General features: G+C 42.7%; 2 protein-coding genes across 13 annotated transcripts; both read right to left on the bottom strand.

Moving 5' to 3' along the window:
- Positions 1 to 34,276: 34,276 nt before the first annotated feature.
- Positions 34,277 to 89,080, bottom strand: MAB21L3 (mab-21 like 3). Of its 8 annotated transcripts, none has more exons than XR_013774264.1 (9): positions 88,340 to 88,833; positions 72,236 to 72,344; positions 67,901 to 68,041; positions 65,754 to 65,825; positions 63,076 to 63,367; positions 60,578 to 60,759; positions 59,634 to 59,828; positions 56,062 to 56,896; positions 46,407 to 46,545 (listed from the first exon to the last, which is right to left on the bottom strand). XR_013774264.1 is itself a non-coding variant. In XM_079305816.1 (8 exons), exons 2-8 carry the CDS (start codon positions 72,281 to 72,283, stop codon positions 56,663 to 56,665), a joined length of 1,164 nt encoding a protein of 387 aa, XP_079161942.1. In that variant the 5' UTR covers positions 72,284 to 72,344; positions 88,971 to 89,080; the 3' UTR covers positions 48,941 to 56,662. The 8 variants fall into 8 exon arrangements, 4 of the variants coding, with proteins under 4 accessions (XP_079161942.1, XP_079161941.1, XP_079161943.1 ...); XR_013774265.1 differs by having other exon boundaries at positions 46,411 to 46,545; positions 56,543 to 56,896; XM_079305816.1 differs by lacking the exons at positions 46,407 to 46,545; positions 88,340 to 88,833 and adding an exon at positions 88,971 to 89,080 and having other exon boundaries at positions 48,941 to 56,896.
- On the bottom strand, positions 86,298 to 128,176 carry SLC22A15 (solute carrier family 22 member 15). Of its 5 annotated transcripts, XM_079305558.1 has the most exons (13): positions 127,914 to 128,176; positions 106,069 to 106,281; positions 103,797 to 103,929; positions 102,625 to 102,789; positions 101,478 to 101,607; positions 99,592 to 99,807; positions 98,116 to 98,256; positions 97,456 to 97,541; positions 95,855 to 95,975; positions 94,926 to 94,998; positions 92,189 to 92,377; positions 89,210 to 89,292; positions 86,298 to 88,413 (listed from the first exon to the last, which is right to left on the bottom strand). In XM_079305558.1, the coding sequence occupies exons 1-13, from the start codon at positions 127,998 to 128,000 to the stop codon at positions 88,407 to 88,409; spliced, it is 1,644 nt and encodes a 547-aa protein (XP_079161684.1). In that variant the 5' UTR covers positions 128,001 to 128,176; the 3' UTR covers positions 86,298 to 88,406. The 5 variants fall into 5 exon arrangements, with proteins under 5 accessions (XP_079161684.1, XP_079161686.1, XP_079161688.1 ...); XM_079305560.1 differs by lacking the exon at positions 92,189 to 92,377; XM_079305559.1 differs by lacking the exon at positions 86,298 to 88,413 and having other exon boundaries at positions 88,970 to 89,292.
- Between the last annotated feature and the right edge of the window lie 4,295 nt (positions 128,177 to 132,471).

The raw sequence follows: 132,471 nt of genomic DNA, 5'->3' as shown, positions 1-132,471 counted from the left end.
TGGTCCCTGCCATGCTGCCTATCTGCTGGAGCCTCAGCGCGTTCAATTCCGGGGCAGATGTGCGTGCTCTTGCCGGAAACTACTTCTGGAGACTCGGGAAGAATTAGGGGGCAGCTTTCTGTGCCCTCTGCTGCTGAGGGAGCCTGGTTAGGGGATCAAGTTTGGCTACGGTCATCCTTCCCTTATGCTTCAAATTTTGGGAAAGACAGATGCAGAAATTATTACTGTGTTTGTTCACTTTGTTTGGTTTTAAGTTTTTTTGCAGAAGTTTGTTGACTTTGCTCTTCTTTCTAGATTTTCTGGCAAAGGAAATGAGCTGATGGTCTTTTTTTTTTTTATTCTCAAAAGCTTAGTAGAAGCCCTAGAACCCTGAATAAACTTGGAAATGAGAAAGTGATTCAGGAGGGTTCACCTGCTGAAGGTTCCAAAATCAACTGTGAACTTCCTTGGGAAGGAGGAATATAGTTACTGCATTTCCCTGCTTAGCATGGCTTGAAGCCATTCCATAGGAGAACTGAATTCAAGCCTTAAATATCCTGCACAAAAAGCTTGCTCATCAAACTGCCCATGGAGCCATGATCTTTTAAGGGAAGATTTGCCACTGCAAACATCATGTTTATTTAAACAATCCTGTAGAGGCACCAGACTGGTGGTGGGGCTTGGCCCTGTCACTGCTCCCTAGGCCTGCTTTTAGAACTTCTCATGGATCTGCTGTTTGCAGATGTGGGACATGCTCCGTCATAGTGTCTCTATATGGACTTACAAACTTCTTGATCACTCAATTCTGATGTGCTTTTGCAATAGAACATACTGAACATGAAAGCAAAAAACAACAATGAGATCAGATGCAATTTTAGACAGCAGGCCAGCATTTCTGAGACACTTTTAGTTGTCTTCATAAGCTCCATTGTGGAGCTTCTCATGGTCATTATTAGATCTTGCACTGTGTTGACAGACTGGGAGGCTGAAGCTTTTGGTTTACCTAGAAAATACCTAGACAGCTGTCTCCCTACCAAGCTGCACCAACCTGGCCCTAAGGCAATACTCAAATAGCTCTCATTAGTTGCCATTGAGATTTTCTTCTGAAATTTCGTAAGAAAGGCTTGGCTCTTGCCTGTGGGTGGGGGAGAAGGTGATAGGAACTGGGAGAAGGTATTAGGAACTGGGTCAAAATTCTAGTGCCTGAAATCACCCCTTCATTTCATTTTCACTCCTTTAACAGCATTTTACTCCTGAACAGCAATACACAGTACCAAACTTGGCTTTCTTTCTTTCTTTGTCGAAGTGAAGAAGCATCATCAATAGGACACTAAAAAAAGACCTTCCGACCACTTCTGCACTATATTGCCCCTTGAAGTACTACCTAACCGGTGTAGTTGATGTGGCACACTACCAGTTTGACCCATCTTTTCCTTGGGGTAGTTGATGCATTGTCATTTCTGCATAATATGAAATTATAGCATGCAGCTGTAGTGCTGTAAACCTGGATTAGTGTCTCAGTGTCATTGTCAGTGATTTAAACAGAGAACAAATCCATACAAATCAAGAGAAATTTTATTACATCAAACCAGGAAGGGATTGTAATGTTCTGTATTGGAAATGCTTGTGTTCTCTTTCTATAATAGGTATCAGTGAGATTAGTTTAAGAAAAATCAGGAGAGCTCTGTTTTCAGTATCCACAAGCAATTACAAACTCTTCTAGACCTTGGCAGAGTGACTGAGACAAGCAGAGATAACATACAGGGAACTTCACTCCTGCTAGGAAGTGAAAACCTAGTCAGGCTTTGATACTAGAAAATTTCTCGTTTTTGGTTTTTCAGTCCCACTCCAGGTCATCCCAGGAGTAATCTTGACCCATTACTTTGCAGATCTGCAACCATACATCGTTTTCTCCTGACAGCAGCTGTTGTGTGGTTGTGGGCTGCTGCACAGCAGTCTAATTCCAAGGGTAGGTAGCGTGGGATGCATTGAAAAGAAAAAGATGAGCCTTAGCTAAGCAGTGCAGGGCATTATGTGAATGCTTTCTGCTGTGGACATCATAAGGTCCTTCTGCCACATTTTCGACTTTGAGAGGCAGGGATTGTTCTACAGCAGGGAGTTTTATTGTGGCCATTTTCATAATGGGAGAACGGACACAGTGAGGGAAGGCTGGCATGTAGAAAAGCCTTAGCAGGTTCCAGTTAAGAGTCCAAGGGTCTGAAAGCCCTTTGCTTCTGCCGCTAGATATGCCAGCTTGCTCTCAAACATATTCCTGCTTCCAGTAATAGACTACACGTAGCTTGATATAGAGAAGCAAATCTTCTTTATGCTTTCACAACTGCTGCAGTCTAGGGCTGCATTTGCTGGGAAAACTAGGATCCCAGCAGTGGATAGCCCCCATAATAGGAAAGAATGCCATTTCTCATCTGTTTTTAATTTCTGTGACATCTCCACCACGAGTTCTCTACCAGTATGATTCAGAGAAGTAGTCTAAAGGGATTCACGCTTTTTTGAAGACCACCCCTCTTCAAAGGGGAAACAGAGAAGACAAGGTCTACAAAACGGTATTTCTATCAACCGTCCATGTGTAATTACAGGCCTCATAGTCTCTGCTGTCTTGTCCCATGCCTTTAATGAGATCACTTTAAGAGATAAGGCAGTGACTCCATTAAAAGGGAGGTGGGGGAAACCAATATTTAACTGTAGGGTAAGGCAAAGATCAAAATCCACTATAACCCGTGAGGCTTGGCTAAGCTTCCTGCACACTTTCCCCCTCCCCTGGTTGAGAGATACAAACATTTTGCATTTTTTGCAATATTTACTATTTTTCTGAAGCCTTCCAAGTCATTCAGTAAGTGTTACAAAAAATGACAAAGGCTCCTCAAATACTCGGTTAAAATGAGGGCTCCAGCCTCTACCACTGCATATAAATAGATTCACCTTCCTTTAGAGCAATGGTGTCACGGGCTGCAGAGGCAAAGGGCACAAATACACAGCATTTCCGTAATTTCAATTGCCTATGCACTTGGCACTTCAGTAAGTGGGAACTCTGGCCACTCAGCCTTTCTTTGTACTAAGCTCAAAGTGCCTCAGCCCTAGAACTTAAAAACTGTGGATCTTTTGTGTTTTCCCAGAGAGGAGGTGGATGGAGGCTTACAAGAGTAATGCAGTGAATCAGATCAATGTGTGGGATTTAGAGGAGTGTGGTACCTGTCTGACTCGTAGGAGATGAGGTTTTACTTCTGGTTCACAGATCCCCAAAGACTACTTGGAGGGGGCAATGCTGTGAGAGCACAGGAAAAAAGGCCATTGCCAGTAGATTGAAATACACAATTCAAAGATTTGTGCTTCTCCTGGAAAAATGCTTAGGAATCCACAAATAAAAAAAAAAATAATAAAAAAAAAAAGGATTAATATCTTACTCTAAACAAATCTATAACATGCATTTAAGTGACACTTTTTTTTTATAGCCTATATTCATATCCTGTCATTCCAGTTTTAGTTACCAACACTGTTTTTAATTCACCCTTCTTTGCCAGTGAGTTATCTGGGAGATAAAGCACTTTTGAAATCCCTAGACTCCCTGGAACCACAGTGTATATCTGTGTATGCACTTTGCCATTCCAGAGCAGATAAACTGAGTGCCATGTAAATTATGCCTACTTTGGAAATCATTTGAGCACTAGTAGCTGTATGGGAATAGATCTAAGAGAGCACAAGGTTTAGCCAAAAATATCTGCTCTTTTTAATTAATTTTTTTCTTGTTTTCTTCTCATTTGCATCTGCCTATATTCCATGGCGGGGATGTGGTTGCTTCTAAGTATAGATATGCTGGTGAAAAATGCTGGTGGTTTTTTTTTAAATCTGTACTTTGACTGTTTTCTGCCTAACTGAGAGGACAAGTGGGTGTATTGATAAGTAAAAGGGTGTTGAAGATTGTTGCTGTAGGGTGGACAAGAAGGAAAAAGTAAAGCATGTGTTGCCATACTAGAAACAGCTCTCTTCGGCATTTTACTATCTATGGAAATATTTTCAAATATACAAAAGGCATAGATAATGTTCTACTGCAAATTGTTATTAAAAAAAGATTATGTTTCTAAGGAGAAAACACCCCGTAGTCAGGATGTGCCAAAGTCCAAGCTCTGCTCTCTCCACCTGTCTATGGTGCAGCCTTCAGCCACAGCATGCTGCTTCATCCAGCATTTCAGTTGAAACACTGCTCAGTGAAAATGTTCATAGACAGGTTTGTGTTCACCTGCCCATAATGCTTCATTTTCCAAGGCTGGTGCTCTCTGAGTTGGAGAGACCCTTTCAGCAGGACAGCCCAAGTTGTTAGAGTGAGAGCAGCCTTATAGGCCTTGCTGGCTGCAGCCTCAGTGGCTGATGTCAGCACAGAGCTCATTGCCTTGTCTGGGGATTGATGGCCAAGTAAGGGTGATGGCACAGTATGAAGACCCTTCTAATACCTGATCTGGCCTACTGGAGGCTGTGCCTCACTTTCCCACACCTTTTGCAGACAAATAAGGGTACTAAAGCTCATGTTCCTGGTAGGAAAAGGGAGGATACTGACTGGAACTTGTTGATCTGAAATAGCCTGAATGTGACAAGCTTCTAAGCAAGCTACACAAGCCATCAAATTGACAGGGTGCTGGGGGAGAACTGAGAATATTCTTCCCAGCATAACAGGGATGGATTTTCTGGAGGTGGCTGCTTCTTTTCCTGTACAGATGATTACTTTAAGATAATAAAAAAATGAACAATATGAGTTTGGGCACCTAAGGCCTTAAATAGGTCTTTAATTTTTATTTCAGTCTGCATCCATGAATAAAATATTTTATATTGTTCACTAAACAGCTGAGTTCTGCACAAGATGTTCAGTTTGGCCCCAGTTCATCAAAACACTTAAGTGCTTTGCTGAATCAGGGACTTGCCTCTCATTAGAGTAGGCACTTCTTATTCAAGGAAGGAGAGAGAGTATGGTGCAACCTTTCCTCACTGTGTGGGCTCTCTGGACAAGTGTTGAAGACCATAATTCCTTATCGATTAGGATCCTGTTTTTAAGGCCCAGACTCCCACTCTGGATCTTTCACCAGGCACATTTTTCAGCTGGTTATCAAACTGTCATGGCAGTACTTGAGCTTTGGGAAGACACTGGTTGTTGAACACTGATTTGTTGCAGGTTTTCTTTCCTCAAACTAGGGAAGTTCTTGTGTACAGCCTCAGGATAAGAGAGAAAAGCTTGATAGTATTGGGCTCTGAAATGGAGTCACTCGTTATATAGGTTCACTTTTATAAAAATCCAGCTGCCATTAAAATTTTTGTGAAGTATTGTGATAAGACAAATACTAAAGAGTAGGCATTTTAGTAGTGCCTGAAGTGCAATGGTCTAAAAAGCACCATGTGGTAAGAAGAAACAAAAGTGATAAAAGGTGTATCCCTCAGGTACATGCCTCAATAAGAAAGAGGGAGGGTAATCTCACTGCTCAGGAGTCTGAGATTGCCTGGATGTCCCCAAAACATCCATCAGCATTTGCAGGGCAAAATCTTTGTCCCACCACCACAAACCCCTGGCCCTTCCTTTTGCTGCCCTGGCACTTCCCATCTCTACCAGCAGCTCTGTGGGCTTAGGTGCTATGGATAAACACTGAAACAGATTGGAGAACCGGTCCCACTTGAAACAAACATGCAGAGAGCATCCCCCATTTTTTTCCCCATGGAGTCTTTTATTTGGAGATCTGCTCTTATACCAGATCCACATAAACAGCACTGCCAGCACAAGGCAGCATTGTCATAGACTAGTATTACCACCACACTGTGGGAGACAGGAAGCCCCAGGTTTGCTGGCAATCAGCTATAGTTCCTATAACTTATAATGGCCAAATCTTTCACTGTTAGGAAAAGCATCCTGCCCATCTGGAATTGCTAAGGAAATTGCTTTTGTCTGAACAGAGGCAGAGCCTCAAGTAGGATCCCCCTGCAGTCCTGCAGAAGTGACAGTGTGAGGTTACGACTCTCCGGTGCTCTAGACACCAACTTCGTCGGGTTATCTTCTAAAATGAGTGAAGCAGCTAATAGTTGCTAAAAGGTTATTTATTGCAGAAGCACATCAGACTCAAAAGGCACAGTCACAAACATCAAAGTCCATGCTAAGTTTTACTGTAGAGTCCCAAACAGAAGCAGAAGCTGTTCCCGGAGGTCCTGGTGGGGCCGATGTTGCTGCGGCAGCTCCTATCTTCTTCTCGGGTGCTGATGGCGAACAAAAGCAAAAAAAGCAATGGCAGAAAAGCAGAAAAGGCACTAACTCTTCCCAATACCAACTATTGTATAGAATCTTTCCAACAAGCTAAGACGCAAACTCGGACCACCACTTCTTAACCTATGAGAATTCTATTTTCTTAACATGCTAGCTTACCTATAGACTATGCATACAACCTATCTTGTTCTATCTAAAAAATGTAATCAATATTCTTACTGTAGCTCTTATGTCCAAGTACTGTCTATAGCCATGGTCCTGGAGCCCCTACTGAAAATATTAATATGCTTTTCAACCTTCATTAGAACTCGCACTTCTACTTTGGTATCTAAACCTTTTACTTACTGAAAGCATTAAAGCTCATACTAAAACTTACCGACTTACTTACTTACCCTAAAACTTAAACTTACACTAAAACTTACACTTAACTTAAACTTATAGTTTATGTGTGAGTAGCTTAATATACTTCAATCCATCCAAAGGCTTTAATTCAATCCCTGCATTCTGATTCCTCCCTGAAGGATTCAGAGAATCCCCCGACTCACATACTGCAACTTGACAGAGTCGGGGAAGGGGCTGTGAAACACACAAATCTCACATCAGTCTGGGTTTTCGACATTCTGAGTATGGTCCTAATCCCTGACACTCAGAAGTATTCCTGGAATTTATGTGCAGATAAATTGGTAGTCAGCTGAGATGCGCAAGAATGTAGGAAAGAGCATGACTGTCACCTACATTTGCCAGAGCCAGCCAAGTTGGTTAGAATGTGCCTGTTCACAGTAGTTCTCCTACACTGTGTTTGCTCAGTTTTGTACCCTGGAAAACACGAAGCACATTTGCATGATTGATGTTTAAATGTACTCGGGGAAAGGATGATTTGAAAAAGGTTTTGAAATGGACAAGATAGCTCCATAAAATCTTCCACTACCTGAGATGGAAAGCCTGCAAAAATAAGCTTCACCAGGAAATACATTTCATTCCAGCTCTTGCAGTGGGAAAATAAACAAGAGAACTGCCAGAACAGTAGGTTTCAGTCCATGGCATGAGTGCATTGGTATCATTATAATCTTGACATGAGCAGTTACCCTTATTAAGAAGTGCATATTCAGCAGCAAAATTCTTCTGTGAAGATGGGCTGTAGCCCAAGGATGTATATTCCCAGTACTTACTGCCCAGAGAAACTCAAATAGGCATGAGCAAGCAAAACACTGACCGGCTATAGATTTTTGCTTCAAGTCTTTCTTACATACAACAGAATTTTAATTCTGTAACAATTTATTCCTGTAACAAGTTCTGTTTGCAGAAAATCTTTCTCCTCAAGGTTTTTTAAAACCTCCCTGTTTGCACTAATCACTGTTCTGGGGCAAAAGAAAAGAGCTGCTTATCAACACAATTTAATATTACCTCATGGAAAAAGTAAGAAAATTAATTAGAAGAAGAATTAAAATTCAGATGACAGGCATAGTTGACAAGGCTTTTACAAAAGTGTCATTTTAAAAATTTGGTGCCTACATGTTCAGAATCTAAACAAGATACCTTAAAAAGTAGCCTCCTGCAGTTTCACTTGCACTGTGGATGAAGCTCACTAGATCTGTAAAAATTAGAGCAAAGTCCTAGCAAGTGTTGTCTCTATTGTTGTCTCTGTGTAAAGACCAGAGGACACAGAGACTCTCACACTTTAATCAGTTTCAGTGTGTGTTGCAAAGAGAGGGTTTAGATCATGGGCACCAGTGTGTGACACCCTCCCAGGACCATGGCTGGAAACTGCCAGCCCATCACTCCTTTGTGGCCGTGTGCTGAGCACAGCCATGACCCAGCTGCAGAGCTGAGCAGTAGAGAGCTCATTGTTGTCCCAAAAGTTCCTGCAGAGCAGCGATGGCTCAGGCTAAAACCAGATAAGGACCTGTGTTAGGTCACATAGTCTGTGTTGGCAGAACAGAGTCGGTTGCCAAGGGCAACCTCTGGGGGGGATGCTGCTCCATTGTTTCCTCCACCCTCTCTGGCCTTGGGGGTCTTTGCAGGCCAAGTGGATTTACAGCTCTGTGCTGAGATGGCTACAAGGCCACTTGTAGGACATACCCTGATATGCTGGTGAGTCATAATTTTTCAGGCTAGTCCAGGCACTTCCCTGCCTCATCAAGGCACCTCAGCAGTCCCTCTATGCATATGAGGGGAACAGGGTGGCAAGTCCTTTCTTCCTGGGGCCACCTATTGTACCAGGCAGACTATAATGCAGATGTCACACTCTTCTGGCGGCCCTAGATAAGAGTTGCACATAGACCAGAGGCAATGATAGCCCTGTATGAGGGATTACACCCAGATTAGGAAAAATTGGTCCTGTGCTTGATCAAATTAGTAAAAGTACAATAAAAAGTACAGTTGATAGAGGCATGTACCACACACATGAGAACAAATTATTGGCAGGGAAGATCATGTGGATTATAATGCGTCCATTCCTGTGGCTGCCCAAGGCTGAGGACAGGATACTGCCCATTTGCCATTAGTAAGAAGAAGTGCATGTGGTGTACCCTTCTGAGAGCTCACTTGTGCTCTCCTAGCTGCTCTGATGCACTGTATTTGTCACTCGTGGATTTACTCAGCTGGCAAGCTGACTGTCCAGTTGTAATGCCATACTAAAAGCCTCATCATGTCATTGTCTACATAGTACAGGAGGGAGAGAGAAACACAGCACAAAGGGGCCAGGGTTGAATGTGTGCAATTTTTGAACTCACTCCAGAGCACCTCTCCAAAGAGCAAATCATTCTCTTGATATCCACCACTGATCCTAAAGTGAGGTGTCACTCTGGAAGACCCATGTTTCCCCACTAACTTTCGCCCTGTTCAAAGACCTAAACTTTTCAATAAGCTAAAGTTAGGGGCAGTGAATTGCATGAAAACCTGTCTTGGCTCAGCTGTTTGGAAACTTCATGGGCAAGATCTGCCCATACTCTGATTAGGATTACTTAGTTCCAGGCAAACCTGAAAACCCAGCCTCTGTTTAGTGGGATATCATCGGCTCTTCACCAGAATGCTGATGCTTCTTTTCTATATCCTTCTGGCAATGGCTGCTTTTGGGCAAGTGCAGATTTGCTTCCATGATACACGTATGTGTACCAGGACCTTAACGTTGCGTTAACAGCACCTGAAATTGCGATAAATCTGCTGATTTGGAGCTTGGGTTTTCCCCTGGTGAAGTGCGAGATGTCTACCCTCTTTGTTCCAGGCGCTCTCTTGATGTCCGCTTTGTTCTTTCCACAGGCTGCTGAAAAAGCAGCATTCCTAGGGCCATAGCGTTAAGATCTACACTCCAAGAGGCAATTACAGTGGAGATGGGAGAGCAGCTCTGAGGAATAGCATGTCCCAGGAAGACGTGCTGTGCTCCCCCTCATGACACTGCTCTGCACAATGCACAGGTATCTGCCAAGAACATGCAGTACAGCAGCCCAGTTCCTCATCCTCCGGTGTGGTTTTTTTAATGATTATGTGGTATTCAGATACATTTAGACTTTGGCTTGTCTGCACATAGCTATTGTCTGCAAGGGCATGTCGCCAAGAAATTATGCAAAAAGCCCATTATGATTAGTGATAGAACTGGGCTGGATAATTGAGATCCACCCTTAAGTCTCAAGATCTTCTGATCTAGTGCTCAAATCCAGCAGGTTCCTTCTTGCAGATAAGAGAAAAAAATCCAATCAAACAACCCAAAACCCCAACCAAACCAGCATTTTCAAAGCTGAATTTTCTCACTTCTAAAAACCTGAGGAATTTATATTGGTTGAGGGCTGTGTCAGTGTTCAGATTTTTTTTCTCAGATATATATATATATAAATGATCAGATGGACTGCTGGGTGCATTATCTTGTTCAAGCCTGGTTTCCACTTAAATTGGAAATCTTAGTGGGAGAGGATATCATGAGTTCAGTGAATATCTGGGGAAATTAATTTAAGGCATGTCTGTGACAGGCTTCTTAGTGCCAGAATAACAATATTGTTAAGGAACAGCTTTTTTGTTTGGCAGGTAAGTTGAAATTTCCATAATGACAAGAACCTTAGTGCAATGCAGTTGAATCCACTTAAAAGTCTTTTTGCCAATACGTAAGCATTTTGTTTCACTTATTGAATTCAGCTAAACCAAGAGAACTCTTATGACAGCAAAAGCAGTACTCTCACAAGGAAGGTTTCCTTGGATTACTCTACATATATATATATAGGAAAGAGGTGGTGAAGAAAACAAGCTGAGTAATATCCAGTCTATCCCAATGGACAGATGAGAAAGCCTCCAGTTTCTACATAAACAGAGGGAGCTTCCTGTCTCTTATTTATGCCCCAATGAGTAGGAAGACAACAGTAACAAACTCTACCAGCCTTGCTTCATTCTTTGTAGCTTATACCCTTACAATGTGCACACAAACCTCTCCAAGGGTATTGCCTAACTCACCAGACAGCCTCCCCAAGGTATGTTCTGAAAAGCTAATTCGTGTCACACCTGTGCAATCCTCTTTTCCCACATCTCCAGGCAAGGGCCTTGCACAGCCCATAAAAGTATGCAAATCATTTGCCAAGTGTTGTACCAAGTCAAAAAGAAAATATTTCCTTGGCATGCAGAAGTCAACAGCAACAAAGAGATGGAAAGGTAAAGCTAAAACCTCCACACTGGTCAGCAGGACTGCAGAATGGGGCAGAGGGTTCCTCTTGTGGCTCAGTCCACCCTGAGCTGAGCAGCTGTGGTGGTCGTTTGAGGAGCTCAGGCTGCTGCTGACTGCAGGACTGGGATGGCTTGGGCACTGCAGGTACCCAGCATCTGGCACCCAGCTTGAGCTTGTCTGGCTTCTTTGCCATCAGTGAGGGAGCTTAGAGAAATCTGTGGGAAATCTTAGAGTCTTCTGGGGGCTGATGTAGTGCCCAGAAACCATTATTTCTGCTTACTGACCAAATAAGCTATGATGGCATGGAAGGGAATGCTTGCAAGTTTTTGGGCACATCTTTACATTGTAACCTAGGACAATTTACAAACTCAAAACAGGCTTCCTGATGTAGTCTGAACATATAGAGGAATAAGCTGGCATTAAAAAAATTGGAGCAGTACCACTTCCCAGAGAACCACATTAGAGAAGTTTTGCAAACCTAATCACATAGTCCTAAAGGAAGTCATGCAACCAGCTCCTCTCCAGTCAAAGCACTGAATGCTTAAGCAATAATTGAGATGTTGACTGAAATAGGAAAAGCCTTTTAAATCTATATTGACCAATGCAGTTCATGAGGGAGGTTTATTGCTGCATGTGTATATACCATAAATAAAGGGTTATTTGGTGTTCTGAGAGTTGCATAACAGATTGTTTTATGTGATCTTTCAAGAAATGGTTTAGCATGAGTGAGGTGGGTGGTTCTCTGAGGTATAGGATTTCACCAGTGTGCTAAGGCTTTTGGGAGAGCTTCCACCCTTAGAAAGATGGATTTGTCATGCTGGGGTTTTTACGTCTCCCAGGAGACAGAACAGACATAGTGATAAAAGAACATAACCCCTTGAAAAGTAGAAGGGGAAAAAGAAAGAAAAGAAAAAATTGTGTGGGTAAAAGAGGAGTGAGATCTTTTTTATTGCTCTTCCAATCAGGAAGTTGGCTCTTCACTTCAGTTTTGGAAATAACTTTTTGTTAATATTGCCAACACAGACAGCAGTGGGGGGTCAGCTAGATTCTAGCAGTACTTCCAGAGTCCTTGACAGCAAAACACAGGTGCCTTCATGCTCTGTGGACATCTAGCAATCCTGAAATCAGCCTATAATATGGCAAAGGAAAAAAAGAAAAAAAAAAAAACAAACAAAAAATGATCGCAGGACAAGGAAGGGCATGGGGTCAGATATGGGCAGGCTGCCATGAGGCAAGTGTGGCAAGCTAGAATACAGTTAAAAGGTATCAGCTCCCTTTCTTCATCTGAAGGTCTTCAGGACTGCAGAGGGACCTGGCCATGACTGGTATTCAATCTTGTTATTTAAATTTCCTCTCTTCTGTTGTGCCATGTGGAGCCTCATTCTCTGCTCAGGAACAGGGCAGTAGATAGCAAAAGTAGATAGTCTCTTGCAGATGCAATGCCATTAGCGAATGTAATGGTCAGGGAAGGATGGAATGAAAATCAGCCATGCAAGTAGATGCAGGTTACACCTCTGGTTCCTGTTGGCATGCAGTGCTTCTGTCTCTGTTGATGCAGGATTTTGTTTGTCTGATGTGGTTGGGACAGGGAAGCCAAGCTCCTTGCTGTCAGTCCATCTGAGTTAATGAGTATGAACTGGGTTTGCCTCTATAAAAGGGAATGCCTTGAAGAAACATTGTAGTGTAATAAAAAAAGGTAATCCAAGTATGCACCTAATTTTTTGCTTAGCACTGTGTAGCTGCAATGTTACTCACACTTACTACACCTTTATACAGTGGATAGCAAGACAAGATTTCTACCCAAAGTCTGAAGGAGAAAGAAAAGTTTGATCCAAAGGGTAGGATTTAGGCCTGAACTGTGAAGGAGGTCAAGCTGTAAACTTTCCTTCACAGGCACTGGCCTGCTTCTAGCCATACCTAAGTCTCAAGCACCATGTACTAATTGAGGAGGATTCATCACGGAGCCTAGGAAACTCGAGCTATATCCTAAGAGGAAAACTGTAGTTCCTCACTGCACCATGCACTCCTATACAAGGTGCCCTTCACATTTTCTCCTTTCTCTTTCTTTCTTTAGCTGTGAGATCTCTGGCTCTTGTTACCCAGCTCCACCCAGCTGAATGAAGGGGATGCTGATTGAATGCATTCCTAAAAGCCTTCTTTCAAAAAGGCCAGGGGCCATGCCCAGTTGCCTCACTGATTAGCTCATGGTGATCTAAGCCTCCTGTTGCTCTGAGACAGGATGCAGGATACTTCACCCTCCTCCACCTGTTAAGACAGGTTTTTAAAGATCAATGGGTGATAGCCCAAGCAGCACTGTCTGTGGGTACTTAGTGGAAGACTAGCAATCCTTAAAAACTTGAAAATATTGCCCCTATGCCTACCATAAATCGCCTTTACTGTAAATCAAGTCAGGCCAGTCTTGCATCCATGGACATGGAGAATAATGCATCACAACTTTTACAGTTGTGCCTAGAGGAAAACATGACCGAGTCCACCACATCTTCCCCAGAGGTCATATTTTCTGAGCCCTATGCCCAGCTGGTGTTCTCTTAAAATTTTTGGCTCACCTCTCCCAAGCTTTTATCCTGATATAGTGCAAACATAAGTCTGAATCCTGGCCCCTATATATAACTCACTGTGACCCTAAGTGAACAATTTTCCTGGTGAGGGAATAGAAACAAAATCAAAGAGGATACTTGTCACTGAGTCATTACTTCATAGTCTTTTTTGTAAAAAAGACTGAGCCAAAATCCTGCCTTTAGCCATCTCTGAACTTTGGAAAGCTTATACTTGAAATGCACATCTGGGCCCATAAACAGAGCCTGGCCCACATTAATTCCTGAGCAAGACATTAATAATGTACAAGAATTAGAAACTTGGGACACTCAGCTTGATTTACCAAAAGGTCAAGTCTACAGATTGAGTGCCAGGTCTCAGCACCAAGACCTGCATGACTTTTCTATGACAGCAGAGGTGGAGGAGCCTTTCCAGGTGGCATTCCTTCTCCCTGTCCCACCAGCAAGGACAACGGAAGGTATGGTGTGCATTACTGCTCTAGGTTTCAGAACATCTACCTGTAGTAACCAGAGAAGCTGTGGCAGAGCCATGAAGAAGGCAAGCTGAAATTGATCCAATTAACATGCAGTCCACCAGCCTATCCTGTTGCAAATCCCACTGAGAGGATGTCACCACTGCTGTATCAGAGATAATGGAAGAACAGGCATTTCATGTTTTATAATTATAAATACAAAAATAAATGCAAATTAAATAAGTTTCCATATTATGTGTCCCTGTCATAGTAACTGAGTACCTGAGAGGCGTGTGTAAGAAAGTGACAGCAAGAGCTGAATCTCACAGGTAGCAGCTTGACCTCTGAAGTTGAGCATCCACAAGGAAGACTCACACATCTGGATACACAGGTAATACACAGAGGAGACCACTCCTGTTAAGCAGCCAATGTGGATCTCAACTGCCAGAAGTTGGCTGGAATGCATCTGTACATTTATCTCTTGGGACAGGGAGGAGGGTGTTAACAGTCTTGTAGCTTCCTACTCCAGCCTGAAGGCACAGGACATGCCCAGGCAGAGAGGAGGGGTGGATTGATGGGCCCTCAGGCTGCATACAGAAAGGGAGGGTTGCAGGGTGTCTGGGGTGACCTGTAGAAGTAAACAGCTCTCAGACTGCACACAGCAGCACTGGTGCAGCTGTGTTTTGTACTAATGCAGTAAAAGCCACACCAAGTGTGCAGGCAAAGCAGACTGGGCTGGTGATGTTTGGAAACCTGCTAGGCATCCTGCTTGTCTGAGGTCTGTATGCTTCCACCCCTGGCTGAGCTGGCAAAGGACATGGAGCCACCAGGAACATGTGATACCTTGCAATTGTGCACCTGCTCCAGGAGCTGGGGCACTTAGTACTTCACTCAGTGTGCAGGTGTCTGCCTTAGCACGTTCCTCAGAGAACTTCTGGCCAGCCTGCCACATCCCCAGCTGCTCAGGGCTCAACTCCATCGTCCAGAGCTTGATGCGCCTCAAGCCTTGAACAGGACTTGTGAAATCCACATCTCTGCACTCATCTGTCTCTCCAGCTGTGATGTAGGGCTGTCAGAAGTGCTCCCAGTGCTGGAGCTTATCTCTAATTTCCAGTGCCTCTTAGCTGTGTGTCCTTAATCAGAAGAAGCCACAGGTGCTCAGAAGGAGTCTGCTGCCAGGGCTGACCTGGGGCCTATCCCATTGTGAACTTGCTGGAGGAGAGGGAAAGGTGGACCCTGAACAGTGACCTGACAGAGAGTGATGGAGTGAAGAGCTAGCTGCCTCTCATGCTTGCTAGCACTGGGACTTCACTGAGGGGCTAGCTCAATCCATCACTGGCAGAGCTGCTCTGGGAGCTGTGGTTCTCCAGTTGCCTGTCACATGGGCTGCATCCCCTCATCCTGCCTCCTGTCCCCTTCGCAACACACCAAAGCAATGAGATGAGAAACAGTTAAGGCAGAGACTCCTAAAGTCCCTCATCTGCGGTACCTGAAAAGCAGTACCTAGATGACAACTCCTGCTGCTGAGATGGGAGTTTTCTGTCTGACTTCTATATTTGCTCACGTTCTTTGCTGCTTTACCTGTTCTTTACCTCTTCAAATGACAAGGGTCAGTCTTCTTATTCTCCCTAAGCTGGGCAAATGCCCAGTGAGCTTGGGGACGGAGAAAGGAAAAGAGACTGTCAGCAGCCTTAGAATAGTGTATAAGTCATGGGCTATCTTCCTAAAATCGTTGCTGGGAGAAAGTTTGGCTTTGCTCGTTATGCCCTTTGAGGTGGTTAAAGAGCAGGCTAGCTGGTCTACCACCTGGCTGGAAGGCACTCTGTGACTTGAAACACAACAGCTCTTTGCAGGGGGGAGGATCATAAATTCCACAGGGCACTAAATAAACTGGAGGAAGTGAAAACACAAAGGGGCAGCTGAAGTTTCAAATCCATTTCCCCCCATTCCATCCCTTGCTTCCTTCCTCCTACCTTTGCCATGCCAACACAACAATAAGGCTGACAGCCCTCTCCATCACCGCTGGGGGCTAAAGGAGCTCTGCTGCACTAGGTCCTGCTGCCCATGGGCTGTGTTGTGTCTCCCCTTAATCCCTGTTCCTCCACCTTGGTCTGCAGTTGGACAGCTTGAGCAGCCTCTCACCTGGGAAAAACAGAAGAGGAACGGTGATAGAAGGAAGGACAAGGTGGGAAGGAGGCAGGGGAAATGGTCGATTGAAGTAGGGGGTGGGATGGAAAATCTGGAGCTGAACAGAAGGAAAAAATGGAGGTCCCAAGGTAAAAGCTGGAAGGGGAGAAAGGAGTTCACAGACATGCTTGCAAAAGAAAGGCAGCAGATGGAAGCATGGAGGAGGGCCTGTCAATAGGAGCTGGTGTTGCACACATTTCCTGGCAAGTGGGAAAAGATGAGAGGTCACACAGAGGCTCTTTCCCAGCACACAGCTCCAGGCAGGTGCCTGGTAGCAGTGATGCACTCAGTTAGCAATCAGTCACCTGGCACCACTGAAATAGTTTTGGGACCAGGCCAGAGACCCACAAAAGTAACACCACCTTCATTTGGTGCAAACAGTGCCCACTTTGCCCAGCTCCAGCCCTGACTGTTTGTTTCCCCATGCAGGGTGGTGATCAGTCACTCAGTGGCCACCCAACTTGTTCTGCTGCTTTGGTTGGACAACACAGAACAGTTACAGGAGAGTTCCCATGAGGATGAAGACAAGGAAGACAAGGCTGTATTTTAAAGTGTTACCAGTGTGATCACTTTGGAAGAGGGTTGGGAAGGGAAGACAGCACTTAGTCAGAGCAGCAACAGCCCAAGTATAGGTACAGTTATACTACAAAGCAGCACTTTTCATAGGAAAGTTTATTTCACTTTTTCAAGGAAAGCCTCTTTTACTTGGAAATTCCTGTAAACAATACCAACAAGTGTTTTGTGTGGAGAAGTATGTATAAAAGAGCCTAGAAATGCACTCAGGTCACTGTAGTATGGCAAACTCCTGCTCATCAGCTGTATGTTACCTGGGGTGGAACATCTGAGTCCACAACACATGCGGGGTCATTGCAGATAGACAAACAAGCTAAAAGCATTATTTATTGGTAGTTTGTTACCACACCTAGGCAGTGTCTCTAAGCACTAAAATGAGTGCTGTGCAGGGAAGATGAGAGAGGAGGCTAAATGCAGCTTTGGCAATAGCATGCAACTGACAAACCTCTTTGGGGAAGACAGAATCTTCACTGGTTGTTTTTCATTGCTTAGAGGAATAACTGCAGTCGCTATGCAGCAAAAGACATGTCCATATGTCTTCCCACTGCTGGGAGACTTCTCTGCTAGAGATTCCCAGGGCAGGTACAGCCACAGAAAGGGGACGAAGACAGAGATGCTACAACAGCATGATTGACTGACTTCAGCTGAGCTCTTTATTGGACTCACCTCCAAATTCTCCTTCATCCAGAAACATTAACCCCAAGCCCTCGCTGACTGCATCTATTTTTCAGCAGCAATGCATGCTCAGGCTTGGAAAAACACTGGTCATTAATGGATCCTGCAAAGAAAATGATCGCGCACTACTTGGAGCCCTTAGGCTGAAAAACACATTCCCCCAAATGAAGGGTAAAATAATTTGCCTCTTTGTTTTAGGGATTGTTCTCCTCAACCCTAAGCACAAGCTGAGAACCTCCTATATGAATTGGTTATCTTCTAAAAGCAAATACAAAGTTCCTACTCTGCATGAGGTGCCCAGGCACCGGACAAAGCCAAGTGTCTGTTCTAGCCGTGGGTTTACCAGGGACTTCGTGTGCTGCTTTAAACCAGTTACTCTTGCCTATTAAAACAGGATCAAAAACGAACAATGAGGAAAAGATCTTTCCAGAGCTGTTTGAGGCAGCTGCAGCTAGTTCAGACTTCTACATCTCTTGACCTAACATGACTCCCAGGCTGCCAGATTGTCTGGATTGGAAACCAGAAAGCAGGGTAATGTGATTTTTATTGTAGGAGCTCACCAGTGCAGTCAGCCTAATTTATGTTAAGAGTTCATCTTGCTAAATAGCTTGCCAGCACAGAGGTTCAGCCTCATATCAGAGCTGTATTTGTGGTGTGTATGAGCACAGAACTGTGTAATGGCCCATTTGCAGGTGTTTATGATAATGTGCACAGGGGAAATGGGCATTTGTGGGTGGGAGCACTCCTGAGGCTGTTGAGGATATCTGAGGATGGTTCATTTGTTGTATAGATGATGGAGTTGACATGATGGCATTTAAGAACTGGGTATCACCTGGGAGACAGACTCAGGTCCAAGTAAGATGGCAGAGTGGGAAAAATAAAAAAAAAAGAAAAAAAAAGGTGAGCACTTGCAAATGTGTACATTAAATATACAAGACATGTCTACTGTCTGTGCTGGGTCTGTCAGGAATGGAGTTAGGAAGTTAACTTTTTTCACAGCAGCCTGTGTAGTACATCTGCCTTCCAAAGGAAAGTGGTAAATTATTTCCTTGTTTTGCTTTGCTTCCATGTGCAACTTTTGCTTTTCTTGTTAAACTGCAATTTATTTTGACCACAAGGGGATTTTTTTTCTCCCCCTAACCTATTGAGATGGGAGAATGAGAGTGGCTGAGTGGGCATCTGGCAGCTGGTCATGGTCAGCCTATCACTGTCCTGTCATTCAAGTGGCCTGCCTCCTTCCCAAGATCCTGTGTGCAGACAGTAGATATTTTCAGGGACATTATAGGGATTTTTTAGATTCTTGGGAGGTTGGTAAGCAATTCAGAGGGCCTGTGTGGGGAACTGCCTGGGGTTGAGCAATAGGATGGAGTACCAGGGTCAGACTGACCTTGTGTCTGAATGCCTGGGAAGACAGCTGTCATTGCCCCTGAAAATATCTCCCAGTACTGGTGCAGCAAGTGCCTCTGGGCTGGCCTTGCCAGACTAGCATTTCTGAATTGCCAGAGACTCCTGCCTCTCTGTGCAGCAAGGTGAAAGGGCTGCTGAGAGGGTGGCTTGGAGATGCTGATCACAGCATGTGCTGAAGAGCAAACCTGGGGCATGTGCAGACCTCCATGGCAGCCTCCCCTGCCCACATCAGTGCAGCTCGGAGCACCAGCCACATTTGTCCCTTTGCCTATACTCTGTGCTGTCCCAGGACACTGGGATACCCAGAACTGTCTCTGCTACTGATTTTGTTCCAGCTCGGAGCAGCCAGGTCTCCTGGAACCAGCAAGGGGCAGAGGGGAGATGCCCTTGATCAGTCCCCATTGTATATCTTCCACATCTTCGTGCAAGTGACAGAAAGACCTAAGTTCTCCAGAGAACAATCCTGGCAGCTGGCACCAAAATTGAAGCTTTTCTGAACTACAAGTGATAAGTCTCTACTCACTTCCTTTTTCAATCCTCTAAGTGGAGTAAACCCTTACCCTCACAAGATGTTGAAGGACACCAATGGGACTGATAGTTCCATGGGCCAGCTCCACACCCTGCAGAAGCAGCAGACACAGGCATGGTCACAACATAGTTTATGGAGTTCCTAGACACAAATCTCTTCTATAGCATGAGAGAGAACCTGGCACACATGCACCTGGCATGCCTCAGTGCCTCTCCCATCTTTCCCAAGGGCTGTGTATTTTTCTCACTGCCTTCATACCAGCAGCTTCTCCACCTCCAGGCCCACTATGCCACAAGACCTTGGCAGCCACCTCTTTGCCTTGATCAGACTGACCACTTGCAGCCTCAGGAGAAGGAGGATGAAGAGAGGGGACTACAGTGGTTGTTTCTCTCCATGCACTTTGTATGCTTGTAGGGAGAGGTGGCCAAAAATGATGGGATTCTGCTTTGTGTCCCCTGCTCTGGCTCCCTGACACGATCCGCTCAACCCAAGTGTGAATTGCTCCAATTTCTGTTGTTTTCCTTTATGCCCTCTCCCCTCTCCAAGAGCCTTATGTTTTAGTTAGGATCAGCTGACACCCAAACTGAGAGGTAGGGTTTTCCCCAGCAGTCCTTGGCTGATGGCCACATAATTAAAAGCAGCAGGGGAGCGAAGGCAGGAACCCAATCTAGCATTAATGAGAGGTTGTTGTGTGACCGGCTGAGCTGCAGGAGCCCAGCCAAACAGCAGCACAACAAATGGCACCGTATGTGCAGGGCTCTGTGTTAGCATAACATGCACCTCCATTAGACCTGGTCTGCTCAGCCTCCCGGCTTTGCCCAGTCCTAATCAGCCCTCTTGCATTTACAAATAATAAAGACTGGATTCTACTTGTTTGCTGCGGGGAAAAAAAGAGATGTCTGACATTTCTACTTCAGTAGAATTTTAGTGCTTCTGTCTTGCCCATCTCCAGAGCTATTGGGATCCTGATGGGGCTGGTCAGCCTAAGTATGTGGGACTGGGCAGGGTGGAAGAGGACTACCTTGATTCTCTTTGCTGGGACTCTGCTTCCCCCAGCAGGTAGTGAAGCTAGCAAGGTGTCCATAGGCAGGGAGGACCAGGCAGGTTACAAAGAGTTGTTAGGCTTTGCTGTCATCGCTGCATGGATCTGAGCACTGCTTGGATTTGTGGGATGCAATCGCTTTGGGCCTTACTGTGCTTAAGATCCCCAAACCCTTTCTTTATGCAGATGGATTACAGGCTGCCAGCTTAAAAATTCTCTTGGCTGGCCACTCTCTCACAAAATGTGTATTAAGAAACTCCTCAATGTAGTTGTCGGGGGTTCAGTGTTTTTCTATTACTGTGTCAATTGAAAGAATTTTTCCCATTATCATGCCAATGGAGCTGGCCGGGTTACACCCAGGATCATTGACGACTCTAGACAAAAGGGGTAGGTGGGAGCGGCTTCCAGAGGGGCCTCTCGTACTTCTGGAGGGGACTCGTGTTTCTGGCGAGCTCGGAGGAGGACGCCCCATCTGCAGCCCACACAGCTGAACACAGGAGAGCCAGACAGTCTGTGATCACCTGCCCTGCATCTGCCCCGTTCCAGCCTCCTGCCTCTGCAGACACAGCTGATCACCCAGACACAAACGGTGAGCGTGGAACTGCCCGCTCCAGCCCGTTCCCACCCGAGACTGGCGTGGCCGCTGCCGCCCCCTCCCACCTCCGCTCCCGCCTGCTCTCTGCAGCTCCGGGCTTTGTTCCAGCTGCAGCACTGGGACCGAATGCAGAGAGTGTGCCTGCAGCTTGAGAAAGGACTGGAACCGAGTTATCTATTCTGTTTTGTTAGTAGTTTTAAAAACTGCTGTTGTTTTCTGCTTGTATGGTTAGATATATTAGTAAAAGAACTGTTATTCTTACCCCTTTATCTCTGCCTCAGAGTCCTTGATTCAAACAATTATAATACTTGGGGGAGTGGAATTAAAATCTCTATTTCAAAGGAAAACTTCTGCCTTTACTGGCGGACACCTGTCCTTCAAACCAGGACAGTCACTCACTGCTACATTGTACAACAAAACATGAGGGAATTTACAGCAACTACAGTCGTAGTTTATTTCTGCTCCTCCATGTACAACACAGCAGAGGCTTGCTGACACAGCTCAGTAAGCCAAAGATCCTGCTTTTGCACAGCCCTAACTGCTAGCAGATGTAGCGAAGGCCCTGAGGTCCCTGATGTGAATGCGATCAGATGTAATTATATAGTTTAGCTATTACTATACCCCTGCACACAGCAGTGGTCTCAAACTGGAAGTTTGGAGGCAGTCCATAACCTTTGTGCAATCTTGGGAATTAAATGCAGTCTGAGGAAGCTACAGTTGATGCAGGTCAGAGACATCAAAACAGGCTATTGCAACGAGCAATCTTTGCATGGTATTAGCTAAGGAATAACATGTCATAGGTGGTCATATCTATCATCTGTTTAGCTACACCAGCATAATTCACAGTCAAAGAAGTTATGGCCCTAAAATTTCCCAAGTGGACAATCCTCATCATGGTTTTCTGACATCCACATAATTCAACATTTTCACACTGCTCAAAGCAAATAAGCAAGCACTAAACTTTAAATGTAAGAAATTCTTTGAACAAAAGCAGCATCTTAAAGGCTAGGTCACTATCCAAGAGTTTCTCAGCCTTTTCTGGAATAAGAGAATGCATGAGCAGTTTCTACTTTGAGAATATGAATTCAGAATAAATTCTTCCAGAAGCTTCAAAATTCATCATTTGGTATTGGGAACTGTGGCTATCTTTTTTTTTCTTCTGCCTTCAGTCGGAGTCAAGATTGAAGCACGAGATACAGGATTTTTGTGTTCGGACTCAGTTGTTTATTAATTCTTATCTATATGCAGTGAGTTCCACAGCACCTCTGGCTAATAAGCCAAAAGTGAAAAAATGGAGCTGTATCTCACTCGTTCCAAGGTCTTTTATGGCCTAACTATCCAATTAAAAACTAACACCTGTATTATTTATACTTTTGACCCAATGACTAAATACCTGTGACCTGCAATATGATACTTTCTATGCAACCAAAAACTACTACCTAAAACCAAGAAGAAGAAAGAACAAGAATAAAGAAGAGCCAACCCTCCGGAAACTCCATCTTGTCCCATACCTACTACTATATTCTAAAATCCCAAATTCCAAACTCTTCTATTCAAACTACACACCAGTGATTGTAACTCCATCACTCAAATTTGGGAGCCTTCTCCAAGGCCTCAAGTCAAAAGCAGTGTTCTTTTGGGGATCAGTGCCAGAAAGCACAGAAAGTTCAAAACTCCAAGGCTTCAGGGTTCCAACAGGAACATAACAAGACAGGCAGTGTTTCGTCTCTGTACATCAGGAGAGTTTGTAGCAGCATCTGCATTTCTGCAATAGAGAGTGACTCATAAGATGAGGCTTTTTCCACCCCATGTAGAAAGCAAACCCATCACAGGAGTTTCTACAGATTCTATCTCTTCGCACAGATCTCCACTGGAAAACTCCTGTCTCAGGTCAGAAATTCTGAGCTGTGCCCTCAACAAAAGGGATATATGAGCATTTATGATTTGAGGATGTTTCCTTTTCATGCAGCCTGAGTGGGGACCTGTGAGCTTGACCTGACCACATTGTCAAGGTTAGTGACAGAGTGCTCTGGGGATGGAAGTGAAACTGTTCAGTGCTGAGCACAGTAATGCCAAACTGGCAGAGGCACTGCTGTGCTGTTTGGTGAGGACATGGCGTGGCCCCCACATCAGTGAACAACCAAAAACTGCCACTGGGAGATGACACCAATATGAAGTGCACCCTGGTCTGCAGCACACACTTTCTGTGGCTGTGAAAAGTGCTCACCCGCTCTCAAAAGCCTTTAGGAGCACATTTACCAGAGCAAATCACAAAGTTCTCTTGTGCAATGACAGCTGTATCCTAGCAAAAGTCCCAGTGCAGGGGATTTGTACTGGCTTTGTAGAGCCTTCCACAGGTGGAACTTTCCCACCACCTAAAAATGCCCCGGGCTTCAGCTCTAAGGACAGCTGTTGAAATGTTACCTCAAACATGATTTTGTCTTGCTGAATACAGCAACACAATATTGCACTCCACTGCAATATTGTTGGGGTGACTGACCTGGGGTTTAAGTGTAAGAGGGTTAGACAATAGCACTAAAGATAGGAAATGTACCCATGCAGTAGGTTAGATATGGAACAATATCCTGTCATAAACAGAGTTTGGCCACATCTACACAGAAGAGATCAGCCTAAGTTTACCATATCATAGCCTTGCAGAAATCATGGACCAAATCCTGACATTTCACTAGCTTCAAGAGTGGTACTAATTCAGAAAGTAGTTAAATGCAATTCTAGTTCTCTCTGGATGAAAATGATTAATTTTCCAGTACCACAAGGGGAATACTGTACGTGGCTGCTTCAGGGCTGTGGTATTTGAAACAGGGATGGGACTCCGGGAGGTCAAGGAGTAGGAGGCAAGAACAAGCCATGAACTTTACCTGTAAGACCACAACAACAGATGGGGCTGGAGGAAAACCATCCAAATGAAAATGGTCCATGGGCAAAGTAAAGACTGGCTTGCGAAAACCTGTCTCTGAACTTGCCCACATAGAATGGGTGTTTGAGTCTCAGTCCAAGCTTTTCCTGAAAGCTCAGGTTAAGAGGTTAAGAATAAGAGCAGAAGAGATCCCAGGGTTCATATCAGCAGAGGGTTCAGACCAGGTAACAGAGTCCAAATCCAGCAGTTCCTTTGTCCAGTGACTCATAAGGATGAGGGCAGTTTTGCATAATCACAGTTTCAGGCCTTTGGGTAGTTTGAAGAAGGCACCTCAGTGCTGATGCATGTGAACTGCTCTCAGCTGAGCTCTGAGTAGGGAGCATGAATGGCATTTGACCAATTCTGATTTTATCCACTCCCTCCCTCCCTCCCTCCCACCATCACAGACAGTGAAAGACTTGCACAAAGGATTGCTCAGCTGCCTCCTCCACTCTTGACTGTGAGAAAGCATGGGCTGTGTTTTCATCCAACCTGAAGGAGACTCTGAGGAACCACTGCAACAGGCTTCAATCAGGTGACAGGTCTGCACTGCAAAAGGCAGGGGGAAAAAAGAGAACCTGTTCTCTTTTCCCACTGGGGAAAAAACCAAACTCTTAGTGTGCCTTAAACACACTAAGAAGACCCACATCAACATCATTAACATTCTCTAAATAATAAGGTAAGTAGGCTGGAGGCTTGTAGGGCTGTGAAATACATGTCAAAAAGCATCTGTCAGGCATGGGCTAAGTTTAGTTAATTCTGCCTTGGAGAGGGGAATGAGTTAGCTGATCCTGAGGTCTTCTTCTATGTTCAGTGATTTCCCCATTCCTCATGGTATCAAGGAACCAAATACAGCAATTAAAAGCTTTGTACAGTCCCTATTGGTTTGTGTTTCTTCCACTAAAAAACCCAACAACAAAAACAAAACAAAAACTCAAAAATCCAGACTCACCCATGGTTTATTAAGGAAGGAAATAGATTTTCAAGGAAGGAAAACATCCTCTATTTATTCCATAGTCAATGCTTAAGGGAGAACTGTGAGAGAAACCAGGTCCTGCAGTGCTTTCTAAATGCAGGCAGAACTTGTCATGTAGGAACAGAAAGATAGACCACAGCCAGCACAGCAATCTCTCCTGTAAGTGGCTCCAGTTCCTTGGACCGGTGACTTTCATGTTCTCTGATTATAGACTGTCACATGATTTTCTCCCTTTGAAGATGCAGGCCCCATACAATGAATTTAAAGTGGCCAGCAAAAGGCTTGCTCTCCTTAACTACCTTTCAGAATAGAGGGTCTGCAGGCCACAGGTCAAAGGCAACTTTGCTGAAGAGAATGCAGAGTTAGGATCTTCACAACCAAGTGCAAGGGATCAGGCATCTGAACATGGTATTGCCTGGAGCTCTGCCTTGGATTATGCTCCCAGGGAGCATTTTATATTTTGGAGCTCTTCTTTCAGACAGACCTAAAAACAAGCAGTTCAGAGTCAAAGGGGCTGTGCATAGGCGGAGGGAAAAAAGAAGTCTTTTTTATTAACAGTGACAGATTGGTCTGTAACCCCCCTGGGGCTTGTCAGCAACCTCATCACAGGCTGCCCTGCCATTTCTCATGCACTCAGGGCAGTCGCTGGGCCTTTGCTCAGACACGGGACATGATATCTTCCTAGGTCATTTGTACCCCTCACGAAGTCCCTGACACACACATCTCAGGACACTGACACTTCACAACTTTTGTAGCAGGGTAGGAGCCTTGTGGAGGTTATATGAGTTCCTCACTGCTGCACTTCCTGGGGATTGCCAGGCATTTCTCTTTCAGTTCATGCCCCGGAGGGCTGGAACATGCCATATTGCAGCACGGAGCATTGTCAGCAGAGACTGAAATGGGTGGTGCTTGGCAAGCACAGTGGAAAGGAAAAAGAGGGTGACCTGGGAGGACTGCTGTTCTCACTTCATTTTTCCATTGCATCTGCTGTTTTTTCTTTTTTTTTCCTCATCAACCCCAAAGAGAGAAATAGAACAGAAACAAAATATAAATGGGTTCTCTCACTGTATGTTCTACAGCAAGGGAGCATTGTTGAAGAGATGAAAACAAAAAGGTCTGGGTTATAGCCTCCATCCTTACACTCACATCCTGCTCTGTCTTTTCCCTCCCTGTCTCAATTTCTCTTCCTCCCACCACCACTCCCTCTCAGGGTGCTGAGCTGATGCTTTTGCTTGTGTTTTGATAGGGTACCAAGGAATTATATCACTCACAGACTGGCTCTGAAAAGACATTTTTGTAAGCACCTCAGCTCTCCTCACAGCATATTCTCAACAGATACAATGGCTAAAATATGACAACAATTGAAGGTGACAAGAATATCATTGTCATCCAAGCTGCTGGGAGCTTGCCTCTAGCTTCTCAGAGGGGCTGAATGTCCTGGTGAAGTATTGACCTCAAAGCTCAAACTGTATAGAGGGTGCTGGCCTCCTGCAGCACCACCTATAAACCACTTTTGGCAGATCAATCTGATCTGCACCTCCCTCCCCTAGAGAAACCCCACCCTTGCCACCTGGTCCAACATACCCCCTCTTCCAGCTGGCTTGGCTGAAATGTCTAAGGTGTGAGTAGTCCAGGGAGGTCCTGTCCTGCAAAGGAACTAGCATGGGGAAGAGTTGTTCTGCCACCCTCTGGGCTGTGTGGTCTCCAAGTCAAAACATACAGTGTTGAGCTCAGGGATACCATGTGTCCCTCAGGAAATCTGCTTCACCCTTCACTACTGGCATGTCTCCTGCACCACCTGCCTCTATCCATCCCACCAGGATAGCCAGAGGACAAAGGTTATCCGTGCTCCACACCAATAGTCTGGCAACTTCAATTGCCCATTTCCATGACAGCGTCACGGGCTGCAGAGAAAGGTTTGCAGAGGGCAAAATGCCAGGAAAGTCCCTGGAGAAGATCTATGTAGAGAAGATTCCCTTTTAAACCACAATCTCAATCACAGGACCTATGACAATTGTTCTGTCCTAGAACTGAATACAGGGAACAGGTACTTATTTTTATGCATTTGACTGACAATGGGCACAAGGTTGGTCCCTGAACTTCGCTCCCCCTTCACTAGCAGAGCTGCAGTGGCTAAGGGAATCGCAGCTCCCAAAGCCACAGAGCAATCATGTGCTTGCTTGCAAGAAAAGTTTTGAAGCTGGAGGACCCTTTACTCAGACATGGAAACAGAAAAGTCAACATTTCTTCACTCCACAGCATATCTCTGAGAAGCATAGGTACCATGAGCTGACTTGAAACCAGATAACAGCCAAAAGCAGGCTCCTGAAGTTAGGACACTCTTCCTAATGCCAGGGAGGAGGCTGTGTGCATGCCCTGACTCTGAGTGTAGCCACAGGCAAGGCACTACCTTGGTTTCCTGCACATCAAACCTGCTAAAAGTAACCTTTTCTGCTGTTGCTTTTACTCTCCAAGAACATGGATCCCTCTGCAAACCAAACACACACCAGTCTCCACATTTAGCTGGCCAAGTAGACCCTCTGGAGCTGTGGCCTGGGCCCTTTAATTGCTGCTCCTGTATTTCATATGGCTCTTGCAAACCTCCTGTAAGCTGAGCAACAAAATTGGTGCTGGTGTTGTAAAACAGTTATGCAATATGCAGGAGGTAAAACCCTCCTGGCAGGGGCACGTGAAAGGAGATACAAGTGAGAGGTTCCAGTTGCTGAGGTGAACACCATGTCCTACGAGAAGACTGGGAGAGAAGGGATATACATGTCATAGAATCATAGAATGGTTTGGATTGGAAAGGGCCTTAAAGGTCATCTAGTTCCAATCCCCACTGCAGTGACTGTCTCTCTCCTTGCTGTTATTCTCACAGACCATCTCTGTCATGAAGGGTGGACTCTCAACTATGAGGGGAAGAAACTGCTGGAAAAAACAGCAGTCTGAATCTGAAAAGCCAATAGACAGGAGGCTTGTGCAGATGCTGTTCACACTTGTGATCATGTTTCAAGTATCACCTTTTTGTCTTCAAAGCTGTTAAGTCAGCCACATATTCACTGAATTGTATCTTGTCTTCCCTCTTCCAATGCTACCCTGAAGCATGCAGAAACACAGGAGGCTGCTGAGGCAGAGCTGGGAAGGTGCTGGGCATCCCCACAGGGTGCAGCCCACCACCTGTTGCCCTGGTAAGTGTGCCATGCCATGCCAGGCTCCGCTGCCAGCCGGGCCTCACTGCTCCCAAGGGTAGGGTTTGGCTGAGGCAGACTAAGTCTGGCACATGTGAGCAGCAGGGCATGGATCCTGTTTCCTTGCACTGGCATGTGCTGCACTGTCTGGTGGGACTGTACAAGTTCGAGCTGTCCTGTCTCCTGAGGTGAAGTCTGAGGCTGATCCCACCCCTGCTGCCAGGGCAGCTGCTCCAACTTGTAAAGGCAGGATTTTGCCCACAACATGTTTTTCTTCAGCCATGAAAATTAATTTGGATATAACCAAGAAGTGGGATCTAACCAGTGCTCTGCACCACCTACCTGTGTTTGCGTTGTTGGTCCTGTCCTCCTTTTCTCTCTGCTGAAAGCCCACAAGTTGCCAGGTCTATAGATCTGCCCTCCCACCCTCAGCCAGAGAAACTTGACTTCCAATGCTGCCAGTTCAGCTGTGAATAAATGTCCACCATTTACTTTCTGCATTCTCCTGCATGAGCCATGAAAAATATTTGGATTTTGGCTGCAGAAGGTCTTGCACGTTGCTCCTTTCCAACCCTTGCAAGAAGCTGCCTGACTTTCCCCTATCTGATTAAGCACATTCCTTCCTCTCTCCCTTCTTCGCTCTACCCTGCAGCAATTTCCAAAGCATTTTTGTGCATCTAAGACCTGGAGACAAATTCATGAGCTGTGGAGATGTGGTTTCTGTCATGTGCTCTCCGCTCTGAGTCCTGGCTAGGGCAGGGGTGGTGGGTACACAAGCATGAGGGCACCCACTCTGCACCTTTCCTGAGGGTCAAGGGTACTTTCTCTTTCTAAGTGAAATCAAATTCTCACTGTGAGCTGATTGGAAAAATACTGTCTGGGCATTCTCTCCCAGATTCCTGACTCTCAAAATAACAATAATTATGTGGCCTGGAAAAAATAATTGTTAACCATAAGCCTGGGAACTGCTTCTATTATTCAGCTTTATGGGAATCCATACAGCTCCCATGGAAGGGGATTGTTTACCTAGGCCCTGAGAAAAAGTAGAGGAGCCTGCATGCTCCTTCAGACTATTGTATTGCCAAATCTCACAGCAAGGCATCTGGAGAGCGGTTTCCTCTAGCTGTCATTAATCCTTGTGGGCTTGGCGACCTCAGCACATGGCATCCTTTGGGTCACTGGCTGCTGGGAAGCCAGACTATTGTTTTAGGGCTTTTGCCCAGACAGAGAAGCTGAGGAACCAGGCTCTTCAGGTGTCCCCATCACAAAGTGACTGGCTTGCAGCCTGGCACTTGCTCAGGCCTTTCCCAGCTCTGCTGCTGGGAAGACAGCTGGATTCAGACCCATTTTGATGAGGCCAAAGGTAGGATGTCCCAGTCTGAGCTGTGCTCACCCTACATGAGGGAGCTTCCCTGCATCCCTGCAGCTGCAATGGGATGGCGCCACCACAGCTCCCATGGATAGGATGAAACACCCAGGACTCTAAACTTCTGCCTGGTCCCTAACTCCCAGTCTGATCTTCTAATCCCTGCAGAGCAGAAGCATGAAGGCCTGGTTTCAATTCAGTGCATGAACTGGAGCAAAGGAAACAGTTCTCTTTCTCTAAGAGCTAAAAGTCTTGTAGGGAGGCTTGCAGGGATGTTGCCCATGGCATGTATGTACACTAATGTGCATGGAAGAATTGTGGCATGGAAGGAAACCCAAAGAGGCCCTTCATTCTTGCCATGGGCTTGCAGATCCCTTTGTGGTTCTTTTTATGGTGACAACCTTAGAGAAAGAAGCAGAAATGTGTGTTTTCCAAGCCAGAGTTCAAAGGGGGTTTATAGCTCTGATGGGAAAGTCTCTGTTCAAGGTTGCATCTGTCTCAGCACAAACTACACTTTAGAGACAGCTCAGGAACAAGCAAGCTGTGATTTCTTCCCCACTGATTTTGGCAGGCAGTTCATTGGTAAGCTTGGAAAGAGCTTCCTTTTCTTTCTCTAGGAGAGGCATATGTCAGTGCCTTCATGTGGGCATTGCTCCCTACTCCTGTCAGTGCCTTCATGTGGGCATTGCTCCCCACTCCTGTTCCTCACAGGGCTTCAGGGAGGCCCCAGAGCAAAGCACTCAGCCCCTACTGCCACCACATTGTGACTAGAAGCTTTCCTCTCTGGCTTGCAGCTGGAGTTCCCTCTTCCTGCCCTCTTCAGGGCTATTGTATTCCACCATAGCTTTGCCAGTGGCAGCAATATTATTTTGCTGCTGCAATCACTCCTTTTTTGGTAACTCAATGCTTTGAGAGGTGCTGCTGATGGATTAGGACAGTAATGAGAAAGTAATTTTTAATAGCAGCCCAGCAGTAATGCCAGAAGCTCTATCTGATGGCCTCCATAAGCAGAGCTGTGCTACTGTTACCCCCAGTGCCACCTGGGCAAGGGACACAGGGAGAGTCTGGGGGTCTTCCCAACCCACACGGCGTTGGGTGTGGGTGGTGTTGGGTGTCTCTGAGGGGCTGCATCAGAGACATCTGAGCTGGTACGTCTCTTGGCTCTATGTGCAGGGCTGGTCCAGGACTGGGGACATGCCGGTATGGCGCCATGCCTGGGCTCCCAGACCACACCTCCAGTGTGGAGGTGCAGGGATGCAGCTGTGCAGCTGGTCCAGACTGCCTCCATTCTTTGCAGGGATCACAAAGCACCAGTGTAGCCCAAAGGACCTGCCCAAGGTTCCCCTGGGAGTTTGCAGCAGAGCAAAGCTCCAAGCTCTGTGTAACCCAGCCAGTGCCTGAAAGAAGAGCCACCCTAGTCCCTTCATCAGCCTGCACAGTGCATGGGATAGTGGGGTGACGCTGCTCTCAGACATCAATCCCTCCATCTTTTCCCTGATTTTGCCCAGTGAGAGGCATGCAGGGGTGTGGAGGGAGACACCATTCCCCTCCTCTGTGCTCAGGGGATGCGGACCACAGTGACAGCCAGACAGAGCTGCTTTCTCCAGCACAGTGCTGCCATTGTCTAGCTGGGCTCTGGGCCCTCTCATCCCCACCAGGCAGGCACGGCCAGGACTTCTGCAGCCCAGCAACACAGACAACAAGGATGGAAGCCTCTGCAGCAAGGCAGCCTACCTTTATATCTCCACGGTGCAGTCCCACTGCTTTTTGGACTTCTGTGCAGAAGATTATATAAGGGAGCACAGTAAGGTGGTGGCTAAAAAAAGGAAAATCTGATTGAACAGGAGGGGGAAGGGAGAGCAAATGACTCTGAGATGTGAGGGGTAAGACAGAACCAGTGCAGCAGAGCTGGGCTGTGAGCCGGAGAGGAAAAGCCGTGAGCCCCGTGGGAGCTGGGCTGTGGGAAGAGACAATGCAATGGAGGGGAAGGAGCCAGCTCCCACTCTGGGACAAGTACAAGGCTGCAATTAGAGAGAGGAGACAGTGTGTCTGCCCAGGCTGGGAAGAGTCTCCTGCCATGGACACAAGATCGTGCAGGGGCTGGGGCAGAAACTCCCTTCCTGTTCTGTGCCCCTGCACACAGCTCCCTTTCGACTGGCACCCCAAGCGGGACAGAAGCCCCAAGGACAGACACTGGCAGTACCTGTGGCTCCAAGGTGCAGGGGTTTTGCTCCTCAGCACTGGCACAAGTTGTCTGGGTTGCTTCGTGCTTGCACTGCAGTGGCATGGTCATACCAGGACCCCTTCCCTGGGTAAGCCCTCCTCCCCTGGCTGCCCTGGGCAGCCTCTGCCTACCTCCTAAACCAGCTGATCAAATACCAATGTCACCCAGGTAAGCAGGACTGCTCACCTCTCACAAGGGTGCAAGCACCCTTCAGTAGGCTTCTGGAATTTTCCTGGATGAAGGGTGCTATGGAAATAGACAACTCCAGGGCACAAGCTCTGGTTTTAGTGTCCTCCTCTGCACTGCGATTATCTAGCTCCCAATGGAAAATTCAAGTTTGTTTGGAAACAGTCTCTGGTTTTGGCTTGAAAAGGCTCAAAAAATACCATGCAAGGGTCACAAACTTTTAGCAAAAGCCATGTTTGGCTGGGGCTGTAAAAGAGGAGAGAGGTAGAGGAGGAATATGAGCACACGCCATTTTTGCTACTGCAAACTTGGCTGAGAAACTCTTTGCACTTCACTCCCTGTGGACACGAAGGTCCAAGAAAAATTTGGTACTTTTACAAGAAAACAAACGAGTCATGCAGCCAGAGGAACTGATCTCCAAATTTGCTTTTTATGGCTCATTTTCATCACTCAGCCAAGAGACAGATGAAGCAGAGCTCCTGCAAACTTTTGTTAAAGTGACAGCAAAGGGAGATACTTGAAAAAAGTCATCAACTCCTGGCAGGGACAGAAGAAAGAGGAGAGCCCTGGTGAACCAACAGTGGTTTGTTGGTTTTTTTTTTAATATAATAATACAAAATAATATACTCCAGACTTGCGGTGATTTTTGCTTTCTGATCAACAGTTTTAAGCCAATCCAATTGTTTTCCTCTATTTCTGGTGATTTTAGGATCTTTTCAGCGAGGTGAAACTAAATACCAGGCATGGGAGTAGACCTGATGGTTTTCCTGCCATTCTCACCTGCATGGGAATGGCAGGAGCTGGAAGTTAAGGCAGCACGGTGTATTCACTGACCAGGAAGACACAGAGAAGTGTGTACGATCACCACAGTGTATTTAAAGCTGTGCAGCAATAACACCTAATTTGTTTTTGCCTAAAGAGCAGTCAGGGTTGGTTTTGTTTCATTTTAAATAAAGACTTGGACTCCAAAGGTCATTTCCGTGGAATAACAATGCTCCTTTCAGAAAGGGGCACCGGCAGGGTCTCAGTTACTCCCAGTGCTCCCAGTCAGTTTGAAAGCCCAGCTCAGCTGGGCGAGCATTCCCCTGGGCTGCCCTCTACATTTGCAGCAGCTGCTCTCCCAGTGTCCCCACCATGGGAAGTGCAGGAGCTCAGGAAGAAGTGTCGGTTTCTCTGCTGGGGTGTTCACAAGCACCCACTGCCTATTTTATCAGTAAAATGAGGATGGTATCCAGTCCCTTTCACCCCTCACCCCAACCTCAGTGGCATCCATGTACCTTCTGAGGATGGTGCATGCCCAGCAGGACACGTATGACTGTAGGTCCTCCTCATCTTCATCATGTATGGCATGAGGAGCAGATATGACAAAAAAATTCTGATTTTAAAATAGGTAATTTGCACTGTGGGAAGGTTTTTCATGAGCTGTCGCCTTTAAATGGCAAGTGAACAGTGAACAGTGAACAGTGAACATCCTTCACTGGTTTCAGTGAAATTGGTACCATGATCTGTATCCATGCAAGTATATTGAAACTAGGCAATGCAGAAAGCATTCAGCAGAGCTGAGTGAAAAAGCAGGCAACTTGGTTCCCAGATCCAGTTATATCACATACTTACTTTCCTACATGCTTCTTAAATAGCAACTCTCTCAGGCTTTAAGCAGGCAGAAAGCATTGGAGCTGTGAAAAAGGAAACTCGAGGCTCAGGCTATTCTCTATCTTGTAGGCATGTATTTGCCAAAAACTTCCTCTCTGCTTCAGTGCAGCACCCACCATCACTTCCTATCAGTTAGTCTTAAAGTTACTGGGCACTTTGCTTGAAAAGTACCTTATCTTTTATTTTATGTGGGGAAAGGATCTTAAGAAAGAAAAATCCCTTGAGTTAGAAAGAGGTCCTCTCCTTAGCAAGCACTACTGTTTGTCACCCTCTTAGAAATTTGTAAACAGTTTTCTCTTTATTTATCTAACTCTGCTATTTTGGGATTTGCTGTAACTGTCTGTGCCAGTGAGGTGTATGTGGAAGAGAGAGCATCTGTGCTGCTTGGCTGATATTTTTGGCCAGTGCAGAGCTCATTTCTGGGAACCTGGGTACCGCAGGAAGATGCAGTTCTGATCTCCTCATCTCTCTGCCTCCTCTTCCTCTTCTGAGAGCAGTGATGCTCAGAGTGGCTCAGCAGTCCCCAGCATAGATGCCTCTGGGAGTGCTGAGGGATGGAGGAGAGGGGAGAAGGAGACTGGGATGGATGGATGGATGGATGGATGGATGGATGGATGGATGGATGGATGGATGGATGGATGGATGGATGGATGGATGGCATAACTGGCTAGTGTTGGACCTCTTCTCCCATGGCAGCACTCTTGTAGCTACAGGAAAATTCATCATGACAGCTGAGAAGGTCTGCACAATTTTGCCTCCCAGGGGCTTGGTGGGACTGTGATGTTCCATAAGACAAGGTAATTTACTTGCTCTGCTCTTCCCAAAACTACCCTGGCAACTCCCAGATAGTTCATGTGTAGGAAACAGCAGCATGGGCCAAATATGGCCAGACAGGAACAGAAAGGAAAGGACTTCACCAGCTCACAGTCCTCCCCAGAGAGGTATGAGTGCATTCATATTGTATGCATACATGTGTGTATGTACCTTAATAGCCTTCAGCTTATAAGACTTCAGCTTATAATTTTAATTTTCTTGTCTGTCAAGGGCCTTTCCAAACCAGCTCCAGACACAGATAACCCTGTGTGCCCTATGCTGCTCTCTTGTGCTGTCAACACAGAGATCTGTCCTAGCCTAACCAAAGTTGTGTTCAGAGCCATTATACATCTACTGATCACAAACAAAGGTCTTCCAGATTTCTTGGAAGCCTGCAGGAAACTTTTTTTTGAGTTCCAGAGTTTTGATTAGGGCTTGTCTTCCAGTAGCCAGGAGGTCACAGTGTCTGCACAGATCACAACCTGAACATCTGCATCCTATTACACAGCATGGTTATTATTTTTCAACATCCCCCACGTCTTCTAGCAGTGACAGCAGTGATTAAAGCCTGGAGTGGATTCCTGAGTAGCATTTCAACATCCTTCACTTTTGCATCCTGACTGTAAACAGGAGAAGAGGGCTTTCCTTGGGCACTTGGTCAGGAAGCCCATGTGCCTTAGGGTGATGCTGACGCACTGATGAAAGCCTGGAGATGTCAACTGGTACAAAGCAGCTGAACAAACCTGCCAAGGGGTGCCAACAATAGCAGGATGTCACTGCAGCTTGCAGGGAGATTTCCATTCATTGATTTGGTTCCTGTGCCAAAAGCCATCCAGTGGTCCAAGGAATAAAGCTATTGTCTTCAGGAAGTGACCTGCAGCAGACTCTGGTGGCTCAGAGTGAGTGACAGGGATTTGGTTTCCCATCTGCAGTGGGAAGCAAGAGGAGCAGTAAGAGCAAGTGAGCAGCAAGAGGAGGAAGGAGGAGGTGAGGCAGGCTCTGGGCAGGACACCTCTAGGCAGCCCCCCTTTCACCTCTCACATGGTCTGGAACTCCTGCTGCAAAGAGACTGCAAGTCTTGTTGGAGACTGGGACTTTATTGTTCTCCTTGGTGGAGGGAGGGGATACAGGTCAGGGAGATCAAGGAGCCAAGAAGAAAAGGATTATTCATGTCAAGTATATAGCAAGAGGCTGGAGCTGCCAAGCAAGTATTCCAGCCAGGAAACAGTCTCAAAATTTCTTGACTAAGAAAGGATTTTACTTTCTCTACTCATTATGCATGGTAGTATTAATGAGCCCACATTTCTGGGCTGTTGGGTTTGGCCTTGCGCAGGTCAGCATTCAACATTCAAGAAACTTCCTTCACTGTAATTTTCCCTACAAATCTGCAAGGCAGGAAATGGTCTATAAATGAGGGCAGCTGCTCCAGGTGGGGTCCCAGCACTGAAAGCAACTGCTGACTATGGTCTGGATCCAGCCAGAGAGGAGAGAGAAAGCCAAACTCATCCAGCTGCTCACCCCTTCTCCTGGGAAGAGGGGCTGTGGCACACACCAGGGCACGTGCCCTGCATAGCAGCTCCTGCTGTTTCCCTTTACCACAGGCCTCTGCAACTCCTCCTGTCCTGGTCCTTCATTACCTGCCTTGTAGTTCTGTGCTCGTCTGCTCATCCGTCTCCTCCTGGGCGTGTGCCAATGCACATGCAGCCCTGTCTGTGTATCTTGCTCTCAGTAAAGTCTCAGGTTGCCTGGGGCTGCCTGCACATCCACATCCATCTGTGTTTTTCTGCTCAGTTACACTTGTGTGCCCCTCCCTGTGTCTGCCTTCCAGCGCCTGCCTGCTTCTCTGCTTGCATCTCCCTCCACTGGCCCTTTTTATCTTGATAAACAGGACAGGCACGTGCATCCAAGTCCCGTGCACCCAAGTTGGCTGGAATTACATTGGCTGAGAGCCAAGACAATGGACAGGGAAGAGGAGGAGGGATGGGGGAAGTGGAGGAGAGTGAAAAGGCTATTGGAAAAGGCCTAGGGGACAACCCAGCTTCTTGTTGCCTTTGCATTGCTTTCATGGAAAAGATCCTCAGATAAGCCTGCTCACTATGATAATGACCTAGTGCCTGCAAGCCACTAAGCTGAAAGTGGAAGAGAAGCTCTCCTTCATCCTCCAAGACAAGAAAGGATGAGTATGAGCCAAGGAAGCTGCCTCTTGGGCTATTGGGGGTCAAGGGTAGGGGGCACAGATGCATGTCAGAGCTCAGGCAAAAGGGGAGGGCTGCAAGGCAGTTGGAAAAGGCAGACTCAAGGCAAAAATCCTCCAATTTCAGAAAAATGCAGGTTGTGAAACTAAGGCTGTTCAAAATAGGAGAAACATTACATCCTTCCCTCAGAGAAAGGGCAGCTGGCCCTGCATGACATAGCTTGGAAATACCTGCTCAGAACCTTGCTTAAAATTAGACCCCTACATTTTGACCACCATACACCAGAAGAACTGCCATCTGAATGAGGAGCTTCTGTGCTGTGCCCACAGGTGTAGTGGTGCAGGGGGGGAGGATGCTGCAGCAAGGGCATGTTGAGATTTTCCAAAAGAGTTTGCAAAGGGCAGGGGAACTTGGGCTGTGGGTTTTGAAGAGTGCAGAGGACCCTGATGGACCAAATTACAAGAAGCAGAGAGGTCAGGTGAGAAACCTAGAAGAGGAGGGACTGGCAAGGTTTCTGGAGATATAGCTGCGAGGAGGGATGGAACAGGTTGGCTCTTGCTTCTTGCATGGCACATGCCACACAAGTGGTCAGAGCCACCCTGGAGCACCAGTAGTGCTGGCAGTGTACACATGTGCAGGGAGATGCAGGGGTAGGGAGACAGGAAGAGCACAGAGGCAAGCACAGGATGAGTCAGCTGTACCAGCTGATGACTAAGAGGGTCCTGGAAGCTGTCAACATTTCTGTCTCACTTTCTGGAAAATACCCAGCCTCAATGGAAAACTACTGAAGCAGAAGTTACCAACGCAAGTCCTGCTTTTAATACAGGGCCAAAATCAACACAGCAGTGCTTGCTTTCCCAAATTTTAATATGACTCTTTTAGTCCTATATGGAACCAAAGAAACTCTAATGAAGCAATCGACACAATGGAAGCAAGGGATGTCATCCAGACAACCTAGGCAAACTTAAGAATTGGGCAACTCCAAGGTAAAGTTGTTGCGCCTTGTGTGGTTGTGGTCACTAACACTTAATCCAATTTCAATTTCAGCAATATCTTCTGGGAGATCAGGACAGAAGACTCTAAATGATTGAGGAGATGCCTGACGCTTCCTTCTTCGCCTGGCCAGCCAGCAGACAACAGCAAGCAGGACGAAGGCAACTGCAGCAGTCCAAAACAGCCATGCAGAAAAGAGCCAGGTTTCCTCTGCATTCTTGCTCCTCTCAATCTCCTGAAGCAAATTAATCAACTCCTGGTGCAAACACACCTCACGCTCTAGCAGCTGTTTGGCCATGGCTCTGCTGATGTGGTGATGCTTCTTCTGGCCAGGCTGGATGATCTCTCTGGCCACTGCAGCTAGGAGGAGAGCATTTGCTGCAGCCATGGCCTGGAGGAGATGGGAGGAAAACGGGCTCATCAGGTCCGTGAGAGAGAGTAGGGAGCTGGGGGTACCCATCACATTCTCAAAGTCTCTCTTGGCACCTGCCATCTCTGGGAGCCCCAAGCATCTCTGCCCCCAGATCCAAGGGCAGTAGGGCTGAGGGATACAGCTTCAGAACCTCCTGGCATCTGCCCTGTCCTCCATCCAGCCCAGCCTTCTCCCTGCACGAGTACTCACCAACACCTAAGTCCTACATGAGTGCAGCTGTGGTGGAGCTGGGACTGCCTACTGATGCCCCTGGTGACTTCTCCCATTGTGACACATCCTCCATGATGTCACAGCCACCAGAGCCACATCACCCAGCCAGCAACCTCAGGCTTCATCCCTACCACCCAGCTCAGTGAGGCCTGGCCACCACACCAAGAATAAGCCCCACCTGCAGAAGTGAGCTCCCAGGAACGCTCTTAACAAAGAGACTCCCCTCCAAAACTGTAATTGAAATGAAAATGGGGACTGCAGGTGAATGTTCCTGACATAGGGGGGTGATGTTTTCTGGGCCAGGTGGTCTGACTGCAAGTTACCTTGCAAAGAAGTGCGATCAGCCCTTGGGCAGAGACAACTCTACTCCTTTTCACCCTCTTGGCTTCCTTCTCGGCATGGCATATGGATAGCAATTAATTTAAGAGAAATTTTATAAAAACCAGTGCAGCCATAACTAAATGTCTAGAGAGGAATGCCTGCATCTGCCAGTGCTCTTAGGTGCAGCAGCAGGAGAGGACATCTTCACTCTCCATGGAAGAAGGATAAAAAAAAATCTCATTACTTTTCTTTCCCTCGACTACTCATTTAACTCCTCATGCCTTCCACTTGTTCCTTGCTATCTAATTAAATATTCTCAGATGACCCTGCTTCAGGGCAGAAGGCTGGTGTGGGGGGTGTGCAGGTCTCCCAATCCTTGGCCAGCTGCCAGGAAGGAATGGGGGTGTGTGCACCCTGTGTCCAGACTCTGTCCCTGGTTGCTTTGTAATGGAGACATAACAAAGGGACATAACAATCGTTACTGCAGGTTAGGAGATAAGCAGCCCTCCCTTAATGAGGACCTGTATACCTGGCAAGACTGTACCCCTTGTGGGGAACAACAGGCTCTTTCACTCCAGGCCCTGGCATAGCCAGGAGCAGTTGTGAGACAGAGGGAACAACAGCTGACAAATCAGCTCAGCACCACCAGCCATAGCAAGCCCAGGCTAGTGGGACAGCCCCACATCAGCTGTTGTTGGGAAGCCCTGGGGTGTCCAGCAATCACAGCAAGACAGTAATTTTGGAGGGCTACAGCTTTGCTAAAATTAGATTTTCCAGGAAGGCAGATGGGCATGGCAGCTCTCCAGTGCCAAGGAAAAGCTGCATTTCTGCTGCCAGTATCTGCTAAGGGAAGCCAATCCCGGAGAGAAAAGGGCAGCATTACCATACTTAGAGACCTTGGCTTGCTGCTTGGGAGGTAAAATCCTCACAGAAAAGAGCCAAAGTGTTACTGTGTGTATCTAAAGGCACTGAATTATTAAAGAGGTCTCTTAAGGCTGCAGGTGAAGCAGAGAGCTTTATGGATAGATTACATTAAATGTAATGGACCTCTAATGGAAAATCACCTGATTGCCACAGAATTGTTTCTCAGCTGTGGAGCAAACTCAGGCAGCTGCAGTGAGTGTGGTAAAGACCATTACTGCCCCAGGGAATGACTGGTTTTGGTAGTCCTTTGCAGCATTTTGGAGTATTAAAATGAGCCTATGATGGACAGATACTCCCTCCCACCCTGTTCTCTGAGAATATGCACAATCCAGCCTTTGTTTTTTCTGGATGAGCCCAAGTCAGCCTTTCCCTCTCATCAGTGCACATTTACATGTGATTAAGGTCATATAAGAGCTGGTTGTTGTTTCCAAGTGTCCTGAATTTGACAAAATTAGGTTGGATTTGTGGAAACTGGGTTCTTGAGACCTTGGGCACTTCCTACTTTGAATACCAGGCCAAACACAATACAGTAATGCTTGCTGTCCCAAATTTTAAAAAGACTCTTTTAAAAAGTCTCATATGGAGCCACAAATTACAAAATTAGTTTATCAGAGTGTCAGAGAAGAACCATGAAACACCGACATTTTAGGAAGCAGCAGGGAAATACCTGTCAATCATCCCAAAGGTGTTAGAGAGGGTTCTTCTCAAAAGGTAAGGAGGGTGATAATCAAGCTGAAGTCACTATATCAATGTATACAGAATGGGAAACAAGCAAGAGGAGCTGGAAATAAGGAGCTGGTTGCTATCCCAGAAACATGGTGAGATGAGTAGCAAACTGGAACACTACAACTGAGGGCTACAAGCTTTCCAGAAGAGACAGGCTGGGAGGGAGAGAGGATTTGTTATGCTGTAGTTTAAGGAATGGATTGTGCAGGATTGCCTCTGAAAAACAGCCATAGACAGGTTGAGAACTTGTGGATGAAAATCGAGGATGGGACCACCAAAGGACAGCTTGTGGGTGGGGTCTGCTCCAGGTGCCTGACCAGGTAATAAGGCTTCTTGCTTCTGCCACAAGGAAGCCTTTGCTCCAAGACCTCAAAATCAAATATAAGACAAACAAGAAAGGTGAAACAACCAGGGTGGAGAGGAAGTTAAGGGCTAGAGCAAAGTGTGATGTATACCAGAGCTGCAGGGACTGAGGCTTTCTATTCCTAATTAACAGATTCACATGTCTTATTTTCTGCTCTGACCACCATATGAGCCTTTTAAATAGAGAAGGCTCCTCCCTTGCTATGTACACAGCCAGCCCGGCACCACCATCCATCTCAGTCACATGGCCACAGGTCACATTTTCAGAACTACATGATGGGTGGATTAATTGCTGCCTTTTTATTGCCAGGTCCTCAGCTTTCAGGGTGGGGTGGAGATGGGAAGGAGAAAATTAGCTAGTAAAAATCCTCCATACGTGAAGTTTTGAAGTGCCATGAAGGTGGATTTTTAAAAAGTTGAGATTTTATTTCAAAAATAATCTGTAGGGGGTTTATTTGCTTCTTAGTATGAAAAATGTGACGCTTGTAGGTTCATTTTTCACACTTTCCCCCACATAGAGCCCAGGCCTAGAAAGTTACTTTATTATTTTAAAAAGAAAATATGGAACTTTACTGTAATAACTAGTAACTCTGGGTGTTCTTCAGTTGTGCCCAGTGCAGCCACCTGCACAGAAAACTCAAGGTTTCTATTACATTTAGGATGAAGAACAGGGTCTCTCATCCTCTTTTTCAGGCTTTGAGAGGTAATACTTATTAAAAAACCCTAGAAGTGATTTAGAAATAACTGTGATGGTTGATACAGGTTTGATGTACTAAACAGCTGAAATTGAAGAGTTTAGGGTTGTTTTGTCTTTTTAAACTACTACTATCAAGAAGGAAGCTACCAGATTTAAATGCTGCCCTATCTGTAATGTAAATAAAACCCTTCTGCAGGATGCAGAAGAAGGTCTGGGTGCAGAGTAAGGGGAAGCCAGCAACTGGCATACACAGAGCCTGGCTAGGAAATAAATCACCATGATTCACTCTCTCCATTACCTATGCAAAGCAGCACTTGGGTCAGAAATCTGTCCAAGCCAATGTTTCTCACAGTGGAAATCCAACCCCCCCTAAGGACAGAGAGGGATTGTTTTAACCTCTTGGGCAGAGCCAAGTCTCCAGCCGCGCTGCAACAAGGCAGCACACTGCTCCGATGCTGTTCCTGCTGCAGCACAGCTCCAGCCCCCCCTCCTGCTTCCACCCAGCCCACAGCCCTATGGATTTGACTGCAGCAGCACTCCTGCTGTGAACAGACCCGTGGTGGCCTGCTACACTTCGCATACAGCTGCTCTGTCCACAATGATTCAGCCTCACCCTGACTGCCCAATGCTGCCTGTTATTCCTCAGAAAACCAGGGTGACATAAGTCATCTGGTCACACCAGGACAAGGCCACTTTGGCCTCTCCACAGCTGGCTCAGCTGCACGGACCACCCTCTGCCCTCTGGCCTGTGATGGGGCCATGCTTATCCTCTGTGGTCCTCAGGACTCCATTCAAAAGCAGCTGCCCATGACATGGGGACACATAGAATCATTGAAATGTTGGAAAACACCGTAAAGGTCATCCTGTTCCAAGCCCCTGCTATGGCCAGGGACACCTTCCACTATACCAGTTTACTCAAAACCTTGTCCAGCCTGGACTTTTAACATTTCCAGAGATGGGGCATCCACAATTTCTCTGGGCAAGCTGTTCCAGTGCCCCACCACCATTTGAGTAAAGAATTTCTTCCTAATATCTAATCTCAACCTGTCCTGTTTCAGTTTGAAGGCATTTCCCCTTGTCCTATCACTACGTGCCCTTGCAAATAGTTCTCTTCCTCTTTCCTGCAGGCACTCTTTAGGTACTGGAAATCTGCCTTTGGGACAGAAGATGTGTGTACCAGGGCACACCATCATGCTGACAAGAGCTCCTCTCTAAAGCAGGGGAGCATGATTTTTAGTGGGAGTCTTTTGTCTGGGAGGTACTTGTAGGGCCAGGCCTCCTGGACATCCTATTTCCCACATCCCATCCCCTTACACACTAGGCAGGGCTGGCTGCTGTGCCTCGAGAGTGCACAGGAGGAGAGGTATCCCTACTGGGGCCACCCCTTTCCAGCTGCACCCAGGGGCTGCTGCAGGTTTGGGGATATTGGCAGGGAAGGGGAGTGCTGACAGGGCACAAGTGCTTGGCTGAGCCAAGCAGTGCTGAGTGGCAGCAGGGAGTCACACCAACAACCCAATGCTCTTTGTGCCCTGGCTGCCTGTCCCAGGAAGCTGTCTTCAAAAATCGCATAAACCAGGGCAGGGCTGACTTGCTGACACAAAGCATGCCCTTGCCCAGCAATTAATTTGCTGGAGTGCAAGTAATATTTGCATGATAACTACCCTGCCTAAGTAACACCATGTGTGGTATGAAGTGTGAATGCTTTTCCTCTACTCTGAAATAACTCGATTTAGGGACAAGGTTTTTGAGATGCATGAAGCTTAAAGCAGATCCAAGGTATTGCCCACAGTTTCTACACAGCATCATCCTGACTTTCTTGGACTGCTGTATGTGAGCCAGGGGAGCCATGAGATGCCCTAAATCAGAGCGGGAGGGTAGAAGCACCATGATAAGCAAATAAAAGGACATTCCCAATGCCCTACACCAGCAACCCACATGCCTGGACTTTCCTCTGGGCTGGCACACTACCCACTGCCTTTCTGGGCTGGTATCTGGGTGGGTGGGAAGGAATTTGGACTCAGTGGATTTGATTGCCTCCTGTTAAGGAGGAACATGCAGTCATTACAGGCTGAAAGTCTGGCTTTAGGACTAGTGACTGCATCCAAAGTGCCTGGTTACATCTGAATCCCATGCTGCCTGAGGGCACCTCAATCCCAGCAAGGGGGTATGTTGTGCTCAGCAGCCTGGAGTCTGCACCATGGTCTGGTGAAGCAGTGAGTGATCTCAGTTCATCTGTGGGTTTGAAAGCCCTTCCAGAGAGAAGGAACATGAGGGAGCTGTGTAAAGGCCTGATGAGAAATATTTAAATATTTCAATTTCCAGTGTAACTTGAGTCATTTGGAACAGAAAGTTTCCATTACTCAATAAATCTAGTACATTCATTTAAAAGGGGAAAAAATAAAAAGAAAAAATAAAAGAAAATGGACAACTTTTGGTGTTGGTTTGAGGAACATAACACTTCAGCAGTCACAGACAAGCATGTGGTATTAGATGAGGGGGTTCTTTCTGAACCTCAGGTGCTCTTAGGCACCTACTCTCAAGTGCTCTCTAGGCACCTAACTAAGCTCTTATTTGTTGGGTAATCTTAAAATAAGCAAAGCAGCTAATAGTTAAAAGGTTATTTATTACAAAGCACATCTTATTGCAAAGCACATCAGTCTCAATAGTACATAGACAAGCAATAGCAAAAAGCAATGGCAAAGCAGCTAGCAATGAGCAATAAGCAAATGGCTAAAGTAAATGGCTAAAGCAAATGGCTAAAAGCCAAATGACTAAAAGCTGAATGGCTAGAAACTTGTGGCTAAAAGCAACAACTCTTCTGAATGCATACTGTTACATAGCATTTTTCCAACAAGCTAAGATGCAAGCTCGGACCACTCTTCAACTTATTAGAATTCTAGTTTCTTAGCACACTAGGTTACGTATAGAACGCATACACTCTATTGTGTTCTATCTAAGAAACGTAAGCAATATTCTTACTATAGCTCTGTTGTGTCTAAGTCCTATCTACAACTGTGGGCTTGGAGCCTCTACTGAAGATATCACTATGTTTGCAACCTTCAGTAGAACACAAGCTACTACTGTGGAATCTAGACGTTTTACTCACTAAAAACATCAGAACTCACTCTAAGACTTATTCAATCCCTACACTCTGATTTCTCTCTAAATAATTCAGAGAGACCTCTAACTCACTGACTCCAACATCCCACCAGCAGGTACGTAATGTTCTCTGGGCTAGGGCCAAGGAGGAACACGAGGCAGGCAATGGAGCAGTGGGCACATTTGCTGCCCAGAAGAGGGCTTACTCAGTCATGCTGGCATGGATAACACTGAGAAAAATTTAGGCTTGGATCAGAGCAGGTGAGAACAAAAAACCCAAACCTGTGCACCTTCAGATGAAATTAAATTGCCTGAGGAACTTTTTAGAAACATTTATAAGGAGGTGCCCATGTCTGAAACAATGTTCTGCACTACCAGACTGTGAGAACAAAATCTGCCCAGGGGTGCGGACATGATCACCCCTGGCTTCTGCCCAGGAAGGGCAAGTACCTACCAGCTCTGGTGCTGGACTGTCCCAAATCCAGGAACCCCTTGCTTAAAATGGGTTGGAGAATTAGCTCTACCTGCCTCAGCTCCTTCTGCCACTCCCCATGAGTGGGGCTTGTTCCCAAGGCATGCTTCACAGAGGACCACACTCCCCACATCAGGTTTTGGGGGGAAAGGAGGAGGCTTATACATGCCGAGACTGCAGCCCTTGGCCACCTTGATGGCTGCAGAGTGGGGGCCTGAGCAGGGACCAAATGGGGACCCAGGCAGGTGCCAGAGTCCAGCTGTGAGCAGATGGCAGGGCTGCACTGCACTCCAGTGGCCGTTGAGCTCCCGCAAGTGGAATTCCTGGTGGGAAAAGGTTCGGGCTCCCTCCACATCCCTCAGACCACCTTCAGCCTTCCCACTGCGACTGCTCCTAGTCCTCCTCAGTGCTTCTCTGTCACAAAGACGAGTATTACAGCCACTTTAGTGCCTCCTGTTACTCTGCTTCACCTGCGTCCCAGTATTCCCCTAGCAACACTGCAGCCAGAGGAAAGCTTGCACAAGGACTGTGGCACAGGGCTTGGGGAGGTGGGGGCTGCTTGCAGCAGATACAGGAACACACGAGTAAAATAAGTAAACAGATCAGGACTCTTGGTGACATCTTCTTCCCTAACACACCAAAGAGATATGGAGCACAAGGGAGAACACAAGCAAGGCAACCTGGAGCCTCCCAGCCCCTTCTCCCCAGTGTTCACAGCTCTTCCAGGGGAAGAAATGGGGATGGCACTGTGACATTCTAGAGGGGACGAGCTGGCTTGCATTGAATGTAGGGCATGAGTTGTACCCTTGCCAGCTTGCACACATCAGATCCTACAAGCTCAGGAGCATGGGATGAGAGCAAGAAGGGCTCTCCCTATTCAAGGCTGTGAATAGAGCTTGAAGCTACACATCCACTGTCACCCTGATGGGCACCAGAGCACCCAGCTGCCAGCAGCAGGGCTGGAGTGATGCCCCCTCCAACTGGAGGTGCAGTCACAGTGCAGACACTGTTCTCAAATACAGCTGGCATTTTTGTGGAGCTGGGACACAGACAACCCATGGCAGGGCTCCCACCTGAGCCGGCTGGATCAAGCAGCAAAAAGGAGGGCAGAGAAGTACTGCCTCCCTGCAGCAGGACAGTGCAATAGGCCAGTCAGTCCTGCCCTGTTGCAGTAACCATTTTTGAAGCAGAGGCCAAGGCAGAGGCATAAGAAATGCTCTTCTCATGACAAATCCTGCATTTACAGCCAGAAACTCCTGTAAATAATATCTACATCCAAGGCACAAAAGATGTGCAGATGGAGCACTGCAATTGGGCAAGAGACGGCTCTATAATCACCAAGAAGGATTTAAACAAGCAAATAAACAGAAAGGAAACTATATAATTAATGATATCAAATATCAACAGAGAGAAAAACAACACAGCCTCACTAGCAGCAGCAGCAGCTTTTCTGCCTACAGAGCAGCCAGGCAGTCACAGGTGATTTTCACAGCTCAGCACACATTAAGGAGTCATGCCAGAAGGCTGGGAGAGTTGGGTCTAGGTCTGTGTACCACCCTCTGCTGCATCACCTTGGATAAGTCACAGGCCATCCTTTCACTCTGTGCACCAATACAACTAAGGAGAAGCCTGAAATATGCACCACCACAATCACACCTCCTTCCCTCCTCCCAAAATGGTGCACAGTTCTACCTGTGCCAAATGTCATACTTGAAGGAAAAACTTCAAATCCCTCACCTTAAAAATCCTGCTAAATCCAGCTGAAGTTTTACCCAGTTCACGCAGGTTCTCAAGATGGGCTGATATGGGTTCGATTCATGTCTTACCCAGGCTGGGGAGAGGTCTGAAGATACTTTCGAGGATATTGTAGGGATAACTGAAGGAAGAAAAAGAGGGAGTTGATTTTAATAGTCATATTTCAAAGCACTACCATGTGTTTCTCTTAAAAGTGTTTTAAATGAGACCCCAGAACCTGCACTTCATTTGACCAGGTTTTTCCAGCTTGTGAGAGCAGACCACTGGAAAAAAAATCAATAAAAGCTAAACTTGAACTGCAGTGTCTAATAGAAAAGAGTTTAGATTGAGCTGTTGTCCAGCATATGTAGGTAAGAACCTTTGTATTGTTCCCACATAGTCTTTCTGTCAGCATTACAAGATGCTTGCTGGGCTGACATTTGTGCTTCTCCCTGCTAAGCCGTAGACTTGGGGACCTATTACCATTTTCCTTTATTACTGGTCACAGACCACATAAGTCTCTGTGTGAACTAAGGGATGCTCCTGTTCACACCCATGAGTTTTGTATGAAATTTCAGTGAAAGTTTAGCACAGCAAGTTTGTGGGTACCTCACCAGCCTCTCAAGGAGCTATGCCTGAAGTACCCTGGGTAAAACAGAAATTAGTATTAGGGCTCTCCCAGACTGCCTTAGGTTGTATTTTAACAACTACTGAGTATTGCCAAAAGTTCTGTTTGTTTTCTAATATGTTTCCTATTTAGAAAAACACCCCAAGCCCCCAGTGCCCTCTTATTCACAAACCAGATGCTACACAGAGCTCAGGAAGCAAACACTGGGTTTGAATGCTAGGATTTTTTAAATAAATTACATCTATTTTGGATGTAAACAGTGGCTATTTGTTGAAATGTTGTTTTCTATTTTCTTGTTTTGGCTGTAGGTTGAAAGTTCAAAGAGATTAAATTTTACAACATCAAAAGTAACCTTTGCGGGGGTTTCCTAAGCAAAAAGGGAATGTTAAGTACTGGAACACAAACATGGAAGTGGTCCTCCACTTTAAATGGAAAAACTTTCCTCTTATTAAATCCTAGCAAATGAAAGTAACCAGTTGCTGCAGCCTCTCTGTGCTGGGATCACATTAAGGGGCTTTGCCCAGGCCGCATGATGAGGCAGCTGCCACCTCCGAATCTCAGCCATCCCCACATCCTGACCTCTGTCACATCCCAGCCTCCATCAGTTCTGTTTGCCATGTGGCTGTTTCACATGCAGTAGGAAAAGCAGCGATTATCTTAGATCTTTGATCATGTTTTGAGGTTTCTTTAGCAGCTCTTGAAGTATTTTAATTTGCCAGAGGGCTGGTGCCCACGTTTTCAGATGTTCCCTTGCTATAGGTCCCCAATCCGTATGTATCATGTGGTTTGCCTTTGTCAACTCTGATGTCTCACCACTATGCTTCAGATTCCCCTCTCTCAGCGCCTGGAGGAACCTAATTGAAAACACTTCCAAATTAGTTCTTAAGTTACTGCGGCTCCAAGAGGCACAATAAGGACCCTGCATGGGGGGTCGTGCAGGATTGCAGCATTTAGGAGCCTTTAACACAAGGAGAGAGCACCTGAGCACAGGCTACCTTAGCTGACAGAGTCACCAGGGTGACAGGATGACAACATTTGACCAGTCTGCTCCTCTGGGCAGTTCATTTTGCACTGAACTGACAGTGGCACCTGCCTTCAGTTCCAGCTGGAAGCACAGCTAGGGAGAGCTTGGGCTTTGCCCCAAACTGTTGGTGCATTGAGAGTGATGCAGGAAAATGCAGCCCAGGTCTGGCTAGATTGGGGCGTACATTACAGAATATCTGTTGTATGCATATTGCATATGATCATCATCACTTATTAAAATCTTCATCAAGACTCGAGATGCCATTGCTGGAAGCAATCAGAGATGCTTTTGGGAGTGTGTGGAGCCAGAGGGTGAGCAGCTCCTGGGGGCACAAAGTTGCTTCCATCCTGTACAACACTGTCCCAAGTGCCACTACACCCAAGGTGGGGTTGGCCAGCCAGAGCAGGATTTCTGCCTCTGCCGCACTCCCACCATGGCTGTAGGCTGAGCAGAAATTCTCTGAGTCTTGCCAAAATGCTCTGCCTCCTGAGCAGCTTCCCTGGCTCCTGATGGGTCCAGGTGCTTGTCCAAAGTCACCATACTGTGCAGAAGTCCCGGTAACAGTCCAGGACTATGTCTGGCCCGGAGGAAGCAGAAAGAATCACTCCACCCAGTTGCAAGGCTGAGGAATGCCACAGCTAGGTGTGTCCTTTCCCACTGTTCGAGTGTCCATCTGCAGTCTCTGTCAGGCACCAGTAGGAGAAGACTGTCTATTGTCGTCTTTTTTTTTAGTTGTTAATATCGGGTGTGAGCTCCCCGAAGCCATATACAGAGCATTTGGCACTGCCATCCCCTGAATGCTGCCACTTCACCATCCTAAACCAGGAGATGTCATTAGCGATTTGCATGGCTTTGGCACTGCAAGGAACACTCATCCATCTGCTCCTCCCCAAGTACCTCCTTATCACCCAGGACTTATCTTGGGTGGCTGGAAAGGCTCTGTTGTCTTTCCAGCTGTTCAGATCAACATCTTCTTTGTTATTCTGAGGTTTTGCTAAGGGTTTGCATTGTGTCAAGTTTCAGGAAGCAGAAAAAAATGAAAGATCTTTGTATGCCAGGCTCCTGCCTTAAAGTACTCAGTCTCCAGGGAATAGAGGGCAGACAAAAGAGAAGAAAGCAGGTACAACAGCTGAACAAAAAAATCAAGCCAGTGAGAGAATATATTCTTCATTAAGTATATCTCCAGAACAAGTAACAGAGGGAACAGAACTTACAATGGTCTTAGGGACAGTTGTAAAAAAATTATATACCCATTTTTATCTCCTCTTTTTTGACATCTGTTTACTTCATTTGGGAAAAGACTAGGCCTAGCCACCATTTTTTAAAATGTGTGTATTTATATGTTCCCACTGTTTTCACTGTTCATGATGGGATGTGCATGTGATCATGTGAGTAGAAAATGTCCACGGAGAGAGCTGCAGAGGTCTGAGTTTGATTCTAAAGCTGGTGGTAGCTGGGGTCTTTACTGAGATTTGTCTATAAAATAGGCTCACAACAGAGACCAAGCTGCTCTGACCTGCGGTCGTTTCTCTCTGGTGGCACAGATGCCAGAAATCCATTTCTATGCTGTCTTTCCCAACCTGCCAACTTTTCTCTTACTGCTACTTCTAATACTAGCCAAACCAGCTTAGAGGAGATCACAAGAAGACATCCTAAATATATATTGTCACTGTGGGGCTCCTGCTGACTTTTGGAGGGTGCCTCCTGTCCCCAGATTGCTGGAGGACTCACAAGATACTGTGCTAATTGCATTGGAACAGGAAGGACCCAGGGAACAGCAGTTCACCTCAAGGACTTGGGCCTCCAGCACAGAGATAATGATAACTAAGTGGCTATTGCCAAAGGCAACCCCCTCCCAGAAGTACCATGCTTCAGTGCACAAGCAGCTTTGGCTTTTGGCATAATTTACACCTCCTGAGCTTTCCTTTCCCATGCAAGCTCCTCCTCAGGCCCTCATTCAGATACAGAAAGCAGTGAGGTGATTGCAGAGCTACTCCCTATTTCAAAGTGGTTGCTAAAACCCTTCTGCTCAAAACTGAGCAGGGAGACATGGAACAAATAGCCTCAGGCTTGAGCCTCCACAATCACTTTTAACCCTCCTTACCACCCCAAGCAGAGGCAACTCTGCACTGTCACACAAAATTAAACTTTCTCTTTAATCTCCAGTCTAACCTCTGTTTTCACAATACGATCCTGAGGTTTAATGTGATTATGATCCTCCATTTCACACTCTAACAAATGGCCCCAGCTGCCAAGCTAAGCAGTTTAATGAGATACTGTGTCAGTTATCAAATGAAAGGCAGAAGAAACACTGCAGACAAAGGCATTGCTTGCTTAGTCCCATCCCTGGGATATGGGGCATGGACTACAAGGAAACATTCATGAAACTAATGTTTTATCTCTCCTCTAAGAGCAGAGGACCTGCCTTTCTGCAAGAGTTTTCATGGAGAACTGTGATCCTATCAGGCAGGGTGGCAGATGCTCCGGGACTGGCAGCTGTGAGATGTGACCACAACGTTGTCTGGCCATGAGGGTCTGAATATAAAACAGAGAAAATACAGTTTGTCTTTGGTCAGATGTTATTACATCTGATCTAAACATAAGAGCCCAAGATGTATCACATGGCAAATCAATATAGTTGTTCGTTAATCCAAATGCAATCAGACACTTTTTTTCTTCCTGCCTAGATAAGACCTACCCCTCCCCCTCAGAACTGCAGCCAAAACATAATTCCCTCTCAGTGGCTAATGGCATTCATAAATTACACTCAAGATCCATTGTTCATTTAATCCTTTTTGCTGGCATTAGCTCTGGTCACTGCTCTGTTGCCTCTCCAGTCTATGACATTTTAATGACCAGCTAGAAAACAGCCAAACTCTTCAGCTTAGTAATAAAAGCTGGATATGCGTTACACGAAGGCATGGTGTCTACCACTTAATCAAGGGGAAGAAGTGTGGTAGAATTACAGGCCAGAGCTGTTTGTTGCCTGGGGAAGGCAGAGAGGAACAGGCTGGAGAAGACTCATTGATTCTTGCCTGAGCTCAGATCTTAGGGAGATGATGAAGCTGTTGGCCCATGGCCTCGGTTCACTTCCAAGACAACATGACCACGACAAGCCTTTCAACCAGCCTAACATGGTTTGCCAAGGAAATCACTGATGATAGTCACTCTTCCTTTGAAGTTGCAGTTTTTTTTAAGGGAACTTGACCTCTGTGTGTTCTTTCCTCTTTGGCACAGGGGATATACTGCATGTGGATTAGTATTATCAATGTGACATGCCATTACAACATATACCGATGAGACTCCATCTGGAAGGCTGCAAACCAGCTCAGTTATCTGTTCAGAGATGAATTATACTCAGTGTAGAGTAGGACTGGAACAGAGGTTTTATCAGAGAAAAAGAGACCACAGTTTGGTATATCTAATCACTCTCAGCTAAAGGTAAGGGAGCTTATGATTACCCTTGTGATGGTTGCATGGACAGCAAACTCCATGGAGGGTGAACAGCAGCTTGATCTGTACTGGTACAAACCGGACTGCACTGGCTGTGAACACATCTGGGCTGAAAGTTCAAAGAAAGCTCCTAATGATGTGTGGGTCTGAAATTATTTGCCTGCCTCAGGAGCCAGCAAAGTATCTACCTACTTTTGAAACTGCTCTTGGTTAATTTGGGGGAAGGGACAAGGAAGAACAGCAGATGGATTCAGTGGATGATGACATTCCTCACAGGTACATGTCCTTTTAAAATGAGATCCCAGGTATTCAACATTGATGTTCATCTCCTTAGTAATTTTTACCATGGATTTTTAAAAATTTCCTCTGAGCTGTATTTTTGTTTTGGTTCACTACCAGCTTGAAACTGGACTTTCTTAAGCTCTCCTGAATTAATCAAACTTTTCCCCTGGAATGCATTAGCTAGCTCCCTGGACTTGCAGTGCATGCAGCCTTGCCCTTCAGGTCCCCCAGCTGTGTTAGTGACAATACTGTCACGAGAACGGACTATGGCCTGCCCTCTGCTGCTGGGATGTGATGCAGAAGTAAATGGGTGTAAGGCTGCCTGCACTTGTGGCAGAAGAGGTTTGGCTACCCAAGTTGCTGGATAACAAATGGTACCCATCTCTTCCAAGGCAACAGGAAAAAGGTGCTGGGCCAGATGCAACTGAGCCATGACTTGGGATTAGGCTCGGAGCTACTCTGCACGTAAACTGGTGCTCTCTCAGGCTGAAGCAGGCTCAGTTCATACTTCTTGGAGCAGCTGGTCTATGTTGCTGCCTGATTCTAAGAGTGGCTTCTTTAAGAATGGAAACTAAAACGTATCAAGATTTTTAGTCCAGAAATCTTTAAGTGGCACAAGCCACAGTTGTGCAGCTGGTAATTATTACCACCCAGGGGAGCCTAGGAAGATGCCATTCGTTTTTTTCTGATTACTACAAAGTCTTTCAATCTGATTAATTCTTTCCTTAATGCATTTCCTTGTAATTTGTATTTGTGAAGATGCTAATGGTAAATGAGACAATCTTTCCTGTGAAAAATACATTCTGTACTTTCCATGGCTTGGTCTCTGCTGACATCTGTGCATTCTTTATCACCTATCCAGGAGATACTTTCAAAGCCAGGTGCTGATTCTGTCCTTCCTTTCAATTCAAAGATGTTGCTTGGAGCAGAATTGAGAAGTACTTGTAGCATGATGAAATTGTTGTCCATTTCTTTGTGCTGCAATGGTTTGGGTCAGAATAGACTCAAACACATTTGCTACCTGGAGTTGTTTAGTTTCCTTTGAAATTATGCACATTATTCCAGCCAGAGAAGTCAGATCCCAAAGAGGTGAAGGGCACCACAGCCTCCTACAGTAATGGCACAGGTTGGCCTGATAGGGTGTGGAGGATCTCTTACAATGATTTGAGCACTGGCTGTGGTGTCACTATCTCACGTGACATTGCAAGGCCCTCAGATGAGTGGTGGGGGTGGGGGTATAATAATAATAAAAAATGTTTCTCCTCAAAACCAGAAATCCTAGCATTGGTAAGCAGAAAAATATTTAATGTGAAGGCAGAATTATCCTGTTTATCACTGTCCATGTCCCAGCTTTGCTATGAGAGGCCAGGCTGTTCCCACTGGGAACACAGTTTGCAAGGTGATCTAACTTAATTGCTGGGCACCATTTCAAACTAAAGATGGAGTGCAAGTGAGGGGGAATAGATGGTCTGTAATGGCCTCTGCGTACACATGAACTAAAAGAGAGTTGATGTGCATTGAAAAATGACTATTCCCACCAAAGGGAGTGGTCAAAGGGCCACATCAGAAAACTTGTTCTGAGAATTTTCGTTTTTTTTCTGGAGGAGAGAGAAAAAAAGAGGGAGACACAGAAACCTGAAGGGTAGGCACAAATGGGAGTCATGGCCTAGCCGCACAGAAAGAGGGCAGGACTCTAATGGAGCCAGGCAGTGGCTATTCCTGCAAGTACCCTCCTTCCCAGAACCCTGCCTTTTGGTGCTTTCCCAACCGAAGGCTATTGGGAATTACTGCAAGACCATCAGAAACAATAAATCCATATTCTGGCTCTAAGACTGGCATCCGCAGTTTAGAGACTTTTTACCCAAGTCTTGATATTTATTAGAAAGCTCTCCCATGGTCTCTTCTCTCGATTTTGGCAACAGAATTCAGCATTAAATTAATTGAGCTCATTTGTCTCAGCTCGATGATAATAACAAGATGCTGATTTTAAGAGCAAGATCCTGGATCGGTGTTTGTGCTTCAGAGAGACATCGCCCTCTAGTGACTAGAAGGCAGGATGAGTAAAAAGACTAAAACCATGAATTTTGTACAGTTTTATATAGCACAGCAACACATTCAATTTAAACTTCTGACAGATGAAGCAATGCTGACTGCGGAGAGGGGTGAGAATTCAGCAAATATTCATGAAAGCAATGAAAAAGAGGGAGAGAAAATGTTGCTTCCAGATGGTCTGAACAAAGAACTATTGATTAAACCTGTTTCAAGAAAGTCTGTATTTGTCCAGATGCTCACTTTTAAAAAAGAATAAATATGAAACATAAAACTTATTCTGTAGCCAAAACACAATGTGGTATATCTTTTTGGAGGAAAATCTTGGGATGAGGCCATGATTTTGTGATTAGTCTTGGTGTATAAGTGAAAAGCTATTTGCAGAAAGTTTAGTGCAGTAAGAAATACGATAAATATATTTGGCAAGTTTGGTTTTTTTTAATAAGAAACATCCTGCACAACTCTCCCACAATCACAAAACACTTCCTCACAACAAAACCCTACACACCCAAGCAGACCTGCACAAGATTATATAAGATAGTATCTCAAAGATGTCTCTGAAAGGAATTAATTCTTGTATTCAACGACTTCCATGAACATGTTAGTACTTTCCCCAAAGCCTTTGCCAGTGGCCAGCTCTGCCACATCATGCCCTTTGGGAGAAAAAGCTGTGGGATTGTTCCTGTGTCTTTGTGGTCAATAAAAATGTACTTTCCATGTTTCATTGGTGACAAGGATACTTTCCGCAGCAGCATAAGCTAGCTGGTGAATTTGCTTGTGTAAACAAGTAGAAAATACAGCAAAAACATATCATTCTTGGCTCAAAATAGGGGTCCATATTTCTGTGTTTATTTCCTGGCTTTGCTGAGTTATTCCTGGCTGTAAGAGGCTGCCACTCTGGCAGAGCAATGCAACATGCTATGTCAAGGCTGTGCAGCACAGGGTGCATGCCCATGGTTTTGCTGTGAACCCCAGCAGCTGAGGACTGATGAACAGTAGCATCCAAGTTAAGGTATCCACACTGAAGCATTTTTTTCACTCAGCTATAAAGGGAGATAAATTCTTCAACAGCCACAACTAAATCCCAAAAGGACCATACATCAGAGCACTAAATATCAAATTTGGGATTAACAGCTCTGGATGTTTTGCACTGTCCTCTAACAGTTTGAACTGTTTTTGCCCTCCTCTAACTTCAGCCCGTCAACGTCAACTACAAGATAAAATCAAGATGAAACAGGAGACATTACTTCATTGCCACAGCTGCCTGACTCTGCCTGGCAGATTGGCATCTCCTTGCACTTTACTGAAACAGCTCAGCCCACAGGAAACAGGAAAGCCACAATTGAACAGGAGGTGTCATCATGAAATTGACACTTGTGTCCCATTTAGGGAGCCTTTAGTAAGAGAAGTTAACTGTTTACACCGGTACACAATGCAGTTACCCATGTGGAAAAGCAACTTGGAGAGTATTCTGAGGATCTGAGCAAAGAGGGTGCCAGTTTACATGGTTGGATCAGGTCTGTATGCGGTGAGATCTGATGTGGGAGACACAGAACCACAACCAAACCAGGACCACACAGCTGGGATCTTTCCTGACCCATATCTACTCTGCTCAAAAACTGTAGAAGACAGCCTGCTCCAAAGGCAGAGGCTGTGTTGGAGATGTGTGGTTGTACCGCAGTCTGCCACAACAGGGAGACGCTGCGTCATGAATGCGCCTCATGCAGCTCTCCAGAGTGCGGGATGCAAACCCCACCTCTGCTACCCGCCTTGGCAAAGGATTTACTTTCCTGCACAGACCTGACAAAAAATCCCACAAACCAAACCAGACCCAAAATCCCCCCTATCTTGTTTTAATTTCAGCAATTTAATAACATCAAACCCAGAGTTCTTTATATTAATTTTGAAGCTCTAATCTTTCAAAATACTAAAATCCATTTTCTTTTGAAACATCTTCATGGGGGTCTTGGAGCTAAGAGCCTTTGAAAAATATTCTCCTTCTGCACAGCACCCAAAAATATGTGGGTGCTAACAACTAGCGAAAGACCTGCTCCTCATCCAGCCTGCTGGATAGAGCCAGGGATGGGAGTGAAATCTGCCCTGTCAAAACCCCCTGATTATATGGCACTAACACAGCTTGCAAAGGCAAACATGAAAAAGGCATATTTGAAGCAATTGGAAGAAAAATATAATTGGAGGAGAGAAAAATAAAGAGGCAAAACCCATTGTTCTTCTTGCTTCCACTGAGCTCTTCAACACTAGCGGCATGGTTAAATTCCGACTGGATCTGACTGAAGCAGAATCTCACTGAATTGAATTTCCTCTGAGAAGCTTCCAGCTTCAAAACACCTCAGAATCGCCCCTCTGCCCCTCTGCAGGGCTGGCCTGTGAGGTAAGCAAGGAAACTAAACCCACCAACCTTGTGATAAAGGTGACTGCAGCAGCAATACATGCACCAGGTTACAGAGGCAGCAGAGTGAAACTCCTGTGCGCTGTCTTTCAGCTTAGGTGCCACAAGACTGGAGACACAGAACAAGGCAATTGCCTGCTCTGACTGACACAAAAAGTTGCATTTCACTAGCTGTAGCTTCCAGGCAGCCTGTCCCTGTTGAAAGCAAATTAGATCAGCCGGGCATCAAGTGATGCCTCCTATCAGTTTTCACCGCCCACTGCTGCCAGCTCGACACTTATCTTTCACACTACATGTGCCAACTGTCTCACAGAGCCAGCTGCAACATCTACTGGAAGGACACGGACAGCAACCACAGGTGGGGAGAGAAGCTGGGGGATCAACTTGGGTTTGGGGCAAGACCTTTGCCTGCCTTAGTCCAGGCAGAAAACAGGTTTCTCCAAGAAGACTGCGAGCTTGCTGGCCACCAGGTCCAGGTCACTGGTGTTGGCATATTTGAGCAGATTGGTGTTCTTGAGAAAGTAATGCTTGAGGAAGTGCTGGCTTGCACACTTGTGCAGCTTCTGTACCAGCCTCAGAAAGGCTTCAGGGAAGCAGCTCCAATCTTTGGTGCGTGGGTATTTTTCACACGTCCAGAATAGCACTGTCTGCAAGAAGCAGATGGGAGAGAAGATGTTTAAGAGGTTCTGTAGAGGGCTCACACAGCTTACTAAGGCACTTTTAGTGCTGGAAAATGGCTGACAGCCTTGGAAATCACAGAGTCTTGCACTATCTCCCTGTGTTAATGTTTCTGCAATGGAGGGACCCCAACTAAAGTCTCCTCTGGGGACAAGGGAGAGCAGCTCAGAGGTGTCTGGTTAGGATCTCTCCTCAGATGAGCTACTCTCCACTGACTGAGCCAGGAGCCCAAGGAAAATGATCTTGCTAAAATAATCTTGGCCTATTTGCCATCCTCCAGCAGGACCCTCTGTGACAGGCATTTTAGGCTGTAGAAAATGGCCTGTTTTGTAAGGGTAGGAGTCAGTAGATGCAAGGAGAGAGAGCATAATGAGATCAACATAATTATTTGCAAGCTTCAGCTGTATTTATGCTGAAGATAACAAAGATCTGCATCATAAACAGACTGGAATTCCAATAAGCTATTGCAGGTGCAAGGCTTGCTTTCTGGTCAAATGCTGCCTGGTTTTTTCTGACATGTGATACTTACTGCAAGTCTTATGTTCTATTCCTCCAAAATTGTTTTATGTAATTTAACATTTGAGAAATACATTATTAAAATAACAAAATGCATATGACTATTGCTCTTACAGTATTATTTTTACATTGCCCATGCTGTATTTTCTCAGACTTTCCCATGACTGAGAATAATTTTCTTGAGGAATTTAGACTTGCTGTACCAAAAAAGTCATATTGGTTGCCTTGGTCAGCCTGAAATAACTTTTTAAAGTATGAAATCACCTATCCTGTGTTAAATGATCCTGCTAAGTCCCTTAACTGTCCTCTGAATTCTAATTTTATTTTGCAAATTCAGCTACCCAAAAAGAGACTCTCAGACATTGTGAGAGGCGGCAGAACCAACCTTCAACTTGTCTGTTTCTACAGAGGTAGAATTTCATCTATGGTTGTATTTCATGTATGGTTGTACTGCTGACAAATTTCTTCTCAAACAGCTCTTCAAATGTGAAAACGTTATTATTCGCAGCTGCAGTAACTACAAAGACATATTGAGGAACTCAAGCTATAACTCTCTGAGAGCTGCTCCTTGAAGACTTGCAAAGCAGTTACCTTTCTGACACACCAGAACTTCTTCAGCAGGCAGCAGTTGCAATGAAGTTTCTGGAGGCAAGGAAAACAGCACTGCTTTTTCAGTCAGGTGCCCAAACAGATGATTTATCGCCAGCATTTATGTCCCTAACTGCCAGCTCTCTATCAAAAGCATAGAGTTGGCTTTCAGAATGTACCCAGATATTTTGAAATTCCAGGTCTCAAATTTCATTCCTATGCAGGTAAGCAAAAGAAGGGCAGTTATGTGGTCCTCTCTGGGATTCAGAGCTTCTGGGATGCAGATTTCCTCTGTTATAAAGGATCTTGTCTAATCCTAATTTTTGAGTACCTCTGACAGGGGGAACCTGAGAATGTGAAGAAACCTAACACTAAGCCTCTGTCTGACTGCTGGTTTATCCACTGACTGTTTCCCTAAATTTTCTTTTTTTCCTGTTTTTCTTTTTAATGTGAGTAATTTTGAAAAATTCTTTCTGTCTGGTAAACCAATCCTTTCTTGCCATAAAAGCTGGAAGTACAGTTACAGTAAAGAACTAAAGAGCTTCTAAATGGTTTCTTAATTTGATCAAGAGTCCACGCAACAGCACTTTCTTGCACATCTGCTCCTTCAGCCGGGGGAAAAACATTGTTCCTAATGGTTAAATGGTTTTCCACTTTGTCTTACATACGAGTTTTCCCATCAGGCTGTTCTTATAGGCACTGAGGAGTTTTGCACTCAGGTAAGGTATATTCAGCCTCACACATTTTTTTTTTTTTCAATTCCATCTTTACTTACAGTATTGCTATGACTATAACAGCATTTGATGATTACCAGCTTTCTTTTAGGAGAAATCTTAGCATTGCATCTGGTTTTGGACACCAAAAGATCAGTACCTACTGTAGGAACCTAATGGTTTGAGGCTTCAAGGTGAGAAAAGTACAACAACCTCTCTTTGCAACTCCAGGGGGATGGAGTTCCAGAAAGCAGGATTTTTCATCTATAATCTAACAAATGGTGCTGTGGCTCATCTGTGTCTGCAGCTGTTAGAGGTAGGGACACAGTCATACCAGAGTCTTCTCTCTCTTCTTCACAAATTTTGTTTGAAACCATCTTGAACTCTGAAATAGGTACAGGGAGGATGCCATCACCCCTTTAACTCTTTCTTCCCTTCTTACCCCAGGTGGAACACTACTATAGTTTGCACCTGATTCATTAATAATGCTCATTTATGACAGTTTTGTTTGGTGCATATCCACAAAGAAAAAAACAACCATCTTCCACGAGAGAGACAGACGGATATAGATGGCTGGGATATTCAAGACGCAGGAAGTAAGTGTACAATGACAGACATCAGCACAATGTGAAGTCAAAACAGAGCACAGGCCTTGACTCTACTTATGTCGCTGCACTCATAATGTTCCTGCAGGCCTTAGTTTCTTATTGAAGTGTGGAACACAAATTTAGTGAACTCCTTGGCACCATAACACAATGAAATGGTACAACAGTTTTGACACTTACCTTAGAAGTTACACAGATGCTACACCACAACATTCTGACATTACTGGATGGAAGCCACTACAACAGACCCCACGACTGCATGTTGGAATCAGGGTAATGCCTACCTGAAGGTGATAAGCTGTGATGACAGGCTTATTTCCAGCACACCAGACATCTTCCTTCATCTGCCTCATGACCCTGAAGCACTTCATGCGACAACCACCATCTTCATCAAGTCCCTCCATGAGGATGTGCTCAGCACGGGAGAAGCACAGCTGCCAGTGATAATTAGAGCGGGCCAGGAGGTCAAAACCCAGCGACTGTGAACAACAGAGGAAGTGTGACAACAGATCAGAGGCAAACTTCTCCCAGTAATGCACAGAGCAGTTACAAAAGCATGCATGACATCTCTTGAAGACTATTCTAAAAAGGGTTAGCAGAGGCAGCACACATGAGGTGTGCTCCCATCTTAACTCTTAGTTGAAACAATGCATTTTGCATTGTTTCTTTGTGTGCTGGTATCAGTTACTACAGGGAGCCATAAGGCACAGTTCTAGAGCCATAAAGCACAGTACCAGCAGTGCCACTAAAGCAGAGGTGCAGCTCTGCAGGCACTTTCCTGTGGAGTGGGAAGTTGTGCATAAGAGGGGAACAGGACTGGAAGGTGGAATGGGACCTGCAGGAACATGGCAGCTGGGGCTGAGCTGATGTGCCAGAATCCAGCCATGGGTGTTGTAGGGAAAGATGGGACTGAGCTGGAGGGAAAACTGCAAGACAGAAGCCCATTTGCTGAAATCGTTCATGAGGCAGAGCAAGAATAATGCACATCAGCATCACACAATAAAAAGCTAACTCAGATTTTTTCTACAGAATTCACCACTGTAAGGGGGGGGAAAACAAAATCCAAATAAGATCTGACAGAATATTTTGAAACATTCTTCACTCTTTAGAGAATATGTCTTCTAACCCTGCTGCCATCACCATGCAGTTTTTCCTTTGGGAAAACACTGTCAGACACCTGAGAGGTAAATTCCATCCCAGAGCTAAGGGTATTTTTTACACTGTTTACCTTGATGCACTGCACTTTTTCCTGAGAAGGCCAACGCTTAAGGCAACGAGGCCACCGGGCTTTCTCAGGCCAGCAAGCTGGAATCTCCACAGCAGGGACCAGCTCCACCTCTACCTGGGATTCTGATGTCTCCACAGCCACCCGGACCACTGAGCTGAAGCTCTCCAGCACTGTCACTTTACCTGTGAAAGAACAAGAGAAGATAATATAAATAAAAGGCCCTTTTCCACAGGTCAAGCAAGAGGTTGTCTAGGACCCTGCAGTTCTATTGGTCTGTCTCAGCACTTTCTCTTCAATAACACATGAAGAATATAAGAGAAACCTAAATCTATGTAAGTCTATCCCAGGGGATGAGAACAGGAAGATGAAAGAACAAAGTTCTTAACTTTACACTCAATTATCATGCTTTTTCTCCCCTTTGTTGGTCCTCTTAAGCCCTAGGATCAGCTTCTTAAAAATTAAGCTAGACAAGTGGTACAACCTAACATTTCTAATGGTACACTACAAGGAGATCACTGCAGATTGGAGAGGACCAGATGAACACTTCCCATCTAAAGATGTTCTTCTTCCTTCAGAGAACCTGAGATCAGACCCTTGCCAGATTACACTTACCACTGCCAGTTATTCAGAATGTGTTTGTGGGGTATCTGTAAGGTTTGCTTCTGGACTTGCACAGAAGACCATACCACAATTTATGGTCAGTTGTGCAGAGTAGTCACACAGAAAGGGCTAATTACTGAAAGTGCTGAGTGTTAAGAAGAGTTAGTTCCAAGATGATTTGGAGGAAAGAAGTTTCCTCAGTGTGAAAGAAGAGTGACTCATCTCTGGGAACACAATCTAAGAGTAAAGAAAGAAGAGAAAGCTGCAACTAATGGACTTTGTGGGATATTTCCAGTTGGTCCAGTTGAGTTCATGGAAGAAGTTTCTGCCCAGTCACTCTGGCAGGATCACTGTCCCTTCAGCTCTGACATCTGAGCCAATTGTGTGTTCATCCTCTAACCCACTGAAGTGAAAGCCTGAGCTTTCACTTTAAAGAGTGAAAGTTTAAATAGCAGTGTGTTATTCCACCTCATTTTGTTTGGCATGAGCAACAGCAATTCATGAGGTAAATTATCTTGCAAAGAGTAGAGTCCATCCTAAGAATAACTTCATAAACCTCAGAAGATCTATGTGCTATTTCCCTGCTGAGCCAAGCGTGGCATCAAAACAGAAACGATTCTGTTTCCAAGGATCCTTATTCTGATCCAAGGATCCTACAAGGATCCCTAGCAGGTGAAAAATATTAGAGCAATCACTGTGTCAACATGTAAATATGTTCATGGAATTTCCAAAAGCATTACAATGCTTACACCTACTTTTCCACTAAAGAAAAGTGAGACACCTCAAAAACTGATTTTGCTTGTGCTAAAAGAATTAAAAAAACAGGAAAGCAATCAGTGACATTTTTCTGTAACTTTAGCCATACTGTGGGATGAAGAAAGTCCATTCTTCACAGAAACAAACAAAAATGGCAACTGCTTCTCCTGACTTCATCTTAGCTCATCTCCTTCCAGTGGATCTTACAAAAAATGCATCAGAATCACCAACCTAAACATCACTCTCTGGGGTCCTTGCAAGTACCTTTCCTGCAATACTCAGTTTTGACTCAATAACTTGATGTGACTGCTGAACCAACACAATAACTTTCACATAAATAAAGCCTCAGAAGCAAGCCTGTTTCAGCTGGTCCTTCTTGTGAGCCTCAGTGGTGAAATTTCATTCCTATCCACCTTTCCATTCCTATGATAACAAGTATTTCCTGAAAAAAATGCAATTATCTAGCAGAGCTTGACTTTAACATGTGCGATCAGTTGAGTGGAAATAGCTTCTATTGCTCAGAAATACAGAAGACTCATTAGGCTACTGATGAATAAAGTAATCCTGGAAACATGCTATGGGAAGATGCACCACAGGAGTAGCCTGGACAGTGGGGAAAGAGCATTTGTCCAACATACTTTTCTTCAGTGGAAGTTCTTCTACTTAGTTCCCATCATCCCATGCTGGAAAGCTGTAGGGAGCCAAGGTTTCCCCAGAGCATTATCTGCCCTATAAATATCTTCAAACACATTCTCCTCAAACTTACGCATCTTTCTGGTATCCAATTTTCCTATACTACCTTCCTTGATAATCCAAACATATTGCAGGTGCTGTAGTAGAGAAAGATTTTTTTTTTCCCAAATAAACTCCTAAATGTTCTAAAAATCTGGGCTGCCTCTTAGTTGAACTGTGAGGGTGATGTTTCTGGAGACCCTACCCAAATTCCTAAGAAAAGAGTAACATCTTGAGTACAAAGAGCCCAAGAACTACTGAATTCTATCTTCAATGTAGGTCTGTGTACATCATTGCAGTCACTTGAAGGCTTCCTTGTTTTTGGAGAGTTTTGCTCAGCTTCTGACCATTCAAGCCAAACACTTTGTGTGTGTGTTTGTTTCCCTTACACCTGTCCCCACGAAACTCACTGGAAAGGTTACAGGAGACAATTGACTTCTCCACCAGATCCCGGAAGACAATAAGGACTTTGGCTGGAACCAGATCACCTTCAATGTTCACATCCTCTTCATGCCACTGCTGAAGGCTTTTTGAGAACTGCTCCACCTCCAGCCACTGATGCAATTCCTCAGGGTCCCGCACGGAGGAAAGGAGCTTGGCTCCATTCACGGTGTAATAGCGCCAGTGCCGCACCTGGGATTCCCTGTAACCGGTCAGGCCACGCAGAGGAACTGTGATGAGGAAATGGCTGGGTGCTAAGACCTAGGAGAGTTCACAGAGATTTAGAGAGGAGACAAGGGCAGATCCATGAGCTAAAGTAAGGAAAACAGGGTTGAGGAAGTACTAGGTAAAACTGGGGGCTTTGAAAAGAAGGAAAAACCATGGTATGATGGGACTAACTGAAAACAGCCAGGACCTGCCTAAGGGTTACCTTAGAGGCATGCAGACTACAAGGAGATTGTCTTAGAAGGCATCTGATGAGAAGCTCTTAGAAGATAAGAGCTCACTGGCAGATTTGCTACCACACCTGTCATGCTTTCCCCTTTTTATTGTTATTTCCAGTTGGCAATTTTATGACATGTAATAACCAGCAGCTTCCAAGGAGCAGGAAGGCATGAAAGAGTATGTTTTGAGATCCAGACAAGGGAAACCCAAATAGTGCTAGTTGTTATCCCAGAATTGTTACTTGAGATAAGCCCAGAATCTAATACTAGCAATAACTAGGGCAAAAAGTGCACCTTCCTGATCTCTTTCAAAGTCCGCTACAGACATTAGCAAAATAAAGCTATGGCCCATTAATTTCACAAGTGTTTCACTCTGCTTGATTGGCCTTTAAAGTGACAGAGACATAAAGCAAGTGACCTGCCTGAGCCTACAGAGGCAGTGTCACTCTCAGAAATAAATCCAGGTCTTGGCCAGCTGTAATGCATGGAACTGCATCACCTGATAAGCATGACAGAAACAGTGTAAGGATGGAGGCAGCAATCAATGGACAAAGAAGCCTTAAACAGGCTTGTTAGCAAGCCAGTTAATTTGTCTCACTTGAGGAATAACCATTTTCCAATAAAAATGAGTTCTGAGACAGTATTTGCAAGGAAAGAATAAGGTGACTCAAACACCACAAAACATCATTTGTTTAGCCCTGGGTATAGTCAGACATGTCAAAGTGTTACTTTGGAAGAAGTTGTGGTTCCAGAAGGGGTGTTCAAATTCCTTCAGATATTTACCATGTTGGCTTAGGAGCTTTTCAAGTCCACTTGCTACCAAGCCTAACTTACACTGGCATAAGTAAGGTGAAGCTGCTGCATGAGCAGGATATGAAGTGACAACCGCTGCTATGAGATGGTTACTCCCACAGTGAACAAAACACACTTGTCACTCTCCTGTAATAACCCAAAACACTCTGGTCGCCTTCTTCAGCTTAGCTCAGCTGATTTAAAGTATTACCACAGAGGTGGCAGGGACCTGAGGGCACTAACAGGCTTTATTGTCCCTAAGCAGCCCTTCTGAGACTTCTACCCACACCTTCTGCTCATGGGTCTGGGACACCCATTTCAGGTTAGCCCTGGGCTCTAGTGAATGGGGGAGTGCCTTGACCTCAGAACTGGCTTAGCAGCAGACTTTCCTGAGAATCCAGACTCTTGGCTGACCCAGCTACCCTCCTTGTGTCTTATCTCACTCAGGGACCCTAGGGCAGGGGCTGCCTTGCTACGCTTACCTCCTGTCTCTCCCTCTCTCTCTCTCTCTTTCTCTCTCTCACAGGGAGCAGCTGGTCTTCTCTGATTTGAAAAACAAAAGATGGCCAGCCAGAAGCACAAAAATAGCAAAGAAAACACCAGAAAGTTGCTCTTTTATCAAATATAAACCATAAAGGCAGAAGGATGCTAAAAGGATGGCATTGCAGATCAAGCTGGTATGCGCACATTAGGTTTGGTGGGGAGAGAAATCTTGTGGGCAGTTCAGAAATAGAGTAATAGGCTCCATAAGGAAAAAATACAATGACTGTCACGCAGTTACTGCTCCTCTCACTGCCTCAGCCACATTTTCAGATAAACAACCATTCCCCGCCCCCAACCCTACCAAAATTGTGCATACTGGTATCCAACAGATTATAAAGGGAAGAGCTGCACAAGTTGTGTGAGTGTCTGCAAATGCAAGTCACAAGAGTCCTCCACCTAAGGCTTACCAGAAAACAAATTATACACAAGGCTAGGAATAGAACTGTAAAGCTGGGCAGTTGGTGTCTTCTTGGCCTAAACATATCCCAGTCCCATACCTATGCTTTTTCACACAATGGTCTCACACACTATGTGCAGGCCCCAGAAAGTCACAGGCTTAAGCAAGAGTCTCCAATTCTGGGGTGTCAAACTTGTGGCCAGTTCTGCTGCATTAAAATCTTGTCTAGAGTATGCTGGGCAAATGAAATACAACCTCATTCTCGTGAACTTGGCCAGGATATTCCAGGGAGGCAGCAACATTAGGTTAGAAAGAAAATAATTATGCTTTGAGAGAATAAAAAGTAGGTGTCTTGTGCAGAGAACAAAACAGTCATGGAAGAATCAATCTGGTGGGTGAAGTTATCTGGAGAAGAAGGTATGTGAGGAGGAAGCAAGCACAGGGATTCTCAGGCATCAGGAAGGCTTTGTACCTGGATGGATGGGTGGAATGGGCGCTTCCTCCAAAGCACAGCTGACCACTTGGCCAGTAAAGCTGGTTTATCCTGAGAAGCAGTAAGGAAAACAAGAAGTACACAGAACAGAGAGAAAGCATGTGCTAGGTCATTCATTCACAGAGCAAAGCTGCAAGCTTCTTTGGATGCTCAGACTTTGTTAAAGGAAAATTCCCCCACTGCCTTGATTAAACACTTGGCAATGCCATTGGACAGTGCAGTACCAGTGATTAGTCTATACCTCTTCATTATAACTTTACTGAAGCCTCCACAGCTTTTGCACCATCTCTGCACCATTGACAGCTCCAAAAATGGTAGGCCACCACAAAAAAAACCCCAACACTTAGAACTTCTAAAAATTAAATAATCTGTTCTGTTAATCTGAATTTTATTTCAGGTTTTTTATTAAAGCATGACTTTTTGTTGCAGGGGTCACAGGAATAACACTGAATATCTAAAGACTTTTCTTAACTATTCTCCACTCAGCCCCTTCATATTTAGAAAGCAGTTTGAGACTTCTCAACAAATCTAGATCTCTCACCATGTTAAATGGATTCTTTTTAGCCAGAAGCTGAAAGTTCTCAAAAATCACTGTAGATTTAACAGAAAAAAAGATGTTGCAAAATTAAACACAGAATAATGAATACATTGACTTCCATTGGACACAAGTCTCCTCTATGTTGAAGCATGTCAGTAATGGTATTAAAGTTTCCAATCTTTGGAAGTAGACAGCCCAAACCAAAATAATTTCTCATCAACCCATTCTTTGCTGTCCCATACATACAGAACAGTCAGTCAGGTTTTACTTCCATAGATTTGTAACACTGGGTTCAATTAAGCATAAACAACAGATCTGACACTTTTTAGGAAATAGATTTCGAGGATTTCTTTTAAGCAGAATTTGTTCTGATCTATATACTATAACACCAAGTTCCTGCTCATAATAGATTGCCTTGGTGGTTTTGTTCTGCTTTGCTTTCCAGAGCAACAATTTCACCCTGACTCTGGTCCTGTCAGAGACCTCATTAGCCAAGCAGGTTTATTCCAGCACAAGAGGTAGCTGGCAGACTCTGGCACTAAGGAACTTGTGGACCAGGACATGGCACTGCTTTACGTCACTGTGGCCATACTTATTGACAAGATCACATGCTTTGGGATACACAAAATTCCAGAAAAGCTATGAATCTGAATGTCTTTGTCCCTAGGACAATAGTCACATTTCAGACTGGGTGATTATATTTTGCCTCCACCTCCATGCTCTTCCAGCAGCTTCATACAAAGACTCCTTCCCTTTCAGTCTCAGAGAGCTGCAAAAGTTGCCTCATGTTTTTTACATATTTGCTGTGTTTTGATCTGTAAATGGCTGTGGTTTAGGCTAATGGTTGACATTAGCATTTCAACTAGTTCAGAGGAAAAAGATTGTTTTCATCTGAAGTTGTCATTGCTGTGATTGTTTCTTGTGTCTTTACTAGTTACTTTTGTTTAATGGAGTCACAAGAAATATTCAGTCTTCTGTCACAGCTGGGACAGGGCATTATTATTTTCCCATCTGAAGATCTAAAATGGGGAGATATTTCACTTCTCCCACTAACAAGCATTTTCCTTCCCAATAAAAAAGAAATTCCAATCCATGACAAAGAAAAAATAGAATAAAAGCTCTTTCAGAAGGAGCTTTCTAATGTTCATAGTAGAAGGACTTCTAATTTTTCTATCTCTTTAGTGAGTTGACAGCTTTTCCACCTGTGAAAAATATGAGTCACAGCTCATGGAGGTACGAGAATTTTTTTCTTACGTTACTACTGTGTAAGTTTTTCTTTCTGTCTCCCAAAGAAGTCTGCCTTCTGCTTGTGGATTGACAGCTCTGGCAATAGATGCTCTTTGTAAACATAGCAACTGTAAGAAGAGGCTCTGCCTGATTTACCCATCTCTCTTTGATGCTCCTGACTGTGAGATGTCCGTGAGTGAGTGCCAATGACCCAGTCACTAGAACTCCACAGTGAAGTGTCAGCACATCTCTGTGGTATTTTGGGTGAGGTATTTCCCCATACAAACACGTGCATAATGGAGAAATCACTTTTTGATTGCCTACAGGCTGCCAGAGAGTGCATTAGAGCTCTTGTTCATACCTTAATATTCTCATTGTGAATGCCAGAGTTGGAGATAGCCTGGAATCGAACAGCCTTGTAGCTGATTTCTGCAGTCAGCTGCTGGATAATTTTCTGCACCTCCTCCACTGCTCTGGAAACTAGGCAATGCCGCCGTTCCACCTGTCAGTTCCAGGAAAGATACTTCATGTTACAGGCAACTGCAGTCTTTGTCTCCAGTGGGAAGCAGACAAATCAGTTTAAAGTATCCTGAAACATTTGTGTCTGTGCTGCACTGGGAATAAAAATTGTTCCCTGTGTATTGCAACCAATTTACTATGAGACAGAGCTGTGAATACCAAAGGGTCAAAATATAAGACTTCTGAGCATTAATTGATATTTCCATGCCAACACCTTTGGATGGAAGGAAAGGAATTCATTACACAGATAAATTTGTTATCAACTACAGCTACAGTCTCAATTCTTTATCCATTTGATGCAAAATACCAGTTACTTCCTGCACATGGTAGCCACTCTCAAAGCCAGGATATGTTTTATTCCAAGAACGGACAGGACACCAAGAGTTACAGATCTGTCCATTGGTCTACCACCATTGGTCAGGTGGTAGATGTATGTGGCATCATTTAGATGCCTACCTTATACACTGAATGTATCCACACTCCATTTATGGCTGAAGTACAGATGAAACTGTACTCCTAGATAGTGAGAAAGCATCTTTCCAAAGCTGGTCCTATTGGGAATTAGATTAAAGGGTTATTTATTCTTCAATTCAAGAAGCAGTAGCATAATGAATTATTGAAAATTATTTCAGTGAAATGTCTGAGTCTTGAAAAGACTGAGGTGCAGGGTGGACAACTCAGAAAAATATAAGTGAACCTGAACATTCACTTATCACTAGAAATGAAGAGAGCATAAGGGGACTGTCACAATCTGAACAAGGAAATTCAACATTAGGGACATGAAGGAACCATATAAAGGACATGTAATATTTCCCAAATATCCTTACACATTTACCGAAGTGAGGAGATTCAGCTACTGTTAATGAAGTTCATGAACATATTTGCCATTACTTATACAACCAGGATTACTTATGCAGAGTGAAATATTGAGACTGTCTACTGTTCTTTTTTGGATCCTATCCTTCATCTCATTTGGTTGCAGCTTTTGGTTTCTTCTTGATTCTTCTTTTTCCTCACCATATTCTACTAAATCTTATTGTTTGCAGGCAAGAGAAAAAAGAAACTAGAAACAGAGTTAATCATTTGGCTAAAGTGAATGATAAAGCACAATCACCACAGTCAAACATAATTGCTACAGTCATTTGTTATTATCAAACACCAAAAGGAAGCAACAGCAAGTCAAAAATTCTGTACTGTGAGGGTGGTGAGGCCCTGCCACAGGTTGCCCAGAGAAGCTGTGGATGCCCCAGCAAGTGTTCAAGGCCAGGCAGGATGGGGCTTTGAGCCCTAGTCTAGTGGAAGGTGTCACAGTCTGGGGCATGGAAATAGCACTATATGATCTTTAAAGGTGTGTTCCAACCCAAAGCAGCATATGGCTTTCTAAAACTCCTGTGTCCTGTTTACTCAGCATCTTCTTCAGCATCTAAACAATGCTCTTTTCTCTTTTAAAAAATATAATTGACAAGTACTTCTTTAAAAGTCTTTTTGGATACCTTTATGTGAAATGAACTATCAGCCAAAAACACTCAAGTATGTTGAAATGTGTCCCCAGGCCCTGGAAGGGGTCAAATAGAATCACTTCTTCACAACAAGGAACCATTCAATGGACTAAAGTGCTTGCCTCACAACCATTGACCAGTGAACAGCAATTGACTAGTACTGACCTTGAAGATGAGCAGAGTTTGAATACCTTCCTCCCTCAGACAACAAAGTTAACAGTACTTTTACTAAGCCTGAATAGCTTTTGGAAGTGGGAAATATGTCAGATAGCAGCATCATATTCCCTTCACTGGGCTCTCATCCACCCTTGACATCTTGTTTCTTTGCTATCTTAACACCAGCTAGTTCTTTATGTTTATATAAGGCTCTTTAATTTCTCTAGTAATTCACCTTCCTCCTCATTCCAATTCATCCTTTTCTCTATGAGCAGTTTTAGCTACTTACATGTGCTTTAAAAAAAACAAAATCACTGAAAGATTTTAGCTGTAATATACTGTATCTATTTTCTTCACCTTATTTTTGTTTATCAACCCTTTAGAACAGTCCAATAAGCTTGTCTTGCTCAACAAGATACCTAATGGTTTCTCCAGCAAGCAAAAATGGTGAATGGCAAAGAAAGTTGACCATCTCTAAGAGCTTTTAGACAAAAAAATAGACTTTTTAAAATGGAAAAGTATAAAAAAGTATAAATGGGTCACAATGGGTCACCTCAAAGACCTAGAGTGCCCTCTGTATGCATTGCTCATGCTCTGCTCTCTCTAAGGGGCACCTGGAAACATTTTTTGCCACCTCCAGTATCCAGGGAGAATAATTCAACCCAGCCTGGCCTCATGTAATTCTGCCTTCATCACCTACTGGCTAGGCTACAGCAATTTTCACAAATTATAAGAGTACACACTAAAAAAAACAGTCAAGGGAGTACGACTAAACACCTCTTTCAATGTGTACTCCCCATTACTGGAGCAGGGATAAAAGAATAATGGACATGTGACTGACAGAGGGTGCTCACTACAATTAGCTAACCATAACTAGTTCCCTAATCACTGGAAAATATAACCTTCCTACAGAAGAGAGGGCAAAAAATCAGAAAACAGAACATGAGTCTCAAGAGCCAAGGCATCAGATACTTCTAGTACCAGCACAGACACATTGGGAGAAGAGACATTGCAAGGTTTTGCTCAACAGTCACTTCTGTCTGGCATTCCCCTTACCAGCTCTAACTTGGGGAACTGTGCCAAAACAAATGCACAAAACCTAAATAACAATGTAAATTAAGGTTTTATTAAGGGAGAAGGAAGCAGGATTGAGATTTATTAGGAACTCTTAGAACATTTGGGTTATCTCTTATTTACCCAGCCACATCCACTCCATATGGATTCTAATTTTTCCTTTGACGAGAGGCTTAAGGATGAAATCTCTGGTATTATTGAGATTCATTGGACCAGGTGGTTGACCTATTTCCAAAAACAGGCAGCATTTGACAGCTGAACTGCCAGAAGGTTAGGCAGCATCACTTTGACTAGAGACTCTGGAGCAGGCAGAAACTAAGAATCTACCAGAGCTGCAGGGTTGCTAGAAAACAGACTTTCAGTATAACCAAAAATATTGGTAACTATGAGCCTCACTTAACTACATCTGCTTCTGTTCCTTGTACCTATGGCTGTCATATGAGCATCTTCCTGCGCATGGCTTCCCTCTGTTCCCTCCTTTGTAACTCTGCTTTTTAAATCTTCAGAGAAGCATTCACTGTTATAGCTCTCTGAATGATTCTCATGGAATCATCTTCCTGTGCACAACACTGCATGCCTGAAGAAAGTGTATTTCTGTGAGAACTTTCATACTTGCCACGAAAACATTTCCATAGAGAAAAAACCTTTCTTACCAGCCCCTTCATTGTAGTAGAATATGTGATCCTTTACAGAAAATAAACACTTTCTGACTTTGAAATTATTTGTCACTTTGGTATCTTGCTTTTTGTTGGGGAAAGCAGACTATAAAACAAGATCTAGCTAAGTACCACCATGAAACATGTCAGTTTTAAAAAATATTATGTCTCACTTAGAGCTTTTATTAAACAGTATTGCTTCACAGAGGATTTTATTCTGGTTTATTTCATTTCATAATGGGGGAAAAACTGAGTGCTGGAATATCTTATAAAATAGAAAATGAGATTCCAGTCTGCATGTGCTAATGAGACAAGTTATTTTAATCATGGTTTATAGAGAAGTATCCTAAGCTGAGGTGACAGACTGATGACTGAATTCTAACAATATCAGTCTGTCTTGGCAGTTCCTACACAAATCTTTCTTAAGAGGTAACGCCTGGTGTCGGTCTTGTTTCAGTCAAGCCAAGACCAACAAACAGGGAGAGAGGCAAGGACCTTTCCTTAGATTCAAATGCTGGCAATTACAGCTAGTCTCACATTCAGGATTCCAGATCAGGAACAAAAATTCAGGATACCTAGAAGAAGAGCACAAGCACCTTGAAAAATTAGGCTACCAACAGATAAGATTCTGCAACAGAAACCTAGAAATCTCTTTAGAAATACAGTTCTCATGAAGCTTCACCCAATCTTGTCTAGAAATGAGAACAGCAGGTGAGCAACTGTCAAATTTGGCACCCTTCAGAATCAAGACATAGTGTGGGAGACAGAAAATCTGGTCAGATAAAGTCTTACCTTGCTCTGGATGTAGATTTCTACATCTTCATCTGTGAATGGTTTCATGGCAAGATGGTCTTTGCTGCTCTTTAAAGTGTGAATTCACTCTTCACTTGTTCACCTGCCTCTGGAAGTAGTGGAACACTCAGAGAGAGCTGTTCAGAGCCTTCTTTCCCTGTGAAGCTCAGGTCACCTAATACCTGTGTGGATGAATAAGAGGAGAGAGAAGCAAGGAAGTATGCCTATTTTTAATAATTTTCTTTTTCTGGTCTGAGGTACAATGGTGACATCCAGCTCACACAGAAAACTAGCTCCAAATATTATTCTCTAAGTTCAATTGTTGTTATTCATCTTATTACTTTTAAATGGTGGATCTTGCATGCAGGCATATGCAAAAATATCCCAGCAACCACTTTGTCTCAGGGCAGATCTGGAAGTGCTTTTCAGATTGCAGTGCAGCTTCAGTACATTCATAATACACAGCATTATTCTCTGCATGCCACTAGTACATCTCTGCCTCGCAGACCTTCACAACATCCTTTCTTAAATGCTCTCAGTTATTCCTTGCTGACTAACCCACTCTTTTTCCATCTGAAAATGCATGGGTATTTTTACACTCAGGTCATTCACTGGGGTTGCAGCCTGCAGCCCCTGCTCCCCTCTCCTCTTATCTCCTCTCTCTCTCTGGCTGTATTGACAGTAAATATTGTGCAGCCTGTCCCCTCCTGTAGCTTGCTTCACTTTCTTTACAGTAAACAGACAGAAAGCTGCCTCTCGTTTCCTGCCAGCAGCTCAGCTAACAACCCCATATGGATGATTCAGAGGCAAAAACAATTGATCAGGCCTCATAGATCCAGTGAAGCTTGGTGGCTTTTAGAAAGAAGGTTACATCAGCATATGGAAGGGAGTGACAGAGTATAGAGACAAGATTCCATGCTGCTACGCATTCGTTATTAATGGAATTAAAGGAAGGCACACTCAGCTTTTGGGTAAAATCACTATTTCCCCCTGGAAAATGAACTTTGACATCCCTTGACCAATTTACTGCCTCTGCAGGAGCTGGCAGAAGGCAGTACTTCTGTGGGCACTGGATGCTATCTCAGGACAACTATTGCTGGTTGTCCTTCATTATGTCCTTCATTAAGTCAAATACAAAGTACATTAATTTAAGTAATTAACTGGAGCACAAATACCTGCAGGACATCTGCTTCTCCAGCACCTACAAAGCAATCCTTTCTCTGCCAGACAGTTACCTTTGTCTTTTTGCTGAAGGACTTGAGGACTCCTTCCCAAAGACAGTGTAGGCATTTACTTCCCAAACCAGCTTCCACTAGAGTTGGGCACTAAAAAAGATTTTCTTGGTTCCCCAGTGTTCAGGGGGTCATATCATATTCTTGCTCACTTAAAGACTTACTGGCTATCTTTCCCCTGAGAGGCCAGCAGTTTATGTGAGCTCTGCTAGGGAAGCCAGAAAAAAAGACGGTCTGAAAGAAGGCAAGCAGAACAATAGGTAGGAATGGAACTTGTAGGAGTAGGTTGGATAGGATTATATCCAAGTAGAGTGTACAGGAGAGGAGATTTAGCCTTTTAAATAGTCAGTTTCCATAAAAGCATGCCCCTAAAACATTAAGTCCCTTTTGCCCCTTCAGACTGTCAGCTGCATATACAGCAGACAGCTTCCTTAACACTCTTGACACCACCACACGTTATTTCAATGCTCGGAACCCCAGACATGTATTATGTAGCAAGGAGAGATTTAAGCGTCTCACCTCATGATAGCTATCCAGAGACATGGTGCTGGCAGAGAGACAAAGTAGTTTTGGTCATTTTAATTTTATATAATAACATACCTTATGTTCATAATCCTTATTATTATAATTCATCCACTATTTCCATCCTACAAGTACCACACATTATGCTACTTATAGGATGGAAAGAGTGCTATTTGGCTGACAGTAAATACTACAACTAATAAAGGCCTTACACCACCAGCAAAATACAGATTAGAGTGGTATGTGAGGCATCAGCCAGTCTTGAACTGACAAGAACTTGCGTTTCACACATGAGGACCAGACAGGACAGAACATAGCAGAAAAGTAGAGGCAGATGGCCATGTGTGAAGAGAGAATGTTACTGTGGGAAGAACCTGCATCAGAAGAAAGGAGTAAAGAGAAAGGACAGTGCAGAAATTGGAACATCTGCAGAGATAAAAGAGGGAAGAATCTAGGCTTCTCCAGTGAGGTCTACTGAGCTGATGTAGTTTCTCCTGCAGAGAAACCATCAGATTGGTCCTTCTCAGGAACCTTCTACCATGACAGTGCTTGTATAAAGTAAGACCAAGTTGAAGAAGAATCTGAGATGGATCCAAGCTCCAAAGGCTGATAAACACAATCTCCTGAGAAAATATTTCCTCTGAGCCTACAACAACTTAATTGCCCAGGCAGACCAGCAAGAGTGAGTGACGAATGGCTACTTCTTTTTCCTCACTCTATAAGTAGCACAGAAGGAAAGCATCAAGAGGATGAAGCCAGGCTCTTCTCAGTGGTTTCAAGCATCAGGGCAAGAAGCAATGGGCAGAAATGGATGCACAGGAAGTTCCACCTGAATATGAGAAAATTTCAAAATTGGGGCTGATTGAGCACTGGAACAGGTTGCACATAGAGGCTGTGGAGTCTCCCTCACTGGAAATTTTCCACAACTGTGTGTATGCAATCGTGTGATATGTAATCTGAGACGACCCTGCTTGAGCTTTTTGCGAAAAGTGCACAACAGCTTAATGGAGATAAAAAGCACTCTGCTGAAGCCAGACAACCATGTGAAGACAAAACCACAAAAGGTCTCTTCAGTTCTAGTTAGCTCACAATCCATCAGATATCACGGACATGAGCACTGTTGAGAGCTTTTGAACTTGATTAATTTGGCAAATTAAACTTCCAAGTATACTTGTTTAAGGACATTCCCATCCACAAGGAGAATGGCTATCTTTTTGACACCTCTGAATCTCTTTCTTTTCTAGTGATTGTTAGAAGTGTCTTAAGCCTCCGCTGGGGTCTGGGCACATTTCTGAGAGATAGTTTCTCCAGACAGTTCTTGCTGAAGCACTGGAACCTTCCTTCCCTCTTTGGTGGTGTCCCTGAGGAGGTTTTCAGTATCACATACCTAACTAGCCAACCACAGGCACCCAAATCCTGCTTGATGAGCATCCATCAATTTACACAGTTCCTCTCAAGCATTTTCAAGCCACAATTCAAATACTTTGGTCTTCTCAAGTCACAGTTCTCTGCCTGCTGATCTTCATAAGATCATAGGAAATGACTTGGCTATATTACATCACTTCATTTATATTATTTCAGTTCCCACTTCATAGTACCTTGTAATGGGAGTTCAGATTGTGGCTAATTTTCTTTGTAACTGCATCTTCATTTACTTATCAGTACTCTTTGAAGAGGATTTAGAAATTTCCGAGTATTTTCAAAAACACTGAATCTGTGGCATATCATTTTCACTCATGCTATTGGCAATATGCAGGACTTAATATGATTTTGGATCTGCCAAACCCTTGTAAAAGTATTCTGTACATATATGCCTTGAATAGTATTAGACTGCCTCTTGCATCTTCTGAAGATGCCAATTACTGATGCTTTCCATGCTTGCTTGGCTTTCCTTTCTTCACTTTCACAGATATGACAGATATCTCAAATTTACAATCAAAAGTAATCTGAACTGTGAACTGCACAACAATAAAGAAATTACCAACATCTTGTAAATAAGAGCAGTAGTATTAACTGCACAAGGTTGTCCAACATTGTGCCTTTTTCAGTTGGGCAACTATTTAGAAAATCTATTCATATGGAATAGTGAGCATGTATTAAAAAGCCTTTGCTAAATCACACAAATGTGTCAGTCCAATGTACCGCTTGTGACTCACAGATAATCCTGCAGTGGTAACAAATAAGTCCTGTTGAAGATGCTGTCTTCCAGATGAAATACAACTCTAAATTTCTAGTTGCTAATGATGACCCATCTCTTCTTGCTCTAATTACCAGAGGCATTAAGTCTGTTGTATTAGCTGAAGCATCTACTTGGGTCAAGACAGACTTCTAAACCAAGTGTTCCAAACAGATTTAATAATCTCTGACAGTTCTCTTGCCTTCTTAAACTGTTGTCCCATTAGTGGATTAAGTGACTGTGCAAAATGAGTAACTGAAGCTTGAATCCCCTGCAACATTTATGCTGTGACAGTTGTTAAGTACCCTTCAGCCTCCATTCAGAGGATAACAGCATAACATAATCAGACTTTTGGGGGGTCAAAAGTTCTGGGAATTTATTTGGGTTTTTCTCCACTTCGTCTTTTAACAAGTTGATATGAGTAAAGGGGTACTTCAATGACAAAAGCCTGGGATTGACTACAGGGAAAAGAAAGTCCTGCTAATTGACTGTGACAGAATCAAAATCAAATATGGGTGCCAAACTGAAATGCTTCTCCACTCATTCCGTTATCAATCACTACTTGGCAGGCTCAAAAATGCTCCGAATGCCTATACTGCTTGTTCTCACTGCCACACATTCTCACATTAGCCTTGGGCTTGTGCTTCATGTCATACAAGTTAAAGGTTTATATCCTTTCCAAACTAAGCACAGCATTGGATCAGGTCCAGTGGCTTATAAAACCTGATATCTTTTTTCCATTTGTGGTCATATCAGACAGATTAGAAAAAGGCTGGTAAAAGACAGCTTTTGCTAGAAATGAGTTCTCTTAACGTGGGAAGAGATTTGAGACCCAAAATTATTTATAACCTGAATTTTTTCAGGCTGCAGTGTAGCATTTCCAAAGAAATCCAGGATCACTAGCTAAGGATATGAGAAATTCTGAAAAAAATGAAGTTATAATGCTGCTACCCACCACCAACCAGCCTCAACCAGAAAATTCATCAGAGTCCAGTCCATTTTGCAGCTGCTGTTAGGCATCAAGCCACTAGACAGCAAACACAAGTCATACAGCAGTGCTTCTAGTATTGCCAACATCACTGGGGATCCAGTGTGGTGATGTGCTCAGGGTCTGAATCCATGTACTAAAAGTTTACTGAAACAGAGTAAGTTCCGTGCATCATAATTTAAACATAAAATATTCCACTAGACCATTTTCAATCATTTCTAAGGATATTTTTCCTCTATGTTTTATCCATCACTAAACTACAGCTACTGTTTCAATCAGGATGCCCCACCATCTTGAAAACCTACCTGCAGCCAACATCCTGCAGCACTTTTATCTACATGCCTAGGTAAAAAGCTGGCATGCCATAAAGAAAATACTTGATACCACTGATTAAAACACAGTTAGAAAAACAGCATCTGGAAAAAACATGTTTGGCAGAAGAACAATGCATCTGGGAAAACATTTAGCACTGGAAGTCCTTTCAGGTGAGAAAAAGCTGCCTCACTTTTGGTCTCACCATAGGTTTGCTGGTTATTTTCAGGTGTCAAGAAAAGGATTTTAAATCTTTTAAATCTAACTTGAGACAGAAGACCAAACCCAAGATTTAAAAGAGCCAAACCAAGAAGCATGCTTGCAACAATGGTCTGTCAACAAGAGGGGCTGAATGAGATTGGATCACTGCATTTCCAGGAGCTGGTATTCTTCTTTTGTGACTGCTCTCAGAGCACAATGTTAGCTTCTATTATTTTTACACTTTGCTGTTGTGTCCAAATTGACCTGATTCAGAACTTATTGCTTGAGTCCACGCCAGTTTGAAGCAAATTGAGTAAATTACCAGTGCTAAGTGAGAACAGTCACTCCAACACAAACTCACTAGGGAAAGAGAAAACCCAAACTGGCATCCCTGTTTATGTGCTACACCCAGTCACTGATTAATAAAAAATGTGGAAGAGTTCACTGGAGCCAGAGCTAGAAACTAGGTCTCATATATCACAGGCCAAGAACAGTTATACACCTGTAAGATCTATTGCCTTCTCTTGATCAAAACACAATTACTGCAGAACAAACAGGTCAGCCTGAGCAAGGAAACTGAGAAGGGTTCCCAGGCCCAAAAAATCCTAGTCCCTGGGAGCTATTTTAGAGTACTGGAAGAAATAGTTGTGTGGGAAGAGAATGAGATTAGGAAAAAAGAAAACAACAAAAACCCCCACAATATTAACAAAAAAAGAAGCAAAAAATTTCATCCCACCCAAAACAAACAAAACCCTACAGAAAGACCCGAAAAGAGTGAAGACAGCTGACAACCACATTCTGTCTGAACTGCATGAAAAGCTGATGTGTTTTTGTATGATCTTGGTTAGCAGTACTGCCAATCTGCTATAAAAGCTGTCTGATCAAACTCCTAAGATTGCCACCCTATACACAAAGGTCAAAGATACCAAACTCCCCAGGTGATCCTTGGGATATGTCAACTTAAGGACTGTATTGTGTCCCAGGGCTAACATGGCACTGTAGAGAGAATGGAAAGGAGAAGCTGAAGAGGCAATCAGGTTTAAAGGAAGATTTTGCCAATATACCTGTAGAAATGTCTCAAGAAAAGCACAGGGGAAGGTCCAGACAACTACACACTTTGTGTAGGAAGAAAGCAGGGGAGGAGAGTCACTGGGACTCTGCAACGTATGGGCCCAGAGGGAAACAATTACCATGAGGGAACAATTACTGTTCAATGAGAACACCAGCAGAGGTGAGAAATAATGTGTTTTTTATTAGAAGTATGATGTATGCACCACAATGCAGACCAAGATAATCAGCAAACTAGTGAGAATAAGCTTTGTCAGAATCTCTACAGAGACTTCAGTCAAGTATTTTCAGAGAATTTCTGGACAGATTAGATAATGGCCTCCATAGCTACACGCTTCAGGCATTGGAAGATGAGCTAACAGCCTCCAGTTCAACCTATGTCTGGCTAATACATATGCCATTCTTTTAGTCTGTAACTTCTGCAATTTTGCCATCCTCAAGAGCAGGCAGCAGGAGAAATGAAGCAAGCAATTTCATTCTTAAGCAAACACTTCCTCCTTCATTTCAGACCCATAAAATTATACAGCGTCAAGCTAATTCCCATAATCAGCTGCCCAGCCCTTTCCACTTTATTGGCTGTTTTGTGTAGTCAAAGCCAAACTGCCAAAGGGAGAGGGCCAATCATTTGTGCTGTATCTGCTCCAGGCAGTAATAGGCCACAGGACAGATATTCAGGGCTGAAACTAGTTAAATGCAGATTAAGGGCACTGAAAACAGGAATAGAAGAGGAGAAACAATAGTGGAATAAAACCACTGAGAATATGCAGAGCAAGTTGCTTGGCCAGGCTAGTGAATATGCAGAGCAAGTTGCTTGGCCAGGCTAGTGCATGAATGAGTAAGCCATTTCTCTGTTCCTTTGAGTTTTCATGGAAGGAGGGAAAAGGGCAGATGGGCTTCAAATGAAAAATGAGGTGAATAATGCTACCAGTTGTCTGGTGGGAGAGGGACAGTTTGGGTCAGGAGGGAAGAACAAAATTCACAGGAGCACGTTATTCAGTTTATGCTACCAGGTACTTCATGAACTGCCCTCTAACAAAGCAAAGGGTGGCAGAGAAAACAATCAGATGGCAGTTTAGAAGAGAGCACTGATCCCTATTCCCGACAGTCACTTTTTCCAGATTCTGACAGTATTTTCTTTGCCACTGGACAGGGGACAGGAAATGCAGTCAAGCTATTTATCACCTCATTGCCAGATAATGAGGACAAATGTTCAAATTCTGCTATTCCCTGACAAGATGCTTTGGCAAGAGCACTGAGGACAAGGATTATGTTCTTGAGCATTTGCATCCCACTTTAGAAAGGGTGTATAAGAGAACTACAGCTCATGGGAACTGCCCCAGTACACGTTAGTAACACCACCAGAGACATTTCATTATGCTAAAACCCCCAAAGTGCTTCCAAGTCTTTTGATATCAATCAGCACAACTGAAGCCAGTAGTAAATTGATTCTCACATTCCACTGGTGCTAGGTTTTGTTAGAAATTATTTGTGATAGATATGGTGGAATATATTGATTAGTACTGACAGTCCCAGTTTCCCAGGCACTTTGTAACACTGCCTTTCCAAAATGACCTGCTTTCCACATTGTCAATTTTCTTCTGCAGAGTTCATTACAAATATCTATTCTATTCTGAGAGCTTCATGTCCCCCCAGAAAACAAAACAAAAGGGTCAGGCAAGTAAAAAAAAAAAAAAAATCAGTACAATAAAATAGGTTTGTGGTGTTGCAAAATAACTTGTTTTTATTGAGACATTTTGTGTCACGGGAAGAAAAGGCACAAAGCAAGTTACAAAGACATGGGATGAACTATGAGACAGAGGCAGTATCAGAGCTGTTACAAATCACCTATAAGTTGGCTTACTAACATAGGTTAGTCTCTACAAAATTCTTAAAAGATGTATTTAAAATTATTGAAATAATTCCAAAATTAAAAGAGAAAGACCACCAATACTAACTTTTGACTAAATTCACCTGGGCTTATCCATAATCACTCTCTCTTAGACAGAGAATAATATTTAGTATTAGCGAATATGAAAAATACTTAGTATTACAGAATTATTTTAAAAACTTATTAACACATTGTAAATTAAGATCCTGACATTTACTTTTCATACCACCTACATTTCATACTTTGTGAAGTACAAAACATACAGGTAAGGCTGTATGCATAGGAAATACATTAAGAAAACAGAATAGATAAGTGCAATTATTCTGAATATTTCAACATTTGTTATGGCCCCTTATCTACTGCAAAGAGTATCTTAAAAAGATGATCCAACAGATTCACAAAACATATGAATAGATCACTGTAAAAAGTCTACTGTAGGAAAGCTTATGCTGTCTCAGTTGCGACTTCTCAGATGATGTATTTTACAAACAGACTTTCCAACAGTACAGCTCTGAGTTAACAAGAGCACGCAAATACAGTTAAAGAAGAGAAAACACTTCTGAATATCAGTTCTCATTTTAACATGTGAAGGCTCGTAACACTCAGCATTGTTTTAATCCAAACTAAATATTTAACAGTACACATTTCAACTTTGTACAACTTCATTTTTAAACTCCCCCATGCCAATTTCCTGTTACTCAGCTCTCAATTGGGAAGGATTTTTGATTAGTTCAAATGAAACAGGAACAAAAAAACAATGCAAAAGTTTACAGGATATAGCGACTACACAAAGATCTGTTTTCATGATGATGAAATGTGGTGCAGCAAAAAAGGTAGTTTACCCCATTGGCTGGTCCTCTGGTCAAGAGGAGGTCTAAGTTCTGTCTTCTGAAGTCAGCAATATGTAAATGCACACAGACACAGAACTTGGCTATGAATGTCCGTTTATGTCCTTAGTAGGTTCAGTTACTTGACCTAGGACAACAGCAACACAGAAAGGCAACACAATACCAACCACCTGTCAGCCCAAGCCCAGGACTTGACTTGCAAGAAAACCCTGTAGAGTGGTGTACAAGCATGGCTGTAAGGGCTTTGGCAGTGAGGGGGCTGCAGGGTGTCTTGTGAGGGGAGATGCCAGGGACTGCCAGTGCTGGCTCAGCAGCAGCCAGTACAGGAATCACAAAACGGCTGAGGATGGAAGGCACCTCTGGAGCTCACCTGGCCCAACCTCCCTGCTCAAGCAGAGCCAACTACTAAAGCAGACTGCCTAGGACCATGTCCTCATGACTCCTGACTATCTGCACGCATGGAGACTCCACAACCTCTCCAGGAAACCTGTGCCAGTGCTCCATCTCCCTGACACTAAAAAGGTGCTTCCCTATGTTCAGATGGATCCTTCTGTGTTTAAGGTAGAGTCCATTGCCTCTCAGGCCCAGTGAGCACCGACGCACTGCATTCCAGCAGCGCCAGAGGAGCTGCTGGCACATGGACAAAAACATGTTTAAGAAAGGGCTGTAAATGCCAAGAAAAAGAGATTAAGTGCTACAACAGGACAAGAAAAAAGGGTTAGCCCATGCCAGCGCAAGAGAAACTGAGACACAGATGAGCTGGAGAAACATCAAAGAAAAATCAGTATGAGCAGAGGCTGAGAATAGACTCAAAAGGAGCTACAACTCAAAAGGGACTGACGCTGGTGATGAAACCCAGGAAAGAGCAGCGAAATAAAAAACAAAGAGAAATGAATAAACAGAAGCAGAACAGACTGATCTCAGTCTCCTGCACTGCCTGTTGCCTTGCTAAAGGGATTGAGCATGACAAGCAGCCAGGGAATTGGAGGATGGCATGAGAAAAGAGAAACCAGTGTCTGGAGAAAAGCAGCAGTATTTTCCCTAGGTGTTTTTGCTCTTTGCAATTCCAATACCAAAGCAGTAATAAAAAACTCTAACTGGCAATAAATTAAATTGATTAAAGTTTCCCAACTCAAAACTTACTGCCCCTGAAAAGTCATGTCTTCAGCTGACATTAGTATAAAATTAAGGGCTTTCTGTCCCTTTCATAGGCAAATAATATATACAGAAAAAACCATGTTCTAAGTGTGCAATTATGATGCTCCTTGGAAGTTTTAGGTCTTTTAACTAAATTTAAGAGGCCTTTGGCAAAACCTTTAAAAGAGAAGGATGACTTGAGTACTTTAAGTCATGGATTCCCACACAAATAGAAAAAGGAATTATTTTGTAGTTTCCCCAAAATCAATTAAATACAAAAGTAACAAAAAAAATCTCAACATAAAGAGGTAGCTTACAAAATCAAAATATTATTTGATTCAGGAAGCACAGGTAGTGCAATAAAACTATCCATATGAAAAATATACTTCCCATTTCCACATTATCCAAATTTTAACAAGAAGAAAATAAAATTTGTGTTGGATTTTGAGGAGTGAAAGGGATCAAATAATATAAACCAGTATTTTAGAGACATACTTGAAATCAAAGCACACACCACTCTCATTACAAATCACCCAGCAGTTGTTTGCTTGGTAACAATTTTCATCAGCATCTGCAAAACTGATTTTTCCTACAGACTAACATCAGAAATACATGCCTCCCAATCAGGCTTCCATAATTTAAAAACATTTTATTTGAAAACAGATATACCAAATACCTCTCCCAGGAAGCAAATACAAGTTTCAATGCTGGCAAAGGTTTTCTTACCACTGTACTTTTGCCTGGCTCCTGACAAAGCAGGTATAATATGAGCACCTCAGGTGTGTTGGTGAGAAGCAGTAACATGCATGATAAAGACAGATTTCCTCTAGAAACCTTTAGTGAATGAGGGTGGGCAAGAATTTTAATATACTCTATCCTACAGTCTTGCTGTATACACTCTGTGCTCTCCCTTTATTCTGTACGCATAGTGGAGAATGACTTGAAAGAAATAATCTTTCTTCTGGGCCTAATCAGCCCTTGCTGCACAAAGTTTTACCCACCTTATTTTTTGCTGACAAACATGCAGCCATGACAAGGCTGATTTGCAGTGAATATCAGTTGTAATAGAGATTTAAAATCCATACAGTATTATTAAGCAATGCATTAACAGTGTGCATTTTATAAAAATCTGCGAGATCCCATGAAGCTCCCAGGTAAACTGTTTACTAGCAATGCTAATTTGTAAGATTGATGAATGAACTAACAAATTACAGTGTGCACTTTTTAACCAGGTTTTATCAGTCGTAAACTTTGACATTTCCAACTTGGAATCAAACAGGTTCTGCAGATTTCTTTTTAATGGGTACATGGTAAAAATTCTGAATGTTTTACAAAACACTTTAATCCTTCATTTAATTTCTTTGGTTACTCAGAAACAAAGGCTATTTCAGCGAACTGAGTAATGAAAGACAAGCAAAGGGAACTCACTGTCTCTATAGTCTCAGGGATGCTTGAAAATACCAGTTCTGGCAGGCTGCATGGATAAATTCTAAATGTAGGCAGCTAGAACTAGTTTTGAAGTATTGCTTTCCAGCAAAAACTGTCTTTGGCACTTACATAATCCAATTCTATGATGCTACTTTACACATAGTCCCATATAAAACTGACTGAGGAAATTCAAGACTACTTTTATAAAACAGGCACTTCAAATTAAAACAAAAAAAATCTGTTTCTTATTAGGCAATACAGGAGCATTTTTCAGAATGACAGAAACAGAGAATAGTACCAAAATTAAAACAAGAAGGTTCAGTAAATTCAGACTATCTGGATAAAAGTTTTACCCAGCTCTACTAGCCTTAAAAAACAGTAGCACCTGGAAAATCTGAAGGCTACAACAGACTACACAAAATTAAAATACATTAAAGTACAGAGCATGAAAAATCGTGTATAAATTTATTCACCCTCCAATTCTACATTTAGATCTGCCAGAGCTGTTTTCTTACATAGGTGTCTTTTTACCCATCTTGCAGTAAGATACAATGAATGAGACTCAAATATAGCTATATCCTAAGTCTCCTGTTTAATAAACAGCTGAACATAGACATTTTTGAAACAAGCATTGTGTCAGGCCAGACTCACTTCCACCATCAAATGACAGCACCACTCTTGGGCGTTTCTGATATCTTTACTATAAGGCTCACAGTTTGCTGTCACAGATTCAGCTGTGTCAAAGAGCATGACCAGAGAAGCTCTCAAAAGGTGGGAAAAGCAATAAATAGCACACCAATCTTCAGCTAAAGCAAAATACTACTAACTCAATCTGCATTCAGTGATTATTATCTGCATTCAGAAGACTCAGGAACAAGAGTTTTGGCTCAAATGCTCATTTTAACACACTCAATGAAAAAATTCCTCACTTTTCCCTTTTCCTCAGTGCAAGAAAAACATTCTCTTGAAAACTGCTTTTATATGCTTTACAGGTGAAACACACTGTAAAATGTATGGCTCAACTGCATTCTCCATGGTTTTGTAAATGATATCCTACTAACCTCAGAACATCCACAGAGTTTGGAAACACTGGCATCAATTGCACACTTTGAGCTGATGAGCATGTGGCCCCCATCCTTAAAGCCTTCACTGTAACTATACTGGAAACAAGCTACAGCCTGCTCCATGTTTGTTGACGTCAGGATGCTGAGTGAAGAACCTCTCCAGAGACACCTAACTCAGAGTCATCCTAGTCTCTCCTTTAACACATGGCTTATAAATTCCTGATATGTCAGGGGTCTCTGAACAGCACTTTCCCAGTTCCTAAACAGAGAGCACTAGCTTTGTTGTCAGGACAAATTAAAAAAAAACAGCTTGTCTAATCACTTTTGTATTGTATTCTCTTCAGCCTACCAAAAGAAGCCAGGTAGTAAAATCCTTTTAGAATGCTGAAGCATAATTTCACAAGAGGTTGTATGACAAACACAACAAATAATTCTAACATTCCTATCCTAAAGTAAAGCTGGCAAATTAAGCCATAATGACCAGTTATACAAAAATCTTCAAAACAGGGCTTTCTAATTTTAATTATTTTGGGTGCAATGCCATTTCATAAAGATGCTGAGTCCAAAAGAAAAGGGGCAGGCCACATTTTATTTTGATCCAAATAAATGTTTGGATCAAAAAGAAGGGGTACTGAAGAGGCACTGAAAAGGCAGTGCTGGACACAGCTGAGATTAAAAAGGAAATTATGAAACTGTTATCCCCAATATGATATCCTGGAACCAATACTAGCTCTGAAAGCAAAACCTTCAAGTCAAGACAAGGAGCAAGAAGGGTATTTCTACTCAATAGCTGCTATTTTGTGCTTAACTTACCCTACCCTCAAGTGTTTCAGTTGAATCCTCCATTTTTTTTTTTTTTTTTAACTTCTTCAGCCTCATTCTCCTCCATGCTGCCTCATATGACCTGTCACTCTCCTTCACTCTTAGCTGTATTCACCTATCACTTGTGAACTCCCCAGGTAGGTAAGGTATGTTTGGGATTCTGCTGAGACCTGACTAATCAGCACCATGGGAAAAGCTCTCTTCTCTCTAGCATAATCCCGATAAGTGAGCTACCTGAAAAAAAAAAAAAAACAAAACCAAAAAACCACAGCCAAAGGAATCCAGAGAAGAAATTCTATCCTGGGAAAAGTGGTATCTTAGCGCCTGTCCAACATGAAAATAGCTGACAGTACTGGCTACTCTAGCAAAAAACATGGCACATTATTATACTGACTAAACTATAGCAAGAACCTTGGTTTCAGACTCGAATGCACTAAATGCACAAAACTGACTATCCAGCTGCATCATCCTCTGCTTTCCAATAGCTCCTCATGGCAAACTTACTACCCAGACACTGAGATACAACTACCTCCATATGGTAAAACATTACGTATTATGCGTAAGAAGAAAATTGATGCTACACATTTCTGTAGCAGAAGGCCAGCTCATACTATAAATGAACAGCCTCAGAAAAAAAAACAACTTTATGCATCTAATGGATTTGAACTTCAGAACACAAAGCTGGAGAGCAAAGTCTTACACTACATTGCTGAGCTCCTCCTACAGGGATTCTCTGCTCTAAACTTTCTGAATTAACTGATATGGAAAAGTAACAATGAAAGATGTAAAATTCCTTTTAAAATATTCCCTTCAAAATTCCAAAGGTGAAAACACAGGACAGATTTAAGGTTAAAAAAAGAACAGCAATTCCTATGCCAAAAATTAGCTAATTATGTTTTTAGTCTTGTTTTTACAATTTTACATATGTATACTAATGGTACAAAAGTGCATGAGGGAAGAGGTAAATTTAATTTTTAGTAGAAGACTAACAAAATCTAGTGCAGGTCCTGTAAAGAGTAATCTTCTCCACCTGAAGCATTGCAGCATTCTACTGTTAATTAAAATACTACTGAGGGTCTTGTGGCATTACACAGGGTTGCCACCCTGTGAAGATAACGACAGTTCCTGACATATTCCACTCAACACCCGAAGAAGGACAGAGGCAACAAACACCTAAAAACAACTGTTGGCTCTTGGCAACATGTTAATACTGCCAGGCGTACTGCTGTTTGCCATTAGCAATAAAAAGTCATTTTCCCAGCTGTCCATAAATTAAAGAGTAAAAAAATTTAAAAATACTTCAATAGATTCAACTTCCCCAACTATTTCTGAGTACCCTATTTGCTGAAATTTTCTTACACACAAAAGGGCTAAATAAGGCAGAAAGACAATCCAGTTAGGTTAAAAAGTGCCACATCTACAACTACTCATCAGTCTGAGGGGGGGAAAAAAAAGGCAAAGACCATGAGTGAGAATTCTTCCAGTGACATTCATAATACAGGCAAAAACCACAACAATGCTGATAGACTGTCCATAAGGACTGAAGTTCCCAGTTTTGCTCACAGTCAACACCTGGATCAAGTTCAGATCCAACTGGATTGCTCCATGTGTGTAACTGCAGACTCTGGGCTGCCCTCTGCATCAACCAGGGCAGCTGCACTTTGCTCAGCATTACACTCCCAGTGAACAAAGTTCAAGCAGCTAGCTGCAAATTTCAGATGCTGTTTACTTTTACTTCCTTGCAGAGTAAAAAAAGAACTTCTGAGTTTAATCAATAAATATTTCAGCAGACAGCTTTTTGATATTTTTAGACCCACCTTTTTTGAATTCTAAGATCTGCAGAAAATGGCTCGGGAGCCTGAAAAATGTATTTGCTGCCATTGCGTGGCACTTTTGTAGGAACTCAGAGTAGGAAGACCAACATTTTATGGAAACCAATCTTAAGAAAGAGAAAGCCACAGCTTAGAGGATGAAGATGGCAATGTTATCAAGAAGATTGAATCTTTGTACGGCCTCATTTTTGTAGTTTGAGCATTTCATATGTTTCATACTTCAGGATTCCATATCCCTCTAATGCAGCACTTTCAGAAAGTTCAGTGAAAACAGGAAAGTGAAGCTGTTTTCCTTAACAAGGTCAAGTAACCAAGTGCTTGAGCAAGCACTGGTTAAAAAACATCTAGTAACCAAAAAGAGCCAAAGAGATTTGCTTCCTTTTTAAAGGAAAACCACAGCGAGATACAAGATTTTTAAATAAACACTAGCAGCTTTCTGACAACACCCAAAACATAACAGCACCCCACAGTTCCTCTTACCATTCAGAGTTAAGCTTTTCCAGAAATAAGGACCCAGAAAGGTCTAGAAAAGTGAGCTATACATTCTAACACACCACACATACAGAGTATATGATAAATACCTCACCTTTGTCACACACAGGAAATTATATCCATCACAGAATTATTTCAGTCCACAGAGAAGTTGCTGAGCTTCAATAGCTATGGCAAAGTGAGGACAAGGTAAAAGTAGGCAAAGTTATAAACAGCCATGCTGAGATGTGGGAACATGTAGCAAACATATGCACAAGACAGACCAAGAAAAAGCTTTGTGTATGAAAAGAAGGAAAAAAGTCAGCAATGTTTCTTATGTTCACAGGCTACATGGCTGCTCTTTTGTGTAGTCCTTCCTCCCAGCCTTCATTATCACTAAGTTAAAGCCCAGCTCATGACTAACCAGCTGCACCTGTAATTCTGCACAGGTGTGCACACAGAGAAATCTTTTGTTCACAGCTGCCTCTCCTCTCCCAAATATGCAAAAGCCATTTTAACATACAATTTCAGCAATTTGTTCCTTCTGGAGTAGCACATTCTCTGACTTCTTCCACCCTTATGGAAAAATACAGTGGTAGTTCCCAAGTTTACCAATTTATACAAAAAACAAAATCCACCACCTTGAAAATAAAATACTAACATATGTGCACTGATGTCCAAATCTGTCTAAGCCTAGGTTATTTCCTGGGCTTCTGAAATATATCATCCCACTCTTGCTGTCTCACCTGGCTTCAAATGCAGTCCATGTACTGTCACTCTGAACCACAAGAATTGAAATGGCTGCCTCGTATGGACAGCATCAGTGATATCATCAGTCTGAACAGTACTCCAATCCTTCTCCTAGTAAGGAAAAACACAGGCACTTGCCCAATTACACTGCCTGGCAAGCAAGTACATGTCATACAGCTGGACTGACTGGGCAAGAAGAAGCATAAAATAAATGAGTGTTTCTTCTTTTCATTACTTGATCATATGAGTCTCTTCATCAGCATCATAGAACTCCTCATCTTCACTTCCACTCCCTGCAGAGCTGTCTTTGTATCCAGACTAGAAGGAAAAAGGAAGTTAGACTGAAGCCACTAAATCCATCTCAACATACATGAGCATGAACCATTACACTTCTACAGAATGCTGGCATAGAAAAAGTAAGAAAACACAGGTGAAAACTACTGCATTAAAACTTTGCAAAAGACATCATGTGAATTCAGATTTAAATCCTTGGCTCCTCAAAGTATCCTTAAGAAACAGAGTTGTAGTGGATGGACTTTTTCTGCTCCACCAGTACACTAGAGAATATATGCAGGAGAGACTGGCTAGAGTGGTTCTGAAGTGGCAAATCTACTAAACTTTCTTAAATTTAGTCTAAGGCGCCTGCTCTGTGGAGAATTACTGGAAACATAGTAGCCCACTACAGCTCAGAACATACATATTACATGTTTAGGTAAAGCTTCTCCATCCAGAATGAATACTTTTTCTTGGGTAGCACAGACATTTTACTGTGCAAGTTGAATTAAAATGATAGCCCTGCAATACTAAATCAAAGTGTTATGGAAAAGGGAAGAACTACCACGCTGTATGTTCAGAAGGTAAAATCCCTATTATAGCACACCTATTCCAGTCAGAGTCCTTTTCACAACATAATTTACACTACATACCCAAAATAAAGTCAGCTATTACAGTTAACTGATTTTTATTTGGCCAGTGTAGCATTTTTCCATGGAACTGACACAAATTATTCCAGTTAAAAAGGTTCTCCTGCTAGTATAAATTCCATCTAAGTTCATTATTTAGGATTTATCCCCAATATGCTAGCATTCATCCTAAGACTTTTGCTTGCTTAGTCATATGCTAAGAAGAGTGAGACAGAGGGTGAAAAATAGAGAAATGGAAATAGTGCTCCTGACTGACAGCACCATGCAAGCAAAATCTGTAGTTTTAGATCTCTCTCCAGAGGAGCTTGGCTATAGCAATGTGTGTTAACTGCAAAGGAATTTCAAGCAGTTAGAGCACTACGACCTGTCAGAAGATGTAAAGGGAATCATGTTAGGCTTTTTTTTTTCCAGACTTCTAAAACTATTTGAGGAAAGTCAGGCTATCATTGGATGCTGTCCAACTTGAATATCACATTCAACTATGTTAACAGGAGCAAAATATCTATTCTGGGCAATCAGAACACATTATCTTGAAAATGGTACAAAAGGACAATGGATTCCACCGGAGGAATTCAGGATATGCCAAATAAATTCTAAAGCCTTTTTACAACAGCTTCATAAGACCTGTCATGGCCTCATTAATACCTGAACCAATGACTTTTTTATTCAGATTCTGTAATTTTAATCCATCTGGGCAAAACATTCCTGAAGAACATTCTGAACGACATTCCCTTTTGTGGGTCCTGTTCAGGTTGGGATTGTTAAGGAGCCTACAGAAGCACAAAGATTTAAACCTGAGAGGACTGACTGACATAAGCAAATCAATTTGTGGGAATACTAACAGACAATACTTGTCACCTCAAAGGGTAATACCGCCTATAGTTGGTTAAAGAAGAAAATTAAAATGTGACTTCCCACATCTAATTGGTAACACCTGCACTACTTGCAAAAACTGCTTTTGTTGGTAAACCATCTGAATAATTAAAGATGTAATAATCATGTAATTACCAAAGTAACATGTGATGTAAATGTATATGATGAATTTGTGTAGCCAGCAAGAATGTGGTGCCATAACACATTATCCAGTATGGTTGAAAACATTTATAAAATAAGCATGTAAACTAGCTAGTATAAAATTAACAGTTACAGGGCAGTCTTTTTTAACCTTTCTTCAAGGGTGTTTTTGTCACTAAACAGTGCTGTCCTATCAAGAACTACTACAGCTAAACTTGGTAAACAAGGCAACATATTGAAGCTTCTGTTAGAAAGCAAATGTCCCTATTCTAGAAGTACATGATTTCTATGAAAACAGGTATGACTACCTGTGATTCTCAGAGTGCTCAACCAACTACTATTCAAATGAAAGTAAAGGTGTTAAAAGGATCCTGTCTCATCTCTTAGCCTAATGGGGCAACTAACACTTTGTTACACGTTTACCTTCAAGTCTTCGGACCAGTTATTCTATTTCTGTAAGTCCCTCAATAACTGAAGTTTTTGGACCAGGATATAAACTTTAAGAATTATCCAAATTCAAACACCCACTTCCAGCTCTCTAGCTACTTCTTTCTAATCCCACTTCATTCACAGAGAAGTAACCATGTCAAAAAACTTCCACATGACTGGAAGATACAGACAACTAGAGAGGTGTCCAGGAGTTCACCAAAATCAAGGGATGTGAAAAACACAATTCAAGGAAACCTCACTGAAAAACATCCTGCTGCCACATTTATTTATGTTTATACCTGGGAGTTTTGTAATTCCAATGTTTCCAATGAATCTCATTTCCCAGAGCCAACAGGGGAAGAGATCTCAGAATTTAGTCTGGTGTTAACCCATTCAGAGCCTGTCTAGGACAGATGTGGCAACTGGCACTGCAGAACAGCTGGGGCAGGTCAGAAGCAACATGCTGCCTTTGAGAGCAGCCCTTCACAAACAGGCTTCTGGTCTTGTTAACATCTAAGGCTTCTCGAGCTTCAGTGTCCAGCTTTGGCTGAAGAACACTGCAGCAGTCAGTCTTGGAGATTAGAGATGCACAGACACCACTTCATCCCAAAGTAAAATGCTGTAAGCTTGTGGCCTTGAAGGGATGAATTAATCCAGCTATATTTCAGCCTGCATTTCCAGAAAACATTTCAGACATGATGGTAGGGTTGCTATATTATCTTCTCCATCAGAGGTCTATCCTCCACAGGCCAAGAATCACTATCCCAATCTATTTATAGTGGCACATTAAAGCTGACAGCTGAAATAAACACATCAGAAAAGTACTAGGGAAAAAAAAATTAGCATACCTGTGAGCCATCTAGGGCTTGCAGTGCCATAGCTTCATCACCCAGCCTCCAGTAGGAGCACACCTGTAGGTCTGAAATAGTTTCTAGCAAAGGGCTGTTTAAGGTCTCTGGCAACAATAAGCTTAAGAGCCCAGACAACAGACCAGTTGCTCCAAACACAATGTAAGGCAGAGACCACTGTACAGATTTCTGGAAAAAATAACAGAGTTACATTGAGATTGGTTCCTTGTAGTTCATGGTACATATTAAAGGACCTAGTCTTTACAACCTTTCCTCTGGCAGTGTTTGTGTTCCTATTTAGTATAAAAGCCACCAACCCTTCTGCTGTGGGTTTATTTGGTTAGTTGGGTTTTCTACCAGTACTGTCAATTGTATCTTGCCAATACTATTAGAACCCCACAGATTTTGTCATGAACATTAAAAGAAACACTTGCTGAATTTGAACTCAATTCTAACATACATACTTTTTAACAAAGGCAACATCCCTTTGTAGTAGGGAAAAGATAACTCAGAAACACAGACATGGTGCTAGGAGATCTCTTGAGATCATCTAGGCCAACCACCTACTCTAAGCATGATTACAGCCTCAATTAGATCAGATCAATCACTGCTTCACATAATCAAGTATCAAAGGTTGGTGATATCCCCTCCAAGGAGACTGTTCCAGGTTGCATTATGCCTCTCGAAAACATTATTTTCTAAATTTTCTAACCCCCAAGCAAAAATTCGTGATAAAAATATGCTAACAATGTGGGATAGTGTCAAAAGCCTTACAGAAGCCTTCCCTGCTCTCCTCGCTTTCCTCATCCATATTGCTTTCTGCAATCAATGGGTGACTATCAAATCCAGTTGGCTGAAAAGGAATTGTCCTTAATAAATCCATGCTCACTGATCCAAATGGTCTTTCTTGCCTTCAGATGCTTATAAACAGACTCTGGGAAGTCATGTCTCAATCCTCCCACAGACCGAGTTAGAGGTGCTCAGCCTGTAATACCCAGGTTCTATTTTCTGATACTGAAGATATACACAGGATTAGGCTTTTTCTTCCCTCAGCTACCAGTGATCCTTCACAACAATAACAGTTCATGACAGATGATGAACACTTGCTTCACTATCACAACCATTCTCATGGACTCTTACCTCTTGGAATGGAAAGCTTTCAGCTCTAAGTGTTCCTGAACCTATTGCTCCTCCTACTGTTTGCTGGCCTTCCGCTTCATCAGCTGTGCTGATAGGCAGAGTATTGGAGTCAAGTTTTGTCTCTCAAGACTGAAGAACAAGTATTTCAGCTTATTCTATGTGACCCACCAATGGGATGCCCATCCCATTCATCAGTGTTTTCACTGAATTTCTTCTAGATGATAATCGCTATTTATGCTCCTTGCTAGTTTTAATTTCAACTGAGCTTTGACATTCCTGGCATCACCTGTGACAGCAATGTTTATAATCCTCTGATGCCTGTCCCTGTTGTCACAGTAAAGAAGGCTTATTTTAAAAATGGGAAGGAGTTTAGCTGTTTGTTTCAAAAACTCACATTGTGGAGAGCAGTTCTGAATTGAGGAAAATAATAGGGTGTGATCAAATAAAAGACCAACATTTCATCTCTTATCTCAGCAGTTAACTTCTCCTATTTTTACTATTATGAGATCTCCAGACAAAAGACACTGAAAATGCCTTATAATACTGGCAGAAATTATAAAATACAAAAATAATTCCTTGTTTCCTCAAATCAGGGTTCATTTGTTATTTAACCAGAACTACTTTCATTTCCATGGAACCTCTTCAAACATTATGATCAAAGATTTGTGTCTTATGCAGTATCAAATGTCTGGCAGACAATACAATGGATGCCCGTACAGCTACATAAAAGCTGCCTATTAAATCCATATGGTTGATTGGCAGTAATCTTGGCTTTGCTGATTTCTCCCAGAGGTGCTCACACTCTCAGCCGCCTAGCACTTCGTCCTGAGGATTAAATTGCTTCCTGTGCTCACCTGCCCTGTTGCTAATCTTCTGACTCACATGTAAATAGCAAATGGCAGAGAGAAAAATCACCTGAGATGAAAACTGTCACATTAAAGGAATTGACACCGGGCCTCAGCAAACAGCTGGGAAAAGCTGGCACACCTTTTGCCTGCACACAGGTAACACTCTAACACACGAAAGTAACAGTATGACCTCCATGTTTTGCTCTTCAGAATCTTGCCTTGACCATGTATCAGATCTCCACCTTCATTTACTGAAAGACAAACTGCTTTGCTGATATTTATAACCCACGGATATTTAATGAAGTGCACTGACAGTAAAACAAACATTTTCTCAAAAATGAGTTATTGAGCCCATATGCTTAATTTTGATGCAGTAGTTCTTTTAAACACATGGATCTTTGGCTATTGCTTGCCCATGGTTTAAAATTTGGTATCATCATCTTGGTGATTTGAAATTATTGTATCTTAAATTTTTGAAATTATTGTATCTTTGAAATTATTGTATCCACCAGCTAGGTCCTGAAATTCCTACAGAGCTAAAATATCTTCTAAATTAAATAATGCTGAGGTTTTGTCTAATCACACAGATGATACTGCAATGCCTTTGGCCTACCATGATACTGTTAAGACAGGCAATTTATGTATCTTAATTTATATATGAAATTTATACCAAACATTCCCATCTCTGTAAGCCTCTGACACACCAGAACCACAAAACAAAAATATATGTAACGGAAGTTCAGACAAACCAATGAAGGGACAAAAGGCGCAATGATTCCACCAACACGAGAAAACATGGAGCAGGCACCCATTCCAACATTCCTATGAAAAAAACCAAAAATCATTAATTCTTCTGAAAAGTGTCATTGAGCAAAGAAAAAGATTCATCAGTCATGACCCTGAGTACATTAACTGGCAAAGAAAAGTTAAATGTAACTGAAAGCATCCCAAGACAGGAATGAAATATGCTTTTGTGATTAAAATGAAGCAAAAATCCCTTTACATTCAGAATTTTTACATACACACGTAGGCAAAACAGGTGTGTTTCCAGTTCATGCATCTTGCCTCTGTCCGCAACTCTGGCCAAATTCATTTACTTAAATCCTTCTTATCATCAGATTTACCCACTCATGGAAAAAAACACATAGTTTCACTGGTGGCTGACCGTCATATGTACCCTCATGGCAGAAGCTTGCTTCAACACAAGCAGGGGGTATTTTTGCCCCAGTGAGTGAAACCTTACAGGTGCTCATACACAGCCTGTGAAGCATCAAGTTACTTTTACAAAGCTTATTGATCAGTCTCTTCAATGTTCCTGATTAAGCATGTATGATGGTAGAGTTGTCTGGTTTTATAAAGCACTCATTAAATGAAATAGCAGCAGTGCTATAGTTATCCTCATTAGTAGAAGGGGAGTTGAAAGCAGGCCAAGCAGCTAAAGGTCTATTTTACTGTTACATAAAAATATGGTTAGTCTAAAGAGAATGCTGCAAATTTGATGGAAGAGGGAGTGAGAAGATAAGGGAAGAAATTTCAGATGTAAAACTACATCTAATCATTATGTGTAACTGAAAAATTCAAATTAAAAACTACAGTAAATAGAAAAAATTTAAGAGAAATAAATGATGATCATGTAAGAGAAACAGAAAAATGAAGACTTAAAATTAACTTGTGTTACCTTATGACTGTGGGGTAAAGTTCTGATGTGTATATGTAGACAATGTTAAAAGCAGCACTGATTGCCAGTTTTCCCAGCAAAGACAGAGAGCGACTATTGACCACTGCAAACACTCCAGTATCTGAGAGAGAAAATGTGACCCTTGTAAGGCTTTTGAACATTCCAATACACCTTTGATGATTTCAATCACACAATAGTATGGTGTGAAAAGGAATCTAGTAAAGAATCTAAAAGTTGAAGCTACAACTCAGTATTTTCAGTCTACCAATAACTGAATACTAAATTAGTTCTGTCAAAGTTAAGGAAGAGTATAATAGATATATTTAAAATGTTACATTAAAATGATACATTAAAATGTGAGCACCTTTTTTTTTTTAAACAAGAGTCCTATTCATTGTCATTCCTATAGTATGATAGTATTCCTCCAACATTATTACTTTGAAAGGAAGATGCTGTAAATAATCATACCAAATTTCCCATCCAGCTTAGTTTGTCAGAGCAGCCAGTGCTTATTTGCTTATAACAGGCAAATCAGAGCTAATGTGCAGAGAAGACAGGTGCTTCCTTCTGGCCAGTGAGCCCTTTCACTTCAAGGCACTTCACCCTTGCCTGACTTGGGCAGTTCAGTACATAGCTGATTTCCTTGGGTCTCACAGTTCTGTCTTCTCTTTTTACATCTTACGTTTGGAATGATATGCAAAAAATACTTGATGAATGGTACCAACCAAACCAGAATATTTCCAAGTGTCCATGCTCTAGCACCTGGAATCATTTTGAAAACTTAAGTTGCACCCCTTTAAAAAAAGCTTCATCTATTAGACCTATTGTAATCTACAGCACATTCTGTACTGTGTCATAGACGTTTAATTTCTTGAATCACTCTTCAAGCATTTGAAACGTTCTCTTACTTTATGAAAGATAACATACATCCAGGTGAATTTATCTATCTGGTTTCAAAAAATTATAGGTGAATTTATCTGGTTTTAAGAAGAAAAATTGCTATGTGATCTGAAAATTAACATGAGTGCATCTTTACACAAAAGATGTTTAATTTCACATTTCTTTAAGACCCTCCAGCTCAGAAGTTTATCAGAATGATCTCGGAGCTGTAAGTAATGTGGCCACATTATGATTACCACAAGCACACTACTCTTGAACATTACAAAGTAGTATGGGAAAGATGGAAATTTGCTCCATCACTTTAGTTCTTCAGATCTCCTGACACTGATCTTCTACTTGGAGAGATACATCCAAATTGCATGGGTGCTACTTACACCAACCTATCTAGGCATTGGAGACATCACAAGAAATATCATTCATTGGGATTATGTCAAAAACACTGGAAAGGAGTAACTGATATGAACAGAAGTAAAAGGCAGAACCCAAAGGCAAAAATTCAAATCCAAACCTTACTAACAAGTTTTCTCTAAGTTCTTAGGGAGGTTACTGTATTCTTTTATTGAGTTGGCTTCTCTGGCTTCAAAAATTGAGACTCGTATATGGCATGAGCCTAATCTTCCATCAGCTATCAAATTGGTATGCTGTAAGATGCTGCTTTTACCAATTCTTACCACATACTCCAAAAACAAAAAAATACTTACCTCTCTTCTTAGGCAGAAACAGGGCAGTAAGACAAGCCAATCCTCCCAGGAACAGAAATGCACTCAACGTTCGCTTCCGACCACACCTGCAAAGATAACAAAGGTTTGTATTTTGCATTAGGTTTGTGGGTTGCATAGCAATGAATCCTCTGAATTCACACTCTTTATTTGCAGTTGGGAATTCTGAATACCATCTTACACCAACACTTCCTCTCACACCATTTTTAAACAAGCTTCTGCTGCAGACCTAACAAAACGACTGTCAACTTTATACAGTGACGGACAATTTCCAAGATTTGGGATTGCTTCCTATTGAGTGTGACATTTGTAACCTCCTCAGGAGACACAGAGGAGAGACTGGGAGGAAATTCTACAAGAACTGAGAGACTCTGTCTGAAGTATCATGGTTCAGGCAAAGGCTGAATGTCTGCTCTGCTCACACAGGTACTGTTATTGTAGGAGACCACAGGATAGCTCCAGCAGAGTGGATCCAGGCTAGCTCTGTCCCAGCAGCGAGGATGGGATCACAGGGTAGCAGTGGGAATGACGCTATCTAGTGTTAGCCTGGAGGCAGCGCAGGTTCCTCTGAGCTACATCCACTTCTATATTTGAGAAAAGTTATAAGGAAATCCTGAATGGGTTAATAAATTCCATACTTACCATTTTTGGTTAATCAAGTAAATACAGATTGGGTATGCTGGGATTTCTATCAAGCCTGACAGGGCTAAATTAGCATAAATACTTCCACCTAAGTCACCCACATTAAGGGTAAGACCGTAGTAAACCAAGCTGCACACAAACCTGCAAAAGACAGGAGGAGAAAAAAAGTGAAATCAGAGCTGGCACTTTGCCTGCCAAATTGATGCATTGGTCTGGCACAATACACTATAAACTATACCTAGAATTTCAGCAGATAGGTCTAAAATGTTTCTCTGTAAGCATATGATGCCTTCTAGGCAAATAAATTATTTTGTCTCAGCAAAGACCCAATTCCTGACTTACTACTGAGTAAAACTTAAGGCTACACTTACAAACAGTGTACATAAAGTTAAGTATAAAGTTAAAATACCATCATGACTATATTATTTAAACTTCAGAAATGTCTTTGTCGCTTTCGTTTTTATCAGGTTACACTTTGATCCAGTTTTTCCAATTGTGCATAAACCAAATTTCTCAAGCAGTACAAACAACACTTCAACCTTCTATTAATTTCTACACCCTGGTTCAGTTTTATTCATTCATTCTCCAACTCTGTTCATCTTTTCTTTTGTAACCTTATGTTAACCCCTGCAAAGGGAATTATCTTTACAGAGAGGAAAGAAACTGGTCACTAATTCATTCTGCAGCAAATCAGTAATTCTCATTTAAGAAGAGAACAAACAACTATTCACTCTGCAGTAAGCACTTGGAAAAGCAACACAAAAATAGCTCAGCGCTGTATGCTGACAAAAACATTTGTTTTATTCTTAACTAATATATCTTTCCCAAATATACACATTATAAAAGCAACTATATGAGCAGTAATGCCCAAAAACGTGCATACCATGTGAGACCTAAGGTTTTTTTTAAATAGCAGTGAAAAGACCTCAGGGCTAGCGAGGTATTTGGAAAAAAACCAGGCACTTTTGGGGTTAAATTTCTGCTAGTGGAGCATCACAGGCTCCTGCTCCTCACTACAGGAACACCCAGAACTTCCTCTTAAGAGCTGTTGCCTACGATGCCTACTCATTAGACAAGGTGAGCCATCCACCTGGTAATGGGCTCCGGACACACAAAACAAGGAATAATCCATGTCAAGAGATACTGACAGCTCTGAGCCTAAGAGGAGGACACTGTGACTAATCTCAGCAGCCTTGTGGGTCAGAACTGAAGGGGTAATTCTCAAATATTTTGAGATTCAAAACACAAGACAGAAATGCAGAGATTAAACACTTCAGAACTGGACTGCAAAAATGGCTTTGTGCTAGAAAGGCACTAAGGAAATACTGTAATAGATACTTAAATACCATAACAGATCCTTTTTAGGTACAGTGTCCCTAACAATCTGTAGGACGAGGCAAGTCTCAGCACCATATTCTCTGAAAGACTTAAAGAGGTCACAGTAGTACAGCTGGGCCTACGAACTATATCCAGTACCAGGTGAACATCATGATCAAGGTGCGTCCCAGGAGAATCCTGTATCGGAATAGGTCCAGAAAGCTGCCAGCCTCTCTGGAGCTCCTTTCTGCTGGGAGTTTTAATGAAAAAGTGCATTTCTGCTTGTAGTTCCTCTTTGCAATAATGTAGAGGGCATCTTCTGCCTCGTTCAGACGGCCCTGGGAATAGAGCCAGCGGGGAGACTCGGGAATGAATCTGAAACATACATACACACCCCTTCAGGGATTTTCTTCTCTATGAGGCTGGACTTTTCTAAAGAAATAAGGCACTTCAGTATAAAAAGTTTTCAAACAACCCTTCAGGAGAAAATTCACTTACTCAGACAGAAACAAAGCATGTCGAAAGGAAACGTAAGTCATACATAATTTAGATACCAGGAAATTACACTGAGTGTATACATATATATACATACAGAAACAACATTTACAAGTTACGGTATGATTAGGATCCCGTCTTTGGAGAATTCAGAATTAAGGAGGCACACAAGTAACACAGGATGCTTTTGTATGGCTCACTAGTTCAATTTCTCATTTTCCACAAAACCAACTTCCACTTCCCATTTTTTAGCTTTTTGCCAAATTCTCTCCTGTAGACAAGAAGGCAGAAACTGTGCAAAGGTCCTGCTCCTCATGTGCACTGTTCACTTGACAGGTCTGTAATTCCAACATTGTCTACTACACAAATTTTCTATTATTTTCAGGCTTCCAGAACTAATTTTAAATTTAGTCTTTTTCTACAAGCTTTATAAGATTTTTGCTTCAGATTAAAATACATAATTTTCCTCTAAGTTTAAAAGAATGTGATTCTGTTTTCACCAAAAAAAAAGAGCATAGAAAGGAATATATTTTCTTTCCCAGGATAAAAATCTGATAGTATTTCCTACATTGAGTAATTTTTAAGCAATGTAGCAGGGAGGCAGTGTTAAATTTGGAATTTAGAAAAAACCCCTTTTCTTACAAGAAAGATAACCTTCTGAGCACAGCTCTGAAGTCACAAGCATAACTCACTTTAAAATGTTTACCTAAAAATCTGAAAGTAAACTTTTTTTTCCCAAGGGTCCCTATCACCACAAAGTTTTGAAATACCCAAAGTTGTCATCTCTGCCTTTCACCTCATGAATAGCCTCAAAAACTCCTCCCTGAGTTCTAACGCTTCCTTTGAAAGGGTGTGTGGATTTTTCGAGGAGCAAAAGTTTTATTCATAGAGTTACTGAAGTGAAATAGAGGTTGAAAAGGAAAAGACATCTAGTTTAAACAGCAGCTAAAGTAATTTAGCTCTTTTAGTTACTGAGATTTAGATATCAGAAAACATGAAAGAAGACCACACTGCATCACAGAACTTACAGTGCTGAAATTCACAAAGACCCTTTTATCTCCAAAAAGATCACATTTGAAAACATCAAGGGAGGTGCCCATTTTTTCTTTTGCATGTCACATTGGACAGGCAAGCAATTTTGATGCTGCTCCTTCTCTTTAAAAATACATAAATACAAAACCATTCCTGTGTCTTTCAACATGTATTTTATAGTGTCTCATAGCACACCATTTTAGATCATCTACATACACCTAAAGAACAGGATATGCTTCTCTACCACCCTAGAGACATTTGTAGATGTTCCCATCTACAATAATACTGCACACACAGTACAGTATTACTTACAGGCTCAAATATTGCAGCACTTCTATTTGAAGGAACCACATATCAAGGGGGTGAGGGTGTACATCTTGAGAGAAATACCTTATTTACACCATTTCATGACATCCTAAAAAGGCAACTTGATTTAGTAGTTTGGCACTTGGTTTGTTTGATTTTTTTTTTTTTTTTGACATCTTTCTTTATGGAACTTGGTTTGAAAAACAACTTACAGAGAGAGGAGAAAGACGACTGCTCCTTCCAGATTAACGACAACAGCCAGAGTCCTCCAGGAACGAATGAAATACCCTAATACAGCAAACTGGGCAATTCCCACAGCAAAGAACAAGCCTCCAATAGAACCTAACATGCAATTAAAAACATAACAAAACATTATCACTTCTGTAAGAAACATTAGCAAATCTCAACAAATAGGGTCAACACAAGAACTAACTTTTCATAAGCAAAAATTCATTCAGCAATTCAGGCAGAATCACAGCTCTTCAACCAAAGAACACCCTGTCCTTCATTCATGCAGAGCAGAAGCATTACATCTAATTGCAAAGATCAATAAAAGCCCCAAAAGCACTCTTTTACATCCTCTACACCCAACAAAGCTTTGTGAACAAAGAAGTCTTCTAATTCCAGATATGTGTATATATGCAGCGTAAGTATGCGCCTTTCCATGTGTTAAAAAAAATACTACAAAACATTGAAAAACTGGTTTTAGGAATATGTAGTATTCATTTGTATGTATTGATTTGTGAGACACTATTTTAAAATAATCTCAGTATAGCATTTCCTGGTCTTTGTAAATCAGACCTTGGAGCTGTAGCAGTACAGTTTACACACATTTGTGAAGGACATCCAACACTAGCAATCAGGAGAGTTAAGGGGGTCTGTATCTTCTCAATTCTAAGGATAATTACTACATGGGACAACTTTTTAAATAACATATGAGCAGCAGTTTTGTCATCCTCCTATGATACAAAAAGACTTTTCTTTTTAAGAACTGCCAGGAAGTTTCCTTCTTTCCAGGAAGAAAAGAATTTATATTTAGCATATGAACACCTAGCTCTGTTTAGCAGAGTCTAACATTCTGATTAATAAAGATCGGTTGTGACAAACCTTGGATGAGTATTTAGCAGGTAACATTCATGGGAGATATCTCAGCTGGATCTTTGTCAACTTGAGTGATGCAGAGATCTGAATGGCCCCCAAGTAATCTACCCTGCTTTTCTAAAGCCCATATTAAATAAGCACAGTTCAAACACTGTGATCACAGATATCCTCAAGTGGGTTAAATTTGCAACTGCTTTGTGTGCCTCAAGTGGTGTGTGAGATTGAAATCTATTAATTCTGGCAATAAAGGCAGTTTACCTGCTAATGCCCAGTAGGCTGTACCCACACACTCATTCAGTAGAACAAAGGCTACCAGTGACATCCCACCATTCATCATCCCTACCAAGAATCGGGAAACGGCAAAGAATTCATACGAGGGTGAGAATCCATTTGCAATGGCAAACAAGATGTCAAGTGCAAAACCTGGAAAATAAGGCAAAAAGTTTCATTTTAGAAGGGTACCTAAAGAAAAAGAAGCATTTACTGGTATCTTTACTTGATGCCCACTGGCATCTCTCCTAAGCCATCATAGTCAACACCACCACCAAAAGTCTGGAAAGAAATTTAAATACCTAGAGCCGGTATCAAAAAGGAGGGAACACAGAAGGAGTGCTTTTTTAATACTTAGTTTGTAGTTTGAACCTTTAAATTCAGTTCATAGCAGACAATTTTTTTTATACAATCAGAATCATTGTCTGACTCCTATTAAAGATGGCATTATATTTATCCCTGATACAGAAGACACAGGTTAAATACATGACCAAATATCTCTCCTCATTTTTAGAGAGCAGTGTATAGAAACCAGAGTAGAGAAACATCACTGGGGACAATATATGGTGGGTCTGCATGCAGATCCCCTTTATGTGCTTTCAACAAGTGCTGCTCCTTAAAAGAAAAACAAAAAGCATAAATCATTTATTTAAACTCTACATGCTCATCCATTGACACACAACTTTATACATACACAAAACATGCAGTTTCAAATGTTTTTTGATCCAGGGACAGTTAGAAAGTTTCAAAACAGTATGAGGTTCACAAATACATAAAAATTAAATTATGCAGATGGGATAAAAGATGCCACAAACTCCTAACAGATTATACAGGTAAGAATGCTGTTACAAAACTACTAAAAATACTAATTGCAATTTGCAAGAGATCCCATGAGCACAACATTGCACGAGTGAAAGCCTTATGGCATGACTCACAAACTCAGAACACCTTGCAGAAATTCAAATGGTGACTGAACAGTGAAATACTAATTTCTTGTCTCATCTTCTATGGCACAAGTATATTCAAATGCCAAAACAAACAAACACAAGCACAGCACATGATTTACAGCTGTGTATCAAGCTCTCAGCAGAAACTGGACCGTTGCCACTGATCTTCAGGGACACGACATCTTCACGTCACTCATTATGTTGAGGGGTTACCTGTGAGATAGACTTTCTTCCTCCCAAAGCGATCGGACAGCTGGCCAAAGGAGATGGCTCCAACAAACACACCACTGAAGTAGAAAGAACTGGCAGCACTGACTTTGTAGGATGCATTGCCAATTAAAAACCACTGGATGGAGGGCGAAGACAAAAACAGAACAACAACCAGCAAAAAGGCAAATTAATCAGATTCCAAAAACAGTCTGTTAACAGCTAATAGCTGGATGGGTTGTTACATATTTTAAAGAAGATCAACTCTTTATAAATCTCCACAGCATCATATTCAGTAAGTCACCAGTCCCCATTGCTATCACCCGAAACCTACTGCAGGATACTAACAATTGCAGTTCTCCCAATCAAATGCAGTCTTTGATTTTGAAATGAAAAACAGTTTCCCCCACATACTCTAATTTTTGCAGCTTTCTCCCACTTTCCCTTTTTCTGCCTTCTTTCACATAAAGCTGTTAACCTGAACAGACTCAGTTCTACTTATTGACTTGTGTCACTGCAGTGTGTCGAACACACATTGTGAAAAAATAGTTGTGGTTTATGTCTGAAGATACTCCTGCACATGCTCCTCTTTATAAACTGTCTTGTCCCCGAGCAATACTTTGGTAGCGTTAGAAAGGTTAGTAAGGTTTTCTGCACACATACATCTTTTTTAGTGTACTTCGTCATTTCTAGTTCTTTTCAATTCCAAATACAAAGCTCATCTAGAAATGTTTGATTCTTACAGACTTAACATCTCAAGTTGAACTTGACAAAATTTTTTTGCCCTACAGAAGTGCAGAAGAATGAAAATATGCCACACTCTCAATCTTCAAAAGTTACTTCCTTTTGTATTCTAAACATTTCACATCTTGTGTTCTTTTCTTTTTCTATTCCTCTTGTACCTTGAGATAATGTTTCCTTTTAGTGACAACCAACTTTTCTTCCTGTGCTAGTAAGCTAATGATTGTGTCATTATCCCTGCAATAACTCTCTAATCTTCTACTCATAATCTCCTCTTCCTCTACCAAAATCTCATTAAATATCCTTTCCAGCAAAGCTTGTATTATTTGAAAGCTCAGTTATAAACTACCTCAGCATGAGAATAGAACCATGCAATTAGGTTTTGTTTTTTATCTGCACTACTTATTTACAAAACCAAAATGCATAAAGATCTGTATAAAATTTGTCATATGCTAGGCTCTACAAGGATGTCTGACTTGTCAAGTTAAGAGAGTAAAAGATTTTTGGGCAAGTTGAAAAAAAAAACAACCAGAAAAAGAAAAAACCCCAGTGAAAATTCGGAAACCTTACTGTGTTTTAAATAATGCTTAAGAAATCACTATCCATTAAATTTTCAATTTAAATTATATCAGAAGGCCTTATATCTTTATTGCTAGAATAAGAAATAATGTCTTCTGTACACAATGGCTTGGTACTACTCCAAAGTTGGCCATTTTTATTAATATGCTCCTAACCAATAAATTGTTTTACACAAGTAATTTAGATAGCATTAATACCTCTGGACAGTAGCTATGAACTATCAAGTGCAACTACAGTTGACTGCACAGTTCAGCTCTACATTCAGGCCTTGTAACCAACACACTCAGGGCTCTTGTAAAGAACAAATTTGACATTAACAGATACTGACAAACCCAGGAAGGGCAGGTGCTGCACACATCAGCGCAGAATCTGGAATCATTCCTATAGGGACTGTGGCTAGACCACAAAAGAAATCACTTTAAAAACACAGAACCATGCCAGCGAAGCCAAAACCTGTTTTGGAATAGAATGTGAGGGAGCTGCTTTGTCCAGCTGACACCCCACTGTCCACATTCTTGTATCTGGTATTGCAAAGACTGCAGGAGCCAATTCCTCCAGTGCTTGCTAATTGTATGATGGATGCACTACATGCACTGAAGCTCAGCAAGGGGATGGCCAGAAAGAGCTCAGAGTCCATAAGGGATTTTGAGCAAGTTAGTAAAATGAATGTCATGATTCCAGCTCAAGTGTGGAACCAGGCTGCAGGATGCAATACGTAACCCCCACATGGAAGTGGTGGGTGGAACAGAACGTTGGTCAAGATCTGCACAGAAATATAAAGCTAGCTCAGTAAAGACACGAGCACATTATCTGTGCTGTAACTGGAGGCAGTGGATTTAATTTACTAATCAAAACATACACTAGTATGCAAGAAAAAAAGCAGTACAAAGAGACTCCCAAAACCATTTCAGTAAGATTTACTACTTACATGAGGCTGCAAAACACATTTCAGACTTACCTCAGAGGCTATGGATGTGAAGCTGCTGCTGAAGTGTATGTGCTTATGCATCTCGCTGCCATTGGCAGTCAGAAGCCATTCCCCAAAAGCTCTCTGCTCGCTCACTGAATGGTTGCCATGGCTCTGATTAGCTGAGAGCCCTTGGAGATCCCAGTGGTAGGGAGGAGTTGCACCCACCAATGCAATGAGGATAGCTTCAGTGGCCACATAGAGCTGACAAGAAAGACAAAAAACATCAGAGATGCTCAGCTTGAATCCAAGCAATGTCTCCTCCACAGCCAGATTGAATCAGTATTAGAAATAACCCTATTTTTATATTTGCCTTCTACCACTACAAGATGTCATGTCTATATGACATCTACATGACATGTCTACTATAATTTGGCAGCCCCTGCCTACCAAACAGCACACACAGAAGAACCACAGCTTTAACAAACAGGTTCTTACACTTTTTATGCATCGGATATTTGAGAGAAAAGAAGTTCCCCTCTTAACACCTTTCCCTCAGTCAGATAGCCCCAAACTCACACCCATAGCAGGCACAGATGACGGCTGGAGGAGGAGTTATTAGACATACTAAGGAGGAGAAATCCTTATTCTTTAATGTAAGTATACTACTCTTATATCCTCTCCTTTCACCCATGTTGTTCACTATTTGGACTTGACCTCCTCCTCATAGTTTCATATCTAATCTTTTCCAGTTTTGACAAAATTAATTCTTTGCTGGCTTTCTACCTTCTGTTGGACCTGTTTTACTCTTAGAGACAACCATGTGAACACACATGTGTATTTTTTTATATACCTACATATTTACAAATAGGCACAAGATCTAAACAGTGATCAATAGTTGCTTTTATTTAGGAAAGAAGAAATAAAACTGTTGGAAACCTCAACATTTTAAGCCTGGTCTAGAGTTGGATTGCTGCTGCTTGGTCACATTACAATTACAGCTTAAAACCCCATGGTTGGAGACCTGTTTGAACATAGAAGTGGCACAAATACTGCAAGAGAAGATAGATCATAAAGTCTTCAGAGAGACAAAAGGCATTGCTAGTTACAACCCTACACAGTCTCCAAATAAAACAGCCTCATCTTAAGCCCTCACTGAGGAACTGTAACTTGGCACAGTGGTTCCTGAAAAAATAAAAAAACCCCTTCCTCCATAAAAAAATCCTCATTCATGCCCCTCCATTCTTCAGACCCTACTTAGTCATCTCCTGAACAGCCCATGCTCTGCTCCCAGCATCTCCTCCCCATGTTCTTGGGAAGAATGCACCCACGGGAAGCCAGTTCTCTTGGAAGGCCACTTCACAAATAATGACAAAACTGGGAGAACCAAAGGTACAAAAAAAGCAGCCTGAGGACCTCTGAATTCTGATGCAAGCAACAGATAATACTTCTCTGTTCTGTACAACAGCCGAGCAGGTGGAATCATACCCAAGTCTAAATAAGAATTATTACTAAATTAAAACAGAGCCCCAAGTTATTAACTAAAAGCAATTTTCCCATCAGCTCCTCTTTGTATTCTACATGATAAACTGCGACTTTAGTGGCAGGCAGTAAATACTTTTTAAAAATACTTCTCTTTCTATTTTCCATTCAAATAATCAAATATCAGAAGAAATTTGGAAAAATACAGTTAACTGTTATTATTTAAGCTAAAGAACTTCTAGATCAACAACAATGAAAAGTAAAAGAACTCATATGGCAAAGAAAGCAATGACTAAGATCACACGGGGAAAGAGGTTTTAAAAAGCTGAGTGGCCATGTTGCTAGGGATGTGTAGATACAATACTCTCGAGAACAGCTTGAAATTACTGAGAAATGAGAATTACAGGTGAATTATGATGTGTGGTGCATCCCTCTACTCTGACTCACTCAGACAATTATGTGTCAGGACTAAGTGATAACATCCTTGCTTTTGTCTTGTGAAATAATACACATTTTTGAAGTAGATCAAAAACAAAATCCTCAAGGCACTTGGTTTCAAGAAGGAAAACATAATGCTTTTCATTTTTGCACTAGATGAAATCAGCTACAGAAAACTGAATAGAAAAATAGGTGATTGCAGGAGAAACATGAAGAAACACTACAGGATTTTTTCAATAAAAAAACCCCAACAATCAGCCTTCAGCATCCTAGTAGGTGCAGCAACTATGGATATTACAAAGATAGAAACATTTTCAATTTATTTATGCAATCAGCAAACTACATGAAGGTGGAGATGTGCTTTGATATTATCAAATAGTATTGTTCTATACTCAAGTTCACTGAGTCACTGCTGACAAAACTCTCCTTCCTAGTGAGCACCTGCCTTGTATTTTGGGTAAGAGGTACAGTAAACCCCATTAATTTCATTTTGGAAACAAAAAGCCCACAAAACATCCCCTAAAATTCACTGACAATTCTGAAGGTTAAAAACATTTTCTAGAAGTGATTTTAAAAACTTGATGAAGGAAGCTGTAGACTTAATTACAAAATAAAGTTTCCATTTAAGTAAGAGTTCTGTTAATGAACCCGAAGATTTCTCCCTTAAGAATTTGAAATGTTTGCAATTAAAGGTAACACACTTGTGCAGACTGGTGAACAATAAAACAGCAACATATCAAATAGAAATGTAATAAAACAACTATATAAAATATAAAATGGCTACATTACATGCACTGTTGCAAACAAAGACCTTCATTTTTCATTTGCTCTCTAACGCAAGTCAAATATATGTCATCAGGGTATAGTGCCTGTTCCTAAAATATTTTAATTTGCTCTATATGGATGTTAACAGTTCCCTAACAAATTCCCTGCACTGATCTGTATTAATGAAGATGAATACCAAGCACAACGGGACAAGGAACCAGCTCCTAGTCACTGATGCTGAGATGCTCAGAGATCTGTTAGTTGAGGTTTCCCCTGTTTGTTAATATTCTCTTTAGACTAAAATTTTATAGTCTAAATTACAAGCCTGTGGTGCACAGGAATTTATTGAAAGGTCACGCCTTAAAAACGTGTAAACTTTCACACTCCCTGTTAAGTAGAAGGGATTTTAGTTAGCCAGTTAAAGTTATTTTACTAACAGATTTTGAAATTAAAATTAATATCTGTGTTAGGTCGATGTGGACAAAAATGTGTATTCTATCACCATCTGTTGAAAGTTGAGTGGGGCAGTGATACCTTATCTCCATGGCACTATTGTTTGCTAATGGGCCATCTTTAAGACAAGATGGGGCAATCACCTTTATCTTTTTGACAACCCATCCTGCCTCTGGGAAGATATCATCTGCTGCTGGCACATTAAGTCCTACTGTACGACTAATAAAATTACATCATCCCATTGGGAGATGCTCCAGCCAGGGAGAGGAACCAAGTCTTCCTACCTAGATAAAAACAGAGCTTTTGAACTGCAAGTTATCCATTTCTCCACTGGATTCCAGAGGAAAAGCCGGACCTTTCTACACCATTCCCGGACTTCTGGAGGAAGGCTGCACCCTTCTACAGGAGCACTGCTTCAGTTGAACCACACCTGCCACTGCAGGAGGACTGTAGCCACCATTTGATCAGACTGCTACCAACACCCTGACTGATGGGGTGTCAGGTTCTATTCTGACTCTGTCAGGGTTGGGATTATGTTGCTTGGGTTTTTTTTGTATTTTCTACTTTCCCAGTAAAAAAATGTAATTTCTAATTCCCACATCTTTGCCTGAGAGCCCCTTTGAGGTAAATAGGTTCAGCAGCCATAAAATTAAGGGTTACAAATAGTTTTAAGAGTTGTCCCCTCTGATAAAATGTTAAGCAACTTACTGTTCTTGATATGCATGTTCTGTATCCCCAAGTTGGCCATCTGTTTGTATTTTCCCAAACAATCCCAGTTCTAGTTCAATCACTTCCTACTTCTGCCCTGTCCCTCACTTCGCTTCCGGCCTGCCTGCTGCTGCCCCCTGTCAATCAAAAGACACTGCCCCATATGCAAAGTTTCCAGAGTTCCCAAGAAACACCTCTTCAGTGGAAGTCCTAACTACCCATGAACTAAGGAGCTGTTGAGAAGAGTGGCACCCCTGGACCAACGAGCCCAAATGGAGTTCTGGACGTGCCTGTGAGGTTGGAACTCCCTTTCCTGCCCTTGGACAGGACTGCACAGGAACCTCCTTCCAGCGTCGCCTAAGCAAGCAGCAACAGGTGTCGGTCCCTGGCGACCCCCCCCCAATTCTTCAATAAAAGAGCTGCTATTTAATAACGGCTTTGGCCCTGCTCCGTTTACTACAATTATTTGGGGGCTTGACCGGGAGGAGCCACACCCAGAAGAGGACATCGGAGGGGATGGCGCCACCCCGAAGAGACCCTCTGGGCCAGCTGGCCACCCCGGACCCGGAGCAGCGCGGGACCAGGACAACGCTGGGAGCGCCGGTAAGGAGAGCGGCGGCGGGCACGGGAGGCGAGCGAGTGTGGTGTGAATGAGATGGGGACTGGCAGCTCAGACCCCGAAGCGAGTGAGGACCCCTGAGTACCGCGGTTCCGGATTCCCGCGAGGGGGCCGGCCGGGAAAAGGGGGAAGCGAGTGAGGTCTACTAAGGCCTAGAGTGTGAAAGAGGTGTCTCCTTGGGGCTTAGGCCCAAAGCTGGGGAAGGGGGAAGACCCTCACTAGGACCCAGGACTTGGTTGGGGAAGGGGGGGAGACCCTCGCTAGGACCCGATATTGTGTAAGAGGGGGGGTGCAGGAAGGGGCAGCCGGAGCCCAGCTGTGACCGAGCCCCCAGGGACGAGGGTTTAGGAAGGGGTATCCGGGCCCCGCTGGGACCTTACCCAACTCCCACTGACAAGTGGGAAGAGTAGAGGGAGGGGACGACCGGGGCCCGGCTAGAGACCGGCTCTATCCCAGTTTAACTTTGTTAGGGAAGGGGACCGCGATCCGTGCTAGGACCTGACTCAGTTAGGGAAGGGGACCTCGATCCTCGCTAACTCAGTTGGGGAAGGGAATCGCAGTTCTCGCTAGGACCTGGGAAGGGGACCGCGATCCTCGCTCAGTTGGGGAAGGGGACCACAATCCTCGCTAGGACCTAACTCATTCTATTCCAGTAGAGTGTGTGTGTAAATTCTCTGTTTGTAAAAGCAAAGTGTGGCTGTACCAGTGTGTGTAAGTGAGTGAACTGTGTAGAGTAAGTGTAGCAGTCTTGTGTGTAAGCGAGAGTGTGTGTGTAAATTCTCCGTTTGCGAAAAAGGAAAGTGTGGCTGTACCAGTGTGTGTAAGTGAGTGAACTGTGTAGAGTGAGTGTAGCAGTCTTGTGTGTAAGCAAGCATACTGTTTTAGTAATCAATATGGGAGCTTGCATGAGCCGAAAGAGTAGAGCAAGAGAACAAAAAGGTAAAGAACATCCCTCCTGACAGCCCTTTAGCGATAATGTTAAATAACTGGGATACTTGTGAAGCTACTAAAAAGTTAGATAAAATAAAAATGATCCACTATTGTGTTGAAGTATGGCCAAAGTTAAACCTACCAGAAACATGGCCATGGTTAGGTACCCAAGATCCATGGATGTGTTCAACGCTAAATCAGTATTTAAAAACTTATGGGGAATCAAATGTGGAACAACTAAAATACGCAGCTTGTTGGAGAGAAAATATAGCAGAAGATAAACCAGTAAAGATATGTAAAGTAGCAGAGAAAAAGGGACAAGGTAACAAAGAAGAGAAAAATGAAAGTAAATGGGACCCCCTTGATTACCTTCCCCCTCCTCCCCCGCCTGTCAATGCCCTTGATCCCCCACTTCCTCCTCCTCCGGCTGTCAACCTCCTTCAACCCCTTCCTCTCCCTCCTCCGCCCACTATTTCCTTTGAACCCCCCACCTACAACCCCAATTACCTTTCCTTCTTCTGCTCCATCTGTCAATCCTCCTTCTACCTCTTCTCCGCCCACCTACACCCCCAATTACCTTCCTTCTTCTGCTCCATCTGTCACTCCCATTGAAACCCACCTCTCTCCTCCGTCTGCCAATGCCCAAGGTCCTCCTCTTCCTCCTCCGGCTGGCCACAACTCCCAACCCTCATTTCTAAGTCCCACATCTCCTCAAGCATTTCCAGTTCCTTTTCCTCTTCAACCATCTAGCATAACTCTTTCATCACCACCTTCCCTTAGTACCCCTATTCCAAACCAGTCTCTTTTACCTATGTCTCCACTTCCCAGCTTGCCTTCACCTCTGGTATCCCCACAAGCCCCAATTCCTTCTGCCTTGGTTCAGGCACCTCCACCAGTAGCCGTTCCTTTACGTCCCCCCAGTTGGGAACTGAGTCTATCTCCATCCAGCAGTAGCGCTTCCTCCAGTAATCTACAGAACCCTACACCAGCACAAGATAGTAAGTTTACAGAGGAACCATATATATATACAATATATAATACAAGGTCAAGGGCAGCAAAGGCAGAAAGGATGTTCCCACTCAGGGAAGTCCCTATGGGAGGAAGAGAGGGCAGATTTGGATTTGTAGATGCACCATTAACAGCCTCAGAAGTGAGAGGATTTAAAAGAGAAATGGGGAATTTAGTGGAAGATCCTGTAGGTATTGCAGAACAACTAGATCAGTTCTTAGGACCTAGCATTTATACCTGGAAAGAAATGAATTGGGTTATAAATATATTATTTAACCCAGAAGAAGTTAGGATGATCAGGGAAGCCGGTCTACGCATATGGGAGAGGGAAAACAGGCAAGGACCACCAGGTGACCATAAACTACCTCTCGCAGACCCAGGATGGAATCCAAACCAAGAAGAGGGGAGGCGAAATATGACTGACTATCGAGCCCTAATAGTTAGGGGAATAAGAGAGTCTGTTCCTCGCCAAAGTAACACCAAATTGGCCTTTGGGGCAGTACAAGAGAAAGATGAGACTCCATCCGCGTGGTTAAATCGGTTAAGGAAAAATTTTCAGCTGTACTCTACTATAGATCCTGATAGTCCGGATGGCCAAGCAGTATTGAGAGTACATTTTGTCACCAAATCTTGGCCTGACATCCAAAGAAAATTAGAAAAGATGGAAGACTGGCAGGAGAAAGGAATAAATGATCTACTTAAAGAGGCTCTAAGAGTGTATTTGAGGAGAGAAGAGGAAAAAGCAAAGTCGAAAGCCCGAGTGATGGTAGCTGTGGCCAAAGAATGTATAAATGCAAGTAAAAATAAGCCAGGGAAGCCATGTGAATCAGGAGAAGAAGGGCCTAAGATTGCGCCAGATGCAGGAGGTCCTAATGCCAACCCCTGGCAGAAGCCCGGGAAGTTTCAAGGCAGGTGTTATTACTGTGGTGAAATAGGTCACCTCGGGAGGTTCTGCAAAAAGATTGCAATTGATGAAGAGATAGAAAGGGAACAAGAACATTTGGAAAAAATTCTGAAAGGGGAAGATTAGGGGTGTCAGGGGCTCTATTCCTTAGGGGACCCAATGAAACATCTAGATGAGCCCTTGATAAACCTCAATGTTGGTCCCCAGAATTTAAGTTTTGAATTCCTAGTTGACACTGGAGCTGATCGGTCCAGTTTGAAAGACCTTCCAATCGGAGTCCGTATTAGTAATCGAACATGTGAAGTAATAGGAGCCGAAGGGACGCCTTTTAAAGTACCAATAATTGAAGGAGTGAAATTGAAGGGAAACTTGAAACAGTGTGTGGCAGAAATGATTTATTTACCACATTTGGAAAAGAATCTGTTGGGGAGAGATTTGCAAATTAAGTTAGGAATAGCAGTTATTCCAGAAAATGGGAAAATGGTTGTACGTATTATGAAATTGACTGAACAAGATATGAGTGAAATCAATCCCCAAGTATGGGCAGAGGAAGGAAAAACTGGCTTTTTAAACATTACACCAATAAAAGTGCAAATGCAAGAAGGGACTACCCCAGTCAAGGTGAAGCAGTACCCAATATCAGAAAAAGGTAAAGAAGGACTAGCTCCAATTATAGACCACCTTATAGCGGAAGGTGTGCTAGAACCATGCATGTCCCCCTATAACACCCCAATTTTAGCAGTCAAAAAGGCAGAGCGAAAATACAGATTAGTCCAAGATCTAAGAGAAATTAATAAAAAGACCATCATTAGACACCCTGTAGTGTCTAACCCTTATACTCTGTTGAATAAAATTCCCAGGGAACATGCATGGTTCACCACCATAGACTTAAAAGATGCCTTTTGGGCGTGTCTGCTAGCGGAGGAATGCCGTGACTGGTTCGCATTTCGAGTGGGAGTACCCAGGAGGGAAGAGAAAACAACAATTAAGATGAACCCGTCTACCTCAAGGATTTACGGAGTCCCCCAATCTTTTTGGACAGGCTCTAGAAGAACTATTAGACCAGTTCACCCCCAAAAATGAGACACAAATCCTCCAATATGTAGACGATTTATTAATATCTGGGAAAGAGCAACAGTCAGTCAGGACAACTAGTATCAAACTCCTTAACTTCCTGGGAGAAAAAGGTTTAAAAGTATCCAGAAACAAATTGCAATTTGTTGAACCAGAAGTAACATACCTTGGTCATATAATTGGAAATGGATACAAAAAGTTCAACCCCGAAAGAATTTCAGGCCTACTAGCCATTTCAACCCCAAAAACCAAACATGACATTCGGAAACTTTTAGGCCTGTTTGGGTACTGTAAATTATGGTTAGACAAATATACTCAAAGTGTAAAATTTCTTTATGAAAAATTAGTGAACCCTGAACTTATAAATTGGACTGCACAAGACGAGAAACAATTAGAAGAATTAAAAGAGAAATTATCTTCAGCCCCAGTTCTAAATTTACCAGATCTTAAAAAAGAGTTCGAACTATTTACCAACACCGAAGGGGGAGTAGCTTATGGTGTATTAACTCAAGAATGGGGGGGCTGTCGAAAGCCAATAGCATACCTTTCTAAATTATTACACCCAGTAGCAAAAGGATGGCCACTATGTCTCCAGGCAATTGCTGCTGCAGCAATTTTAATAGAAGATGCACAAAAACTAACATTGCAGGGAAAACTTAAAGTATATACACCACATGATATTAAGACTGTCCTCAGTCAAGGGGCCCAGCAATAGCTAACAGAAGCTAGAATACTAAAATATGAAATCATATTAATGAATACAAGTAATATAGAATTAACCACCTCTAAAAGTATAAATCCAGCTCAATTCCTCTCAGGGGAACCCTTGCCAGAGCTAGAACACAATTGCCTGGAGCTCATAAATTTCCAAACTAAAGTAAGAGAAGATCTAGAGAGTACACCACTGCCATATGGAGAGATACTGTTTACTGACGGTTCATCTAGAGTAGTAGATGGAAAAAGAGCATCCGGGTATGCTGTAGTAAAAGGGGCAAAAGGAAAAGATCTAGAAGTAATAGAGAAAGGAAAGCTACCATCCAATTGGTCCACACAATGTTGCGAAATCTATGCGTTAAAAAGAGGGCTAGACTCATTAGAAGGGAAGCCAGGAACCATTTACACTGATTCAAAATATGCATTTGGAATAGTCCACACATTTGGAAAAATCTGGGCAGAACGCGGGTATTTAAACTCAAAGGGGAAAGATTTGGTACATAAAACCTTAATAAAATCAGTATTAGAATCCTTGCTCAAACCAACAGAAATCGCAGTTGTGCACATAAGAGGGCACCAAAAGGGAAATACCTTAGAAGAAAGAGGAAATCGGTATGCTGACAAAATAGCCAAAGAAGTCTCATTAAGTTCCGAAGGGCCTATAGAAGTCTTTAAATTAAATGAAACACCAGAGAAATCAGAAATTACAAAGCCCACTTTTAGCGAAGGAGAGTTAAAAATGATAAAAAAGTTAGTAATACATCAAGGAGATCAAGGAGAGTGGGTAATGAAAGATGGGCGCAAGTTTTTAAATAAAGCTCTAGCCAGAAAATTATTAGCAGAAATCCATGAATTGACACACTGGGGTGTTCAGGGATTATGTGACCACTTTCTCAGAGAAAATTTTTGTATTGGGATATATAATCTAGCTAAATCAATAACTAAAGGGTGTCTAATTTGCCAAAAAGCTAATCAAAAAGTTATGCGAAAAACGAATATGGAGGAAGAGAGTTAGCTTTAAGACATTCCATAGTGTTCAAATGATTTTTACAGAAATGCCCCCAGTGAAAAATTTAACATATTAGTTATCGTGGACCATCTTACCCATTGGGTAGAAGCCTTCCCCACCATTAAAGAAACCTCCAGAAGTGGTCATAAAAATACTCCTTGAACAAATTATCCCCAGATATGGATTAATTAACTGCATAGACTCCGATGGAGGCTCCCATTCTTACATCACAGATATTACATGGAGTCATTGGAGCACTAGGGATGAACTGGAGGTTGCACACTCCATGGCATCCTCAAAGCTCGGCCGGGGTAGAAAGACTGAATAAAACTTTGAAAAATGTGGTTACAAAATTAATCGAAGAAACTCAAATGAATTGGCTCTAAATGTCTACCTCTTGCCCTATACGCATTAGGACCAGAACACGCGCAGATATAGGTGTTTCACCTATGAAATGATGTTTGGGCTTCCCTTTTTAATTACCCCCTCTAGCTCTGCAAATTATCTAGAAGGAGAAGCTGCCACCCAAGAGTATTTAAGAGTTATTGGAAGAACAATAGAGCAACTAAAGAAAGAAAGGATACCTTCCCCAAACTTCTCCGTTTAGACTCAACGTTCATCAAATCAACCCAGGGGACTGGGCTCTCATAAAATCCTTGAGTCGCAACATCTCTATCTCCTAGGTACGAAGGCCCCTTCCAGGTCCTCCTAACTACACACACTGCTGTAAGAACAAAAGAAAGGGGTTGGACTCACATATCTCAAGTTAAAGGACCAATTCCACCTCCCTTTGATGAATCAGACTCCACAGAATCTCAGCCAAAGGCACCTAAGTGGACCATTACAAAAGGATCTACAGACCTCCGACTTACCTTTAAGCAAAAGAAAAAGACAGCTAAAGGACTTGAACAGTTCCAGTTTAAGATAAAGTGTCACTGTAACGCAGTTGATACCAATTCTAGTTGTTGTTATAGAGTTGTTGTTACATAATTGTTGTAGTTTGTTAAATTCCACCAGTTCACTATAGTCCTTGTCGTTACAAAAATTCAGTTTTGTATCATACATCCTTCTCCAATTTTAAGTATCACTCTATTTTCCTTCTAAATCCTCAAATTAGAATTTGGCCGAAACATAAAAACTAATTTCCCTGCAGAACACTCTCCAAGGACACCTAAATTAATATATGAAAGGGATGAAAAACTCTGGGAAGTAAGATCTTACCTAAGAGAATACCCACCTCAAGAGGCAAGCCCGGGTGAGACTGAAAGTAGTTCATACCGGACTCTTGAGAGGAGTGTTGCTGGCCTTGCTAACAAACAATCTAGTTAGCAGCGAAGAGGCTAATGAAACAAGTGTTACCATCCGCTATATGATAGAGAAACCCAAGAGTCCCTAATAAGAATTCACACTAATGTGAACCCCAGCCTGTTTTGATCATTCCCAAATTTCCCTGTCATGAAAGTGGAAAAAACATATTGGATTGCTAAAAATACTGCCACCTTTCAGGCAGCGTTACTTTGGAGAGTGTCCTATAGGGGAAGCCTGGCTTTGCTTTGAACACGAAAATAATCAAGGAAAATTAATAGATTTAATCAAAGAAAAACAATTAGTGATAAATACCAAAAAAGAAAATAAATTGGAAGTACCTTTGGGAAAAAAACTTATTCATAGATTTAGTTGAAAGAATTAGTAAAGAATTGAACATAACAAATTGCTGGGTATGCGGTAATACGCAAATGTCCGAAATTTGGCCATGGGAAGGAATCAGTTTAAGCCTCTTAAAATTCTAAAATGGAAGCAAACTAACCAAACATCTCCATTACCTGGGCAAAAGCGAAGAAAAGAACAATGGAACTTAAAATATATATTTATTGGAGAAGAATGTATTAAAAGAGTCAGGAGCCCATATGAAACATTTGTAAGAACTATGCCAAGCAAAAGGTACTTAAATATAAAAAAAATCAATTATAAGGTGGAAACCTGTATTTAGAACTACAAAAGTTATACTCCCAAGAAGCCAAAAATTGTGACTTGATGCGGGTTGAAGACCCGATCAAAGAAAAAGAGGAAGGATTGAGGTAAATAGGTTCAGCAGCCATAAAATTAAGGGTTACAAATAGTTTTAAAAGTTGTCCCCTCTGTTAAAATGTTAAGCAACTTACTGTTCTTGATATGCATGTTCTGTATCCCCAAGTTGGCCATCTGTTTGTATTTTCCCAAACAATCCCAGTTCTAGTTCAATCACTTCCTACTTCTGCCCTGTCCCTCACTTCGCTTCCGGCTGCCTGCTGCTGCCCCCTGTCAATCAAAAGACACTGCCCCATATGCAAAGTTTCCAGAGTTCCCAAGAAACACCTCTTCAGTGGAAGTCCTAACTACCCATGAACTAAGGAGCTGTTGAGAAGAGTGGCACCCCTGGACCAACGAGCCCCAATAGAGTTCTGGACGTGCCTGTGAGGTTGGAACTCCCTTTCCTGCCCTTGGACAGGACTGCACGGGAACCTCCTTCCAGCGTCGCCTAGGCAAGCAGCAGCAGGTGTCGGTCCCCTGGCGACCCCCCCCAATTCTTCAATAAAAGAGCTGCTATTTAATAAAGGCTTTGGCCCTGCTCCGTTTATTACACCCTTGATTTCAAATTTATTATAATTTGGAGGGAGAAGGTTTATATTCTCCATTTCAAAGAAAAGCTTCTGCCTTTATTGGCAGATATCTGTCCTTAAAACCAAGACAATATCAATAGAAGTGCCTGCCATGTGCCTGTCTTGACCAGCTTTCTGGATGTTCGTTTTCATAATAAATTACATCCAAGAAAAATCTAGAATCTCCAATAAGACTAGCAAGGAAATGGGAGAATGAAGTTTCATTTATGTATAGTGAAAATAAACACAAAAATAATTCAAGAAACTCTTTTAGACCTCATAGTTTACCCATTATGAAACACAGATGAAAAAACAAAAGCAAGACTTCAATTCTAGGAAGAAGAGCTCTCAATCTTTTTTAGTCATCTCATCAGCAATTCCCAACTAGCCTGGTCATTCTAGACAAGTATCAGCTGAACCATTCATTGCATAACAAAATAATGAGTAAGACAGTAACTTCTGATCTTTTGAATACAGAAACATTAAAACTGTACCCTGAGGAAAGGCAGAAATTAAGGAAGAACAATGAATGATCTTGCTGTGGTAGAAGCTTTTGATAAAGGCTACATTTCAGGATTAGAGTAATTTCTTCTGAACCCATGTCAAGCAGCTGAAAAGCTGAAGGGCAACCTAATTTTTGAAAATCTGACGATCTCATCTGTTCCAAGTCATCTCCAAAGGGTGATTTGGCTTTAAATTCACTTTTTTTTTTTTTTCCTCAATAACTCCTATGTAGAAAAGCCCTACAACGTCTTTTTGCTGCAAAATTATTATTTACTGCTGACAACATATTCCTCTATGAAAGCATCCTTCCCTTCCAGGTGGCAGGGTAGGAGGGAGAATACCATATGACAGAAGGAAAACTGTTGCAGTTAAAGCCAAGAATAAACAACTTGCAGAAGAACATGAGATCTCAGTAATTTACCAAGCCCAGACCCACTCTGGCAGGAAATACTTCCCATGCAGAATGTAACCATTGTTGGTTATTGCCTGTTACTTATCAACAAGGGAATGGACAGACATTTTACAAGAACTTAGGGTTCCTGCAGAGAAACAGAGAAAACCTACACAGTTTAGAGTTTTTAAGCCTGAAACTGCTGACCTCCAGAATCCACAGAAAAAAGTCCAAAGTGTGTCCAAAACCTTACATAACTTTTTTCTAGAAAATCTTCAACATCTAAAATGAAGACAAACACTGCATAGCAGTCCACAACTCTTAGAGCCTTGCCACCTACAGGTTTGTGGAAGATGCCCCTCTAGCTTTCCCCTCCTGTTCCAAATATCCAAACACACACCTCTCACCTTTGTTTCACGCTCAGTGTTATTTTGTGGGCAGTGGCAGCAGCAGGGCTTGGTTGCTCCTGCTCAGCCTGGGTGCCCATGGGTCAGGTGACTGCTGCCATTCATAGACATGCTTTACTTTCCACAGGTAAACACTGGTGATGAAGAGCAAATACCTTCACTGTACAAGCTTTCTGCAACATCTGTCCAAGTGATTCCTGTGTACACACCTTTGTCTGACAGGGCCATGAGAGCACAGCACTCTCACTCACAGCACACAGGTCTCTGAACATGAAAAATGGAGTTGGAAGTGTTCTTTTTCTGCCTTTAAAAACACAAGGCAAAAAGAAAGCTCACAGACTGATAAGTTAAAGACCAAGGCAATATACAGGAACTAAAATTACAAAAAGCACTATTAATACTACCTCTCCTTCAACAGCAATATTCAAGGAAGTCAAACTTCATTAATGTGCAATCAAGTGCTACAACTCCTCAGTTCAATACCGGCTACATAGTTTTGCCCATATAACATCCAAAGTGCCACTCCATTCTTCTTCTGAGGAAAAGGACTTAGAAAAGACAAAAAAGCAAAGAAATGCTGTAAGTTCCCATTCCAGTTCATGAATATAATGCAAAGTAGCCCAGGAGTGGACCATCCCAATGGTATTATAGGGTAACATGAAAAAAAGTCAGCAACTGCTGGCAAAAAAAAACAGGAACTGTGGGCTGACAAGTATGAGGCAGTCTCCTGCTTCCACAAGCATGATTATTCTTTTGTCTGCATTTTATCTTTGCCTCTCTTTCTTGCCATACTTTCCAGCCTGTGTTGGCTATAAACTTAACTGAGTCACAGACAGTATTTTAAGAGATCAAAATCCTCATCTTTGCATGACATTTTGGGATACTACCAAGTAATACTGGGTGAGCATCCTGGTCTCAGAGAGGCAGTTCTGCTAAGACTATAAGAAAAGCATATTGGTTAAAGCATTTAACCTGGTAATTTTACTGATTGCATTAAAAGTTTTTGTTTTAGCAGCCAGACTAAAAGACAATGCTGACATTTGCATAAGCTACTTTTATTTATTTATTAATTTTAAGGACCTGTCTGAGGGTAAGCAATTAGATCCACTTGCATTTTGTTTATGGGGTTTTTAAAACTGAAAAATGTCTTCTGTCTACTTCAGAGTAACATGATGCTATAGAGCTAAAAAAAAAATATGTTTTTCCAGTTTCACCATGGAACTTGCTGAACCACTGATTTTCAACTTACAGCCTACACGCCTCAGAATTCCATTAATTATTTCTTAAAAGTGCACAAAAAATAATTAAGAATTACAAAACTGTTTCAGCACTCTTAAATTTACTGTAAAAGAGCATAACCTCTTCAGGAGGAAGTCTGCCAAGGGTCTAAGAATTGAAAGATATTAAAGAACTCTAGTATTTATATGTTTTTAAGACATCAGTAACTAAATATCACACGACAAAGTTTTATAAACTACATACACAAGTCTCCCCATCTTTCCTTATACTAGGATCTCAAAATTTCATCAGGCCTTCCAAGGCAAATTCTTAACACCCTTACACCCTGAGCCCTCCACAACTAGAAAAATGATCAGGTGAACACAATGTTTAACCAGGGTAAACTGCAAACTTAATCAGAGAGCATACTGTAAACAGACAAGACCTAGGAAACAAATGTTACTGCACCAGAGGGACTCCAGTTCCATTGGGCTTACGCTTGGAAAAAGCAAACAGGTTTTGCTTAATGCAAACAATATGTAAGAATCACTGTCTTAAAGAAGCACTTATATTAACTACTCCAGTTAAAATAACAAAGACATTTAAGAACACAAAACTTCATGTCAGAAATAAAGAGCAACTATCACATGCAAAGGGAAACAACCATTCTGAGTTCAACTACCTACCTACTAATTCTCTCACCCAACAGAAAAGGAATTTAGAGTCTCTAAAATGGAGAAATGCCAGTGAGGAGTGCCAGGTAATTTACTGCCTACAAAACATGGTAAGTTGGAGAGTATCAGCAGTAGTTCTGTTAGGGTCTTTACAATAGCACATTGAACAGGCATCTTCTTGGACTGAACTGCACAGAAGGTGAAGGCAGCATTGAAAGTTAAATTGCAGAAGCTGAGTAGAGGTGTTTATACAGATAGACATGCACATAATGTGCGGTTTTAGTGTTACAATGAATGTTGTGTCATTAGAAGAGGAAGAACATCCGCAACTGTAAATGGCACTTAAAACACCGAAATATGACCTCAGTTGCATGTGGTTTGCAGCTCAGATACAGCTGAAGAAGGGAAGGTTTTGAAGTTAAAGCTCCCATTTCTTCTCTGTCTCAAGCTTGCTCTGACCATACTCTTGAGATAAATGTAAAGCAGAAAAACATATGTGAATGATGCACTGGCTTGATTAAGATACAACATAACTTTAAGGGAAGATGAAGACGTAGACAGCTGATTAGCTATTCCTAACTTCCCTCCACTAGGGATTCTTTTTGAAAAAAAACAAACAGAAGCAAGTTACTTTAATCAGTAAAGAAGCAATTGTTAGCATCCAGACTTCTGCACTATATCTGAAAGTTAAAGACACCACTGCTAACAAGGCATGTCACAGCCCAGCATTGTTATTTCAGGTTTTCTGCAGAAAACACCACAGTCTGCATCAGCTGCATTCGTGTTTTTAAGGTTATAAATGTAATACCAACAAAGGCAGGTGATTGTGTCTCTTAAGGAAGTTAGTTATGGATCTAAAAGAAGGATGAGGAGACCAAGGGATTGTTGGTTAGCACCACTGAAATCAATGTCACATGTGAACAAAGAACTACCTTTTTTTCTTGAAAGATTTCCCCCACCCAATCAAAGTAGATGGTAGGATTTGTCTTCACTTAGAAGTTCCATCAACTTTCATATGGAAATATTCTTGGCTAAATGAGTAGAGTATATTTTATGCATCAATAGCTTACATACTCATACCCACCTCATTTATTTGTCCTCCCAAACAGGACTACGCTGTATCAGAACAAAGATTTATGTTCAGTAATGCAAGTACTCTAAAGCCTTCATCATATTTACACAGAAAGCAACACCATCCGCCAGCATAAGCAAGTTCTGAGTAAGACACAATGCACAAAAAGATGTGTGAATAGAAAGCTTTCCTCAAGAAAAACATTTGGGTCCTCACTTTTATGTTGTATTCATGCCACATTTGAAAACTCTCCTCCATGAAAGTGGCTGCATATGTCTGACACACATTATGCAACTGCTTTATTGAGAATCAGAGAAACCTGAAGCCCATATTTCTCCCACATACAGGAAAAAACCCCAAACACTGAGGTAATCAAACTCCAAAAAAAATTGCACAGAAATTCTGAAAATCCTTTTTATATCTGCCACCTTGCTCACTTACCTTACAGACACTTGTACTTGAACTGTGTCTAAGTTACAGTGCAAGTAACTTTGGGTAAATTTCACACTCGTCATCATGCCCCTGGAAAAACTGCAGCACGCTACACCAGAGTTGTAATGCAATTTGTGAAATATCCATCTCCTTTCTTAATTTTAAATTGTTCATTACATTTCCAGTTTGTTTTGCCCTTCCTATTCACATAAAGTCCCAACAGTACACATCATCAAAGACTGGGAATAAGTTGTTTGCTGTTGGATCAATTCTGGCTGGTTTAAAGAAAAGATTAAAAGATTCAAGCAAATGTAAGTATTAAAAGAAGATTCACTGACAAAGTATTTCATTACTGTCATTGCAACTAGTGAGTGATGTCTCATGCCATTAAAGGAGGTAGAGTATGTACAGGCCATAGATAAGAAATGTCAAGAAAACATCCTGACTGAATACAGACACTATTTCTTCTGAATTATTTCTAGAGACTTGGAATGAGCCTGCGTTACTTAAGTCACATGCCCCAGAATATGCTTTCCCTCAAAACTTGTGCAGATGGGATGATTAAAGATATCTTTCTGCACTGGGATATTGCAATGACAGAAGTCATATATGATATTGTTGTCCATAGTAAAGTGATGTTTGCAGCACCACTCATTACAACTGCACTGCACCACAAATGGTTTAAGGTAAAGGTATAACTCAAGCAACTTGATGTAACTACCTTAACTATTTTTACATCCTCCTCTCAGTTAGTAAAGAGCTCCTAAGATGGATGAGAACAACTACCCTTGGTAGTTATCCATATTACTGCACAATGCACATTACCCAACTAAAGGCAAAGACCTTTTCATTTATGCAAACAATAACTCCCTTTTAAATTTTAACATGTTTTTTTAAAGCCTTTCAGTAGGGATACAGTAAGAGCACATTTCCATTCCCAGTTTGGGCTTGGGCAATCCTGTAGCTCCGAGTCACTGGCACAGGTCAGACTCATTCAACCACATATGTTGAACCACAAAAGAAAAATTAATTTTTCACTTTTAAGCATGCTTGTATACTCTCAAGCATCTGATAAAGGTGTGGGATTTTGTCTCATGTTGCTACACACACTAAACAAAAATCAGAAGACCATTCTTTAATAATACTTCAGTATAATTTCTTGAAAAGGTTGCAACAACCTTTCCAGTAATCAACTGGTATCAAGTACTTACTTTTAGCTCAAAATAAAGTCATACATATTTTAAACGTTATCAGCTCCCTTTGTTTCTTCCTCACTTTCTTAACGATATACTACAAATGCAAAACTAATCCAGTCTTAATTTCACATCATTAGTCAATCTTCATATTCTTCAGGTAAGTCTAGTTTTTCTGTAATTCCATGTCATTTGGAAAAAACATTTCTCTACATTAATTGTTAGTCCATTATGCAGTTAGTAACCATTGGTACAGGATAGACCTAAAAATCTGCCAAATTCCTATTAACTTGGCAGTGAATAAGTCAGGCATGCCTTGATACAGTAACAGTTCAGCAGGTTAATGAATAACAGCAGCATGCAGCAGAGGAATAACAGAAATCAGGGAAGGTGAAAGGAGCCCACAAGACTTACACTTAATATAGTTTTACACTGATAACATAGAAAAACATTTTTCTAATTACAAGCAACCTGGAGGTTTTTGCCAGAAAGTCAGGATGCCCATTCCAAATATCAAGTATCAGTTCACTCAGGCCCACCTGAAAATTGAGTCATGTGGAAAGTCTCACCCCTACAGACAGAAGTGTTTGGTAGAGCTTGACTCAAAGAAGTTCTGTGAGCTAAACTGTATCTGTAATTAGAATTCAGAGACCAGATACACTGGTGTATCACTAAGGCTACATGGTAGAAGTAGCTTGCTGTAGAAATTTCTGCTTCAAAAAAAACATTAAAATGAAGGAAAGTACTTATAAAGTAAGAAACTCAGAGATGCAGATATAAAAGCCTACAAGGAAAGCAAGTGCACCTGCTAGGAATCATACCAGGAAGGGAAAGCAGAGAGTCTAAGCTCTGGATATTGGCAACAAAGCTGAAGGGACTTGACACTGTAGAAATGTTTTTCACACATTGGGTATTCTTACCTTTAAGAGCATAGAAATATTTTTTATACCAGCAGGCCAACATAAAAATATAGGCCAACTGAGGGAGCACATGGAAACGGACAAGGAAACTAGCAATAAAATGAAATAATCATGGCACAGCCAGTGATACAGACTACCAGGAGCTCTCATTCTGCTGCTATATGATCCATCTAATCCACTACAGAAGCCCACGATTACCTAGATCTACATCACACACACAAGATACATTAGTTATCTTTGAGTCCATCCTCCAAAGGTTGATGATAAACCAGACAGAAGACTAACACCAGTCGTGGAACCTGCCTTCAGTCTTGCCCTCACACATCCCAGTGACACATTATGTAACTTGGCACCAATAAAGGCACACAAAAAGCAATCAACCACTTAATTAGGAACCAGTTGGATAAGTCCACATCTACTCATGAACTCAAAGACAAAAAGTTTCACATCTAAACTCCTTACAGACTCCTGTGCCTGCATGATCTGAAGTAAAGAAAACATACCAGTCAGAGGATGATACTCATTTGGTAAAGTTCAAGAATTAAAGATAACACAAGAAGAAAAAATGTAGACCTGCAAACCTGCTGTTGTTTCTTCTTTAGTTATTCTGAATTAGTTCCAGGATTTGTAAAGATTCCTCTGTTTACTTCTCTCATGAGAAATGCAAGTCAATCCATTAAAAATAAAACAAATGAATACAAATGTTACAGAACAGATGACCCATACTAAAAACTCTGGAAACATAGAGCACTTGTCATAGTTTGCAGTTCATTCCAGAACAAGACCAGCACTGGAAGAGGAACTAACTATTGCTTCCTTAATTCTTAATCTTCAGTGAACGTATATATTTTTTTAGCCATCTGGCCAGCAGAACAACCAATGTCTAATTTTAAGGAATCAACCAGCTGCATCAGTATTAAAAAAAAAAAAAAAAAAAAAAAAAAAAAAGAGAGAGAGAGAGAAAGAGAGAGAAAACAAAAGTACAAGGAAATAGAAACCTACAAGGCTTTTGTTATTTATCATCATAACTTTGCAACCAAGTGTAGAGCTCCCATCCAATGGGACTGGGCATCTGAATTTTCTTTGGTCATCTCATAAGGTTTCTTATTATTTCAGCCGGTCTAGGGGAAGCAGGGGTTGCCAGGAAAAGATATCTTCAGTCTCACAGCTCATGACTGAAAGTTTTTTAGTGCAAAATATGGGTCAGCAGAGGAGGGAGAACATTTAAGTTCCTCTCTTCTTCCTGCAATTATCAAATTTCCACAGTGGAAGTAACCCAGCACTTGCCAGTCTAGCTGAATTCATGACAATGAAGTTTTTGATCCTAACATGGAGTAACCAGACTTTTGTCAGATTCAAACCATACTTCAGTCCTACACTTGACTGTGACAATACACGTATTATTCTTGTCTTCCTTCCCTGTCTTCACAGGAATATGTGCAAAGATGAAGCAACATTAAAAGGTGCAAAACATGGCTGCAGAGCACATCACTAGCTCATGCAGTCTCTGAAACTCTCTCTCCAGAGAGTCTGTCTCCCAGAGCACTAGAGGGGTGGGTGTTCTCTTCTAGCACCCTACTGTTACTTTTTACTTCACTTTTATCACAAAATTTAAGAGAGTACCAGCTTTGTATCTCAGAAACCTGACAACCCAAAATGCAGGGCCTCATCCAAATATCTAATGGAGAGACACTGCCCCATATTTTAAGAGTTAAGTCAGGGCAAATCAAAGCACGATAAGCAATCATCGCTGTTCGGCTGGTTACATGAGAGCTTCTGCACGCTGAGGTATCAGTGGCTACCTGTCACTTTATTAGTGACAATCAAGTCACATGCAACCTACATATTCCCAGCCTTGCTCATTAACTCTAGGTTGTGCAGAATTCCCAGCACAGCCTCTTACCGAAGTCCGCATCTTCCAGTCCAGGCCACAGAAACCTCAGTTTAACCTCAGCCAGCCCCATCACCTGACCACCTCCTAATGTGTTCCACCACTGACACAAGGTGTAACTGCTCATGCAATACAGCACAGAGAGCATCAGCTGCTTGCCCCATATTCACTCTACAGAACTGAACGCTGCCTTTGGGCAGAGGTCACCTGCGTCCCAGGACCGCAGCACACTACTACAGGACAGACCCAGAGGGGAAGACTTGTCAGTGCCACCAGCAGCCCTCAGCAGAAGCCCTCCCACACCAGCCTTCGCACCGGGCAGCACTCACCGAAGGGACATGCACGCAACACTTCGGGAACCGCAAGTTGTCCACCGCACCCAGAGCACTCTCCCCCCCTCGGCACTGTTTCCTCCTCGGGACAAGAGCGGGCGGGAAGGGCGGCCTCTCACCTGGAGAAGTACAGCCAGCAGGACGCACAGGTACACCTGGTAAGGGCCCATATGCCCCACCAGCGGGAATGCCTCCTCCACCTCCATCCCGCTCCCCGCACGCCGCGCAGCTCTGACGAGCGGCCGCCGAGCAGCGCATCCCCGGGGCGCGGAGCGGCGGCCGGGCCCTCGCGAAGCTGAAGGAGAAGGGCGGGAAGCGATGTGGCGTAGACTGCCGGGAGAGCAGCCGGGATGCCGCCGCCGCCCTCCTTCCCGGGCGGCCGCCGGGGAAGCGGAAACGCGTGCGGCCTCAGCGCAGGCGCACGGCCGGGATTCTGTGGATTGGGATGGGCGCGGTGCGTAATGCGGGGCTGTGTTGTGAGCGCTGTCAGGGAGGCAGCGCCGTCAGGGAGGCAGCGCAGAGGTGCCTGGGGCTGCAGGGGCGATGTGCCTCCTGAGGCCACACCTGGGGACAGGTCTCGGGAAAGGGCACAGAGGTGTTGCCTCTGGACCCTCGGTTAGAGCAGGGCCTACGAGCTAGGCGAGAAGGCTGCACTGGGTCCACGTTGGCGAAGTCTTCCGGGCTTTGTGGCACTGTCCGCGCACTAGCTGGATTCCTGTCGCCCAGTTTCACCCAGCAAAGCACACTATGGTGTGCGCTCAGCGGGTTTGCACCCTACAGAATAGGGCTAGTTCTATGCCTGGAAAGCTGTACCCACATAGTGCACGCTGCTTAAGTTCTGTCAGCTCACAGCGGTCCCCAAAATGCTAATGCACCTCAGGTGTGGAATATTCTGTAATGATACTTTATAGCCTACCTGCCGACAGTAGGAGAAAAAAAAACAACAAAACAAAACAAAAAAAAAAAAAAAACAAACCAAAAAAAACCAAAAAAACCCCCCGAATTTGACATAAGGCTGTTATGTAGGTGCCACTAGAGTTCAGTTCTTGACCCACACAAATCTTACTGTTCTTGATTTAATGCCTGGTGAGGACATGCCTCTCTCCATTACACCAGTCTCCACAAAACTGTAGTTGTATTTTATGAAAAGAATTATGAGAGCCTTCGTTGTGAGCATGGGTTAGAAGTTCTCACTTAGAAGTGATGGGACTGGTTTGGGAAGGAGCATGAACTCTACTGCATAGAGAAGGGAAGGGAGATAAATACAAGAAAAATAGTCATCCTGCAAAATGGCAATGAGCTTTTCATGGTCCATTTTCATGACACCTTTACAATAAAGCTCCAGGAACATGAAACAGCTTAGATTGAAGAGACTTCTTTTATCTAGTGGTACCCATAAGCAGCAGGAACATATTTATGCTTTTAGCTTTTATTGTATGAACAATAGAAAGGAAGAGAGTTGTCGTGAGCTCTGACCTTTAGGACCATGCCAGTAGCATGGGAAATAATACCATTTATGAGCTGAAAGAATCTTGGCAAATCGACAATCATCAAAGCAATTTACTCTTAAATGAGATTCGTTTGCCTTAAGCACTTCTTTTCATATTTGAGGATCAGTACAGATTGATTGAAGGGGAAACAGCAAAGGATATCTGAAATGTCAGGACCTTTCTGCTGTTCACTCAACTGCACTTGTCTCATTTTATAGCTCAGCTAAGATGTGAAGGACATGTCCTTGTGTTTGGGAGCTCTTCACTCATCTCCCCTGTATCCCTCTCACTTGTGCTAGTTCAGCCACACCCTGTGGCAACCACAGCTTTATTCCAACTTGTCCAGCAATAGGGAGCTTTACCATCAACAGCCAGCTACTCCTTGACTCTTAAGCAAAGGTGAACAGACCCTAGGGAAGGAGGTGGTACATGACTCCCTGTCAGGATTGTACTGCCTCCTGAATTGCTGTGTGCACTCTGCATTCCCCAGGCACTTTTCATCTCTGTCTCACTTGGGACCTCCAGCACTCTTGCCTGAGGGTTTTCCTCCCTATGCTCCCTGCTTGCTTACTCCTGGCTCTGCCTGCTATATGGGCAGCAATGAAGAACTGTCAGCTTTCTGTACTCACCTCCATGGAGTGCTGCCTTCCAGATGATACTTCTTCCCTGCTTCTACCATGCCTCTGCTGAGATAACACCTCTGACTCCCGCAACTTCCAATCCCGACCATAGTGAAGTTACAGCATGTGCATTACACTTATCAACACAGTGCAACAATGCCCTTTGCCTGAGGAAAACAGCTGTCAGGGAGCTGTCCCCCCTTATGCTGCTACTTCCCAAACTGAGTCCAGCAGAGAACCATGAAGGTGATTAAGGGACTGGAGCATCTGTCCTGTGAGGAAAGGCTAAGAGCTGGAACTGTCTAGCCTGAAGCTAAGCAGACTAAGGGAAGAATTTCACAATGTGTGGAAATAACCTGATGGAAAGGAATGAAGAGGAGGAGTCCAGGCTCTTCTCAGTGCTGCCTTTCAACAGGACAAGAGGCAATTGGAACAAGGTAAAAAAAATTCACTGGCAATGAAAGGCCACTGTCCTAGGAGGCCAGTGGTTTTGGAGAGAATTGGATGCAATGTTTAGAGGTTTCAGTCAACAACACACTACACTCCACTTAGCCAATGATCTGTCCTTGCTGGAGCCCTCAGATCTTCCCAGAGAATTATTGTCTGTGAAGTTCATTAATGTACAATTTTCTCTCTCCTCCTCCTCATTAATAACCATGTCAAATAAGAATACTCTTAATAATCATGTCTGTGGGGAATTTTTCTTTTAATGAGAGCAAATCAGGCTTCTTGCTCAGCCTTTCTGAAATAATAGTTCCAGATACATTCTGCCTTTTCTGTCTGTATGTAATGATGACCTGGAGCATTCAAAGTGCTAGATATATGTAAATGCAAAGGGATAACCCTAAGCTATGTTAAAAAAAAAATAAAACGAAATAAAGAAATTTGATATCTTAGAAATAAAAACTCATCCAACTCATTCTGCTTCACTGATGTTGTGTTTTGAGATTTGCTATATTCATTTCTAGTAGATTCTAATAATGGCTGGTAATTTTTCCTTGGAAACACAAGCAATAGTAGTTTTAAAAAATACCTTAAAAGAAGTTTTGGTGTTCCCAAGCTCTGGCTGGGGATTTCTTACCCATTCAAAGGTATTCACACAAAGTGTTGATTCAGCAGTTGGCGCAGATGAGATCTAAAGAAGTTCTGTTCCTAATGAGGAAGTTTCAGGTCATCTATGAGTGGTTATTGTGAGTTAGATATGAAACTCTCTAGCCAGGCTGTGGTAGATGACAGAAGATGAGTGGGTTCAAGTGAAGGATCAACAAGTACTAACAAGTACAAAATTCCTCTGAGTTTTACCTAAAATGGGGAACACTTCTGACTCAGAAAAGTCCCCAGAAGCCAAATTGTTCAAAGCTGATATCTGAAGCAAATATTTACCCCTCTTGTGATACTCCTGTGTAGGCATTAGCTTTTGGCCACAGCAAGAGATGGCATTTGGGCCAGAAAGGACATTTGCAATCCTGTTGCCACTTCTGTGATCTTGCACTTTATTAGGTTCCCATTGCCTCATAGCCTCCATCCCCTTACCTCACAGGAGATTTCCACCACATGCTGAATACTGAATGGCAAAAGACTGAAGTCCAACTGTGGCAGTGAGAATGGCAGCTGTGGGAAGAGTGGTGGAAATCACTTCCACAAGAATACAAAAGGTTTGCGGTTCCTAAAACCTGCTACTATTAAACAAGCACAGAGATAAGAAGGGGTCCCTCCTTTAGGATGAAAATAAAGCAGAAATTCTCTTTATCTCTTAGCATTATCTGGTCTACAGTATGATGACAGAGGGTTGACAGTATCTGCCAGGATGCTTGCATTTGCTGGCCCCTGTTACAGAAAATGAAGATTTTTTTCCAGCCAGACGATCAGCTGCTTGTTGCAGCTGGCTTACCCCATAATACTAGGCAAAACTAGCATATGGCTCATTACAATACACCCTAAATGTGCAGCCAAACAATCCACCAAGGCATTTTTGCTTCTCTGATGTGTTGTTTGCACTTTTTGCAAACAAAGCAACCAGCAATTCCTTTGGAGGCACTTTTCAATTTTAGATGAGGCTTGGGGATACTGAATTTCTATCTGAAGTGTGAATGATATTAAAAGCTGATTCCCTATCCCTTCCTAGATGGACAGTTGTCTGTTGCAAAACAGATGCAGTTCAGGTTCCTGAGAAATCTGAGCTTGCTCACATATCATGTATCTCTGGCAGTGGATAGTTGCTCTCAGGATGTCTCTCCTGGTCACACCCCAAAGTGCACATCTGTGTCCAACACCTTCTTGGCCAGCAGCCTCTGTAACTCTCAATCCTGCTCAGTTTCCCATCATTTAGACATTGCCTGCAGTGCTCATCTTGGGATGGGAGCTCTGCTTTCATCACAAACACTGTGAGGGGTTTCAGGTTGAGCAAAGGAGCTTATGAAGCACAGCTCTGTGCTTAAACATACTAAGATCTTAGACATTTGTGCTTGTACTTCCAAATGGCTCTTTTGAATAGCTGGGGCACACTGCCTTTGAAAGAACCCATGTGTTCTCTGTAGGCTCTTTTCTTTCCAAGCAGTCATAATTTG

Source organism: Erithacus rubecula, assembly GCF_903797595.1.
Source record: "Erithacus rubecula genome assembly, chromosome: 1".
Classification (NCBI taxonomy): domain Eukaryota; kingdom Metazoa; phylum Chordata; class Aves; order Passeriformes; family Muscicapidae; genus Erithacus; species Erithacus rubecula.
Note: the sequence above shows the minus strand (reverse complement) of the source record. Positions and strands in the feature narration are given on the sequence as shown.

What these genes read in the sequence shown, in the direction of transcription:
- MAB21L3 (XM_079305816.1), bottom strand. Translation starts at nt 72,283, where the DNA reads ATGAAACCATTCACAGATGAAGATGTAGAAATCTACATCCAGAGCAAG. An exon ending in CATTCCACCCATCCATCCAG is followed by an intron (nt 63,368 to 65,753) that starts GTACAAAGCCTT and finishes GAACTCTCCTAG; the next exon opens with GTCTTAGCACCCAGCCATTT. An exon ending in TCACAGCTTATCACCTTCAG is followed by an intron (nt 56,897 to 59,633) that starts GTAGGCATTACC and finishes TGCTTCTTGCAG; the next exon opens with ACAGTGCTATTCTGGACGTG.
- SLC22A15 (XM_079305558.1), bottom strand. Translation starts at nt 128,000, where the DNA reads ATGGAGGTGGAGGAGGCATTCCCGCTGGTGGGGCATATGGGCCCTTAC. An exon ending in TGCTGGCTGTACTTCTCCAG is followed by an intron (nt 106,282 to 127,913) that starts GTGAGAGGCCGC and finishes CTTTCTTGTCAG; the next exon opens with CTCTATGTGGCCACTGAAGC. An exon ending in CTTTACCCCACAGTCATAAG is followed by an intron (nt 94,999 to 95,854) that starts GTAACACAAGTT and finishes TTTTTTTCATAG; the next exon opens with GAATGTTGGAATGGGTGCCT.